Here is a 106282-nt window from a genome sequence, read left to right as displayed (position 1 = left end):
CTGGGGCGTCTCAGCTGCACCAGATGCCACCCTCGGCTTGTGGAAAGGAAGCCTTCCTAGACAGGAGAGGTGAAGAGGGGATGTAGGCACACTCCGCAGCCCCCCCTGCAGCTTTTGTACCACCGGGCCCCATGCAGACAGTTCATAGAAATGTCCTTGGACCCCCAGAGAGGCAGCTGTACATGGTCCGAGTCTGTCTCCCAAGCTCTTCCCCTTCCCACCCAGTGTTCCCAGTCGTGGACCGTTCACCGCCCTGTCACTTGCTCATTCTCTTGCTACCCTAGTCCGATTCTTTTGCCTGGCTTACCAGCTATGTTAGAATTAGCGTCTCATTAGAATCACGTACAATTTCTACAGAAGATGTGGTGTTTGGAAGCTGAATTAACTTTGGAGGGAGCAGCTCACACCAGCAGTAACCCTGCTTCGAAGCGCTTTATGAGCTCGGGGCTGTCATGCCGTGAGCTCTGTCGTGCCTCTTCTGTTGGGAATGGCTTCTCTGTCCCGAGGAGGCACTCAGCCTCCGGAACCGGTGGTCGGAACTGGTGGTTGTTCGCACCCAGCAGGATAAAGTGGCTTTTTATTATTCAAAGTTATTCAAATGTCTTGTGAGTTAGTCGCGTGTTCTCAGCAACAAGGCGCTCCAATCCGAGTGCCTTACGGGAATCAGACAAGAGGCCAGGCAGTGCCGTCATTGGTTCCCCAACCTGCTTCCGAATCTTAAAGCACATCCAGTGTTTTTAGATGAGAAGTGTTTCCCTCAGATCCCATTCAGGCGTTTCTTCGTAACTTTAAGTTGTCAAGCCCAAAATGCATTGGAAATGACAGATACTGAGAAACTTCCTTTGAAAGGTCACCCAAGTGTCTCTTGAAAGTGGAGACATTAAATCCAGTGGGACATTGGGGTGTCTTGATCTACGTGTACTGTGTGATACTGGTCCACCCTTGAGTTGCTGTCATCCATGGTACACCCAGACTTTTAATTCAGCTGTGTGGTAGCCCGCAAAGGGCTCTCCACTGTTCCCTGCGGGAGAGTGTGCTGGGTCTGAAAGGTGGAAGCTAGCTTTGCTCGAGAGAGCCTGCGTCACGTGACAGCGTCGAACAACTCCGGTTTATACGTCTGACTGATGTAGCTTCCCGGTTTTGCTAGACCAGCACGCCTGGATCAGCAGACCGAAGAGCCTAACTCAGGAAGGGACATATGTAGCAAGAAGAAGCCGGCCTGCAGTTACAAATAATCTACATTTGGCCCCTGGAGTGGAGCATTGGATCATTCTAGTAAATCCAGCATTTTCTGAGATCCCAAGTGAATTGTGGGCTTCTCTACGTCATCTGTTCTTATTTTGTGCTGCAATGTTTAAGGTGTTTTGGGTTTTTGGGTTTTTTTTTTTTGTAAATTTCATAGGCTTTCTCTGGCTTCAGGTCTTTACATAATAGAACTTTGCCCATTAACAACTTGGTGGTATTGATATAAATTTTTAGTGAGTTTTCTTTATTAGCATTTGATATGTCTTTACAGATGACTCTTAAACTAATGTGAATGCTGAGTTATTGTCAGAAGTCTGTTATAGGCAGGTTTTCTTTAATGTGTCAATTATTACAAGACTTACAGGGCAGAACAGAGTAAGTTCAGTATCCATTGGCCCAGGAGCCAAGAAGGTCATTGCATGAGCCACTGTGGGTTTCATTCAGAATTTTAAAACGGCGTTCATTCCTTTGTCCTATTTGAATAACTGTAACACTGTGCTTTCATTTCTCGGTGTAGTCACCTCACCATGATCGAATCGGGTGTCTGACCCGCGGCCTGGGGGCTGCATGCAGCGCCGGGTGGCCGTGAATGTGGCCCAGCACAAAATCGTGAATTGACTTGAAACTTGAGGCTTTTTTGTGATTATGTGTCGCAGTGTATTTGAGTGACCCAAGACAACACTTCTTCCATTTTGGCCCAAGGACACCAAAAGGTTGGACACCCCAGAATGTGCAGTGGATGTGAGCAGGGATTTATGTCTTTGCCTTAGTGGACATTCTGTAGGCCCTCATGGGCTGCTTCTACTTGACCAGGCCTACCAGTTAAAAACTTGAGATGGCTGTCAGAGTCGGTTGCTTTGAATTAACCAAACCATCCAAGGAGTTCCGTGTCACACAGCTGTCAGCTCACTTGATGAGTCAGTGGTCGCCAGTTGTGCCAGCAGGGCTGCAGCAGTCTGATGACTTGTTTTAGTCCATCGGGACAGAAGACCCAAGGCTTTCCTGACATTTCTCTAACTCTACAAAGAAAATCCAGTTGAGTGTCCTAGAGAAGGCAGCATATCTGTTACACCAACTTCCTGAGGGTTGTGGACTTCGAAATCACCAGACAAAATCCGAGTGTTTTAAAGATAGTTTCTGTCTGGCCAGGGCGCACGTTAGCCAACTCCACACGCGACCCCGTGTTTTCCCCTGGAATGCAGTCACAGCAAATTGCCAAGCAGGCATGCTTGTTTCTCAGCAGATGTTTTTCTCTTCCTAGGATTTCTTTTTAAATCCGTTGTTACTCATCTTCTGATCTGCCCATTCCCATTTTTCTTTGCTTGAAAACTGAGATTCACTTCGTAGCCTGGCTTCACCTTGTGATGATGCTTGTTCTTTTAAGAAATGAACGAAGGAGCCAGAGAACAAATGCTTGGTCCCTTTTCTGAGCTTTCTCTCTCCTCACCCCCTGCCCCACAAGACAAGGTCTGTCGCTTCAGTTAGCAGGTATGGAACGGGATCTACAATGGATCTGAACTGTGGATTACTTGTCGGTTGCACCTGCATTTCATTTCATACTTTTGGCTGTGCCTCCTGCTGCACATGGATCATAATCAGGGATAATTTGCCATGTACTGATTTGCTCAACGTGCTGTCAGGTGGTCTTTCTTTGGAAATGACCGGATGTAAGCTTTTAAATTGCTGTCTTTGCATTAAGGGGAGCTGCCCGATCCTGGTGGCTGTGGTGTGTACACATGAAGTGTTTTTTACTAGGATTTCACACTGACACAAATCTTAAGATGGTTTCATTTTTTTTTGGTGAACTCTGTTTTGTCATAGACTCCCACTTAAGTGCTTGCTTTTAATCTCATTCCTTTTTGGGAAAGTATTGTTTGTTTTCTAACAAGTGAAATATTAAGGTAGCTTTGTTTAGTCTACTGTATCAAGCCAATAAAATATGTGTGCATTTGAAGAGTTCCTGGGTAGATGTCCTGCGCATTTGAGAACTGGATAAACATCAGCCCTAAGTTTCTGGGTTTTGTTGTTTTTCTTAACACCTAAACCCATCCGGAGTGTGTTTTGTTTTGTGTTATTGGCCATCTGCGTGGTTTTCAAAGTGCTGGTGGCCCTGGGATGTAGGGGTTGGGTGTGTTGAACCCGACCTTGGGTTTCCCACCTGTCCTTCAAAAAAAGCAAATCCCTTCACATGCTTTCTGAATATTTTGGGATTCTCTGTATGATTTAAGAAAAAAAAAAATGTTGCTATGCTTTAAAAAAAATGATTGAGCCTTGGTTGGTATGGCTCAGTGGATTGAGCACCAGCCTGTAACCAAAGGTTCACCGGTTTGATTCCCATCCAGGGCAATGCCTGGGTTGTAGGCCAGGTCCCCAGTAGGGGGCATGTGAGAGGCAACCACACATTGATGTTTCTCGCCCTGTCTCCTTCCCTTCCCCTCTGTCTAAAAATAAATAAATAAATAATTTCTAAAAACATAAAAAAATGAAAGTCATGTAAGATACGGATATACTTCTTGACTTCTGGCCAAGATGGAGGTGTAGGTAGATACACTTTGCCTCCTCACACAACCAGGGAAGGACAACAAAACAAAAACCAGAACTGCCAGGAAATCGAATTGTGTGGAAGTCCAATCGCCAAGGAGTTAAAGAAACAGTCATTCAGACCGGTATGAGAGATGGAGACAAGCAGCCAGGTGGAGAGGACTCACGGCAGGGCGGTGGCTGGAGGGCCAGGGTGGGCAAGGTGGGGCTGGCAGAGCAGGCTGCCCCACGTTTGTGTGCAGAAAAACTGGGAGGAACAACTGGGGAGTGAGACAGACTGCGCAACCCAGGGTTGCAGTACAGGGTAATGAAGCCTCAGAACCTCTGACTGAAATAACCTGTGGGGGAGGCAGCAGCAGCAGAAACCCCCAGCCTCACAGGAGAGTTCATTTGAGAGACCCAAAGGGTCCTAGAACATACACATAACCACCCAGGTGGGAATCAGCACCAGAAGGGCCCAATTTGCTTGTGGGTAGTGGAGGAGGTGACTGGGAACTGAACGAGAGCTGAGCAAGTGGCACTGTTCCCTCTTGGGCCCTTCCCCCACACACAGCAACACAACGCACCCATGTGTGTTGCGCCACCCTGGCAAATACGTAAGGCTCCACTCCATACCACATAACAGACATGCCAAGACAAAAAAATGTGGTCCAAATGAACAGATCAAAGCTCCAGAAAAAATACCACTAAGTGATGAAGAGATAGCTAACCTATCAGATGGAGAGTTCAAAACACTGGTAATCAGGATGCTCACAGAAATGGTTGAGTATGGTTGCAAAATAGAAGAAAAAGTGAAATAAAGGAAAATGTACAGGGAACCAGCAGTGAAGGGAAGGAAACTTGAACTCAAATTAGCCGTTTGAAGAAGAAAGAAACATTCAACTAGAACAGAATAAAGAAACAAGAATTCAAAAAAAAAAAAAAAGCAGCTTAGGAGCCTCCAGGACATCCTTAAAAATTCCAGCATCCAAATCATAGGGGTGCCAGAAGGAGAAAAGGAGCAAGAAATTGAAAACTTGCTTGAAAACTATGAAAAACTTCCCTAATCTGACAAAGGAAATAATAGACTTCCAGGAAGTCCAGGAAACTCAGAGAGTCTTAAAGAAGTTGGACCCAAGGAGGAACACACCAAGGCACATCATAATCACATTATCTAAGATTAAAGATAAGAGAATCTTAGAAGCAGCAAGAGAAAAGGAGACAGTTACCTACAAAGGAGTTCCCATAAGGCTATCAGCTGATTTCTCAAAAGAAACCTTGCCTAGAAGGCACTGGAAAGAAGTATGCAAAGTCATGAAAGGCAAGGACCTACATCTAAGATTATTCTATCCAGCAAAGCTATCATTTAGAATGGAAGGGCAGATCAAGCGCTTCCCAGATAAGGTCAAGTTAAAGGAGCTCATCATCAACAAGCCCTTATTAAAGGGACTTACCTAAGAAAAGATAAAAAATATGAACAGTAAAATGACAAACACAACTATCAACAACTGAACCTAAAAAAAAAACCAAAATGAACTAAGCAAATGACTAGAAAAGAACAGATTTACAGAAATAGAGATCACATGGAGGGTTATCAGTGGGGAGGGGAAGAGGGGAGAATGGAGGAAAAGGTACAGAGAGTAAGCATAAATGGTAGATACAAAATAGAGAAGGGGAGGTTAAGAATAGTATAGGAAATGGCCCTGGCTGGTGTGGCTCAGTGGGTTGAGCACCAGCCTGTGAACCAGAGTTGCTGGTTGGATTCCCAGTCAGAGCACATGCCCAGGTTGCAGGCCAGCTCCCCAGTGTGGGGCATGTGAGAGGCAGCCACACACTGATGTTTCTCTCCCTCTCTTCCCCTCTCTCTAAAAAATAAATAAAATATTTAAAAAAAATAATAGTGTAGGAAATGGAGAAGCCAAAGAACTTGCATGTACAACCTATGGACATGAACTAAGGTGGGGGAATATGGCAGGGAGGGGGGAGTACAGGGTGGAGGACAATAAAGGAGAAAAAAATGGGACAACTGTAATAACATAATTAAATATATTTTAAAAAGATATGGATATACTTCTTGATCTGAGAACTACTCTTCATCCTCATTCATCCCCCGTTTTCATCAGTGGGGCTGGCTCTGGACTCTTGGAGCTGTTGATATGTATGCCTGTCTTAACAGGCAACCACTAAGCAGCTTCTGAGACCCAGAGGGCTGGGTTCGCTTTCCCGCCTATTTTCTCACATGCAGCCTGAAGCAGTTGGTGCATTCCTGTGCCTCAGCTTTCCAGTGATGACCCACCCTTCACATCCAAGGTCAGCAAGTGGGTCCTCCTAGGGGGTCATGCAGAAACATGAACTTTATTCTGTTTTTGAAAAAGGGCGTTTATTAGCTTTGCAGTGAGTAGCACTGCCTTTCTAGGAAGACATCCCGTCATCTGTGGCTTCAGGTGCTCCCTGCTTCCTGCTTAGAGAAACACAGACCAAGGGAGCCCTGTACCTGGGCTCGTGACCTAGAGCATGGCCACAGATGTTGGGACCAGTGACTCACAGTAGTGGCCACTGTTGGGGTGCTTCTGCTTGCCGGCTGCCTCCCCTCTCCAGGACATAGGGACATCATTTCTGCTTTAACTTGGGTCTTGGCGTGAGTTCTTTTTAAGGTGTTCGCAGTGGCTAAGACCAGGCCCACTTCTGAGCTCTATAGGCTTTTGGCCCTGGGACAGCCCGTGAGTACCTTCTCTACAGTGTGCTGCTGGGGAGTCGGCGCAGGCTTCAGTCTGCTCGCAGCCCCTGTGCGCACGTGCTCGCCCTGCATCTCTTCGGCCTGCCTTCTCGCCAAGTTCAGCTGCTGGCACTTGGGAGCACACCAGGATGGCAGACAGGCTAGTGATATTATGGAGAAACGGGGCAAATCTGGGTGAACTCTCAATGCTTGTAGCATTAAAACAAAACTGGAGTAATGAAATGATTAAAAACTGCCTGCAGAAGCCACAACAGCCTGTGTTCCAGACTCCCCCTGCAGTAGTCAGCCACTTGACCTTGGGGAGCTGGCGCGGTGTCTGTGAAATGGCTGGAAGTGGCGCTACAGCATCGGACCTGGCACAGAATTAGGCAAGGTGGCAGGTGTGGTCTGTTAGCGCAGTGCTGGGGCTCGGTGATCTCCGGAATCTGGCGGGTCCTTCTCGTGTCATCTCGGGGTCTGGGGCCTTATTCCTGGCAACTTAGCTTTTAAATTTCCATCTTGTACCTGTGTTGACCTTTGACCTTGCTTGTCTGTCTCCTCATTTGAATTCCTGCCATCTTGCTAGTTCTGGATGTTTCTTTTCCATTCAGACAGCTGGGCTTTGACTCTTGCCTGGTCAGGGCCCATCAGTAAAGAGCTGTTTGGTGCCGGCTGAATTTTCACTAAAAAGTAGATGTTTCTGGGTAGTGGGCAGCCCAGTTCAGGGCTGCCCCAGGGATGGGGAACCTGAACCGCTCAATGGAGAAGTTCATTACTCCCACCGTAGTCTTTGATTCAGCATGCAGCCAAGGGCTGGCAGTGCACGCACGCCTTACATTTTTCTATTACTACCCCTTTACAGCTATAATGGGTCTTTTATTAAAAACTAAAATTCACCAGTGCACAGGACAAATAAAGCAGTCAAACACTGGTCCAACCTCAGATTTGCAGCAGCCTAAGATTGTTTTCAAAGAAATAAAAATATAAAACTTCAACTCACCCACAATACAACTAAGAAGAAAGCTTGCAGTTCATTTAATATATACAACCAACAATTTAAAATTATGCTTTAATTCTGTATCATGACCAGTTAAGGGCACAGGAGGGCTGAGGCCGTGGGGAGGGAAAGGAGCTGGAGGAGAAGAGGGAGGGGTGTGGCAGGGAGCGCTTTGGTCTCGCCTGGTCCTCGCATGGAGGGAGGATTGACAGATGGCATTCGGGCCCTAGGCTGGCCTTGGTCGCCACCAGCTGCTGGACATCTTTAGCATCCCCTCATCTCCACAGAGTAGTTGTCTCTCCTCTGGAAACAAAGTTTACTCTGCAATTCAGAAGGTCTCAGAACTTCAATATGGTTTGCATTTTAGAAATTCGTTTTGGAAACTCGGGGCTGCCCATCTGCTCGGCCTGTGGTGCGCACAGCTGGCTGGCTGCCTTACGTCTCTGGGTAAGGCCCCCGTGCTCGAAGGTCACGCCAGCAACCCACGTTTACGCTGACTTCTGCGTCTTGTTCTCCTGAACAAATAGAAGTTCTCCTGACTTCTATTTCAGAGTTTTGGTTGTGTTAGTCCTAATGGCGACAGGACATAATATGAAGCAAAGGGAAAATAAAATTCACTGAAAAAAAATAGAATAAATGGGGGGACAGCTCTTTACTGCTTGGCTCAAAGCCTCAGAGCCCACTCTTCCCGGAGCCTTGGCCACAGCGAGTTACCTCGCAGGGCCGGGCTGGAGCATCACTTGGGTGCAGTCCTGGAGGGAACGAAGTCATGGCTCTGCACTTCAGCACCAGCCAGCTCAGCCCCTGGCCCTCTGGGCAGGTGGCCCACTGGGTCTTTGAACACCCAACAACGCGACATCCCCAGAAGGTTTGCGGCTGGTTGAGCAAGAAGCAGCGGGCCAGGCCCGGCCCCCTTTTCACAGAAGTGATGAGCTCCAAGTTGGAGTATCAGAGCAATAAAACCTGGGGGTGGGCCGGGACTGTAAACCGGCTGCGCGTGCTCTTGCTGCGACAACGGTGGTTTGGAAAATATTGTGAAAGAATGGAGTGGCTACGAGGAGTCTGCACGTTCATATGGTTCACATTTGACTGGGAATACCCGAAACCAAACCCTTTGATTTCCCTTAAGTAAAAGTGATACAGTGACTAAAATGTCTCGTTCTACTTAAGTGGGAGCCGCGGCAAGGACATGATATAAAACACTTAATTGGAAACCATGACTGTGCTGGAACGCGGGCTGGATTCGGGTTCGAGGGCAGAAGTGTGACTTGACAGAGTGCATGAACCGTGCACAGTCAGCTCAGTGGGCTCTGCGTAGTCACATGCCCACGTAAATGCATGGTGTGTTTTCAGCACTCTGGGGCTCCCCAGTTCCCTCCCTGTCACTCGCCCCATCTCAGCACCAGGACCTGGTGTCTGTTACACATCAGTTTCCTGCCCTCGGCACTGTGGACATCAGGGGCCAGAAATTCCATGTGGCGGGGGCTGTTCTGTGCACTGTGGGATGTTAGGAGCACTGGATGCTGGTAGCACTCCCTGTCCAGTTGTGACAACCAAAAGTGACTCCATACACTGCAAATGTCTTCTGGGAGACAAAACCACCCCGGGCCAAGAACGAGTGCCATGGATGCTTCTGACTGTTCCGGACTTCATGTGAACGGCACCATATGGGATGCACTCACTCTATTTTTCATGCACGAAGCAGTATGTCTCTGAAATTCACCCACAGGGTGATCGTCCCGTAGTTTGTTCTTTTTCATTGCGGAGTAGAATTCTGTTACGTGGACAGACGGCAGCATCAGCGTGTTCTGTTGTTGATGGATGGCCTATTGTTCGAGGCGGCTAACGCGATGAAGGCTCTCCTGCTTGTCTCTCGGTGCTTGTGTGCACTTCTCTTGGGTGCACCGCGGTAGACATTCACAGGGCTTCCAGAGTAGCCGTACTGGTTTCCGCTCCCACCAGCGAGGGTGGAGATGCCCGTCCTGGGGCCCTGGTCAGGATGTTAAGTGTGCTGCAGGATGAGCGCAGTCCTTCTGATGTGTTCCAAGTCACTCTACACTGAAATCCACAATAATGAGATTCAAGCTCCCAGAAACATATCTATAGAGTCTGCCACTTGTAGTAACAGTGTATCCACTAATAAATTATCCTCAAAATGGTAAGTCTCAACAGCTGATCCACTTTGCAGCTTACCTTTCATAGTTTAGAATGGTTTAAAACCCTTTTATTCCTGATTACCATTTATTAAATGCCAGGCAGGTAACATTGAGTCTTTGCACAATAACTCCCTAGTCCTTGCCAGAATCTTAGGAGGGGGCAGGATTGGTTCCATTTATAACGAGGAAAGTGAAGCTTAGCTAATAGTTGTGAAGTCACCGTGTTTTATCCACCATGACACCATCCTATCTCCCCTAACTTGCTCCCATTTCACAACCTCTTGAGAGAGATACAGAACCGGTGCCCACACTTTCTGGAGGAAGTTGGCTTATGTGACAGGTGCTTGGGCCAGGAATCCTGATCCTGGTCTCCGGTCCTGCCGCTGGCTTGCCGCCACCCCTCAGCAGCTGCCCATCGGGAGGGCTACCCAGCCCGTCTCAGGCCTGAGGTTTTACCTGAGGGGCCAACGGCTGATTCATCTCACAGCCACCCCCCCGCCCTTTTCATTTCAGGCACACACCTGCCCCCTTGAATCCAACTCCCAGATCCCAGGATGGAAAAAGCTGAATGCAAACACCATTATCCAAAATACCACCAGGGCTTGTCTCTTTAGGTTGTATATTTTTTATTTCAATCTTATTTGTGTATTTCAATTTTTCTACAATGGGCATTTTTTTTTTTTACTTTCTAAACTTAGAAATATCTTTTCTTATGTCTCCCATGCTTGGTGCTACCAGCCCAGGGCTCCTATGCTGGAGCCCCTCCAATCCCCCACCAAGGGCCCCAGGTTATCAAGGCCTACAGTTTGCTCGTGTTGAAACTCAAGGAAGGGACCTGTCTTGATTCCAGTAACTGGGGGATGCATCTGCCAAGTCTGTTCCCCCTTGGAATTCAAGTGCTGGTTTGAGAATGTGAGATTCAGTTGCATGCATCCGAAATGCAAGTATCTAATTCCCTTTTTAAAATACGGAGAGTGCAAGCCGCCATGGCACCATGTGCCATTCCATCGGGGTGAGTTCATCACAGACAGACCCTAAACCTAAGGATTAAATTCTCTTTTAAATATGTACGGGTTTCCAACTTCTGGGAAAATACGCCTGGGAGAAATGTCTTTGGGGTTTCATCAAACACTTGGAAAATAGTCTGAAAACATTTTCCCAAACCCTGACTGGTTCCTGCCTGAGTCCTAATTGATACTTAATAACTATGTCTACAGGGACATTCTCGGTCTATTTTTATGGCTGTAAGCAGAGAAGGAGAACCCTCTCCGTGCTGAGAACTTCTACTGTGTGAGTGGGGAGCTCCAGTAACACTGTTCTAGCCGAGCTGTCTCCACCGTCACAAAACAGCCTTTTTCCCCCATGCAGACATACTTGCCCCAAGTTTGCTATTAATCTTTACCAGAATCAGATCGTGGGTCAATTTCAAGTGTATTTATTCATTCATTAGACTGCTATTGAGCATTGGCTTAGTGCCAGGTTTTTCTTGTAGTTGTAGGGAGATGAAAAATGAAAGGAGGTGAGAATTTTGACAACTCCAGTGGAGTTCACGGTCAGTGCGAGAAAGCAGGCCCCGGGTACAGGAATAATGTGGGGAGTGCTTGAGCTACAGAACATATGAAATAAAACATACAGTTTATACACACGTTTTGTTAGGTTTATACCTAAGTATTACATTTTGGGGGAGCTATTGTAACTAGAGTTGTTATCATTTTTTAAACACTTTATTTATTTACTTTTAGAGAGAGGGGAAGGAAAGAGAGAGGGAGAGACATCAATGTATGAGAGATATGTGGATCAGTTGCCTCTCACATGCCTTCAACTGGGGACCTGGCCTGCAACCCAGGCATGTGCCCTGACTGGGAATCGAACCAGCAACCTTTGGTTCACAGGCCAGCACTCAATCCATTGAGGCACACCAGCCAGGGCTGTAACCAGTATTATTATTTAATTTGCAGTTATTTACTGATAGTGTATAGAATTATGATTGATTTTTGCATGTGACCTTGTATCCTGCAACCTTGCTAAACTCATTGTTTCTATACGCTTCTTTCACAGGTTCCTTAGGGTTTCCTACACAGACAGTGATGTGTGCAAAGGGCAGTACTGTTTCAGTCCTGCTGCCTGTGATCCTTCTTTCTGCAACATTTCACTCTCAATAAAATGTGGATTGGAATGGCCAGCATGTATGTATTTGCCTTGTTTCTGATCCTAAGGGAAGGCATTCAGTCTTGCACCATTAAATAGAATGCTAGCTGTGGAATTTTTATAGACATCCTTTATCAGATTAAGGAAGTCCCCTTCTACTCTCAGTTTTTGAGTTTGTATGGTGAATGGGCGTTGCCTTTTGTTAAGTGTTTTTCTGTACCACTTAATATGATCATGTTCTTTTATCTTCTTCAGTCTATTAATATGCTGGGTGACATTGATTCATTTTTTAAAATACTCCATCAGCCTCGCATTCCTGGGATGCACTGCATTTAGACATGGTGTAATATTTTTTAAATGGTGCTGGATCCAATCTGCTGATATTTGTTGGTGATTTTTGGGTCTGCGACGATCTGGGATGTGCTCTGGTCTGTGCGCTTGTCTTGTACTGTCTTCATCAGGTCTGGGTCTCAGGAGAACACTGGCCTCAGAAAATGAATTGGGAAGCATTCCTTCCTCTTTCATTTTCCGAGAGACACTGTGTGGGTTTGCTCTTATTTCTTCTTTAAATGTTTGGTAGAATTCATCAGTGAAAGCCTCTGGGCCTGTGGATTTGGGGAGGGGTGATATTTAACTATAAACTCACTTTCTCAAATAGATAGGACTCTGGGGTAATCTCTTCCATCCTGGATGAATGCCGGTCACCTGCCTTTTCAGGAAAAGTTCATCTAAACTGCCGAGTGTGTGTGCAGAGATGCTCAAGTGTCCCCTTGCCCTTTTATGTCCGTGTGGGCTCTGTCTGGTGACAGCTCCTGTTCACTCAGGACAGCAGTCATCTGTGTCCTCTCTCTGTGCGTCTTGCTAGGTTTGTCAAATTTTATTGGTCTTTTTAAAGCACAAACTTCTGGTTTCATTGATTTCCTCTCTTTTTCTGTTCTCAGTGTCATTGCTTTCACTTTTGATCATTTCCTTTCTTCTCCCTGCTTCAGGTTTATTTTACTCTCATCGTTCTGGCTTCTTAGAGTGGGATTGTGAATTAAGATTTAATTGGGGGCCTAGTTGGTTGGAGCATCGTCCCACATGCCAAAAGGTTGATGATTCAATCCCCAGTCGAGGCTCGGCCAACAGTTAACCAATTGATGTTTCTCTGTCACATCAACATCTCTCCCTCTCTCTCTCTCTCAAATCAATAAACATATCCTTGGACGATGATTTTTAAAAAAGAATTAATTGGGGGTTAAGATTTCATTGGGGAGACGTATTTTTTTCAAGTGCATGAATTTCCCTCTAAGCATGGCTTTAACTGCATCTCACCAATTTTGATACTTATTTCAGGTGCCTGCCCAGCTATCCCCCCGCCCATCTGGGGCTGGCCCAGGAGCCGATGGAAGAAACACAACGCAGGGAAAACCGCCCAGGGCATCCCTTCTCTGACTCTTCAGAATGTCCCTTTGGTGTTGCTCGGTCCAGAAACAGAGGGGTTCTGTGGGGCTCTTCCTGCCTCCCTTGGTGCACAGTTCATATCCAGGAGAGAATGGTGGGCAGGAGAACAAAGGCAATGCCCTGCCTCAGCTCAGTGCCGTGGCCCAGGGGTATTTGAGGTTCTGGTTCCTACCTGTGTGTCTGCCTCCACCTGCTTCTCATGCCTTCGGGGGTTGCAGCTGCATTTGCTGGGAGAGCCAGGAGGGACAGTGCTCAGTGCTTGGTGTTTGTCCATCTGGAGGATGCAGTTTTATTTTTAATAACAATAACCTGTGGCAGCCAGTGGCAGTCAAGGGTCTTGTGGATCTCAGCATGTCCTGGCCTCCCAGGGACCCAGGAAGTCAATCACATTTAAACTGAGAAAGCCATTTTCCTTTACAAAAGTGCAAGTTTCCACCCTGACTTCAACTTTCCTGGGCACACGTGCATTCTTCAGCTTGACTCCACACTTTGCACGTCGGGCTAAATTTTGTCCTCTTCACGGGAAAAGTGGAGGTGGTCAGAGTGGAAGCGTTCTTAGGGAGCTGGTCAAGTCCTGTCGTGTTACAGACGGAGAAAGCCCGGCGCAGGGAGGTGGCAGAGCGGACTCCCACCGCGTCTCCTGCCTCCCCGGGCCATGCTGTCGTGACTCCAGCGGTGGTGTGCCGCACCCCAGCTGACCTGAAGGATGCTGCTGGGGGTGCCTGGGGTCTTAACTGACGGCTGCGAGTGTGACTCATCTAGGGAGTGAATGTTCTTGGGCCAAGTGAACACACCACCCAAAGTCTGTATTTTAAATATCAGTGGTAAGGCTGCCATTTATTACATACCGTTAACAACAGTTATTAATCCTCTCATTTATCTTGACGTGGCCCTATGAGGTAGATCGTGCCTAGTATCCTCATGTATAAGTGAGAGGACAGCGGCCCAGAGAAGGGAAGTGACTTTCCCAAGGGCACACAGCAAGGACCTGCCGTGTCAAGGATTCGAACCCAGGCTCATGTTTATGGTATGTTTTAGCCAGGATAAATTGAAAAATAAAATTCTGAAAGACACATCTTCCAGGTAAACACAGGGCCTGGCTTATCTTTTTATCATGTGCTTTCAGAATCTGTCTTCTGCTGATCACAGCTTTCCTACCAAGGAGCCGGCAGGTCGGCCGGTATATCAGCCAAGGGCCTTTGCGGAGGCTCGTCAAGTGGCTAACAGTCAGTGTGCTCCCAGACGACTTTAATTTATTGGCGGGAAGTGTTAGCAAAGAACAGTAACCCTTGAAAACTTCGTATGTTTGTGGTGTTCTGTTTTGATTAAGAATTCTGGGAAGCTGGAGACGTCTTTCTGCGTAGAGAGTTGCCATTTCCCTGCCAAAGTTGGCTCCTTCTACAGATGGAGCGAGATCACGTCACTCACAGGGACTTTATGACCTTCTGTTCCACTGACCTGTTCCAGTCTCGGTCAGCAGGACTGACTCAGAAGTCCGAATTCCCTCCCCTTCCTTAGGGCTTGTGAGAAGGTGGAATCCCCCCAGCTCCCCATCATTTGGCTTAATCTCAGAAACAGGCCACAGGGGAGCTGCCCTAGGACCCCATTCAGGCCGTGGCTGGATGCCAGAAACACGTCATCCCTGCTGTGCTGGCATGCTCTCGCAGCCACAAGAGGTGGATTTGGTGGCGGTTTTCAGTTAATAAACAAGTAGCAACACACTTCCGTCTACCTTCAGTTCATAATGAAAACAGACCATTCAGCCACAGGTGTGGACAGTTTAACAGGTATAGTTCTTCTGCTCCAAGTTCAGAATGTCCTGTTCTTCCAAGTCACCTGGCAGCCACTGTCCCCAAGTCAGGGGAAAGCCACTGGCTTACAAATGCCGGGCAACCCCCTCCTTTCTCTGCTCTACAGGATTGTCTGCCAAATGCCTTTGCTTCCTCCCTCGTGCCTTTCCTCCTTTCGTTTTTCCTTCCTCTTCCCTCTCATGTTTCTTTTCATTTTCCTGGTTTGCGTATTTTCCCCTAAAGTAACATACATGCTCACTCTAGACATTTTTGTTAGGCATAGAACAGGGAAAAGAAAACCCATCATCTCATCACTCACATTTGTGCGTATTTCTCTCTGGCCTTTTAATGTCTTTTTCTTTCTTTATATATTCAGGATTGTACCTTTGTGATGCTGCTGCTTGCCTTGGTTTTTGCTCAGTACATTTCCCCAGGCCATGGAAAACATCATCACTTTCAGTGGTTGTTCTAGAGATTTCAGTGTGCATCTGTAACTTATCACAACCTACTTAGACCTCAATTACTTCAGGGAAATAAAGGACCCTTGCCACAACATATGTCCATTTACCCCTCCCTGTGCTTAATGCTATTGTACTCACATACATCATTTCCATATACATTGTAATTCCAGCAGTTCAGTCTTATAATATTTGCTTTAAACAATTCAATATATCAATTTGTTCTTTTATAGATTGTGCTTTTGGCATTGGTGTGTGTGTGTGTGTGTGTGTTTTTTACCCTCACTTGAGGACATGCTTATTAATTTTACAGAAAGGGGAAGGGAGGGAGAGAGAGAAACATTGATCGGTTGCCTCTTGTGCATCCCCGCACCGGGAACGAGGCCCACAGCCCATGCACGTGCCCCAACCAGGAACTGAACTGGTGATGCTTCGCTTTGCAGGACGATGCCCAGCCATCTGAGCCACACTGGTCAGGGCTGGCGTAGACTTTATAAGTGCCCATTGTTATGCTGAGGCAGTTTTCTTCCATTCCCAGCTTCCTGAGCGTTTTTTACCACACTTGAATGATGAATTTTGTCAAATGCTTAATCTGTTGAAATGATCATCTGGTTTTTCTTCTCTATTCTGTTGATGTCATGAGTTACACTGATGGACTTTTAATAAGTTTTTAACTTGGAATGATTTTAGATTTTACAGAAAAATTGGAAGATAGTGCAGAGTTCCACTCTACTCTTTGGATTATAATCCAATACTATATAATTTTGTTGTTTATATCATTACAGCTTTGGTCAAAAAGTCTTTGACATTCTGTGTGACTTGTGGCCACACCCCTGTCCTTTCTCCCCTTCCTGACACTGCAACATTGCTTCAAGCTCAGCCTCATTTTTTTTCTCTCTCTCTCTCAGCCACAGAATCAGCCCTGTCTCCAAGGAGCCCTGGTTCCTTTTACTGGAAATCGAGGTCTGGATGCTGGGAGGGCTCTTTTTTCATATTGCTGGATTTGGTTTGCTAATATTTTGCTGAGGATTTTCACACCTATTCTTATGTGAGTTGTTGGTCTGTAGTATTCTTTTTTCCTCTAATACCCTTGTCCAGTTTGGGTATCAGGGTGCTGCTGGTTTCATAAATGGGAAGTGTTTCTTCCTCTTGCATCTTCTGGAAGAGTTGGTGTTAGAATTAGTATGGTTTCTTCCTTAAAGGTTCTGTTGGATTTATCAGTGAGCCACGTGAGCCTGAGCCCTGCATTTTCTTTGCAGAAATGGTTTTCACCACAAACTCAATCGCTTTAAGTGCCGTGGGACTGTTAAGGTTGTCTGTTTCTTCCTAGGTGAGCTTTTAAGGGATTCATTCATCTCATCTGAGCTATTAAATTTATTGCCATAAAATTGTTCGCATTATCGTCTTATTATCCTTTTAATGTTTTTAGGATCTATGGTAATGTTCTGTCTTTTGTTACATTGGTCTGTATTTTCAGTTTTTATCTTGATCGGGCTGGGTAGAAATGTATCCATTTTACTGAGATTTTCAAAGAACCAGCTGTTGGCTTTTTTGGTTTTCTCTATTATTATTTTGTTTTCAATTTCATGAATATTATTTCCTTGTTTTCTTACTCTAAATTTAATTTGCTCTTCTTTTTTCTAGTTTTATAAGAGAGAGATTTAGATAGCTTATTTGAGACCTTTCTTTTTTCCAAAACATAAGCATTTAATGTCAGTTTCTAAGTGGCACTTTAGTTGTGAACCACAAATTTTTGACATGTTGTGTTTTAATTTTCATTCAGTTAAAATACCTTATATTGTCCCTTATGATTTCTTCATTGACCCATGAATTAATTTTCAAGTATTTAGAGATTTTTAAGATTTTTAAATTGATTTTATTAAGTTTAATTCCATTGTGGTCAAAGAACATATTTTGTAAGTTTTCAATCTTTTAAAATTTGTGGAGATATAGATTTTGAGCTACATTATGATCTAGTTTAGTGAATGTTTTATGTTCTCAAAAATGTGCCTCTGCTGTGTTTGGGCAGAGAGTGTTAATTAGTTGGTTAGTTGGTGCCTTTGTCCAAGCTTGTCTATGACCTGTGTCTTTCCTGTCCACTTCCATCAGTTAGTGCAAGCGGACTGTTGTCATCTCCACTATGATTTGGATTTATCTGTTTTTCCTTTTAATTCTATAAGTTTTTGCTTTATGTATTTTAAAGGCCTATTATTTGGCACATACATATTTAGGAATTTTATATATTCTTGATGAATTGGCCTTTTTATCATTATGATAAGCTCCTCTTTCTCCTTGGAAATACTCCTTGTTCTGAAGTCTACTTTGGTGTTGGTATCACCACTACAGCTTCCTTTTGATTAGTGTGTGTTGGATGGCACACATTTCTGCATCCTTTTACTTTTAGTATATCTGTATCTTTGTGTCAAAGGTAGTTGGGCCTTGCTTTTTCTACCATCTGAAAGCCTCTGCATTTTAATTGGAGTGTTTAGACCATTTACATTTAATATAAATATCAGTATAACTGGGTTAAAACCACTTATTTTGTTATTTATTTTCAATTTTTTATCTCTTCTTTCCCCACAACCTTCTTCTTGTCTTCTTTTTTTTTTTTCCTTCTTGGGTGAAGAATGCCATGAAATCTCATACTTTATTTTTTTTTCCATTTTTTTTAAATTTATTTTTTTAAATTGATTATGCTGTTAGTTGTTCTATTCCCCCCTTCATTCCCCTCCACCCTGCCCCCCCTCCCCACCATTACCCCCCTTTAGTTTATGTCCATGTGTCTCAAGTCCTTTAGGTTCTATATTTCCCATGCTATTCTTGCCCCCCCAATCTATTTTCTATCTACTGTCTATGCTACTTATTTTCTGTACCTTCTCCCCCCATCTCCTCCTCCCACTCCCCTGTTGCTAACCCTCCTTGAGATCTTCTTTTCTATGTTTCCACTCCTGATCTAGGTGTCCTTTTAGTTTGCTTTCGTTTTAGGTGTGGTTGTTAATAACTGTGAGCTTGTTGTTCTTTCACTGTTCATGTTTCTTTAACTTCTTTTTCTTAGATAAGTCCCTTTAACATTTCATATAATAAGGGCTTGGTGATGATGAACTCCTTGAATTTGGTCTTATCTGAGAAGCACCTTATCTGTCCTTCCATTCTAAATGAAAGTTTTGCTGGATAGAGCAATCTTGGTTGTAGGTCTTTAGATTTCATGACTTGGAATATTTCTTTCCAGCCCCTTCTTGCCTGTAAGGTCTCTTTTGAGAAATCTGCTGACAGTCTGATGGGGACTCCTTTGTAGGTGATTGTCCCCTTAGCTCTTGCTGCTTCTAGGATTCTCTCCTTCATTTTAATTTTGGCTAATGTAATTATGATGTGCCTTGGTGTGTTTCTTCTTGAGTCCAACTTTTTTGGTACTCTCTGAGCTTCTTGGATTTCTTGGAAGTCTATTTCCTTTGCCAGATTGGGGAAATTTTCTTTTATTATTTGTTCAAATAAGTTTTCCACTGGTGGTTGTGCCTTTCCCCCTTCTGGTACCCCTATAATTCGGATATTGGAGCGTTTAAAGATGTCCTGGAGGTTCCTAAGACTCTCCTCATTTCTTTGAATTCTTGCTCCTTGACTCTTTTCTGTTTGGCCATTACTTGCTTTCTTCTGGTCCACTCCATTGATTTGAGTCCCAGTTTCCTTTTCATCGCTATGGGTTTCCTGTGGAATTCCATTCTTTTCCATTAGTTTAGCCTTCATATGTTTCTCTAATTTGTGGCTATAATCAACCAGATCTGTGAGGATCCTGATGACCAGTGTTTTAAACTGTGCGTCTGAGAGTTTTGCTATTTCTTCGTCGCTTAGATTTATCTCTGGGGCTTTGAGGTCTTCCTGCGACATTTTTGGTCTGTTCTGGCCCTTTAAGTGGGAGAAGCGGCGCCTTGGACTCCCAGGTCGCTGGGTTGTGACGCTGTGTGTGGAGGCGTGGTCAGAGCGGGGAAATGGCAGCGCCCTCTACCCGCCTTGGCCGGTCCAACTGCCCACTCCCTCGCCTGTCCGCTCGCGCGCAGATAGGCGACCGCAGTCAACACACAGCACCGCCTCCCCACTGTCTCCTCTGCAGACGCTCACCCGGTGGGTTGCTCGGTCGCTCACTAGGTCCAATCCTGCGTTTGGAACCCGTGCGTCTGGATTCGCGCGTCTGGATTCCGCGCCTGGGTCCGTCCGACCGGAGTCCTCCTGTGCAACCCCTCACCAGACTCCGGTTTCGCCCCTTACCGGTCAGGCTGAAGAATTTGTTGTTAACGGACTTCCGAAAAGTTCAATTTTCCGTGTTCTGGTTGTGTTTTCTGATGCTAATATTTAGTTGTCCCTAAACTTGGTTGTGTGAGAAGGCACGGCACATCCACCTATACCTCCATCTTGGCGGAAGTCCCCTTCTTGTCTTCTTTTAGATTCATTGTGCAGCTTGTCTCGTCACTGGACAGGGACCGGGACCCAGCTGGGTCTGCCCTGGCAGGGTCTGGAATGTGTAAGCTGTTTGCTCCTAAGTACCCTCAATTAGGGCAGAAAAGAACTTGTGATTTATTATCCGGCTGTAAATTGCTCAGCTTTTTAAATATGTCTCAGTCTTCCTCATTCCACTTGTCAAGGACTTTTCCCGGCTTCTTACTATCCCGTGTCAGTCTGATTCTAATTTATCTTTTATTATTTGTTTGTAGGTATTTAAAAAGTGAAAATTTCACTAGGGATGTATAGAAAGTAGCGGTTTTCCCTACAATAATCGTAGCAATCATGAGATGACTGGTTAAGGAAAGGCTCAAGAATAATAATGCATTTAAATGTACCTCTGTTTACCATTAGGAGACAGAATAAACCTACATTGGTTTATTTCCTAAGTTCACAATTGCATAGTCTATGATTTCAATCACCAAAGGACTAAAGTGGAAAGTTCTAGAAATGTGGGAGAAATGAGGTAATGGGCTGCCAGCCCTGCCATCCGGAATGACATGCTCCCCTCCGCTCCCCTCGCCTGTGGTCCTCCTTCCTTCTCTCATGCTAAGCCTCTCTCTCTGGAGCTGCATATTCCATGCTCCAAAACTTTCCTAGGCAAAAGACACCTCCCTTTAGTATTTTCCATTCTTATCTTGGTTAAGAACAGTCCTTGGGTTAGCTTGCATGTCTCTCCAATATATCAATTTTAGATAGCATTTTGGAGGGGTTAACAGTACGCAAGGCACCATACTCAGGTTACCTCCATTAGTCTATCCAGTCCTCTCAACGACACTGCAAGGTTCTCACTATTATTAGCCCTGCTTTATAGCTGGTGGAAGAGAGGTTCAGGACTCTAAGGAAGCTGCTGGAATTCAAGCTGGGCTGTGCAGAGATCAGAACCCATGCTCTTGACCCCTAAACTGTCCCAGAGAAAGCTCATCGTGCTTGGCTCTCCTATCCCTATCTTCTCTCCCCCCAGGCTGGAATGAACCATATGCTATTGCACAAGAGCTTCTAAAACATCTTCCCCTTCAGATGTCAGCCCTGTGCTGGTACTGGGGAGACGGAGGGAGTGAGACATGGTTTCTGTCTTATGGATGCTTGTCATAAAAAAAGGTGACGAAACCATTGTAACAGTTAGCTAATGTCACAGTAATGCTGAGTCACCAACCATCGTTCCCGTGTCTGCAGTTCTGCTGGGGGTGAGGGCTACCTGATCTATGCCAGGTCCAGCTGGGCTAACCTCCAAGCTGCAGGCTGTTTCCAATTCTATTCCCCACATTCATTCTGTGCCTGGGCTTCCAAGTATGACCTGACCATGGCAGAAGCTCATTGGTCAAAGCCAGCCACATGGCCAAAGTCAAGAGGTAGGAAGTACACTCTGCCTACGATGGGGCCATGGGAAGCCCCAAGGCCATCGAGCATAGGCTGGTCTTCTGGCAGAGTGAAGAATTAGGATGAATAATTCAATTTGCTTCATTCATTTTGATAAGTGAATAAAGTAATTTGCATGATAAATGAAAAATATAAGGAAGCAAAAGATGTCACTAAGGAAGACAGAGATAAAGCAACTGTGACCTGCCAACCATATATCTTCTCAGAGGAGGTTGCATTTGTGCTGGGTCTCAAAAGGTGGGGTGGTGTTCCCCCGATAGGTGGCGTAGAGCATGTGCAAAGGCCCAGGGGCACAGAAGGCCCTGTGACTGTGGAGGGCCATGACACTGACACATAGGGTGGGTGGGGGCAGAGAGCTGGGGGCAATGGAAAGAGCTGACCCCAGAAAGCAGCCAGTAATGAAGCTAATGAGATGTCTTGCTCCGGCTTGTGTTTTCAGATGATAATTTTGGCTTCGAAGTGGGAAACAGAGAGTAGGCACAATAATGACTATCATTTGTAGGTTTTTAGGTAAGTGCCTGGCACTTAATACACCTAATTGCATTTGAATCTCATAAAAACCTATTGAAATAATACCTATTGAAATAGGTATTTTTTTAAATACACTGATCAGTGCATTTTTTAAAAGATTTTATTTATTTATTTATTTAGAGAAAATGGAAGAGAATGAGGAAGAGAGAGAGAAACATCAGTGTGTGGTTGCCTCTCATGTGCCCCCACAGGGGACCTGGCCTGTAACCCAGGCACTTGCCTAGACTGGGTATCAAACCAGTGATCCTTTGGTTTGCAGGCCCGCACTCAATCCACTGAGTTATACCAGCCAGGGCCATTTTTATTTATTTAAAAATATTTCCTCATTGTCAAACTTGTTGAGCTGGAGAGTTGAATGTGCTCTCCTGTAGGGGAAGGGAAGGGAAGGGTCAAGAGTAACTCTTAGCATGCTGGATGATTCCATCAGTGGGCCATTCTTGAAGTGACGAGGCAAAGAAAGGGTCAAGGAGATGTATGGGAATGAGGGAGGCATGAGGGTTGCCCTGGGAGGGGTCTGAGGTGGTGGAAACATTCTATAGAGTGATCGTAGTTAAGCTGGTGTAGGTGTTTGTCAGGGCTCACAAGACTGTGTGTACTTTATTGTATATGAAGTCGACCAGCCACTATAAGGGTGACTTAAAAACCGGCTCTGAAGCCTCCTGCTGGTGAGATTGGGTCGGTGTGGGCGCCTCTAGTCAGTGGAGGTGGATTGTGTTTTTACCACATGTGCATATGTTTTCCTCTTTCATTCTGGAGAATGTGACCTTTTCCCTTACCTGCCTTGCTGGGAACTAGAAATGCTTAGCAAAAGCTAAGCAAGAAAGATGTTCACCCTGGCTGGTGTGGCTCAGTTGGTTGGAGCATCGTCCTATAAACCAGAAGGTCACAGGTTCAATTCCCAGTCAAGGCACATGCCTGGGTTGTGGGTTTGGTCCCAAGTTGGGGCATGTACGAGAGGCAACCAATCAATGTTTCTCTCCCCCTCTCTCTCTTCCTTCCCCCCTCTCTGAAATTCAGGAGCGTGTTCTCAGATGAGAATTAAAAAAAAAAAATAAGCATGACTTGGAGTTTAGCTTTGAGAGTTCTTATTGGATGATAGCCCAAAAGATAAAAAGGGTTCTCTAAATTCACTTATGCATCGAGAGTCACGCCTGTTGTTCTTGACCTTCAGGCTATCAGCCAGAGGGGAAATCAAATGCAGTACTTCATGAAAGGGGCATCCTTGCAACAAAAGAAGGTGAGAAATCCTTTCATCCAGCTGGGTGGGGGGCAGATGGATATTAGAGAGAGTTGCAGAGGTGCAGCAGGTCCTGAGCCGGCCCCCAGCATCTGAATCCCGGAGGTGAGGGAGGGAGCAGAAGGCCGAAAGCAAAAGGGCTAAGAGCCACCCCCCAGTGTGATGTGAAGGGAAGACCCCCCCGTGCGTGGTGCTCCAGCTCCAGCGTGGGTGGCACGGAAGCCCAGGCTGCTGGTGTGGCCTGGCTAGGAGGGAATGACCAGAGTGAGCCTGAGCTGGATGTAGAGTATTGGAGGGTCCACTAAAGTAACAAGTCCAAGTACTGACACCCAGAACATGTGACTATGACCCTGTCAGGGAAGACATTCTGTGGATGTGATCAGGTAGCAGATTTCAAGTTGTATCATGTTGGGTTACCTGGGTGGGCTCTGCATGCAATGACCAGTGTCCTTGTACGAGGAGAAGGGCACGTGAGGATGGAGGCCGAGCCCGGGTGATGCAGCCACAAGGACCACCTGGAGCCCCGGGAGCTGGAAGAGGCAGGAAGGGGTTCCCTCTCTGCCCTTTGGAGGGAGCTTGGCCCTGCTGACACTTTGATTTCAGGCCTCCAGACTCGGGAGAAAATAAGTTCCTGTTAAGACCCCCATTTGTGGGCATTTGTTACGGCCCCTAGGAAACTAACATTGGCTCCTGTGTCTTGTAAGAGGATCTGGGGTTGGGGGTGGGCTCCCCTCCCCCATCACCACCACGTAGATCCTAAACTTTCCTCCGCACCAGATGGCCTCTCAGCAAGGGGAGAGTGGAGAAGACACTGCTTCGAGGCTCCAGATGACACATCTGGGGAGCAGTGACCTGAGACTCTCCAAATATGCAGATGATGTCAAGAGAGAAACTGAGACACTGCTCGTTGTCAAGCTGCAGTGAGGTACAGCTCCCCACACCACCTTCCAGCCTCCCTGCTAGAGAAAACAAACGCATGTCCCCAGGTAGATGGGGGTGGGGGGGTGGCGTAAAGGCAGCTGCGGTCTACGGAAATGAGACCCGCTCGAGGCGGGAGGAGGACAGCCTGGGGAAAGACTAGGGTGCACTGGGTTCTCTGCCCATGGCCTCGGCCACTTGTGGGTGTAGCCTGGTCAGATATTCTGCAGGCTTCTCTGGGCTCCATTGCTCAGAGGCAGGACAGCTGCCGCCCACCAGGACGTGCAGGCTCTGAGGGCACTGGTGATGCTGTGACAGCGGCCGGGCTAAAGTACCCACCCAAGGGGCCCTGCATGGACCCCCAGACCTCGCAAAGTCTGAGGCTGGCCACTGTCCAATTTGTGCATCTGGAAAGTGTTACTTGATTGCTCGAAAAATAATCAGGGCGAACCCAGGGCATTTCTGGTAAAGAGGCTCGAAGGAGGGGCCTCTTGGAGCCAGATGACTCAGGGCTGTGCCGAGTGCTGTGTGGTCTGCAAGCCGGCGGCTGCTTGGAAGCATTCATGTGCTCTGTCTGATTCACAGTGGTTTCCCCTTTGAGGGGCAGTGCGGAGCCTGTGGCCCAGCTCTGCAGCCACCTCTACCTTTTTGCAAACACAGTCAGTCATGGATCTGTGTTAGCCGTAACAAGTGACCATAACCTTAGCAACTTAACATGAATTCACTGCCTTATAGTTCTGGAGGTCAGAAGTCCAAAACTGGGTCTCACCGGGCTAACATCAAGGTATCAGCAGGGCTGGTCCTGTCTAGAGGCCCCAGGAGAGAATACATTTCTTTGCCTTTTTCAGATTGTAGAGCAAGGGTCCCCAACCCCCAGGGCCATAGACCAGTACCCGTCTGCGGTCCGTTAGGAACCCGGCCAAGAGGTAAGCTCACCTGACCTCTGCCTCCTGCCTGCCGATCTTCCACAAAACTGGTCCCTGGTGCCAGAAAGGTTGGGGACCACTGTTCCAGAGGCCGTCTGCTTTCTGTGGCTTATAGCTCCTTCCTCTGTCTTCAGTGTGCGGCGCTCCAGCCTCTGCATGCATTGTCACATCTCCTTGTCTGACTCTGACCCCATGCCTCCCTCTTACAAGGACCCTTGTGATCACCTTGGACCTACAGGGGTAATTCAGGATAATCTCACTTCCAGACCCGTCATTTAAACACATTAGCAATGTCCCTCTTACAATGCATAGTGGATTGATAGTGTCCCCCCCCCCCCAAGCCCAACTCATGTCCAGCTGGCCCCTCAGAATGTGGCCTTATTTGGAAATAGGGTCTTCATAGATGTCATCAAGTTGATGCCATACTGGGTTAGAGTGGTCCCTAATCTAGCAGCTGGTGTCTTTGTAAGAAGAGGGAACTTGGGGCACAGTCACAGGGAAGAAGGCCACGCAAGACAGGCAGAGGTCGAAGTGGTGCAGCCACAAGCCAAGGAGTGCCAGCGATTGCCAGCCACCGCCAGAAGCTGAGAGGCAGGCATGGGACCAGTTCTTCTGTGGAGCCTTCAGAGGGAGCAAGGGCCTGTCGACCCCCTGACTTTGGCCTTCTGGCCTCCAGAACTGCAACAGCGTATGTTTCTGTTGTGTTAAGCCACCCCATTTATGGTCCTCAGTTACAGCAGCCCTAGGAAGCTAATGTACCATGTAAAGTTCTGGGGACTAGGATGGGGGACGTTATTTAGCTGACCTCATGGGGAAAACCTCCATGCTGGGAGGACCCGGAACGCTGGAGACTGGGATGTGGGAGGAGGCCTGGCTGGGGCTTCGAGAGCCAGCCGTCCACTTGGCTGTGTGCACGTGGGGAGGTGGGGCAGCCCCTCTGGGCCTCAGTTCCTTTCCCCAGCGAGAGAGGGTCAAAAATGACACATATCCCTGCAGAAAGTTGAGGATTACCCCGAAGACTACAAGGGCTCAGCATATTGTAAGTTCTTATCTAACAAGTATTGAGTGAGCTCCAGGAGTGCCAGGTGGGCCTGGGGCTGGAGGCCCATTTCGACCTCCGGGAAAGGAAATGGTTCCCTCTCCTGAGATGACAAAGCAGGAGCTGAGGAAGCTCAGTGCAGATTTCCAGCTCCGAGGTGTGGAGAGGCGGAGGCAGCCCTCAGCCTGAGCTGCTGGGAAGTTATATCGGCTTGCTTGGGCTGCCGTAACACGTACCACAGACTGTGGGCCTCGACCGAGAGTTTTCTTACTGTTTACAAGTGCAGACCAAGATGCCAGCAGGGTTGGTTTCCTCCGAGTCCTCTCTCCTTGGCCCGTTGGCAGCCATTTGTCCCTGTGCCCTCACGTGGTCTTCCCTCTGTGCACATCTGTGTCCTGACCTCTTCTTATGAGGACACCAGTCATGTGGGGTTGGAATTCACCCCGATGACCACCTTTTCCCTTAGTCATCTTTTGAAAGACCTGTCTCCGAGTACAGCCACATTCTGAGGCACTGGGGGTCAGGACTTCAACACAGGGCTTTGGGGGACACCATTCAGCCCATGACAGAAGGATGAAGTATTCTCAGAATTTTTCACTGGACAGTTGGCTGTTTGGAGGGAAACATACAGCTTTCTCTCTCTGACAAGGTTTTAGTCTTTGCTGTGGAACAAAGCATCCCAAACTGTAGTGGCGTCAAACGGTGACAATATACTATTCTCGTGGTCTCAGGGTGGCAGTCGGGTCACCCTGTGTGGTCTCTCCAGGGCTCACTTGTGCAGCTGTGGGTGATGACACCTTCGCTAGGACCGAGGGTCCAGTGCTCACTCATGCGTGGCAGTTGGTGCCGGCCGTCGGCTCAGGCACCATGGTTGGCCTTCAGGGGCCCCTCGTCCTCCTACCGGCTGGCTGGACTCGGCTCCTCCACAGCATCTCATCTCTGGGACTGAGAGGGCGAGAGCAGAAACTGCAGACCTCTCGGGTCTCAAGCTTGGAACACATGCCCATCACTCCCGCTATAATTTGTCGGCCAAAGCAAATGGCATGGCCGGCCCAGGCACACGGGGGCTGAGACATAGACTCCACCTCTTGATAAGATGACAGCCAAAGTCACACGGCAACAGGGCAACAGCACGGAGGCAGGGTTCACTGGGAGCCATTGTGATAATGATTTAACATGTCATTGTTCTGTCAAAGAGACATGTTTAGCTTTGGCTTAGGCTGAAAGCAGGACCCAGTGAACAAAGGATCCCAGTCATCCAGTGGATGACAATGATGCAGAGTATGTGTACACACGGTGAGATCACTCCTGCAATTGTCTTCAGGTAGAAGCACCCGCTGGGACTTGCACATCTACAGGCCTCACGAGCTCACGTGCTCACCCCTCCAGAGCCTGCCAATGATTCTGGATGGGCTGTCTTCCATTAGGGGCCAGTACTGCCTGTTCGACAGGAACATGGAAGCTACCCCGTTGTTTGAAAATAAACATCTCAACTTATCTTGCTTTGCTCAAGAAGAAAGACAGAGCCTGGCATGTAGTTCCATTTAATAGATCACTGGGTGTCCATGACTTTTGTTGTCGCCGTTGTTGAGCAGCTTCTTGGGAGTCAGAGATGACTCCGTCCCAGTCGGCGAGCTCTTGGTGAGCACCTGCTGTGTGCCTAGCACTGACATAAAAACAGGGAACTGATTGATCGGACCTCATCCCATTACCTTTTGCTGCACGAGAAACCACCCCCAAAACTTAGTGGCTTAGAGCAGTAGCAATGATTTCTTTTGCTCACGTATCAGCTGGGTCTGGAGGATCCATTCTGGATGGTTCACTCTCATAACTGCAGGTTGGTGCTGGCTGTTGGCTTCTCTCCACATGGCAGCTTGGGCTTCCAAGAGGAAGAAGTGGAAGCTGCCAGTATCTTAAGGCATAGCACAGCGTCATTTCCGCATATTCTTGGCCATGCAATTCAAAGTCAAGGGAATAGTGTCTTCCCCAAATTCGTGTCCACCTGGAACCTCCAAATGTGTCCTTATTTGGAAATAGGTCTTGTAGATATAATAAGTTAAGGTGAGGTCATACTGGATTAGCGGCCACCCTGATTCATCAGGACGTGTCTCTGTAATGAAGAGGATTTAGGAACAGATCAGAAGCTGGAGAGGCAGCAAGGGTCCTCCCCTACGGGCTACAGAGGGTACCGTGAGAGAGCAGATTTCTGCTGTGTTAGGCCCCGCAGGTCGTGGTCATTTGTTTCAGCAGCCCCAGGACACTGATGCTCTCATTTACCCTGCTTTTCAAACTTTGACCACAAACTGTACCTGTTTGATTGCTTTCTGGGGTAAGGGTTATAGGCGAGGGTGTCCCTTGGTGGTCTGGCTTATCAGGGACAGTGTTTCTAGAAACAGGAGAGGTGAGATCTGGAGAACAAAGATGGAAGGGATGATAAGAATTCTCCACAGTTAACTCATCTGCTACAAGTGCACTATGAGGTGGGTCTGCTATTATTCCCATTTTACAGAGGAGGAGACTGAGAGGCAGAGGAGTTGAGGCTCCTGTCCAGTGTCTCAAGCCGGGAAGTGATGGGGCTTGGATTCAAGGCCCCACAGGGGATCCGGAAGCTCAGTGCCATGAGGAGATGTGTGAGGGCCCCTCTGCAGCAGGAGGGGGTAGGGAGCTGTGATACCCTTACTGGGGACTGGGAAGGGGACCAGTTTCCTCTCTGGGAGTCCTCCTCTCTCCCAGGCTGGCATGGAGGGGTCCAGCTCATGCCCTGGGGACACCACCTATGAGAGAGGTGTGGTTTCCTTTCAGGAAGCTTTAGAATCTTTCGGAAACACCACACCCTGGGTGTGAAAGCCGGGGTCCAGCCTTATCTGGAAAAGCCTGATTGTCACTCAGGGAGAAAGCAATCACTCTGGCAGCATTTGCCAAAAGAGCTGGAGTTTCTGAGGAATTCCCAGTCATGGTCATCAGTGTTCTCTGACTCTTCCGCTAGGTTATTGGAGGGAGGCCAGGGGGTGAGAGTGGGAACCCAGAGGTGTTTCAGACCTGGGTCTGGCTGTTCCGGGTTAGGGACTTCAAAGGGTGAGAGCAAGGAGTCTCTTAGGAAATTGTGAAATGGAGTTTCCCCATTTTTGTAAAGAAACCATCATACTTCCATTTTATCATCCCCCACCCCAAAATAAAGAGTTTCCACATGGGTGATTCAAAAAGGAGAAAAAAATTTTAATCTAACATCAGATCTCTTTTCACTTTTAAAGATGTTATTAGAATTAGCTACTATGAAGAACGAAGACCACACCTGTCCTTTCCAAGTAAATAGGGATAGAGATTACTTCTTTTTTATGTAAAAGAAGTCTGATCCAGGTAGTGGGACTGATGTAGAGACCTTCAGTGTCATGGACTTCAGTGCCAACATTTATGCTTTTGGTTCCCAAGGTACCTCATGGTTCTAACTGGCTGCTGCACTCCAGCCATCAAACTCGTATTCCAGGCAGGAATGAAGAAGAACAATGAAAGGTAAATTTTCTCTACCCTTTAGAGTGATTTCCTTGAACCCACACATAAGTCTCTGGTTGACATGTAGTTCTATGGACAGGAGTAGCTACAAGGCAGGCTGGGGAGTCTAGTGTTCTAGCTGAGTGAGTGTACTCAGAATTCAAGAATCTTTCTGTTTCTTCTAAGAAAGAGAGGAGATAAGGTATCAGGAGGCAACTTGAGCAGTTGGTGCCACCACTAGAGAGTTTTGTGGCAAAAGGGATCTGGTGCAGAGATGGAGAGCTAGGAAGCCGGTGTTACTGCCCCGAGGTGGCCACTAACCGCATCACCCCAGGTGTCAATGATTTGGCATCGATTTTTATAAACCTTCCCTGGGCTGAGGAGGAGGATTTGTGAGTATTTCAGGACAGTTGTTTATATTTCAAAGCCATAAAAGTGTTTTCATCCCAAGTCCTGTGACAACCAGCTCCCTGAATGTTCTCGTACTTTCTAATCAAAGAATTCATTAGGATACCTCCTGACCGCCCCAACCACTCAGCAGATATCCCTTACTAGGCGAAGCTCATGATCCGAATCCAGGACTCAAATAGATTCAGAAAGAGGGAGAGAGAGGGGGACAGAGCTGCATCGGACCTATTAACATGTAATAAACAAATAACAAAATTCCTCAAGTCTCAGGTTTGGAGTCCACTGGGTGCACAGCCTCTCCCTCTTGCTGTGCGATCCATCATGGGCAACTTACTTATGCATCCGGACAGCAGTTTTCTTCTTGGTGTGATGGGGCTGCCATAGCTCCCACCTCACAGCATTGGCCTAAGGATTCCCATCGAGTGCCCAGTAGATGAACTTGGAGTTCCTAATTCCCTCCAGAGAGCTCAGGGCTCACCCCAGTGCCAAGAGGAAGGGCGCTGTTCTGGGGGCTATGGCTGACCATTCTTGTTTTGCTGCCAGGAGCTCTCCCCCAAAACATTCATTCCATCTCCCACCACAGGCCACCCTCCCCGTGGATACCCACACTTTGGAAGGCTTGCCTTTTGGGGGCTCCCGACTCTTGTCCTCCAGGTTGAAGTCTGCTTTGCTTAGCAGGCTTCACTGAGGCTCTCACCTCCCCACTATGATTCCTGCCGGCCTGCCCTGGGGTTCATGCTTCTGGTTTTTGCATGTGCTGCCCTCTGCCTAGAGAGCCCTGACCTGTCTCCTGTTCATCTAGATCCATCCATCTTGCCTGTCTCTCGGACTAGCCCCTTTCCCTGGGGCAGATGCCCCACCCCCACTCCCATCACAGGCTCCCGCTGCCCTGGCCACCGAGGGAGCCAGGTTAGTCCATTCTGAGGCCCCATTTCCCACCCACAGGTTTGTGTCAATGGCTGGGTGTCTTGCCTTGGTTTCCCTCGAACAGACTCTGAGACAGGATGTGAGTGCAGGTAGTTTCTTGGAGGAGGTGGTCCCAGGAAATACCAGGAGGGTCAGGAAGTGAGACAGGGACAGGAAGGAGTCAGTAACTAAAGGCTGTTCCCCAGCTTAGCACTGTGGCCCCTGGAGCACAGTCCCCTGGGGTCTCTGGAGCCAGCGTTGTCCCACCTGAGGGAGGAAGCAGCTGGGGTATCTGGGCTGCAGTTCTTATTAAATTACTGGAGGGTGCTTCTCGGAGGCGGCAAATTCCACGTCGTCTTAGGCTTGCCATGAAGTGCTGTGCCGGAGTGGACGCTGCGGCAAAGGAGTACATGCGCTGGAGGCCTGGGGGGTGCACGCCACAGCCGTCGTGGTCCGAGGGCCAGGGCCAGGCGTGACAACATCTGCCAGGGTGGGCCTGTGGCCTGGGTCAGGACAGCCATGTCTTTCCCTGGGATTTTATTTCTCAACTTGCAGCCAGGTGGGAGGCGCTGGCCTGTTGGGTCTCAGAGTCGAACAGGGTTGAGTTGTAGCTGTCAGGGGTCACCTTCTCTACCGCATAGAGTAACAGGAGGGAGCCAGGCCGAGCCGGAGAGGAGCAGGGAGGTCCGGGGAGAGGGAGGAGGGAGACAGGACCCTCTTGTTTGAGGTCCTGGACCCAGGTGTGCCTGAAGTTCCCTCTCTTGACGTCCCACTTACAGAAACCGAGACATTACCTCTTTTTCTGCCCTCAGTCTATCCTCGTTAAGTTTCTGTAACAAGCAACCAAAGGTCCCAGTTAATGCACTGGCCCTGCATCACATCTGTGATGCCTCAGTCCACCCCTGGGTCCAGACACCCACCCATCTCCTGGGCTCCTTGGAGCCCTCCGGGCGCCTCCATTACTGCACTCGGCACAGAGGACCGCGTTGAGTGCTCACCGGGGCCTGCACTGAACACCCTGTCTGATGTCTGTCTCATTCCTCTCTTGCCCGAATGCCTGGTCCAAAGAAAGTCCTCAGTAAATGTCATCAAATAGAGTAAAAAATGAAGTCCAGCATTCATTTATTTTTTTTAAATCTATTTAGGTTTTCTGCTTGTATTACTTCTTGTGGGGTAGCTCAAGTTGGGTAAATTTGCTCTTCAGTGTTGGATGAATTCCTTTAATTTGCCTGAAACTACTTCTCTCACACTTTACGGGGTGCCCATCATGTTCTGGGATTTGGTGTCCACTTTTCCTGTGTGAGTCATAGTTTTTATATGGTTAAATCGCCCCACAGCTAAGCCTTGGCTTTTCAAACTCTTCTTGTAAAAAGCCTTCCTGTCTTTACATGGCTGTTCGGTCTTCGTCAGTTCTTCCCTATTTTTCTCCTCTGTTGTTCAGTGTAACCGTGGCATGTAGTAGATGCTCAGTAAGTATTCAATGGACAGATGAATGAATGCACAGGTATCTGAGGAGAATGGAGGGACTCTGGGGACTTTCTCCCCAAACTTTGGAGAAATTTGGGGAGAAAAACACACTCGCACTTACTTGAGTGTTTTTCTTATAACTTTAGTCCATCAATATCTCGGCCCAGCTCTTCCCTCCAGCAGGTCCGTCTTAGTTTTGATTCCCAGAAACAGACCCTGACCTGAGGATTGAGGGTGGGCGAGTTCTAGGACAGGTGCAAGGAATGGAGAAGAGAGGTGGGTTAGTGAGACTGGAGAGAAGGAACTGATACATTTGCAGCATTAAGCCAACTACTATGTGGCCAAGCAGAGAATTTTTGTGGGGGAAACACTCACCTCTGAAGCTTTTCAGCTGAGAGCAAGGGACCTGGGTTTTTATATCCACAACCCTATTAGCCATTGTTAGCCAGTGCCCAGGGGGCATTAAATCCTAGGCACTTCAGGGCCCATGCTTGTGGGCTCACTGGGTTTGACAGCTGAGGGGCAGCCCTGCCCAAATGCAGGTGTGGCTTTTGGAAGTCAAGTGGACATGCACTGAAATGGTTGGGGATTCCAGGGATGGGAATGGGACCTTGCTAAATTCTGCTCCAGCCTTCTAGGTAGAGTTTTTACCCCAAGATACCATGCCCCTGAATCGTGGGCCTTTTTCTGGCTATAACCAAAGGCTCTGCTGTGGATCATCCCCATCCATCTGGCCTCTCACCGTCAAGTTCATGTTTTCTCACAATATCCCCTAGGTCTCATTTGATTGAACAAGAGTAGGCATCTGCCCCTCACGGGGCCAATTAGATTCTCTTGTTAGGAAGTTAGAACTGGGATATGGTTGGGCACAGCCTGAGCTGGTCCCTGCAGCAAGGGAGATGTGAACCCCCACTTGGGGGATGGTCCTGTCCGTGGGGAATAGGGGAGGCCTGGCTGCAGAGTTCTCTGGAAGGAACCCCTGTACTGAGTAGGGAAAATGCATGTGCTGCCTGGATGCCTGACACCCTTCCAGGACTAATTCCATTTCTCTGAAGGTCTTGACTGTTCTTAGGTTCCACAATAACCCAGAATCCCACCAAGAAGTCCCCTCCTCTGCTCGCACTAACCTGAGTGTGTTTTTCTTACTCATAACTTTAGTCCATCGATATCTCGGCCCAGATCTTCCCTCCAGCAGGTCCTGCACTGCCCCCAGGAGTTGCCTGCCCGTGAAAGATGTGGAACTCACTCTGTTACCGGCAGGGGCCTGGCCCTGAGCGGGGCTGCCCAGGGCCAGCTGGGGTGTGTGGGTTCTTGACTTCATGCAGGAGAGATTTCACAACGTGAGTCCAGGTGGGTGTGAGGGCACGTTTATTACAGCTGGGGACAGTGAAACATGGAAGGGCTCAGCATGGAGGAAGCGGCAGGAGAGGTTGGGTGGGGCTGCCTGAGCTCACTGGGAAGCCAGAGAAGAGGGGTCTCGAGGACAGGTTCAGGGGATCAGCCTGGGACAAGCTGCCAGCTGCCCACTGCCCAGAGTTTAGGAGACCAGTGCCTGTGGGGGAGGAAGTGGGGGAAGAGGAAGGGAAAGGAAATGGTGCAGGTTGCTCCCAGCGGGAGAGTGTGGGTGCTGGGTCCTTCGTCTTGAGGTTTTCATCTGTCTTGCAGGAGGGCATCTTAGGTGAGGTCTCGGGGGAGGATTACATCGTTTTTCCAGGTGTGCTCTTTCAGGGTCATGATGTCCACTGATTGGCCAGAGGCGCGCAGGGGGTCTTCAGTCATCCAGTTGGTTCTGACCTTGCCCACCTGGTTTTGCTGCTTTTCTGGGCCTGGAGCTGAGAAACAGCTGAGGCCTAGATGTTATCTCCAGGGAGGAACGGCCGGGGGAGGAAAGGTCACCCTGTGGGTGAGGTCCTTGTGCGTTTCCCCCCGCCTGGCAGCACTCAGGGCCTTCCGCCCTGGTGACCATCTGCACCTGGCTGTAAATTGCTTGGCCAATTTCTTCGGCTCTCTGTCTCAGTGTTTCTATTCCACTTGCCAACAGATTTTCCTAGCTTCTTACTATCCTGCCTCAGCCCTTACACCCTTCCTTTCCGATAAGCCAAGCAAATCCTTCCCACTGAGATCCCGAAGGACCACACGATTGGCACCTGTCGACACGTAGGTGCTGCCACCTTTCTTTGCCTTTGGTTTCTCTTTCTAAGCTGCGCCCATCACAGAATGGGGCCCCCACATCTCCCTGGCTCAAATCGTTAGTGGTCTTTGATGCCAATTTGAGTCTTAGCTGCTGAATGGGTGTGTCAGGAGCAAGGGAGAAGTGGAAACTCCCAGCCTTGGCTCTTGATATCTAAGCTTGAGACTCCAGTGAAAACAGGTGGTGTGAGTTCAAGACCCCTCAGCCCTGTGACAACCACATTGAGATAGGAAAGGAAGACCCTGACCCTCGCTTTGAATGATTAAACCTGCAGACCACCTGTTGCAACTCCACCGTTCTGCTCGCAGGTGTATGGTCCTACCGTCAGCTCACCTTGGTTCTGAGAGCGCAACTGGGCAGAGGCGTGGAACCTCCCCAGGTGTCATGACCAGCTAGAGGTTGGGCTCCATTACGGTTCTTCACTACGGACCTTTCCTTGGTCCCAAACTCTCCATTGCTGAACTCTTGCCTGGGTAGCAACCAGGGTCCTTTGATGGGGTCTCCAAGGATCCTGTGGCCAGTCCCTTCCCACAAGGACTCTTGGGTGCATCTTGGTCCTTTCCCACTCGGGATCTCCCAGAAGCCAGTGTTGCCCGTGACACGCCATCCTATTCAAAGTCAAATGTGAATTGTTGGAAATTTTTTGAAATCTAAAATTATACAATGATGGAAAAGTTGATCAAAATTAAGCTTTTCTGTCTCTTTGTTGACTTAATTAGCAATAATATTAACTAATACTTGCTATGTGCAAGTAGTCTAATTATGTCCTATATAGTAACCATTTGCTACTTTTTAAAAGATTTTATTTATTTATTTTTAGAGAGAGGGAAGGGAGGGAGAAAGAGAGGGGGAGAAACATCAGTGTGTGGTTGCCTCTCACACACCCCCTACTGGGGACCTGGCCTGCAGCCCAGGCATGTGCCCTGACTGGGAATCAAACCTTGATCCTCTGGTTCACAGGCCCACACTCAGTCCACTGAGTTTTTGCTATTTTAATAATAGTAAAAATATTACTATTTTTTTAGCCTGAGGGGAGAGAGAGGCCATTGTCATCACCTTCTGTTCAGAGCAGGAGCTGAACACAAGGCCAATAGCTCGGAAGTACAGAAGCCAGGATTGGAACCCAGCCCGACTGATTCCAGACAATGACACCAGCCAGCAAGCTACTGACTCAGTCTGCCCCTAGGGTGATCCAGCCTGGGAGATAACTGTAGCTCAGAGAGGTCAGGCCACTGAATAAAGACACACAGCTGGTGCCTGGTGGTGTTAGGGTTCAAATTTATCTGTCTAGATGTGGGCAAGGCACTCCCCCCCACCCCGGGGCAGAGTTAGCCCCCTATGAAGGACGAATTGTCTTTTGTCGAGTGCTCAGTACCAGGCACCAACCTATGTGTCTTTACTATCTTGCCTGCAAAGTCTCTGGGCTCCACCCGGTGGGAAGTGTGCTCAATGTCCTCTCTCCTTGATCCCAGGTCGACTCTGATTTGACCAAGGGTATGGCAGAGTGACACTCCATGACTTCCTGCGACAGTCCATAAAAGGTCATGCGCCTTCTGCCTGGCTCTCTTGGGAAGCTTGCTCTGGGGGGGAGAAAAGAGTCTGGCTGCCCCGAAACCGTCTTCCTGGAAAGGCCCGTGGAGGCACTTCAGTTGACAGCCGCAGCCGAGCTCTCGCCATACGGGTGAACCAGCTTGGACATCCAGGGCAGTCCAGGCCACACGTGTCTGCAGCCCCACCCAACATCTGGCTGCAACCACGCGACAGACCCCCAAGGAAGAACCATCCAACTGGGCCTGTTGCAGATTACTGACCCACAAAATTATGAGCAAAATAGAGTGATTGTTTGAAGCCATTGTGTTTTGGGAAACAGCCAGTGGGTTCACACTGCAGCAAACCTGAGCTCCCTTGTCCCTTCTGGTCACCTGGCTTAGAGACTCAGTTCATGAGCTCTGCGCTTGGACTGTGGAAGTTGGAGTCTCAGCCGAATCACTTAGTAGCCAGGTGACCCTGGATAAGTACTTTCACTTACCCAAGCCTCAGTTTCCCCATCTATGAAACAAGGCCAACAGTAGCCCCTTCCCTCATTGGCTTCTGAGAAGCTGATGCTGGTGAAGCCTCGGGTGCAGCACCTGGCACATGTAGGTGCCTGCTGGAAGCCAGCAGCCAGGGCGGGTACAGTCAGATGCCAGGCCAGGGAGGCTCAGTGGGGCGGACGAGAAGCAGTGGGACAAATGAGAAGAGTGCAGGTGGAGAGGAAAGCAGAACCTGAGGGTCTGGAAGTTTCTGTTGTGTGCAGGGTGCTGGGGCAGCGGCTGCCAGGCCAGACGGGCGTCGGGAGCCCATCTGGGGAATGACATTGTTAAGGTGCCCTCAGGTGGCAGCTCTGCCAGCGATGCCCCTGGGATACTTGGGCCCGGAAGAGTGCCCGCAGAGCTGTCCTGGATCCGCAAGGAGCCCGAAGAGTTGCCATAAAAAGCATCACGGAAGAGGTTGAGTTCTGAGTTAGAGCAGCGAGCATTGTCGTATTAACCACCTCCATCCCACCCCCACTCACATGCCGGATCGTGAGAAATCCCACCCTGCGTAGCTTTCCTTCCCCTCTGCTGGGCCGGGGACCTGGTTTATTCCACTCCTCTGTACCCAAGGTATAATGGTACACAAAGTGGTGGCAGCTGAGTGGGCAAGAACATGAGTTCAAATCCCAGTTCCGCCACTAAGGAGCTGTGTGGCCTGGGGAAAGCTGCTTACACTCTCTGTGCCCTGTTTCGTAATGATTACAGCACCAGTCTCAGAGCATTGCTGTGGGTGAACAGGATGATGTGTGCGTGGCTGGGTACCTGAGAGGCATCTGTTAATAATACAATTCTTCTCCATTTGGGTTTGCCCTTTGTCAACGTGAGGATTGTTTTTCTAGAACAAGTCGCTTCACCTCTGAATACTTCAGTGCTTGGAACAGAGCCCATTACGTAGGTGCTTAGTAAGGTACTGAATGAATGAATGTTGAGCTGAGAATGATAGGCTTCGAAAACTGAGAGAAGAGAGAAGAATAAGAGAAATGAGAAGAGGCAAAAGAGAATGTCTACGTTATTCTTTATCTGTATTTGAGGTGCATCAAAATCTGGGGGAAGAGTTTCTGGCTTTCTGAACCCAGGCTCCGCCGCACAGAGGGATCATCTTCTCTCATCCCTGCCCTGCGCATTCTCCATCTTTATTCCCACAAATGTTCTCATCTGTCTGGGTACCCCAGACCCTGAGGTCCTAGAGGGGGCCTGTCTGAGCATGCTCAACACCGCCTAACACAGGGGCTGATGCAGAGTGATTCAGTGGGACTGTGTGAAGGAATATATGATCAATGAGCTGATTCCTGTGTCTTCATGCAGCAGGAGTACAGGCTCTTCCTGCACATGCTGGCACATAGTAGGCCCACACTATATGACTGAATGGGGAGCATAGGAAGTCCTTCAGCTTCTCCAGCCTTAGTTTCTTCACCTACCCACATTGTCCTTAGGCTTACGTGTTTCCAAGGCTATTTCTTCTGGCTCTAAATTGATTTGTTACAGATGCTAAATGCCTGCAGGCAAAATGTAGTTAAAGCAAGGTTTGAACCTGTGCTGCTGTCCACTAGCTCAGGGGACTCCCTTCTCCAGGCCTCAGTCCCCCTGTCTGTGAAATGGGATTATTTCCATCTCACTGGATTGGATAACAAAGATAAAGATGCTTCACTTGGATCGCCCCTGGTTTTACTGCCCTCATCCAGTATACTCTCCTAGTCTTCATTTGCACATTGAGAAGAGAAAAAGAGGAAGGGAAGGAGGGCAGGAGAAAAGAAGGGAGGGGTAGAGAGAGAGGAGAGGAGAGGGAGAGATTAAGTCAGGTGGCAAGAGGGAAGTTTTCTACCCACCCCCCCGTGCAGAGGATGAGAATAAATTTAGCAAGTTCGTATTTTGCGCCACAGTTCATGTACCCACGCCCTTCCCGATTTTATTTCTTACAATCCTGGGAGGACACTTCCTTATTCCCATTTTCCAGTTGAGCCGCAGAAACGGGATTTGGTAAATTTGCAAACCCCTGGTGGAAAGTACTTGGCACCGTGCCAGGCAACTAGTAAGCGCTCAGTGGAACTGATACTTTTATGGTCACTGTGAGGAAACTGAGTGTGTCCTCCTAGTAGAATGCGGGTGGTCCTGGCCACTCGCAGGGCTCAAGGGGCAAGGTGGGGCCGAGAGGGACGGGGTGAGCCAGGGAGGGGCGGGTCCTTAGGGGCGGGGCCCAACGAGGGCCGCGACTGAGCGGCCCTATCAGCTCCGCCGGCCCCCAGGGGGCGTGGCCTCTGGGCTTAGGGGCAGCATACAAGAAGAGGCGCATCGAGCCCCGGGATCCACTGCTTCCTCCGGCGGCCCCGTTGTCCAGTATCCTGCGACCGTCCTGTCCCGCTGAGCCAGTGCTGCCGCTGCCACCGCCACCTCCGCTACACAACGCGGGAGACGCCAGCGAGCTGGTGATTGAAACTCTGTAAGTGTGACTTAGATTCCTTTACTCTCTCCGAACTTTGATCCATTCCCGTAATCTCCAAGGAGTTGAAGTAACCAGGGCAGATGCCAGCTCTTAGGGCTTACTGTGTGCAAGCACTAAACTGAAGCCCACTTGCATCTCAGAACTGGGCTCAGCAGCCAGCCGGTTCACAGTGGGAGAAACTGAGACTCTTCCAGGGCAACTCAGTTGCTCAAGACCACAGCCAGGAAGGAAGGGAGCCGGGACTCAAAGCCAGTCTGACTGAAGAGCTGTGCTCCTGAAGGCTGTGTACTCTTGCCTTCCTGTGCAGTTAGCTAGCATCTGTTGTGTTTTTGTGTACACGATGGGCGTCAATCAATGGAAAGCTGATAGTGTGGATGTGGCATGAGTTTGAATTTGCCGACCCACATGTGGATGGACGGTTCATTTGCAACAAACCTGCCAGGTAGCCTTCCTCTTCCCATGTCTCAGATGAAGACACTGGGGATTAGAGAGGTGAAGCAAGTTGTCCAGGCAGAGCTGGTTTCAGCCCTAGCTCTGCCTGTTTCCAAAGCTCCAGATGATCATGGATGTGTCTGGGCCTGGGGCACCAGAGTTCTTGCAGGTTCGGGAACATGTTACTGGGTATCTTCAACCAGGGTGGACATTTGCATAAACTTGTATGGAAAGAATTGTGCTGGGAGCTGAGGGCTTGGTTCTGCAGTCCTGGGGAGATGGGCCACCTTCATGTGGGGCAGACCCAGAACCTCCTTTGCCAAGTGCTAGAATGGTGGACAGGCTGGAAAGGGCTTAGCTGATGCTTGCTGATTGAAGTATAACTTGAATCGGGCATCTTTTAGCCAAAAGGTGAGTTGCTGCTCAAGAGAAGCAGATGGGGGCTGTGCAAATGCCCAGCTTGTCTTGCAACCTAGAGCAGGTTTGTGAGTTTTCACCTTGAACATTTGGGCTCCTTATCCTGGCAGAATAGGGGGAGCTGCTGTTTCCAGCTGGGTCAGGGCATCTAGGGTCTAGAGACTGACAGGTGAAAGACTAGGGTCCTACGGAAAAAGACAAAGGGCAGGTCCCCTTCCCCAAATAGACTGAGAAGGGACCTTCCAAGGGTTCTTTGTGTTTTGTGCACCTGCTCTTCTGCTTCTGAGCTGGCCGTTTGCACATGGGGGAGGAGCAGAAGTTGTGGGGGCTGTCCTGCTGGTGTGGCAGGTGGGAGGTTCTGTGCCATGCACCGTACCTTCATTATTATCCCTAACACACATCTGGGCAGCAGGCCTGATCCCCATTTCAAAGAGGTGAAGTGCATGTCAGGGTCCCCTAATTGGTGTGCTATGCTGTCACCCCCAGGTCTGTCTGGCTGCAGGCCCTACACTTAACTGCTAAGTCCTTTAGGCAATTCTCTGCCCAGCCACTAACTCCACTCTGGACCCGACCTTCACACAAGGTGTCTGAGGTATTGTTTTGTCTGAGAGGGGCTCCAGGTAAAACCACTATCAGCAGAATTGATCCCAAGCCCCAAGTTCCCAATCATGTATCCTGGGAGAAGAATAAAGAGGGTCAGTTTCATTTTTACAGTCTCTTAAGATATAGGAGTTTGAGTAGTAATGATAACATTTATAATCATACTAGTCTGACATTTACCCTGCACTTACTATGGGCCAGCCATGCCCAGAGTTTTACACAAATGATCTCACTGACTTTTTTATGGGATGGGCACTGGCCTGTCCTTCTTTCTACAAGGAGGGAATTTGAGGCTCGGAGTGATGAAAGCATGTATCCAGCATGACACAGCCAGGGCAGGGGAGAGCTGCCCTCCTGGCTGGGTCCTGTCCCAGACCCTGGAAGAAAGTACTCATGCAATGGCGAGCCACTTAATTGTCACAGCAGAGCTTGCTGCTAGTCAAGGCTTCCCTTACCATATGAGATCTAGGTCCCTGGCCCGGATTAGGGGTGGACCTGCAAAGGGGATGCACTGACATGGGGGCTTGGGCTCCACTCTGCTGACAGGTACTGGTATCAAGGCAGAGAGCCCCGCCCCAGGACCCAGATCCATGCTGGCTCTGGGAGTTCTGCTCCCAGAGGCGAGGAGAGCTGGCTGGTGGGGTGCAGGAATGGAGCCCCCTGCAGAAGAGCACAGGGCCTACAAGAGACCCCACATTTCATCTCCCTCAAAGATTCCACATTGGCTGTCTGGCCTTCGGTCAGTTGCCTTTAGTCAGTTGCATTTGAAAACTGGCTTTTAGATGCAGGACCCCCAACACTGACCTCTTCAGCCTTGTGGGAGCTGGAACATTTCTTCTCTCTGTCACCAGTGTAATTTACCATGTATGGGAGGTGCCTCTGTGTCTGCTTGCTCCCGACCTACGAGGCTTTTTCTTTTTTCTTTTGCAAACTCACTGGTTTTTGATCAGTCCCAGATGTGCAAACTCAACATCAGTCAAAGGGGCTGATGGCTTGTCAAGAAAGGAAACTACAACACAGGCGTCATTTTGCTCCATCTTCAGTTCATGGAGCTGAATAGGTCCTCAGACCTTTGTGGGGTGGGGGTCCAGAGCCCCTCGGAAAGTCCCACGTGGAGCATGCTTTGTTCTGGGGCAGGGAGGGTTGGGTGCTTGGTAGGGCCAGCCATGCCCCCCTTGTGTTCCTTGGGGAAAAAAGGTTTTATGTGGTAAAATATGCATAGACATAAAGTTGGCCATTTTAACCATTTTAAAACGTATAGTTCAGGGACATTTAGGACATACACAGTGCTGTGCAGCCGTCACTACTCTCTGAGTCCAGAACGTTTTCATCCTCCCAGAAGGAGGCCCCATCGCCATCACAAGGAGTCACTCCCCTTTGTCACCTCCCCAGCCTCTGGCCACCTTTTGTCTCTATGGATTCACTATTCTTGACATTTCATATAAACGGAGTCACACATGTGTGGCCTTTTATGTCTGGCTTCTTTCATTTGGTCTGATGTTTTCAAGGTTCATCCGTGTGTTAGAGCTCCGGTTCTTTGGATGGTTCGATAATGTTCTGTTATATGAATGGACCACATTTTGTGTATCCATTCTTCCACTGATGAAAGTTTGGATAGTTCCTCCTCCCACCTATTGTGAATAATGCTGCCATTAACATTTGTGTACATGTTTTTGTTTAAATACCTAGTTTCAATTGCTTTGGGTCTCTACCAGGAGCGAAATCACCAGGTCACATTAACCTATTGAGGAACTGTGTTCTCTTCTTGACTCCCTCTGAAAGAAGCATCAAGTCAGGTCTTCTCATTCCAGAGTCAGCCAAGGCCCCCTGCCCCGGGCACAGAGAAATCTGGCATCTGGGTGTTCTGGGGGAGGCACTGGCATTCCCCCCAGGGTCACAGCAGCAACAGGCGGAGAAGCCTGACTGAGACGTTGCCCTGGAGGGGCTGTGCTTTGTACCGCAGTCTGTGCAACTCCAGGCACTCGCAGGCAGACGTCCCGCTTTCAAGGCTGTGAGGACAGACAGTTTCTTGTGGGTGAGCCTGAAGGAGATTTATCTTCTCTGTTGTCTCAAGTGCTGTGTCAGCTTAGACAGAAGCCACAGATTCAGGAGGGAAAGGAGAGGATTATGCAACTTGTGGACCATCATTTAAAAATCTTATAAATTATGAGATCCTACATTTTCAATCTGAATTTCTGGAATGTGCCCCATTATGAGTGCAGAATGACACTATCTCAGCAGGAAAAAGAATCAAGCTTCTGTTTCACTTTCAGTAAGTGGTCCTGGAATTGACCTTGGCCCCAGGTTCTTTTGGATTGGTCAAAGCCCACCCAGAAGTCTCTAGAAGCGGCTACTTGCATCCAGCTGATATCTGCTGAGACTGACTTGGGAAGAGCCTGAGAAATCCTTCTAGAGCAAAGAGGCAGCGTTTTCTGGCAGGGAAAGGTGATCGTGGGTGAGGTGTTCGCAAGGGTGCACCCAGTGGAGGCACCGCATGTGTGTGTGCAAAGGCGAGGTAGGACAGGGCTGGACACTCATGGAGGAAGGCAAGAAAGTTCTGTGTGGCTGGAGTTTAAGGGTCAGATTCAGGAACAGCAAGGGTCTGCCATGCAGGTGCGGTGAGCCCTGCTGAGTTTGGATTCCCTGCTACAGGCTGCGGGACTTAGGAACAGGACGGTGTTTTCACTTGAGAACAGATCACTGTGGAATGAGCAGTGTCCCCCAAATTGTAGGGAGTCCATCCCTACTGGTCTCGTAGGTGACTGAGTGTTAGCACAGACCCAGCAGCGAAGCTCACCAGCCCAGGGGCTGTTCCTGCCTCCCTCTGCCTGTGGCAGGGCCAGCGTTTCAGGTGGTAGTCAGTCCTTAATGTTGCTCCCGCACCCACCCCCACCTCCCCTACAACACAGAGCACTTTCTCTGGCCAGTTTCAGGACCCAACTGGGAAGTCCTCACTTGGTTCTGTTTTCATTGTGTTCAATTCTATTCTGGCTCCTGTTCAAGGTGGAGATGATCAAGTTCTCTGCAAATGGTGGTGATGGAAAGTTACCTCTTAACAGTAAAAGTTTCTGAGCCCTCAGACTGGGCCAACTTGAACAAAAGCACAAAATATGTGCTGGTCCACATAGACAGTGAAGCTGGGCAAGAGTGGGAAGGGGTATGCTGAGGACTGAAGATTGGGAATGCCAGGTTGAGGTGGTGAATGAGATTTGAGTGGCTGTTACTGTCTGGGGCGGTGGTTCTCAAGGTGGGGTTTCACTGAAACTTGGGGGGGGATGCACAGCAGCCCCTGGGAACTCATTAGAAATGCAGATTCTCAGGCCCCTCCCCAGACTTCCTGAATCAGAAGCTATGGGAGTGGGGCCGGCAATCTGCTTCTAGCACCTTCTGGCAGAAGTAGGTCCACCAAACTGACTCCAATGTGAGACCTACTGCCCTAGAAAGCCAATGAAGCCTCGACCTGGGGCCTGATGCAGGCAGGTGGGGACACCGGTGAGGGGGGGTATATGGGAAGCTGTGTGGAAGGTTCTGCTTACAGGACCTGATGTGACCAGACAGAGTCACATGGCAAGAGTGGAATGAGTGGCTCAGGAGCTAAAATGATCGCCAGGGTCAGAAGCCGGCTGAGAGCCAGTCGTTGGCGTGTCTGTGAGTCTGTCTTCTGGGAGAATGCTCAGCTGGTTGGCACTCTTGCACTGGGCCTGAGCAAGTGTCCTGAGTATTCCAGCACCTTCCTTCAGAGCCTGTTTAGTGTCCCTACATGGCCAGGAGCTTGTGAAGGACATCTGTTTGTAACCCCAAAATGTTCCCTTGGAAACCATGAGTCGTTTCCGGGATAACATTTAAAATATATCTGCATGTGTATGTATTATCTGCTACCAACCCCTCTCTCTCTCCTGTCCCAAACTGGCTCCCAACACAGCCAGTCTGTTCTCCCAGGGAGAAGCACCCGGCTGCTGAAAACACTGTTTTATTCCCAGAAATCATCAAGACCTGGGCTTCCCTGGGACTGGAGATATTTTCAGCCTTGGCATCTCTGGACAAAGTGCCCTCTCAGACGTGGGATGAACCGGGCCCTGTCTGGGAGAGTCAGTGTCTGGTCCAAGTGGGAGGCCCCAGCCAGCCGCAGGGCTTTATCTGGGCTCCGACTGGAAAGTGCGCTTTGAAGCGCTGTCCGAGACCAGGCTCCAGCCTTGTCTTGGTTCTGAGCCCCCTGGGGAGAGAGCCCTTGAGGATCTTCTCTTGCATAATGGTGTTCCCCTTGTAGCCGCTCGTGCTTCTCCAGGTCCATCCTTCAAACAGGAGCCAGAGAGATTTCAAAGTTTTTTTTTTTTTTGTTAACGTTTTATTAAAGTCGAACGTACTAGAGGGGACTGCACGCTCACGCGTGGACTGGCAGATACGTTTTCTCAAAGTGCCTGTGTGCATGCTAGGACCCCGGGTCAGGGCCTGGCCAGCCCCCCTGGGGCCTCCCCACAATGGGTAACCATTTCCGGACTTCTAATAGCATAGATTGGTTTTTCCTGGTTTTGAACTTTGCATAAACAGCACCGTGCGTGTTTAATCACTGGAGTCTGGCTTCTTTAGTTCAGTGTTATGTCTGTGAGCTTTGTCTGCTCGTTGCATGCTGACAGGCTTTCAAAGCATAAGTCAGACCCTATCACTATCGGCTTCCTTTTCCCACCCGCATGCTTATTTTTGCTTTTAGGGTAAAATCATGACTCCTTGGTGTGGCCTCCAAGGAGGCCACCTTGCCCTCCCTGCCTCTGTGACCCTATTTCTCCCTCTTTCCACCAGCCCTGCCCCTGTCCCGGGTCATGCTGGGACAGTGACCCTCTCTAAGCCTTTGTCCTTACTGTTTCTGCCGCCTTTCCTTTCCTTGAGGTCTCAGTGAGACTCCACTGTCCGTCCGGGCCAGAGTGCCCCCCCTACCTCTGCTCAACTTCCCCACCCTATTCCCAGGGGTGCTTTCCTCATGCTGTCTGTCTTTAGTGGCTGCTACGTCTCCTTCCCTTCCCAAGAGTGGACTGTCTTGTTCCCTTGCATATCCCAAGGACTCCGTGGCCACTTGAGGATTTGCACGGGGGATTTTCATCAGTAAAGCAGTGTGGAGATCCCATAGCCTGGTGCTAGAGAATTTCTGAGCTTGGTTCAAAATCAGGGTTGGCCACTCAACCTGGCCATTACCACCTAGTACCAGTGAATCATGCAATTCGGGCAGGAGGCTGGTGCTGCCAGCCCCGACGCCTGGAGCAGAGGTGATCTGCGATACCTGAATTCACCCAGGGGGGCAAGGGTGAGAAACAGCCATTAAACACCGCTAGGTCTTAGGACTCTGCTGCTGGGCTTTTTAGGACCGCTAACTTGGTACTCTTCACACCTTCTCTCCTTCATCTCTGGGGGAAATTCAGGGCTTCAATGTGCCCATTAGGGGCTGGAGACACTGAGAGATAAAGGGTCTTTCCGTGCAGCTCTACATGGTGGATCGGGATTCGAACCTGGGCCTGACCCAATGTCCATGCTTTTCCTCACCCCTTCTGGCAGTCCTTGATGTCTTGTCCTTTAAAGATGGCTGTTTCCTGCTGTTCACCTAAAGCTTCGCTGAGAGCATTGTGCCCAAGAAACATCCATACATTTGTAAGAAAGAACAAAGGGGCCCAGGAGTTATATGCAAGGTATTTTTTTCAAAAATATTGTTTAAATCCATACCTGAGGATATATTTATTGATTTTAGAGAGAGAGGAAGGAGAAGAGAGAGAGAGAAACATCAATGTGAGAGAAGCATCAGTCAGTTGCCTCCCACATGCACCCCGATTGGGGTCAAACCCACAACCTAGGTACGTGCCCTGACCAGGGATTGAACCTGCAACCTTTTGGTGTACAAGATGATGACAAACCAGTGGGGCCACCCTGGCCATGGCTGTGCCGGGAGTTCTAAACCCATATGATTTATTATCCAGTCACTTGAGAGTGGCTTCTTTGATGCATTCTCTTGGCTTGCATCAAAATGCACCTGGTTTTTAGTTTTGGTTTTTGTGGGGGGTTTTTTCTGCACAAAGGAGATCACGTGTCTGTCGAACGAGTTTTTTTTGTTGTTGTTCAGAATTTTGTATATTCTCCGCGTAGTATTTAAAAAATGGAATGAGTTTGTACATTATACTCGTTCAGTGTATATCCCATAAGGGCGTATCTTCTGCCAAGGGCACATGAGGAAAGAAGGTGCCGCGGGGCGGGCGTTTCTCATAAGCCAAGTGGACTGCTGGCCAGCCAGCCTTGGTTGTGGGAAATCCAAGGTGCGTGTTTCCTCCCTGTCCAGCCCTAATCCTGTGGAGAAGAGTTTAAGGAAAACCGACACGATCGCCTGCCACCCCCACCCCTGGGTGTCTGGTACTGACCCAGACACTCTTCCTGAGACGTTCTGCCCAGTCCTGGGATCTGCCCAAGACATGCCTGCTGGGGAGTCCTCTTCCCCCCTCCCATCCACCACTCCATTCCTGGAATTTGTGGGTGGTTTGTGGGTACGACTCTGATCTGTGCTTGGCCTTGTTCATATGTCGAGTTCTTCTTGTACTTCTGAGGAAGAGCAGAGCCCAAGGCACCCTGGTCTTAGCTGCTGTCCTGTGGGTAGGGTGACTCACTGAATGAGTTGGGCTGACATGGGGCTGGAGGTCAGAATAGCCCTGACGTTTTGGGGAACCACTATCTGGATGAGCCAAGACTGCGAGGCAGACGGAGTGTGGCAGATGCATCGGCACCGTCCAAAGGCCGTCTGTGTGACTGCGAGCAGGTTGCTTCTCTATAGGAACCTCAGTCTCCTCATCCGTACAATAGGGCTCATAATCACAGTGGCCCCATTTGTCTGTGGAAAGGATGAATATGCGATGCTGGGAGTGGAGGCCAGCTGTTTCATCCACACTCATCACTCTTTGGCCCAGTTATTGGTGATGACTGTTCATTGAGCATTGAATCCCCATTGGGGTTTGAAGTTGAACAAGCTCAGTGGCTGCCAGTGGTGTACCAGGGTTGGCTCACTAGCTCAAGTTTCAGAAAGGTCACGAGCCAGTTAAGTACAACAATCCTTAAACATTAAATTATATAAGTTTACAGTTAAATAGTCATATTTAAAACAAAGGTAATAACCATTCAAGACCTATCATGCCCTGCTTTTTCACTGCACTTTACTATTATCTCTGCTCTTGAGGTTGTTGGTATAGCACAAGTCTTTCCAGAAACCTCGTGCTTAGTACCTCATGTTGTGTGCTTAAAATTGGCCACAGCGAGAGTATTTATACCAGGGCAGTTGGCAAACACTACAAATAAGGGTGGGCTTAAAATTTTTTTTGAGTGTTGGTTATTAAACATTTACCAGCACACCACTAATTCCAACTCTTGAGAAGCACATAGTCTAGTGGGCAAGGCAAGTAGTACAAACAGAGGCAATGCAGGCTGGTGAGTTCAAGGACATCCAGGGGCAAGTCTAGTCAGCTAAGACCAAGCCTGGAAGGCCATAGTGCTCCATGGCAGCCATGGCATCTGAGCAGGGTCATTGTCATCAGTGTGAATTACCATGTACATCGGTACAGATGGCTCCTGGCCTATCCGTCAACATTAGTGTTCTAGATCTGATTCATGACATCTTGGCACCTTCTTCCCCATAAGGTGGGAGAAAGTAGCCACAGTTCAAGCCATGTGCTGAATACAGTGTGTTTTATTTTATTTTTAAATATATTTTATTGATTATGCTATTACAATTGGCCTAATTTATCCCCCTTTTTCCCCCTTCACCTCGTACCCCCCATTCCCTCTGGAAATCTCCCCCCTTAGTTCATGTCCATGGGTCATGCATATAAGTACTTTGGCTACTCTATTTCCAATACTTTTATCAAGATCCCCATCTATTCTGTACCTACCAATTTGTATTTCTTAATCCCTGTGCTGTTTTCCCTTCTCTTCCTTCTCCCTCCCAACTGATAATCCTCCAACGGATCTCCATATATATGATTCTGTTTCCATTCTGCTGGTTTGCTTATTTTTTTTAATTCAATTGTTGATAGTTGTGAATTATTGGCATTTTAATGTTCATAGTTTTGATCTTCTTTTTCTTAAGTAAGTCCCCTTAACATTTCATATAATAAGGGCTTGGTGATGATGAACTCCTTTAGCTTGACCTTGTCTGGGAAGCACTTTATCTGCCCTTTGATTCTAAGTGATAGCTTTGATGGATAGAGTAATCTTGGTTGTAGGTTCTTGCTTTTCATCACTTTGAATACTTCTGGCCAGTCCCTTCTTGCCTGGAATGTTTCATTTGAGAAATCAGCTGATAATCTTACGGGAACTCCTTTGGAGATAACTGTTTTTCTCTTCCTGCTTTTAAGATTCTTTATCTTTAACCTTTGGCATTTGAATTATGATTTGTTGTGATGTGGTCCTCTTTGTGTCTATCTTGTTTGGGATTTTCTGTGCTTCCTGGACTTGTATGTCTATTTCCTTTACCAAATTAGGGAAGTTTTCTTTCATTATTTTTTCAGATAAATTTTCAATTTCTTGCTCTTTCTCTTCTCCTTCTGGCACCCCTACGATTCAAATCTTGGTATGCTTGAAGTTTTCCCAGAGGCTCCTTAGCCTAACCTCATTTTTTTTTCTTGTTTTTCTAATTGAATGTTTTTTCTCCTTATGTTCCAAATCATTGATTTGATTCTTGGCCTTATCCATTCCACTGTTGATTCCCTGTGTATTTTTCTTTATTTCATTTAGTGTAAACTTTATGTCTGCCTGGATTTCTTTTTATGCTGTTGAAGTACCTAGTGAGTTCCTTGGGCATCCTAATAACCTGTGTTTTGAACTCTGTGTCTTATAGATTGCTTATCTCCATTTTTTTTAGTTCTTTATTTGGAGTTCTGTTCTGTTGTTTTATTTGGACCATGTTTCTTTGTCTCCTCATTTTGGCAGCCTCCCTGTATTTGTTTCTATGTGTTAGGTAGAGCTGCTTTGATGCCCTGTCTTAGTAGTGTGCCCTATTGTAGAAAAGTGTACCAGTAAGTTGGGTGGGGTTGGGTCTTAGGTAATCACCAGGGTGGGGCAACCTGTGTGAACCAGGTTGATGGAGTTTCTTATATGGTGTTGCAGCTCTGTGGCTCTGTGTGGTGGAGGGCTCAGAAAAGAGACAATGGCTGTGGCCTGGCCTCTGGAGTTTTGTCCAGGAGGAGGCTGTTCCCTGGCACTTGCCTTGATGCCAGACACTTCAGTTTCTCCCCACATGCCACTGGTGCCCTTTCAGCTGCTACCTCAGTTCTGGAGCCCAGAGGGAATGAGTCTGTGTAAGTCCTAAGTTTATTGTGGGCCCTTTAAGAGGAGATGCTTGAGAATCCCAGTTTCTTCCACTGCTCTACCCCACACTGATTTTTATAGCCAGAAGTTACGGGAATGTATCTTCCTGGTTCTTGGAGCCTAGACTGGGTGACCTGGTGTGGAACTGGGATCCTTTGCTCCCAAGGTATACCTCCCAATTTTTATCCACCACATGTGGGTGTGGGAACACCCATTCCATGTCTCCATATCTCTGCCCCTCCTACCCATCTGGGTGAATGTACTTCTTTCATTCCTTGGTTGTCGGACTTCCATATAGCTCAATTTTTTGATAATTCTGGATGATGGTTGTTTTGTAGTTTAGTTGTCATTTTTGCTGTGGTTGGGCAAGGAGGCCAACTGTGTTTACCTATGCCTCCATCTTGACGAAAAGTCCCTCAAGTATGTTTTAAATTTAGGAGAGGGTTCTTCCCTCTCCTCTTTAAACATTAGACATTTATTAGGATCTTTAAAAGTTAGATCTCATCTCAAGGCAGAGGTGAGGGTTTGAAATAACACGGTAGAGAGAGAAGAGCCTTCTTTACTGCATTCCCCATTGTTAACACCAGCCTTCAGAGAGCCCCTTCAAACAACGTGTCTGCAGGGCATTTAGCAGCAGCAGCATTATTGTAATAGTTAACACTGTTGAGTTGTACACTACATAGCTAACATGGTCATGTTTACTCCCTACTTCGTTCCTTACTCCATAGCTCATTCCTAGACCCTAACCTACCCCTCCTCTGGCCCAGCCTGGGTGGATTAATCCAAGCTCATTGGTGAAGATTCAGCTGAAGAGTCACTACCTCCCTGATGCCTTCTGGAGTTTAATCATGCCTGTAGATCTGCTGGTCTTGTTTGTCAATATCTGACAAGTCCTGTAATTCCGTTCTACCTTATAGATACTTATACTGGAGCCCAGAGAAGCTACATGCCATGTCCAAGGACATTGCCCCTCACTAGCTACATACAACTAGTGAGGGGCAGTGTCACAAATTAAACCCAGATTTCTATTCCCCGAGAGCCCAAGCTTCAGGCCGTAATGAAGAAGCCAACATCACGTATATTTTTTATACAGCTTTTCTGATCTGGGGAGGAGGAGAAGAGCCACACATGCATTCTATGAATATTTATTGAACACCAACTTGGCAGACATGGGTGATTCATGCCTGACAGGTCTGCAGGGGTGAATAAGCAGTGATTCCCAGAGTTGAGTCTTAAGTGAGGAGCAGGAATTAATCTGCCTCGCCTGGGCCAGAGGGGTGGGGGGAGGGTAGCTCAGGTTCATAGGATGAGCTGTGGGAACAGCATGTGCAAAGCAGGGAGTTTGGCACAGCCTCGGAGCCAATGGCTGACAGGCTCAGTCCTAAGATTCATTTTTCTGGCAGACTTTCCTAAACACAGGCAAAGGCAGCTGGGTGAGATGACGCATCGAACTTCAGCAAACCATGTGCCTTTTCTCTCACTCACTCTTGAGGGCTGAGTTTTGTGGCAGCATCTCCCAGGAAGTGACCATCAAGGAACCTGAGGGTCTGCTGACCCGCCATGGACCCACAGAGCCTTGGCCAGAGGAGGGGGCAGTTGTAGCAGGTTGAAAGTTCCCCAAGCTTTCAGAAAGACTTGGTTCCATTTGCTGCACAACCTCACAAATACCAGGCAGGTCTCCTGGACTGAGTTTTATGTTCTGTAAAATGGGGTTGAAAGCAAAAACCTCCCCGAGAGATCAAAGCCCAGAGAAGCTTTGGGCCACACTGCAGTAATTTAACTCCTGTGACTTTTGCTCACCAGGCTTGGGTCTCCTTATCAACCCTGGAGTTTGAAAGCCCTGTAGGTCCCTCCCAACCTCTCCAGTGGCCTGGTGTCTGGTATGTTCTCATAAGACCTCGCTGACTTTACTGTATTTGTGGTCTGCCTAATCATGCCTGCAGACCTGTTAGGCTCGGTTTTGCAACTTTGGCAAAGAAGAACATCTTTCAGAGAGCATTTCTGCCTTATTGTAGACCTATCCACAGCAGATGTTTCAAGCTGTTGGTAAGAGGCCAGGGGTGACAGAGCTGAAGAGGGCTCCTCTAGAAAATGCCTACTTCTTAAGCCACTTCGGCAACCCTGGGAGAATTGGGGAGCGAGAGTACAGAGCCAGAGGCGTGGGCCTCACTGTCCGGGTGTGATGTATGAGCTCCTCCAGGATGTTGGGAAAACAGCCGGAACCCCAGCAGCTGGAGAGTGCTCTGCACAGAGCACCCATTGATGCCAGGGGATCAGAGATCAACTGGTCACATTTGAGTCAAAGGCACATCGGCAGATGGAGATTGGAGGGGTGTCAAGCCCAATAACAGGGCCATGTTTTGGTGAAGTGTCACCATGATGTAAAGGTTTTGGTCCCATGGGGTGACATGTTGGTGCCTTCTCATTCACAGAGCCACCATTTGATCCCAAGGGGGCCAGTGCCTCAGCTCCACTGAGCCCAGCAGTCTTACCAGGAGGCAGAGGAGGGCAAAGAAGATTGCAGAGGGAGATGGGGTTGTTGGTGGGGGCTTTCCCCTGCATGGGTGGTGCCAGGAAATCTGTGGGGTGGCAGTAAGAAAGGGCTGGAAAGTCAGATGAAGCTGCGTTCCACCCTGGATGGAATCTTGGGTGGGTTTCTTAAACAACAGAGGCCTCAGGCTCCTCCCCTGTAAAATGGGAGCGTGGAACCCAAACCTCTGGGTCACTGGGATGTGAACTGAGAAATGCAGCGACTGGCACACAGTAGGTCTCCCACAGTGTAAGCCCCCACCAGCTTCCCTGGGGGGAGCACGTACTTGTCATTTGAAAGCTTCTGGCAGCCTTGGGCAGTGTGTGTGTGTCTCATTTGTAAGAAGTTTTTGTTTTTTATTGTAATGGAAAAGGGACTGAAGTACTTTGGCCCTAAGCTCTGAATGAGCTGTTTGGGTGGCAGAGGCTGAATGGTCTGAGCAGGCAAGGGTGCTGGCATTGCCCGTAAAGTGGGCCTGGCCAGTGTGCTTGCTGCTTTGACAGAGCACTGACTGTCACTGCCAGGTCCCGGCCGGAGCCTTGCCTCAGCCTCCTACCTCCCAATTTGCCTGTTTCCACCTTGCCTCCTTCCAGATAGTGCCCAGCGCTATCTGGGGTTTCCGGAACATATCCCTGTTCACCCGCTTATCTGATGCACATGTCAGTGTGGTAGGGCTGCCATGACCAAGGACTGCAGACTGGGTGGCTTAAAGAACAAAGTTTTGCCTCATGGCTCTGGAGGCTGAAGTCTGAGATCAAGGCGTCAGCAGGGCTGGTTCCCCCTAAGGCCTCTCTCCTCGGCTCGTAGACAGCCAGCCGTCTTCTCCCAGTGTCCTCACACGGTGTTCCCTCTGTGTGTGTCTGCGTCCTAATCTCCTCTTCTTATGAGGACAGCAGTTGCATTGGGTTAGGGTCCACCCCTGTGACCTCGTGTAACTCAGTCATATCCTTGAAGGCCTGGTCTCCAAATGCAGTCACATTCTGAGATGCTAAGGGTTGGAGCTTCCACATATGAATTCAGGAGAGTCACACACACCCAGCCCAGATCCCTGGGCTGGTTCCCCTGTTCCAGCACCATGCTGGGCTCCGGCAATGCAGACAGACGTGAGTGAGACGCAAGCCCTATTATTGGTATGATTCTGCTTAAATCTTCAGTGTTCTGCCTAGACTTAGCAGGAGCATCAAGCCCTGGGCCTTGCCCCTCACCAACATGGACCCCCAGACACCCTAAGCGCCATTCGGGCCAACCCACTCTCAGACCCAACAGAATACTGGACATGCCACCCAGCATGGTGTCACCAATGGAGTGACCCAGGGCAAGCCTGCGTTTCCCAGGCCAGCCATTGGTGCAGAGCAGAGAAGCTCATGAAGAAACTCTTTCTGTTCTCTCCTTTCATGGTGTTTTCTCCCAATGGGAAGTTCCAGGAAACCCCTTGGTTCTCCAAACTCTAGCTATGGCTTTATCAGTTCTCTTCGGAACCTTCCAGGGAAGGACCAGTCTATAGGCCCTGGAGTGTGGGGCTTCTTTAATATTCAGTGTGAAGATGGCTTCGCTTTGGAATAAGATCACTCTTGTCAGGGGAACATGCCAGAAGGATGCACTTGGGACCTGCAGTTGTCTCATGGCCCTTTCACGAGTTGGCACTTTGCTTTGTTCTGAAGCGGACAAGTGCAAAGGACAGAGTGTGTTCACCCCCTGGGCCCAGGCTTGGAGGACACCCCTTCAGCTACAGCTTTGCAGTTTGTGCCAACTCAGCCTGTCTACCTACCTGATGTGAACAGAAGTTGACAATTCCAAATGTCTTTGAGATTTTAAAGTAGAAATAACATATTAAAGATAAAGTTCCTCACATTCTCCTTCCCAGTTCCACTGCCCTCACCCTGGAGTCAACCACCACCATGAAGTTGTTCTGATCCAGTCCTGAATTTACCAAACACACACATACACAAATGTGTGCAAACACAAAGATAGAGACATGTGTGTATGCATGTGTATGTAATATATGCATATAACATATACATATAGATGCTTGTATGTACATGCACATGCATATCCAAAATATACAAAATATCATTTACATGTTTAAAAATGTATGTAAACAGTACAATTAGCATAATATCCTCCAACTTGCTTTTTTAACCCAACGCAGTATTTGAGTTTTATGCCAATACCCGCATAGCTCTAGCTCATCCCTTTTACCTGCTTTATAATGTTCTACCCTGTGACTACCCCACGACTTATTTATTGATTATCCCTGCTGATAGCCATTTGAATTGTGCCCATTGGCAGTATAAGTGAAACCCTGGTTTCAGTCTAGCTGAGCCGCAGTTGGGTTACATAAGCAGTTCACATTTCACGTTTGCACTGCCCAGCCCTTCCAGCTGTGTTAGCAGCGTAAAGAGCAAATGGAGTGTGGCCGTGATGCCAGAGTGGACGCTTTGTGATGTCAGTCCTCGCTGACTCCGTCTCCAGTCTTGACCCAGCGTCAGTGTGTTTGGCATTGCTTCCAGCCTGGCCTTCCACAGCTGGGAAATGCTCATATATGGTGTATGACTAACCTGAGAAAGAAATCAGGGATCCCGGGGGGTTCTGCATTGCTGGTTTGATTCCCGTTGGGGCGGGTGGGCACGCAGAAGTCCTGTCCGCCGTCCCCGGGGCCCTGCCCCAGAAGGAACCCCATGGGAGGGAGGCCACATGCGGCCCCTGCCAAAGAGAGCCCGGCCTCCCCTCTGGATAGTGGTTATTTTTATCTGAAGCGCGGGCTCGGTCAGGACCCTGGAGAGTTTCCAGGGTTGAAGAGGGGAACTGCCTCTTTCCCATAACTCCTCGGCTCTGCCCTGCCTCCTGGGATTCCAGGTTCTGCAAGTGCAGGCTGCTCGTCCCCCGCTGGCTGCCATCTTTTGGTCCCAGACTGGTGAGCACTGATTATCACTAATGTGGGTGAAGACCAGGACTGAACCTCCCAGGGTTCAGAGTGGGTCAACACGGAGGCACGGCTACCACCCTTCCCACCCAGGGGGCTCCCTCCTCCAGCTCCCTGGGATGTCTAAGTCCCCTGCCCCACCGGTAGGGACTGTGGCTTTTCTCGCCTGTCTCCTCAGGGTCTAACACAAAATCAGTGCCCAATAACGGTCATCAGGTGACTGACCGACTCTCCCTTGGGAGAGGTGAGAGACGGAAATGAACACTCAGGCCCTGCCCGGACCAGGTGACAGCCAGGAGGAGGACCACAGTTAGTGGCCCTTTAGTGGAGGTGAGACCCCTGAGAGCCGTCGTACCTGGTTCCAGTGCCAGCATCCGTGCTTCCCAGTACAGAGCCTTGGGCCTGTGGTGACCCCACTCCAGGCCTCAGCTCTCGCACCTGTAAAATGGGAGTGATGACCGGCCGACCGCTGGCTTGTCCTGGGATTGGGGACAATGTGAATGATGTGATCGGCCCATGTAGATGCCCAGGAAGGATTTTCAGAAGGAACAGAATGCATAGTGGAAATTCACCTAGTACCAGCCCTTGGAATATTTAAGTTAGGTGTGTTTAAAGACTAATGCAGCTCTCCCTCAGATGAATGCCAGGGAAGGAAGTTTAGTAAGAGGGTTATTTGGGGAAAGGACTTGTAGAGAAAAGGCAAGGAAGGGCCATCGAGACTCTTGATGAGTAATAAAAGTGAGAGTGCTTTCTTTCCTGCATTGGGCACCATGGACCTCTGAGACAGTGGATCCCACCAATGAGACCCCAAGGCCCCAACAGCCCTGACGGATGTCAGGGCTGGGCTTCCGGGGACGCACTTCGGGAAGAATGGCTCCAAGATGAGGCCACAAAGGTCCGGGTCCCAGCCCACCCTCTTCTTCTGTCCCCTCGCGCTGCTGGTGGCTTTGTCAACCAACAGGAAGTAAAGTAACCTTATCTGATGTGTTTGTTGGGTGCTGATTACCTACTCGGACCACTACCTCAGTAGCCAAGGGGGAAGCACCTGCCAATGTCTGGAACGGGCTCATTGTCAGACAGGAGCTGGTGAAGGGAGGCCACGTGCTTGGGTGGTGAGTGGGTTTGCCAGGCAGGTTCGAGGGTGAGACTGGGGGACACGGCACCCCTTGGAGGTCTTCCTTCTTTCCCCTGTCACTTCCTCTAAGAATCAAGTCAACAGGAGCCTTGTTACTCAGCTGAGCGCACAGCTGAGTGGGTCCCTGGCTGGGGCTGGTGAGGACCTAGAGTGTGTGAGAACTGTGGGGGCGGGGCCAGAGGCTGTGAGAAGAGGAGCCTTGCGCAGCCATGGGTCTGGGGGTGCTCAGTTTACGTTAGGTAAACTGAGTCTCACTTCATGGGGACCAGGAAGTTGGCTATCAATGTTTGTTCAGGGGAGATCCTTCAGAGAGGTGAAATGACTGTATCAGTGTCCTTTGGAAGCAGGGGACAGAACTTAACTCAGGTCGTAGGCCTGCCTGAGTCCTGAATGAATAGAAACCCTGGCTCAAAATGACAAAACGTGGTGATGAGAGAAACGGGGTCCAGGAGAGACTGTGCCAAGATGTCCTGTGTGGAGTCCAGCAGCTAGCCTCACTGGAAGCCCTTCCTGTGAGTAGGACTTGGTTACTGAGCTCCTGTGAGCCTCAGTTTCCACATCTGCGAAGTGGGAAGAATGTTGCCTACTGCATTCACTGCTGAAGCCAACACGAGAACTGGTCTAACACTGGCTGATGTTTTCTCCCCCTGCTCTCTGCTTTCTTTCAGAGCTCCCGAGCACCCAGCTCTGCCCCAGGAGCCCAGGCTGCCCATCACTCTCATTCTTGCTGCCAGAAAGGAGCCATGAGCCGTGCCCTGAATGGCCTCATCCCCTTGGGGCTGCTGCTGCTGGTTTGTGGGGCTCACGGCTTTTTCCTGCCTAATGTCACGCACTTAGAGAAACTGCTCAGCAAGTACCAGCAGGACGAGCCCCAGGCCCGGGTCCGCAGGGCCATCCCCAGGTCGGACCAGGAGGAGATCCTCATGCTGCACAATAAACTGCGGGGCCAAGTGTACCCTCCGGCCTCCAACATGGAGTACATGGTGAGCACCCGCACCCCACTGGGGCGGGAGGCCTGCGCTCTGTCTGTTCTGTCCGCAATCACTGGGTGTGTGGCAGGCTTGGGGGCTTGGGCGGCGGCAGAGGGCCCCTTGCCCCTGTTCTTGACCCCCCAGCAAAACAGTACCTGTGAGTTCCCCAACAGAGGCTGCTTCGTGGCCAGCTCCCTGTGGACCCCCTTGGAGCTCAGCCCCAGAACCCGCCCTAAGCCTTGCCCCAGGCCCTCCGGGAGGCGGGGTCGGAGCATCTCAGGGCTGGGCTCTGCCACCTCCTAGTGGTGTGGCCTGGACATCAGCCAGTCTGAACCTCAGTTTCCACCTTGAGGTTATGTCCTGTCACGGTTCCTGTGACAATGGAGCACAGACCCCCTTCAATGGTACCTCCTCTGTGAAAAGCGAGTGTGGCCGAGTCTGGGATAAGGTGTCTGTCAGAAAGGAAAAGACACAGAAGGGCCAGTGGCGCGGGGGTGCCCTCTGAACCTGGAGAAATCCCACTGAAGAACAGAAGGGGACACCTGCTCTTCCAGGTCCAGATCTCCTGCCCTGTTTTTGTTCATGTGTTTCCATCCCCATCAGTGCCCATTCTCATCCCCCAGCCCCAGAAAGTGGGCGGGGTTATTTTGCCCATTTAATGAGTCAGGAAGCTGAAGCCCAAGACCACAGGGCTGGCAGTGCTGGAGCCATATTCAAAGCTGGGTCCAGCTAACTCCAGGACCTGTGCCCTCAGCCACCACTCTGCCCCCAGTTAAGCAGCCCTCCCACCAGTTACCATGCGTTTTCACCCCACCTGCCCCTCCTGTTCTGGTCTCACCTTGATTAATGGGACAGCCTCAGCCATGGGAGAGGGGGTTGCTGCCCCTCATTCTGAATCCTGCCGTCATATTATGCTCCCTGAATCTTCATTTTCTCCCACTCTTTCTCTGGCTCAGGAGCTTCCAGGGCCCTCTGTGCCCAGGATGAAGCCCAGGTGCTGCTTGCCTGGCATCGAGGCTTCTAGCAGGAGCCCTGTCTGTCTGCATGACCTGGTTCCCTCCCTCCCCCAGGCCAGAGAGGTCTTCTGGGCGTCCTCCAGTGGTACTGTGTGGGGGTGGTCACCGCCCCCTCCTCCCTGGGAGCCCTTTCCTGCCATCGTTTTCCTTGTCCAGCTCCTCTGCAGCCCTCCCTACCAGCCACACTCCTCTCTGTCCCCTGGACTCAGCTGTCCCTTTTCACATTGCCCAGTGCCCTTGCATGGGTAGCAGTCATGGTTGGGCAATGTCCCATGTGTCTCTGAGCCCTTCGCTGTCCCTGCATGTGCTCACACTAGGTGGCCTGTCACCAGCTGTAGGACAGAAGAATGGGCCACTCTCCTGGGCAGAGCTCTTCGAGTAAGACTTTGGGAACTCGTGACAAAACATTCTTTTTTTTCCCTCAAGACAATTGTCCAGGCATTTATTCCAAAGGGGCTGTGCTACTTTTAGGAGGAAGAAGGGACACCCTTTCAAAATGCATGGGCAGCTTATGGAGACCTTTTCAGGGTTAAGGTTGTAGGAAATTAGAATAGATGTCCTTGCAGCTTTGGGAAGAGACTTCTTCCCCGTCTTCCCCCGGACATGACGGTTTGGCCTTGGTCTCCATGGGGAAAGAACGCTCTGTGCCCTTCTCCACATGGGTCATCCTGCACCCTGTCATTCCACCCCAAGGCCCGAGTGGTGCCCCTAGGGAGCGGGTATTTTCCCCAGCCCGAGGCTCTCAGAACCCCAAACCCGCAGGGTCCTGGCTGCCTCCCACCTCTGCTGGAACAGGCTGGGTTTCTGCTGGTCTTTTCCTGGCGGCACTGAGCTTATTGAGAGGTTGTAGGAAAGACTGGGGCAAGCAAAGGGAGCTTAGACGGACAGCAGGTAAGCTTGGGCCTCCGGGACAGCCCATGATGAGCCTGTTTACTTCTCTGTGTTCACTTCGTGGTGTTTTAGGATTAGAGTCGAGATCTGGGTCCTTAGATCTAAATAGCCTGCCTGTCAGGGAAACTAAGCCTTCAGGGCCATTGTCAGGGTCACCTCCATGCAGAGCCATTCAACAGGGAAAGTGGTCAAGGCTCAGCCCCTCCACCCCAGCATCTGAGGCCCAGTGTTGACTCCTCCCCACTCCATTCAGGCTTTGCTCGGACATTGGAGAAAGACCCCAGGCAGCAGTGCCCAGGGCTCGGTGGGCACAAAACGTGCGTGCTGTCCGGGGGCGGGGGGTGAGTGTGAACATACCGCTAGGTTCCACTGCAGCTCAATGGGAGGTAGGTCGAGGTGTGAAGCAGATCCCCGGGGCTCTGCCCGAGGGTAGGACCTGCCCTGGGGTGTTGAGGAGTCTTGGTTATCTTGCTGGGAAGAGGCGGCAGGGCAGGAGGAGGAGAGGGAAATAGGCAGCTTCATGACACTCCACTGGGGTCTCAGGGCTGATTCAACCAGCCGCCTATTCCTGGATGGGTCCCGGGGCTCTGCCCAGACAGCCTGTCATTGGGTGCCTACTGTGCGCCAGGGGCTGGGGCTACCCAGAGCGGGGGCGGCCCCCACCTGCCTGAGCTGGAGCATTTGCCCGGTGACTCTGGGAGGAGGCGTCGCAGCAGCTGGTCTGCAGTCGGCTCCGCGGGCCGCTTGGCATCTGTTCCCCCGCAGAAGAGAAATGACCCCGCTTGCTTTGTTCTCTCCCCGTGTTCTTCCCTGAGGAGTTATGTGTGTTCCCTGGGCCAGCTGGGCGGCGGGACCGGCTGCAGAGCTGTTTTCAGATTCTTTGGCCCAGCCCCCTGCCCAAGGCCCCTGATTTGGGGTGGGTATGATATCAGAGGGGAGCAATGCCAGGCAAGGTGAAAGCATTTATTGCTTATTTTTTAAATAATGGTAAAATATACATAACATAAAATTTCCCATGTTAACCATGTTTAAATACACTGTTCCATAGCATTAAGTACATTCACACTGGTATGTAACCATCACCACCATCCGTCTCCAGGACTTATGTGTCCTCCCATTTCTTGGTCTCTTGGTGAAGAGACCAAGACTGAGAGGACAGGGCTCACCAAGGTCACTGGCAAGTTAGAGGTGAGCAGGAGCTCTGACAATGGCCTTAGGGACAGGCTCCTCTGAGTTCTTGGCCAACCTGCCACTTCCCACTTGCTGAGCTAGGGGCTCAGCCGTTGTAGGCACATGACCCAGTGCCACAGCTGAACCCAGCCCCGGTCTACCAGTAGCGACAGTGGGAGGCAACAGCATTTTTGGTTCTTATGCTCATCCTTGACTCTGACGGTGCTCGCTTCTCCCCCTGCAGACCTGGGATGAAGAGCTGGCGAGGTCAGCGGCAGCGTGGGCCCACGAGTGCATCTGGGAGCACGGGCCCACCAGTCTGCTGGTGTCCATTGGGCAGAACCTGGCCGTCCACTGGGGCAGGTAAGAGCTGTGCAGTCCCCTTGACTTGTGAACTGGCTGCCAAGGCTGAGTACCTACTGTGTGTTGGACTTGCTGCTCAATGTCCGTTATCACATGTAGCCCTCATGATCACCCACTAAGAGAGAGAGAGAGAGACCTCCTGTGTCATTTACAGGTGGGGAAACTGAGGCTCTGCGCCCAAGAACACTTCCAAGTTATTGGCGAAATGGGCGTGAGCCTGGGTGCCGACTCCAGACGCTGAGCATTCACTCGGGGTTTCTGGGCTGTGAGTTTTCCATTCCATCTCCTTGAAAGGGTTCGTGAGTCAGTCGCAGCTGGCCAGGAAGGAGCTGGCTGGGCGAGCTGGGAGGATGGGAATGTTTGCTCCTTTAAGTGGCGGGTTAGTACTCTCTTCCTCATCCCAGCGTGTCTAGGTTCTGCTCATTCTCTAAGGCCCAGCCAGGTCCCACCTCGTGGTCAGGTTCCCCTCTTCCCCTTCTTGTCTGACCACAGTGGGCCTCGTTCACACCACTGAACCTCCATGGCCTCCTGGCCTGGCAGCGCCTTTGTTCCCTTGCCTGTGGGAGGCACTTGACAGTGGTCAGTTAAATGTCATTGCCTGACCTTCCCCAAAGTCAACTGGGCCACATACCCACGGAGCCTGCCTGGTTGCAAGTCCCCTCCAGCCTCAAGGCTCGTTTCATCAGAGGAGGTAGAGAAGATGTCCTTTGACCAGTTAAGACTTACTGACCCACAGTCAGTGAGCTGTGCCCACAAGTCCTCTGAATCGGGGCCCGGTGGTGGCCAGGGTCTCAGGGGCCACTTTCTTTTTATCCTATTCATCGGAAAGTTGGACTAGACTTGAAATATCCCCTCAAAATACAGGTCAGGGTTTGCTTGACACTAACCCAGATGTCTCCCAGCTCTTGACGTTCTGGAGCTGAGTCTGGCCACGAGCAGCTGCACCTCCTTAGGGCAGTTCCTTTTCAGGACCACACCTGAGCCGGCCTCACAACGGACTGAAAGAGATATGACTTCATAGAAACAAACCGACACAGTATTTTTTTCCTCTGGTGAATTCTGCTTTTTATAAAATCAGTCTACGATAGCATGAGATGAAACTGTCTGCAAGGGAAGAAATCCATCATTCCACTGTCCTGGTTCCCCTGCTTTCATTTTCTGGGCTCCTGTGTAGCATTTGGCTGTGGGCCGGCATATTTTTACATAGTTGTAACTGTGGCCAGGACAGCTTTTAATTCATTTTTCTCCTTCTCATATAATGCCAAACAGTTTTTCTATTACATAGTTATCGTGGTTATCATCTCATAAAGGCTGCCTATGGGCTATTGAGGGGACGGGCCAGAATGTAGTCATTCTGTCCTTGGAGCCTGCTTTTTTTTTGTTGTCATTGGCTCCTTTGAATTATTTGACTAGGATAACTCTGAGGAGTGGCACTGATTCGACACCAAGGTTTCCCCCTTCTGGGTGAGCACCGCTGACCCACCCTCCTGCAGAGGCCCCCATTTGCAGGGCCCCGCGGCACCCGCCTGTCCTGAAGCTCCGGAGCTTCTTCCCCAAGCTGGCTGCAGGCACACAGGCCGTTTCCCTGGCCACGTCACTGACCACTGCCACTCGCTCTGGGCCCTGACAGTGATTGTTACAAGCCCTCTAAGTGCCCATTCACCGCAGCGCTCTTCAGCACAGCCAGTCCCCCTCACCGCCTTTCTCTTTACTGAAACCGCTTTGTTTACACTTACTGGTGAGGGTGACCTGGGATTTGTACCCAGTTTATTTTCTTTCCTAAGAAAATAATGAGTGCCAGCCTGGTGGATGGGGCCAAAGCGAGGGGCAGTGGCCACCAACAATGATGGCCCCGGGGCCCTCCTCACTGCTGGGGCAAGGGAGGCTCAGTGAGGGGTCCTAAATAGGAAGTTTTCTAAAGGATCTGCATACCAGACTGCAGAGCTCTGCATACCTACAGGTTTCCTTGCCCTGAATGAGTTTTTAACCTTGCATTTGAGTCTTTGGGTGCCTCACAACGGTGGCTGAGGAACAAAGCTGGTCATGACCATCCATTGGTGGGTGATGGGGGCCCATTGGCCTGCCCCCCCCCCGTAGCCAGCCCCTCCCCAGCTCCCAGACCCTCCCCTGCCACAGTGGGGTGTCCCATCTGTGCATCACCTGTTCAACTATTTATTCAATATTTTCTACATTGGCTTTGAATGGATTCATGTCTTAAATCATTTTGTCTTAAGCCATAATACCTTTAAAATATGGGGTTCATGGGCTGCATCTATTTTCCCAAATGCACACGAAAATAAGCACATAATTATGTTCAATTGTTTATTTTCAATGTGTCAAAAATGTCTCACTGAGGGTCAGGTAAAAGTCTCCTGAACACACAGATGGCATGTGGGCCACCTGAGGGACACTCCTGGAACCCAGGGAGACTCCAGGGGTGCCCACGGGAGCTCCTTGCCAATTTGGGACGTAAGCGTTTTTAACAGGGGCTTGGTGGGATTTGGGGCTATTGTCCGTGAAGGAGCCCCTCCTCCAGTCCACCCCCCCAGCTGGTGGTGCCAGCCGTGGTCTCCACCGCCGGGTATGTGGTGGCCAGGACATAACAAGCTGGTCTGTCCCCGCAGGTATCGCTCTCCCGGGTTCCACGTGCAGTCCTGGTACGACGAGGTGAAGGACTACACCTACCCCTACCCCCATGAGTGCAACCCCTGGTGCCCGGAGAGGTGCTCTGGGGCCATGTGCACCCACTACACACAGGTAACACTGGAGGGATGGGCCTTGAACTCGGTGTCCCCAGACCCCAGCACTCACTGGCCCTGCAGGACTGTTGCCCAGTAGGAAAGCCTCTACTGTCATTGCCTTAGTATTTTCCTTTCATTTGGTGTTGTTCGAAGTATAGCTGGTGGATCGCATGGTTTGTGACCAATCCTCAACTAGAACACTGAAACTAAGCTCTAGAAACTTCTATGTCACTTTTACACACTGGGACATTTTCCTTGTACGTGGTTTGTTTGTTCAATTTTTTTGTTTTGTTTATTTTTCAACAAATGTATAGATCTTCAGTGGGTTGGGGGAAACTCTGGCCCTCCATCCCTTCACCACCACCAGCACCCTACAGATCCAGGCCAGGTTATGTCACCTGGTGTGCCTTGTCCCTTGAGTTCTGATGAATGGACGTTGTCTTTCCAGATTGCCTGGGCCACCACCAACAAGGTTGGCTGTGCTGTGAACACCTGCCGGAGAATGAACGTCTGGGGAGACATTTGGGAGAACGCGGTCTACCTTGTCTGCAATTACTCTCCAAAGTAGGTACAAGTTGCCGTGGTGGTCTGGGTTGGGATGGTTTTGCCAGCTGTGGAGGACCCAACCAAGCCTGTCTAAAACAGTGGACCTCTTCATTATTTCACATAACAAGGAGTCTAGATGTTGGTGCTTCAGGGTGAGCTTAATAGATCAGCACCGTCAACCAGGACTCAGGCTCCTTTCGTCTTCCTGCTGTACTATCCTCTCCTCACTGGTGTCAAAGTGGCTGCCCGGCACTGTGCATCATGTCTTCCCAAGCAGCAGGAAGGAGAATGGTAGAAAAGAGCTCTCTCCTTAGGTCTTTCTCACCCCTGGCCCACTTTCTCCTTATGTCATTGGCTAGAATGCGACCACTCGCAGACAAGGGGGAAACAAGATTGCCCCGTTTGACTTTGACCAATGGAATTGCCTTGGGGGACTTTGCAAGTCTCCTCTGGGACCACCTGAAGAAATCAGGAGCAGCGATAGCTCTTGACCGGGCAACAAATGGGGTCTGTCTCAGTGGTATTACTATTATTTCTTTCTCTGAAAACATGCAGCAGATGGCACTCTAGAAAGCAGGTAGTATTCATGTAGACTGAGTTTTTGCATCTTTATATGTCCCCCTCTCTAAAGGGACCACATCAGGTCTTTATGTCATAGCCCCTCTTCCTCCTTACACAGCCTGGTGCCATCGGTGTGTCACTTATCCCTTTACTCATTCGCCTCCATGGCTCATCAGGCAAACATGTGCCGGTTCTCGCAGAACTGCTCGCCTGGTTAATGGCCTGTGGTTAGCACGCTGGCCTCCCTCCGAGCACCATGCCCTGCGTGCTGTGGGCCCTCGAGGTGTGTTTGCTCAGTGACTGAATAAAATGGCAATGACTTCATTTATTTGGTTTGGGCCATTAGTGGCTGTGAGAAGGGGCGACGCAGGGGAATCGCTGAGCTTGGAGGAAAACGGGACTCGCCGTGCACCATCTGCATGCTTGCGGTGCAGTGTCTCAGCAGCCGCAGGGATGTGTCACTGACGGGGGGGGGGGCGATGCAGCCCACGGAGGAGCGATCAGCTGGTCCACCGAGGTGGAATTCCTCGCAGCGTGGCAGGTGGGGAGTGAGAAATAACTCAGTTTGACTCTTTATATAAAAAATACACCGGAGCCCTGGCTGGTGTGGCTCAGTGGATTGAGGGCCGGCCTGGGAACCAAAAGGTGGCCAGTTTTATTCCCAGTCGGGCACGTGTCTGGGTTGCGGGCCAGGCCCCCAGTGGGGGGTGTGAGAGAGAGGCAACCAATCAACGTTATCTCTTGCATGGTGCTGTTTCTCTCCCTCTTTTTTTCCCATCCCTTTCTCTCTCTTTAAAAATAAATAAATAAAATCTTAGAAAATACACTAAAATACCCTGTCAAAAACACAATCCTTCCCTTCTTTAGTCCCCACTCCTTTTCTTGAAAAAGGAATACCCTATGACAGTAAAATACACTAATCTTAAATACACGGCTTGATAATTTTCACACCTATGCACATGTGTTTGTCTGCTCGGGCTACCACAACAAAACACCAGAAACTGGCACCTGAACAACAGACACTTGTTTCTCACAGTTCTAGAGGCTGGAAGTCACAGATCCAGGTTCAGCAGGGCCGGTTTCTAGTGAGGACTCTCTTCCTGGCTTGTAGGTGGCTGCCTTTTCCTTGTTTCCTTACCTGGTACAGGCACTCAGTGGGGGTGGGGCGAGGAGAGTGAGAGGGAGCGAGCTTGTCAGGGTCTCTTCTTGTAAAGACGCACTGTCGTCCGAGACCCCGCCCTTTTGACCACGTTTAACCCGTATTATACCCGGAGAGGTCCTGTCTCCACCTAAGCCATAAGGGAGGTCAGGGCTTCAGCATATGGATTTCAGGGCACACACAGTTTAGTCCATACAGTATTTATACGCCCGTATAACTACTACCTCGGTCAAAATAAGAATGTTTCTGGTGCCCCAGGATCCCCCCCAGAAGTGGCCGCTGAACCAACATCTCTCTCCATCTGTGGTCTGTCTGTTTTAGACCCTCACACAAAAGGAACGGACAGATCTGCCCTCACGCGCCCAATAGTGTCCTCTCAGCACCGTGTCTGTGAGGTTTGCCTGTGGTATCGTGTGTTCGATGGGCCTTTTTTTTTATTGTTGTGTGTATACCATGGCCTCTTCCTTGAACGTCTGAGCCCCTGGCCTTGCAGTGGGCAGTGGCTGAGTGGGTGGGCCCTGGGGTAGTGTCCAACCGCTATCCTTTTGGGTGGGTGTGGAGGGTCTTGTACATTGAAGTAAGTGAGAGGCCACTTACGTCATGGGCTCTTGGAAGAGTAAAGAGCCTGTCTGTGTACGGAACATTGGCGTGGAGCCTGGCCCCCAGCCAGCCTTCCTTCCATAAATGCTACCTTGCGTGTTATTATTCCCAGAGCATCAGAGGTGTGGTTTACCTTTGAGGAAATACGGAGCCCTTGATAGGCCAGTGATCTGAGCCTGGGTGCAGTGATGGACCCTTCTGGAGGCCCAAACAGTCTGAAGAAACTTATTGAGTCTAACTCGGCAACAGGACAGGCTCTCAGGCCCTCGGTCTGCCTGGCGGTGGTCCATCTGGGGGAGTCACTGCACAGGCCCCCATGAGTCCCTAGCCAGCCTTCCATGTCCAAGTGGAGATGGTCAGCTGAACGGAGTCTGTGGCATGGTTAGGACACTATCACTTGTCACCTGTGTTGTGTCAGGATTGAAGTGATGAACATATTATAATGAGCGCCCCGCCCTGCATCCCCAAGCCTGACACCCACACAGCCCTGGGTGATGCCGTCCCGCTATTTTGAGCCATTGGAGGTCACACAGAGAGGGTGTTTTTTGCAGTTTGTCTTCCAGCCAACACCAGCAGGGCCCCTCCCTGGCTTCCCTGAAAAGCTGTCAGAAGCATCACCCAGAGAAGCTTCTTGGTTTAGGAGGTGTGCAGAGCATGTGACCTTCACCCTGGGCGGGGCCCTGGCTGAGGGTTCCACACAGTCACTCACTCCCTTCACCCTTACAGCAGCCTCCTGTCGTTACCCCAGTACAGAGCAGTGGGCTCAGGGCTGGGGAAGTTGGGGTCACCCAGCTGGCAGCTGGCAGGGCTGGGGTCAAAGCCAGGGCACCTGCTCTTCACCACTCAGCGGGAGGAGGCAGGGCCCAAGGGGGCCTAGCAGTGGAATCCAAAAGCCTTTCCTGGGTGAACTCGGGTGGACGACTGGGTGACCATGAAGGAAGTTTCCTTCTTCCCTCCCTCCTTCACTCCCTTCCTTCCTTCCTGAGGGACTGATTCTTTATTTTAAAATATATTTGTCAATTTTCAGTATCTAAATAGTTGCACTATTGGTTTCTCTTTCTCCCAATCGACCCTCAAAGAGACCACACCAAAGGACAGTCCTTTTTAAGCCAGGAAGCGCAGGACATGTACCTAACAGACCTCACAGAAACCTCACCGATAAGGAGGCACCGGGTAGGGAGAGGAACTTCAAGATCAGCACACTGCCAGCCCAGAACTTTCACAGCCAGATGGGGTGGCCAGTGCGCCCCAACCCCAAAGAAGCAAAGTTTCGAAATAATATACAATTTAAAAGCAGTTTGTACATGAGCTACCCAAGATTACTCTGGCACTAACCAATACCAGGCACAATGAGATGGCACTTTTGGACAGCAGCTTCAGACTCGGAAAGGGGTGATGAGATGATTTCCTATGGCGAAGTCAGTGGCAAAACCACTATTTTCTTTCTTTCAAGGAGCCAGGAGAGGGAATGACCGGTCACTTCAACACGAGGGGCACACGATCCATTTTGTGACCCATTGGGAAGGGGGTGGAGATGGGACAAGGATTTGGTGTCAGAGAGGTGTCACCATTTTAATTTGTTTGGTCACTTCTGGGTTTTTTTCCAAGTATATTTTATTAGTTATGCTATTGAAGTTGTCCTGGTTTTTCCCCCTTTGCTTCCCTCTGCCCGATACGCCACTTTTCCCCCACCTTAGTTCATGTCCATGGGTCATGCATGTAAGTTCTTTGGCTTCTCCATTTCCTGTACTACTCTTAACAGCCCCCTGTCTACTTTGTTCCTACCATTTATGCCTCTTAGTCCCTGTACCTTTTCCCCCATTCTCCCCTCCCCACTCCCAGCTGATAACCCTCCAAATGATCTCCATACATATGATTCTGTTTCTGTTCTGGTTGTTTGCTTAGTTTGTTTTTGTTTTTTTAGATTCACTTGTTGATAGTCGTGAGTTTGTTGTCATTTTAATATCCATAGTTTTGATCTTCTTTTTCTTGAATAAATTTCTCTAATATTTCATATAATAAGGGCTTGGTGATGATGAACTCCTTTAACTTGACCTTATCTGAGAAGCACTTTATCTGTCCTTCCATTCTAAATGATAGCTTTGCTGGATAGAGTAATCTTGGATGTAGGTCCTTGCCTTTCATGACTTGGAATACTTCTTTCCAGCCCTGTCTTGTCTGTAAGGTTTCTTTTGAGAAGTCAGCTGACAGTCTTATGGGAACTCCTCTGGAGGTAACTGTCTCCTTTTCTCTTGCTGCTTTTAAGATTCTCTCTTTATCTTTAACCTTTGGCATTTTAATTGTGATGTGTCTTGGTGTTTGGTCACTTCTGATTTTTTAAAAATTACACAAAAATATACCTTTTTTTACACAAGCTGAAACCTGAGCATCGTCATCATCATCATCGTCATTTATCTGTTTTTGGCTTACTCCTCCTGGAGTCGCTGCCCTGGTCTGGCTGGTCCTCTGCACATGGCGATGACCCCCCACTGTGGAGCCTTTCTCTGGGCTCTGCTTGGCTCCCAGCGAGGCAGGCCCATACCTCTTTCCATCCTCTATGGAGAAGACAAAACAGATTAAGCTGAAAGAATTATCTCATGAAGAAAATTTCTGGAACAAATGACAGAGACTGGTCCTTGGTCACTGATGGCTCCAGTTTGTGTTGCCAAAGACCCAGGTGCTGTGAGGACTTGGGAATTCTACTTGCCACCTGCTCCCTGGCCCCTGGAGAAATCTCGCTGAGCAGGAACTTCAGAGGGAGGCGGATGGTGCCTGGGATGCTCAGAGGGACCTTAGTCCCAGCCCGAGAGCAGAGTGTGGTCAGAGCCCTAAGCCCCACAGCCCAGGTTCAGATCTCACGGTGTTACCCCAAGCAAGTCACGGAGCCTCTCTGAACCTCAGTTTCTTTCTGTGCAGAGGGTGTTGGAAGGATGGAGTGACCTGGGTTGGGTCTGTGGTCCACACTTGGTAAACATGCGGTGCTCCATGAGCACACTGATTTTTACTCATTTGGAAAAGCTTAAAGGGGGCATCCTGGAAGCTTTCAGTGCAAAGGCGTTCGGGCTGGGTGGGCCGGATGGTGGTCAGAGTTGTGTGAGGGGAGCAACAGGGGTAAATGTGGGGCCAGTGGGGTATGGGGCATATGCTCAGGAGGGTCCCAGGGCAGCTCCTCTTTCCCTTCACATGATCCCCACCTTCCTCCCTCCACGACTCTGTTCAGCCCAAGTGGGGCCAGGAAAGGCATAACCCTGGGCCCTTGAGTGGCGGCAGCCTTGTTTGACAGTGTTTCTGGTTGTCTTCAGGGGAAACTGGATTGGAGAGGCCCCGTACAAAACCGGCCGGCCCTGCTCCGAGTGCCCGCCCAGCTACGGAGGAGGCTGCAGGAACAACTTGTGCTACCGAGGTAGGAAATGACTTCACAGAGCGCCTTGCGCAAACCACAAACCAGGAGAAGTGAACGGTGGGCCCAAGTGGCACCCCTAGCCCTGTTGCAGCCGCCCTCACACTCCCTGCCTTCCTCTCTCCTTCCCCCCACCTGTGCACGAGAAGGCTCGGGTTCAACCCCCAGCTCCCTGGGAACCCATGACCTCCCCGGAGTGCCCCCCAGGGAGCATCTCCCACAGCCAGGTTCTGAGCTGGACTTGGGCCACAGCTTCTACTCAGATGTGTCCACATCCCTGTGCCTATTGGCTGGTGCTCACAGTTCAGTATAAAACAGGCAACAAACAAGGAATTAAAGACAAATGACTAGACTGCGATGTCCCAGGCTAAGCAGGGTTGTCTAGAGAGTATCCTTCCCATCCTTGTCCCTGCCGCCGGCCACCCACCCACCCACATTCCCATCTTGTCCATCCTTCCCCGCCTGTCGTAAACATTTACATGTCCCTTCCTCCAGCACACCTGGAGCTTCCAAAGGCTGTGCAGTTCCCCGCTCCTCCCCTATGTGTTTATTGTGGCCACTCAGAATGTTTCCACTGGCCCAGCTACTATAAACAATGCACATTTTTGGTGCCTAAAGTGGTCCTCGTATTTCGGTGTTTCCTCGGGCTCTGTTCCAGGAGAGGCATAGCTGGACCAAGGGACTGTCTGTGTTTTTGCAGTTAAGATGAGTTTTTCACATGGCTCCCTTCATAGGCCTGTGATGGCTCAGAGGTCCATGTCAGGAGGTCTGGGCACACACGAGAGAGCCACCCTCTGTACCGGGACGAGGGGACGTGGGGTCAGTCCCATGGGCTTCAGAGTGAAGAAACAGGTGGGCTGGGGGGAGTTCCCACACCCTCCTAGGGGTTGGGGTGCTCGTTGTTCTAGCCAGAGGTTCACTGCTGATTCTGCACATTGGGGAAGTGGTGGGGAGTAGGAAAGGTGACGCCCGGTTCTGAGGCTGGCGCTCAACCACATGATCACTCTGCCCATCAGCAACATGGGTGTGGCAATGCCATTCTTTTGCAACATCTCTCAGGCTCAGACTAGGGTCTGTGCCTGTGGTGTGAATGTGCTGAGCACCTGTTGTGCACTAGGATGTTGCTAGGTGACATCAGTGGGGTAACTATGGAGACCAGACAGTGACACTCCTGCCCTCAGGAAACTGAGGCCCAGCAGGCTCACGGCCACAAGGACTGGAATGCATCTTCCAAGGGGAGTAACTGGGTGCCCTGGGGTTTTATAGCAGGAACGTTGGCTGTTGTCTAACTGGGTCAGAGAAGGGTTCTCAGAGCAGGTGCCCTTAAGGAAGAAGACGCAGCCTAGAAGTGAGAGAAGGGAAAGGTGTTTCTGGCATGAGGAACAGCATGTGCAAAGGCCCGGAGGCATGGGGCAGCGTGGTCATGAGGGAAAGACAATCCCATGCAGTGGGGCCTCTGCTAGTGTTTGCCAAACAGAATCTCTCCCGCCTCCCCATTTCCTCTCAGCCACACTCCTTCCCTGTCTCCACGTGCCCATCTTGTGTGAACTGTCCCCTGATGTGCCCCCGCCAACTCCCGGACTGTGAGACAAGCACGGGTTTTAGGGGCGGCACACCGGCTTTGAGAATATCAACCCTGCCACATTCCTGCGGTGGGGCCCTGGGCAGGTCACCTCATCTCCCGGAGCCTCAGTCTTCCTGTCTGAGACGAGGAAGTGCTGCGTCAAACCCTGCAGGTGTGGAGGGACTGAGAAGAATGTGCCCTGGCCGGTGTGGCTCAGTGGGAGCGTCATCCCATAAACTGAAAGGCTGCGGGTTGGTTCCCGGTCAGGGCACCTGTCTGGGTTGCAGGTTGATCCCAGGTCGGGGCACGTGTGAGAGGCGACCCATGGGTGTTTCTCTCCCTCTCTCGCCCTCCCTTTCCCCCGTTTCTAAAATCAGTAAGAATGTCCTCTGGTAAGGATTTAAAAAATGAAAAACAGAAAAGAGATGAATGCAGGTCAAGGTCAAATTCAGGCATATCAGTTCCCATCTTCAGAGTCCTACTCAGGCAGGTCCCGTGGCTGCTTCCTGTCACCCAGAAGAGTCATGTCTCCATCAGCTTTGGGGACCATGAGGGGAGGATTCCATGAGGACTCCTCCGGAGTCTCCCCTCGTGAAGGGCGTCTGTGTGTGCATGGCCCAGAACTATCCGATTAGGCAGAGTAGGGTTGTCTTCGCTGTCACAGACTGTGCATGCAGGTTTCTGCCTCAGTTTTCCCATCTGTAACAGTGGTGATATAGTCCCATAAATTTCAGCCACAGCAAAGCAAAGAGATGCTATTTACATTAGCCTGAGTGGCCTTCTTAGAGATGAATTGATGCACATGGAATTGATTGCCTTGGACCTTTACCGCATGCACTGCTGTCTTCCTCTGATGTCTGTGGACCAGAGTTGAAAACACCTGCCTCCTGCTCTCCCACAGTGAAAGCAATGAGAGGGATGTGAGTTGCTAGCACAGTAACATGCACATAGTCAGTGCTTTATAAACACACCTGGTAGACATCTTAAAGAAGGAGGTGTGGCTGCATTTATACCTGCATGGTGTCCTTCATCACTTGGTGAGGAAGGTTGGCCCTCTCCCAGCCTGCAGATCTGATACATCTCTGAAACCTGGCAGATGCCTTCTCCTCCTTAGAAACATAGCTCTTGTGTCACGCCTCCTCCAGGGAGCCTTCCCTGACTACATAGATAGGCAGTGGATGTGCCTTCCTGCTCTTACTGGAGCCAGACTCTCCTTGAACCTTGACCACCTGTAATTACAACTGCTGGTTCACTCCAGGGCCTCCAGGGGCATGGAGCAGGTGCTCTGCTTATCACCTCAATACGCATACCCCCAAGCCCAAAGAGACATTTTCCAAGAACGAATACAGGCAAAGATACCTTAGATGCTGGTTTACCCACCCAATGAAGCCTCTGTACTTGTTTCTTTATTTTTGGTGGAAAATATCCAAATTCTCTTAGCAGGCGTGCCAATTTTCTTAGCTAACCATGAAGTAAGTCTCCAGCAAAGTGACCGATCTGCATAAGCTACTCAATTGGGCATGCATGAGAAGGGCCTAGACCTATAATGGAAGTGCAGCAGGGACAAAGACCATCAGAGGGGTCTGCACCCCACCAGCCTGGCCAGGTGTGGTGATAAAGGCCGTGGGCTTCAGGGAAAGGCAGTTTGACTCTCAGCTGTGTGAGCTTGGGCAAGTAGCTTAGCCTCTCTGAGCCCCAGTTTCTATCTCTGAAATGAGGCTTATCATGTCTTAGGGACCTTGGGGCAATGAGAGGACGTTGCAGGAGTGTGCTGGGGGAGACCCATGTTCAGTCAACATTACTGTGAGCTTTTTTTATCACTAATAGACCCAGGTGGGGATTGCAGAGTGATGTAAGCAATGCTCTGTGCTCCAAGACCCCCAGTTCTGAGCTGGATGGATGGTCCGTGCAGTAACCTTGCCATGAACTTGGGCATGGAATTTCCCCAGGCCCGCGCTGGTCCACACAGGGGATCTTAATTAGGATGTGCTCAAATAGAGCCGGTCCTCTGGGCAAGCATTCCACTTTTCATGTGTGTGTCTGAGGGCGAGGACTGTCTGCCCGTTTTCTTAAATAGTGAGCCCTCAAATGCTTTAGACTGCTTCACCAAACTGTATTTGGCTAAATAAAGCCGCGATTATGAGGTATAAAAATCCTAAAGGCCAGTGGAAGAAAACCCGGCTTATTCTTGAGACAGCTCTGGCTTTCAGTGAAGGGCAAACCTGAGTGGCCACACTGACGGGAAGGCAGACCAGAGGCGGCTTCTTGTGCCAAATGGCATTGCAAACCTGGTGTCTTCATAAAGATTTCACCTAGTAGTTTTTGGCTACAAATGATGCTTTCAGAATTCCCTTCCTGTTTCATCTTTAAACTTCACTGGGAATATACATTTTCCAAAGGAATTCAAAGACGGAATTTTGTGGGAGTTTTAATAATCTTTCATTTAGCAAATTTTGTTGAGCAACTACTACATGCTGGGAGCTGGGTGTCTGGAGAGCTGTGGAACGGGCTGACTTCAGCCCTCAGGGAACAGAAGCCGGGTGGGAGAGGCAAGTGTTAGTGAAATCACAGCTGCGAGCAAGCTGCACAGAAGCAGCACTGGAAGTCCACAGGCTCCGACAGAACGGACCTGGGACTCATGACTGCAGTTCACCTCCCAGTTTAAATCCCATCCACTCTCTCGGGACTAGATTTGCCTGGTATGGTGGTTGTGCAGAAGGGAATTGGCCTGTGAAACAGAAGCGAAGAATTCCAGCCTCGAAAAGCATTGGAGAACCACTTATCTGCCCTTCATTTGGATATTTGTCTTGTATAGACATGAAAAGCTTGGTCTACCCTTTGGAGAAGAGAGATTATTGCTCTTAAGGAGAAGTCGAAAAAAGGCTGGGGATTGATAAACCCTTGATGGGACTTGAATTTTAATCCAATGACACAAATAGGCCAAGAGGGTACTTCATTCCTCCTCCTGGAAATCATTCTTACCCAAAAGCATCTGTCGTTTCTTTCACTGAGGGAGAGCAGGTGGCAGGGGTTTCCAAGTCTGGCCCACATACATCGGAGAGGGGCGGGGGTACGTGCTGTAAAGGTGCCAAGGGGTCCCCCAGCAGAGATGTGCCTTAATTCATCTGTGACAAGGCCACTTGAACAAATGCAAATAGCAACTCTCTGCTTTGCTTTGGCTAAAATTTATAGTTTGGTATCATGAGGGACTGATTTCAGATTCTGGTCAGCAGTTGGTAGTTGTCTTGTATGATGAAAACTGGAAGATAAGTAAACTGATGTTTATAAGAATTGCAACTTGTTCAGTTAATTAAAACATTTTAAAATATGGAGGTCATGACCATTGTTGGAGAAATAATAATGTTTGGGTGGAGAAAAGATTAGGATCCAACGGACTGACTTTTTTTTAAAACGGGTTGGTTCTCACTGTCTCATCCTATGTGACGGATCCAACGTTATTAGATAAGAAAACTTCAGTGCAGAGAATTGAGTTTGGCTGTGTGACCTTGACCCACAGGGGTAGAGAAGGGAGCGGGATGTGCTGGTGATGAGGGGCTGTGGGGCCCAAGGCCATTGACATGGGTCTTCATGCATCATATTGGGCATGTTGACAAGGAAGACTCCTTTCCCAGTGAGAACTTAGGGCCAGAGGGACCCCGGGGAGGCAGCTATGGTTTGAGGTCAGAGGATGTACTTCCTTGGACAACTGATGGTGCAGGAGGAGGTGGAACGAGAAGACATTATGGTAACCCAGGCGTGGGGTCACCGGGGCCTTCTCGCCTCTGGTCAGCCCCGCTGCCCTTGGGTCCAGAGTGCACACAGCAAGCAGAGCCGGTCCACTCCTCCTGGCTGGTAGAATTCCACCTGGCCAGGTCTGTTCTGAAATACCACTGAAATGATTCCTTGTCAAACTAAACCTCAAACAGGTTTAGTTTCCAAGATTTTTTTTTTTTTTGCAAAGTGCATTTTTGTTGAATCTCAGCATTTATTTTTTTCCTCCGTCTTCACTATGAAGAGGAGAGTTACAACCAGAAACCCGAGACAGACGAGATGAATGAGGTGGAGACAGCTCCGGTTCCTGAAGAGAAACACAACTGGATCCAGCCGAGGGTGATCAGACCCAAGAAAACATCTGCTGTGAACTACATGAGTGAGTCAGGCTCTGTCTCCGCCCTGGGCCAACCCCAGAAGGGGACCGTTTTCTTTGGGGAAGATGGAGGGGGGGGGAGCCGGTGGGTCTCGAGTCCACAAACAGCAGGAGCAGGGCAGCATGCAGGTCACAGGAGCACGACCATAAGATGTGTCTTTTAAAAAGTAATATTTTAAATTCATTTCAAAAGTGAGATTTACAGGAGCTGTGCTCAAGTGACACCTTCCCCTGAGGGAGGTATTTGAAGGTTAGACCTTATCCTTTCACAGAAGACCTGGGCTGAAACTGGGTTCCTCTTGGAAGCACTGGGCACCCCGAGGAAAAGCACAGATGTGCGGGGGGGGGGGGGGGGGGGGGGGGGGGCTGTGTCCTGTGAGCTGTCCTTCGCCATGCCACTTGACTCTCTGAGACTTGATGTGCTCATCCATAAAACGGGACAATCATACGAGGTTGCTATGAGGATTATTCACAGTACTGTGTGCCTGGGTCAGCAGAGAGCTCCCTGCGGTTTGAAACCGTCGAATCTCCTCAAACGGCCCCCTTGGGCAGGAGTTGGCTGTTTCCCCCCAGACGTCCAGAAGTGCCCTGAACACTCTCACGCTCACTCCTGTTGCGCCTTCCCCTCCCCTGGTTCCCAGGGCACCTCACCCCCCAAGGCTTTTCTCCTTTCTTCTCTCTCTGCCCTGGCTACAGCTCAGTGCTCTGAGTCCCTGACACTGCAGCGGGGCATTAGTGTACCTGACACCTTCACTGCAGGTTTGGGGCCCTTTCTTACAGACACAGCAATAGGCGCAGGCTGACTGCCTGCGGTTCTGGTCCTCTGATTCTCCCCTAAGCCTTAACAGCATGCAACTGGACTCGTCCTTGAGTAGGGCCCTCCTTGTACCCGTCTGACTCAGAAACCATCCCCTATATTTTCAACTACTCTCTGCCCTGCCCCCGCCAGGCACTTTATCTTCTTGGGCTTCAAGTGCCTTTTCCCTGGACTCTCTGCCTGGTTAACTATTCTGTGGCTTCTTTGACCAGGAAATATGCTGGTGTCCTTTCCCTTTCAGAAGTCTGAAACAGTTCCATTGGCTTTTTTTAATCATGTAAAATTATAATATGTGTCTTTTTGCCCAACTATAACTCTACTCCAAGATTTCAATATGTCCCTATAAAATAAACAAAAAAAATGAAAGCTTGGCAAAGTCATCTTGGCTATGGGGTAGACATCACAGGTTGGAATGCCCGGTCCTCACTTTCCAGGCTGGATAAGGCATAGTAGGTGTGTTCTCTAGGTCCCTGAGGGTCTAGAGGGCACTTAGCATGTGCCGGGCTCCCTTCAAGGCTCCATGTACTTTCTCGTTCAATCCTCACAGGAACAGTACCCACTATACCTATGCCCATCATTCACAAGGGGAAATTGAACCTCAGAGAGGAAGTAACATGTCCAAGGTCACGTGACTACTGTAAAGTGGCAGGTCTGAAATTTGAGCCTCACCACTGAGGCCTTGCAGCCATTAGGCAATGCTGCTGCTCTCATATGGCATGGATTCCAGAATGTTCCAGAAAGTTCCTCAGAGTCGGGGGTGAGGTTTTCTAACTCATACTCATCCTCTGGATCCTTGCAGTGATGTTTATCCCTGCATTTCTCTCCTAGCCCAAGTTGTCAAGTGTGACACCAAGATGAAGGACAAGTGCAAAGGGTCCACATGTAACAGGTAAGGTCTGGGCTGGGTCCCTCTCTCCCCGCTCCCCATAGCCCTTGGGAGTACCTGCTGGGGCTTTGGGTCACGTCATGATCGGCCAGCTCATGGCCACCCAAAGCGACCTGGGTGGAAACTCACAGAAAGTGGCATTCTCTACTTTTAGCAGCAACGGTATGCACCAAAGTCTGAGTGGGGAGGTAGCTCAGCTCGCTTCATGTTGCAAAGTGGACTGACCAGAGTTCCCGCTGAATGTCACCCTTTATTAAGAGCTTGGCACACAAAGATGATCCATCTCTGGCAACCTAGACCAGAGTTTCTCAACCTTGGTGCTACTGACATTAGAGCCAGATAATCTGTTGTGGCAGGGGCTGTTCTGTGGGGGGGCTGTTCTGTGGGGTGGGAGCTGTTCTATGGGGTGTAGGGAGTCGAACAGCATCCCAGGCTCTACCCCTAGATGCTAGGAGTCCCTCCCTAGTTACGATCACCAAAAATGTCCAGAAATCGCCAATGTCCCCCAAGGAGTAAGATCACCCCTAATCGTTAACCTTTGACCTAGAGCTCAGGTGGCAAACACAAGGCCGCGGCTGAAATCCAGCCCTCCACCTGTTTTATCTGGCCCGGCACCTTGTTTGTACCTGGCAGCAGAGCCGAGTTATCACTTAACAGTTAAGGAGTAATTACATTTATGCAGTCCTAAACTTACATTTGGCCCTTTGAAGGCAACTGAGAGGCTGATGTGGCCCCCGTGAAAATGAATTTAACACCCCTGACCCAGAGATTCAAGTTCTAGGTCTTCTCCTGCCTGGACATACATTACAGCTAAGTGTCTCATCCCTAGTCGGGAGCAGGTGTCCAGATGATAGATGCTCTGCATTATTGTTTCCAAAGGAATTTCCAGGCGGTGGAAATGCCTGGTTGGCACAGAGCAGAAGTGCTACAGATGCGATAATCCTGATCAACATTTCTGTGCAGTCGGGGTCTCCATTCCATTTCTCTGTGCGTGGGGGCCCCAGGGTGGCCCAGAGTTCTCTGCAGGGAGGATTAGGTCTGGGTGCTGTTAGGATGCGTGTGAGCTGGCTGTGCCTTGGCCATGGAGGGATCTGGCAAGCCTGCTGCAAAATCTGAGTAGACCTGCTTCCTGATGGGTCCCCTTGGACAAAGAGCTGCTGCCAGTGTAGCCCCAGGTAGTTGAATGAATTCATGTAGCTGTCGGAGCCATTGAGTATTGTCCATTCGGAGGCTGAAGAATGTCTGCCAAGAAGGAGTTTGGTTTTGGCAGTGCAGCTACTGGGCTGCACTGTCTGGCAGTGAACGGCCAACATGTGCAGTGGCCTTGTGCAGAACCTCGGGTTCACAGTAGGAAAACCACGTCATTGGTGGAGGGGTCCTTACTTGACTTCCTATGGACTCTGCCACTCTTTCCTCTGAAGCTGAATCCCGTCATTTAACTACTTTAGCACATGCTAAAGAGAAAAAGTAGCAGGTCCTCTTTTATACCACGGGGATTTGGGCTTTGGTTTGCTAGAATGTTCGGCTCAGCCTTTGGCAGGAGTGTTAGGAAGTAGACTTTGAGCAACCCGGGATGAGGTTGTTCAGGAGGCTCAGACATCGTCCCATGAGCAGGGGGACACGAGCCAGCAAGTACTGCAAAAGTAAACAGTCAGTTTGTTGGTGAGATGAGCAAGATGTGGCAACAATAAGTGGTGCAATAAGTGTCCCCTGTTTGATGTCGGAGGCATCTGCACATCTCTGTGTGTGCTGGGTGGATTGGGCAGGAAGCACTCAGAGTCTGGAAGGCATATCTACTCTGCAAGCTCACGGATCTAGGATTTTGAGGACGTCCCTGAGTTATCCCTTTGTGAGGATGTGACTTTCTGTCCCACAAGCTCATTGGGACAGCATCAGGCCTGAGTACTCGATGGAAAACAATGACAAGGTCTAAAGACTATTCTTTGTGAGATAGGAGGGTCCCAGAGTCAGGAACGGATGGGACCTTGCCCAGCCGACCGGGCGGCCGGGAGAAGGTGAGGGCCTGCCCACACCGGGACCGTTAACGACCTCCGGGCAAGAAACACAGCACCCCGCCTGCAAACGCCGGACTGCACACGGCGACTCGCCTAGAAGCAGTCCTGCTACCGGGCACGTCCCTCTTCTGTGCCTGGTGCTTTTACAAAAGTTACGTTTACTGGGCTTATTTTCCGAATTTAAAAACTATCCTTGTCTGTGTAAGGAATCAGGAAAATGCCCGCCACAACAAAGTAGAGAGAAAAAAAAACATGTCCAGAATCTTCTCAATGTCAGCAGCAATTTAATGTCGTTCCGACCTTTCTTTATGCACCGATTGGGCTGATACTGCTCACGTGATCTTACTGTCACTGCTTTCACTTGCAATTTTCCAAAGTCAGAAGCTGTTCCTGAAAAGACTTCACCTCTGGTCACCGCACAGCATTGTGACACAAGCCACACACGCGCGCCTGGCCGCTCCTCTGGCACTGGCTGGCTTGCTTCCCGCTTTTTACAATTATAAACAGTTGGAATAACATGTGGTTCTGACTTTCTGACTTTTTTCTTGGGATATACCCTCACAGGGAAATTCAAGAATCAACAGATTTTAGGCATTCTGGGAAGATTAATTTATCCTTTTTCATGAACATGAACACCATCACTGAGTGTTATTCTATTTAAAAAACAACCCTGCAATTTGACACCTAGAAATGGCAAAGTTTGCCTTCTTTAATGACTAATGTTTGAGGGTTTTTATTTTTAGTGTTTGGGTGCCACTTGTCTGCCCAAAACCCAAATCCTAAGCCCATGAACACAGTCCTTAAGAAGGTCAGATTGAATCTTGTAATAGTGTTCGTGCAACTATCAACTTCAGGTGACTTGTGACTTGCCAGAAAATAATTCTACATCACTGACTCTTTTCTCTGTGTAATAACAGAGATGTTGAAGAAAAAGAAACAATAATTTCAAGGTGATATTGAGTCACGTTCATCTGTGAAGGTCATTTGCTTTCTTTTCCACCAGGTATCAGTGCCCAGCAGGCTGCCTGAACAACAAAGCGAAGGTGTTTGGAACCCTCTTTTATGAAAGCGTAAGTGTGGCCAGTGTTTCTTTAAATGGCTTGTGTGGAATGCTGCCCTGTGTTTTAAAGATTTTCTTTCTCCTCCCTCACCCAGCCCTAGGTTTGTAGAGATGACTTGCAAACCTTCACGGGTTCACAGACTCGGGCAGCCACTTTTGGGCCCCGGGGCCGGCCCTGGGGCCCACCCCCGTGGGGCTCAGCCTGTGGTTTAGACAGAGCTTTCATTCACTCTACTGCATGGGGAGAAAGGGCTGTTTGCCACCCTTCTTAGTCTGTGAAGCACCTGGGGTGAGCGTTTTAAAAGATGAGCAACCCCAGGAACAAAGACACGCTCTGGAGACAGGCAGAGTCAGAGGCGGGGTGAACTTTGGCCTAACTTTTTGGCTTCTTGCGGGTTGAAGACAAACATCTTGGGCGTTGCTGACAAAGACTGCTCACAAAGATTACTTCAGACCCACTTACCGGCTTCCTCCCCGCCCCCAGTCCTCCAGCATCTGCCGCGCTGCCATTCACTACGGGATCCTAGACGACAGAGGGGGCCTGGTGGACATCACCAGGAACGGGAAGGTCCCCTTTTTCGTCAAGTCTAAGAGGAATGGTGTGGAGTCTTTGAGGTAACTATTCCGTTACTGATTTGTTCTGATCAGGGCCCCTTAACAGTTTTTCTAATTATAAAACTATTGCTGAAACTTTGAAAAGTACTGAACAATATAAAGAACCAGGGGAGAAGGTAGAGCTGGCCTTAATCCTGCAACTCAGCAATTGCCCCATAGGTAATTCAGCACATTGCATTCTGGTGGCTCTCTCCCCACCTCTGCCCTCGCCAACACCCCTCTCTAATCTGGTTGAGTTTCAGCTTCTGCTTTGCTTTCCTGCAAGGTCTCTGACAACTCACCAGACACCTTATCAGTAACAGCTAATAGCATCTTTACCCTTCTGGCTAATCCCGGATTAGCATTCTCTTACTAAGAACAAGGCTTTTCATTTTTTAAACATACTAACTTTTTTTTGCAAGATAATGTTTTTCACGTAAGGAATGTGGCTGGTTGATGGGCCAGGTGGTCCTTGTCATTCTGACTTTTGGGGGACTGGTGAGTAGGCCATGTCCTGACCTGTCTATGGAATCAGAGGCTAAAGTGACCTGGGGCCCTACAGCCCAGTGGGGGCCATGGGGTCAGACAGACCTGCCTCTGCCTCTTCCTTGTGCATGACCTTGGGCTGGCTTCTGCATCTCTTCTGAGTGGCAGCACCCTCATTTGTAAATGAGGAGCATAATCAGACTCGGGGCTGACACCCAACGAATCCACGAAGGCACAGCATGTCAGGATGCCCGTGACAGTGCTTTCCCCAGGATCTGGGACGAGGAAAGTGCTGAGCAAATGCTCCTGTGATTGTTCCAAGACAGCACGTCCCATCCGAATTGCAAGGCCACTCTGAACATTTCACAAACAACATGAGTCACTCCCCTCCAAGGGGCCTGGCTCTTCCTGGAGCGAGGGAGCGCTCCCTCCCTGTCTGAGACTGGGCTGACTGAGGGGTCATGTAAGCAAACAAACAAACAAACAAACACACAAACAAACGAAGAGCAGGGACTTGTAACCCGAAGTGAAGAAGATACAGAGACATGCCGGTTGGGTGCCCTCAGTATCAGCCACGCTCAGCACTCAGCACAGGCAGGATGGAGCTGTGGGCTTGGCCAGGTTCGGACCCTGCGTTGCCTGGGACACTTGTCCTACAGCCACTTCTGGTCCCTTTCAATGCCCAGATTTGCCCCCAGAGTGGGTTCTTCACGTTATAGAGTTCAGAGAATCTGTGAACATCAATATAAAGCAAATTAAAGTTTTATTTTCACTAACCTCTGGTTGAAATGTGACATTTCCTTCCATTCTGAATGTTGGCCCCGAGCCAGTGTGGTGTTAGCAAGGCAGGGACGCTCACCTCAGTGGACACCGACCAGCTGCCAACGCCTATCACCTCCGTCCTGACCCTGAAGTGGCAGCCGCTAGAAGACCCACTTATAGACTATTTTAGTGTAACTCTTCGAACGCTTATTTATTTTAATACTCTAGTAGTGATATTAACAATAACTGATTATCTTTTAATCTTTTCTTTTATCATATGCATTTTAAAATTGTCACTCTGAGGAGTCCGTAGGCTTCATCAGGCTGCCAGAGGGGCCCTTGGCACAAAGAAGTTAATGAGCTGAGCCCTAGAATGTCCTCATTCTAGACCCTGCTCCAGACGTTCTAAGTGCTTTCAGGCTGGCGGGGGACAAGCAGAAAAACATTAAATTGAGGCTGTAAATAAAATAGATGCAGGAGCAAGTGTGCACTTGTCGAAGCCATTCTGTTTACATTTACCTAATGTTTCCTTTTATAGCAAATACAAGGCGTCCAGCTCATTTACGGTGTCAAAAGTAAAAGGTAAGCTGGCAGCCTTTTTTATTTTTTTATATTTTTATGTGACCATAATATGTGGGCTATCTTGGGTTTCCCTGGGAATTTCATTGCCCTTAGTTGTTGCTGTAATGTTTGTTTTGCCTGCTAACATTGCTGTTCTAACATTGTAAAGGCTTTTTAAAGAGGTTCCTGAGGAGGCCGATTCTCTAACTAGTTCCTAAACATATTTGAACTTGGCATTGGCCCTCCCCAGAATGCTAAATCAGAAACACAGGCCTGGCGCTCCAGCTGAATAACACAGAAGCACCAACACCTGGGTCTCCAGCAGCCAGTAGATGGCATAGGGAGGTGGCATTTCTGTGGATTGACAGTGGCTGCCTGGAACAGCGTGTTGGGATGGATGCTGAGGCCTCATTCTGGGCTTGGCAGAAAACAGAGCTTAATAGATTACTGATGTCCGCTGTGGACAAGAGGGCAATGGGCATGTTCGTTTGGATGGGGTGCCCGTGAGGGAGCACGCTGCAGTCACTACCTCCTTCACACCAAGCCCTTCCTTCCTGCGGCTGACCATGTAAACCAAGTTTTACTGGCACACAGCTATACCCATTCACGTAGGCATCTGTGGCCGGTTTCTTCGCAGCAGGGACTGTCAGGCCCACTAAATTGGAAATATTTACTCTCTGTTCTTTTAAGGAAGAGTTTGCCCCCACTGTGGACTAGATGAGGACATGCTGTCAGACAACGGGTGGTCAGCATTAGAACCGCTCCTTCACATCTGTTGTTTAAACAGAGCGCATGGCTTTTAAGAGTCACTGGCCTCCTTCGAAAGAGCTCTAGGTTGGGGACTGGAAACCTGGGTCCTCACCCAGGTCTCAGCTTTTCTGAGCCTCAGTTCTCTCATCTGTATAATAAGAATAAGACCTGCCACGAGGCTCTGACATGATGAAGTGGAAGAAAGGTTTCGAAATCAAAAAGCACCTTGCAAGTAAAAAGTATTGTCAACCCACAGAGAAGCTATGCAGCTGGTAGCATCCTCGGCCAGTAAACACACTCAGGCATGGGTTTTGTCTCATCCCTTGAGTGGTGATGGGTGGAATGCCCAGAGCACTGGGGCTAACACCTGCTGGGCTCTTACCCCAGCTCTATTGGAGGGCTCGGTGAACCCCCAGGACCCAGTTGTCTAGCAGCCTGATGCACGGGCCAGTAGCTCGAGGCCCAGGCCTGCCCAGGCCTTCCCATCCCCTAACCCTTTCCTGACGGCTCCTGTTCACAGTGCAAGACCTGGACTGCTATGGCACCGTCGCTCAGCTCTGCCCATTTGAGAAGCCAGGGACCCACTGCCCAAGGTAAGTCTCACTGGCGTCTGGCTTTGCAAACATGGGGGCTGAGAGAAGAAGGCACTGTGCTGGGCTGCGGGTCATCTCTTGGCAGTGAAGTCCAGTGGAATTCCAGATACGGCCCTTGTATGTATACATCCAGGAAATCAGTCAATTCATGTTCGAAGTCAAGGGTCCACTAGACCTTCCCTGAGGCCGCTGGTTCTCAACCCTGGTTGCACACTGGAATAGCCCGAGGGACATTAAAAGCACAAATTCCGGGGGACCACTGAAAGCTGAATCTCGAGATTGGGCCAGAGGTGACCAGCCTGTTTAGATGCTACGGGATGAGCCCAGTAGGCAGCTGGTCCCTGGAACCCTGCTCCGGGAACTTGGCTGAGAAGGACTGTGTCCTCTTGATGTCACCCCGACTCACTGGACAGAGCCCTTACCCTTGCAGGACTAACTTCGTTCGCCACACAGCTCTCCCGAGCTCCCTCAGACCAACCTCGAGATTTGTCATTTTTTGGTCTCGTGCATCAGTCCTGAACTCTGCAAGCTTTGTACTGCTTGTCCAATTTAAATCAGCTCATTGATTCTACCAGACCTGTGACATTTTCTATGGCTAACTTTAGGAATAGCTTTTTAAAACCCAGTTTTTGAGGTATCATTTGTACACAATAAAATTCACCCACTATACACATAAGTTCACAAATCAACATGTTTTGACAAATGCGCACAACCATGCAGCCACAGCCACAAGCCAGGTGGGGAGCATTCTCTTCACCCTAGAATGTTCCCTGAGGTCAGTTCCTCCCCCTCCACCCCCCACCCACATCCTCACCAACCATCGATCTACTTTCTGTCCCTCTGATTTTACCTTTTCTAGAATTTTATATAAATGGAGCCATCACAGTGTGAGACTTTCCTGTTGGGCTGCATTCTCTCTGCATGCCTTTAAGATTCACTCATGTTGTGGAGCGTACCTGGTTTATTCTTTCATGTCATTATGTGGTGTTTCATTCTGTGGAAGTACCACCATCTGTTTAAAGACTAAATTTTACATGCATCGTTCAAATCTTACCTGGCTGATTTTAGAGGATGATGTGCCATAAACATAAAATAAAGAGTATCCTCATAGCATTTGTCTCTGAAGTAGCCATTAAGTCCTCTCAGAAGCTGGGTGAGGTATGTAGTATCCTGTGAACCCTAATCCTAGGCCTGGAAGCGTCTAGATTCTCCAAGGGAAAGACTGACTTTAAAGCTCATAGGTGGAAACCCCAGAGGTGTGAGCGGATAATAGCCCCAGGAAGGAGCCCACGACAGGGAGGAAACCGGACAGGGCGTCCCTGATTCCCCTTTGCTACTTGCCTTCATCTGGAAGCACTGGCCCCCCCAGCCTGCCATGGCTACCACCACTGCCTTGCCGACCCCTCCCCAAATGTTCAAGTGCAGATAGCAACCTTTTAGTAGATTTCCCTGAATATTAAAGAGAAGCTGAAGGAAATGGTTTCAGCAAAAACAAACAAAAAGAAAAACTTGACATGGTACTGTTATATCCACCGGACGCGAGAATAATTTTTGAAGACCTTTCAGGGTTTTGATCTTATTTTATTGGCCAAGCTTAACCTGCACAGGGGCGAACTGTCGGGGTGTCCTGAGACACGGTGGCCAGAGGGCTGCAGATGAGAGTCACGCCAAGCGCTTACAGCTAAGTCCTTATATAGGGACGAGTAAGCAAGCATTGAACAGAAGCAGACATGGCAGTTAGCTGTTTGCTGACAGACTGCGCAGGGAACAGGGTGGGGTTTCAAAATTCAAAGCTAAGCAGATTACAATCAGCCTGTTTTGCTGTGGTCAGGCTATGTTCTCAATTTCCCAGATCTCCACAGTACTAATATCTAAAATCTAGGGTTTTGACCTGCCATTCTAGAAGATCTAGGAAACAGTGTTCATTCTTACCTAAATTTTGTTTTCTTCTTCTTTTTTTAATCTCTCACACACACATTCTCTTTCTTTCTGCTCACCCTGCCCCCTCCCTGTACCATTTCCATTTCTCAATCCTTTTGTCTGGCTTTCTCTCCTCCCCAAGTCCTGCCTGTCCTGGGGCCAGATGGCTTCCGGGCGCCATTTTGGTTCCTTGATCCCTGGGCTCCAGCCCTTGGTGTACTGTTCCAGATAAAGACAAAAGAGCTTTTCTTCAGTAAAGTTCATGCCTTTTCCTGGGCCCACCCACTTCCAGTTTGAGGCATTCCTCTCCTCTCCATTGTGCCGATGGCGATGGTGGGGATGGGGTGACTGACGGAGCAGTGATCTAACCCCTTTCCATCTCAGGTTCTCGCCCCCTCTCCCTGGAGTATTCTGTGACTCACCGAGGTGAGGGCCCTCCACCCTGTCCTCCCCCACACAGGGAAGTGGCCTTTCACAAAGTCTATTGATTATAATCTCATAATATATCCACGGGATGAACTGGCCAACACCCAAGAATGGGAGGTACAACCAACATTTTACAATCCCATACTCACCTCTCAGATATTTATTCCCCTTCACCTTGTTGTTTGCTTGTGTCTTTTTGTGTGATGTTTGAAAATTCTATATTAACTATTTAAGAAGAGGAAAAATATCGTTACCGCTGCTAGAGCGGGAGAACTATTTTTTTCTTAAAGAGTAAACAGTGTGGTAGGTTTCCTTTCATCTAAAAACTCAAATCTTGAAATTCAAATGAAGAGGGCCAGCTGCTTCTCATAACCATCACACGAATGCTTCCTGTTTTCCAGAGTTCATTGTCCGGCGCACTGCAAAGACGAGCCGTCCTACTGGGCTCCTGTTTTTGGAACCAACATCTACGCAGACGTGAGTATGCTGGCACCTCCAGTGACCACCTCTCAAAGCCTGTTAAGGCCTCAGAAACCACATCCCAAGGTCTGGATACCAGAAACCCGAGATCTCATTCCTGTACCTCCAGCTAAATTTAGACCAGTTATTTCTGCAACTATTGCCCTGGTTTCTCATTTATAGAACTGCCTGTACTACTACCTATGTGTGCTTATGAATGCAGATCAGGTGTGCCTCATCTGACACCAACATTTTCACAATTTGGTAAATTGAATCCTGCTTCCCCATTGACATGCATTTTTAATATGAAAACTTTTGTGTGTCACATACTTCATTTCCCCAGATATTTAATGACCTTTCCAGCTTTCCCGAAACATTTACAGATACTGGTCCAATCTACTCACTGCATTTCTTTTAGGTTATGTGTATACTTAGCTACAAAGACATAGGAGAAAATACAAATTACACGAATTTTCTTCTTGTTAGTAAGCATTCTTATTATTTTGGATCCTGCTCTTCCATATTTCCCTCCTAACTTTAGCAAGGAAGCTGTCACCTGATTTTTCTTACATGAATCCTCCAGAACATAGTCTGTCCCCTTCAGCTGCCCTGGGTTTAGGGACATGGAGACCCAGACTATGTGAACATGGCCACTGCTCTGCCCAACGGTCTGTGTGGTCTTGCCAAGTCATTTACTTCATTGTTAAATGAGTCAGCTGGGATCTTCTAATTTTCTAGCCCAGGGAATCTTCTAGACCTAAATTTCCATGATTAGATTAGCATCACTCGTTCCTAGCTGGCATTTTTACTCCACCTTTTCTCATCTTTATTTCTGTGGCTTATCTCACTAACCATCACCACCTTTGCCTCCATCTGCCTTCATTTGTTCCAGATTCCTGTAAATGTGAGAACATCGAGTTCTGTAAGGTCAAAGCACCCTCACGGCTAATTTTCCCCATCTTTTTTTTTCCTCTTTAAATGAGTCATTTTTTTCCCTCAAAAGCTGTTTAGCCAAAATCGAGTTCTAAAAGTTTAATAAAGGAGTAAAGTTATATCAGTTGTAATACTAAATGTTTGAAGCAAATTCTGCTGTTAACAGACAGAAATTTGGACTTTTAAATGATTTAAAAATAAAGGGGTGGATCAAGTGATTCCAGCCAAATACAAAGAAGCAAACAAATAAAGTGGGAATGGCAATATCTCTGTCTTATAAAGTGGAATTGAAGGTTAAGCACACTGAATGGAACAACACAATGAATTATGCAATGAGACAAAAGTATCATATCCATGTAGCTATGAAAACTAAATCTATATGCTCCAAACAACATAGCAGCTAAATATATAAAACAATTCCCCCCCAAAGTTAGAAATGCAAGAACTTGATGGATATTTAGTAATAAGATAAAGCTGCCTTTCACTGTGTTTTAGGTTCTTTAAAAATACCATCTCTAGGTTTTGTTATCCCCATCTTACAGAAAAGGAAAGTAAGGCTCCCAATAACCCTCCCCAAACCATACAAGCTGGGACATGGCAAAGGTGAGGTGCCAGTGAAGGTGTGTCTGGCCTCAGGTACTGTTCATTCCCTACTCTATCCTGCCTTGCTTGAATGTACCTGCACACTCACAATTCCACCGATGTGAATAGGCAGGTGGGTGAAAAGCTGCGTGCATTCTTTGATAACTAAGTCATTCCCCTGCGTTTTGAGGCTTTGGAACCCCAGTGCTCATGACAGAGCCTGGCACGAGTGTTCAATTAACATTCGTTGAAAGAATACATAAATGAAGATACTACAGCAGTCAATGCTTAAACACTCTTCGGGGAGTAAAAGAAGGAAGGTAGAAAGAGAGAAAGAAAAAGAGGAGAGGAGACAGGCGTGGGGGGAAGGAAGGAGGGAGAGAAGGAAGCCGCCTCCGGTACAGAGGCTCTTTCTGGCTTTGGTTTCTAGGTCACCCTGTATTCTGGGAAATGATGATGCCTTTTGGAAAATGTCTGTTTAGCTAAGAAATTTATTTTGGGAGAGTTGTCTCCAGATCTTCGAAGGGCCGAATAGTGCTGTGGTCCTTGCCTGCCCTCCCGCAGTGCACTGGCTGGCAGACCCCTCGCTTTGTGGTGAGCTGCAGGCTGGGGAAGCATTAGGGTGTAGCCCAGAGAGCAAAGTCTGGGTCAGTAGACTTGAGTTCAAGCCCCACCTGTGACATTTACCAGTTGGAGGGTGGTAGGCGAGCCCTACGTCCCCCAAACCTCAGTTTTCATATCTGTCCTTCCTGTCTCCCTTGGTGGCTGGATTCTCATAGTTGCATATGCCTCAGATCCCCTGTAGGACTCGTTCAAACAGATTTCCAGGTCTCACCCTCAGCCTTTCTGACCCAGTGGGTTTGGGGTAGAGCCGGAGCAGCCACATTCCCCACAGGGTCCCAGCGCTGCTCACACAGCTGGTCTGGGGCTACACTTTGAGGACCACTGGCTTAGAGGTGGCATTTCCTTGAGAATTTTCACCAATGGCGACAGGGACAGTGTTGATTATGGCAGTGGTATTTGTCTCATTAACTCACATCCCTCGGGCGCTTACTGTGGACAAGCCTGCATTTAGCGCTGATCTTACCTAATCTTCACAAGGGCCCTTTTATGTCCTCGTGTGTGGCTTGCTGGCTCCGGGTGGCAGTCGGGGCCCTGCTCTTTGCCAGCTGAGTGATTTTGGGTGGGCTACTTAAGCTCCCTGAACCTCAGTCTGCCCGTTTGTTAAGAAAGGATACTAATAATACCTACGTTGCTGGGTTATTGGGAGATTAGTGCATCGGTGCAGGTGGGATGCTTAGGACAGGCCTGCCTTGGTAATGCTCAAAAGTGTGAGCTCTGATGATCCCCACTTTGTATTAGAAAACAGCTGCCCTGGCTGGTGTGGCTCAGTGGGTTGAGTGCTGGCCTGTGAATCAAAAGGCTGTCGTTCGATTCCCAGGCAGGGCACAGGCCTGGGTTATGGGCTGGGTTTCTGGTTGAGGGCATGAGAGCCAACTGATCAGTGTTTCTCTCCCGTTCTTTCTCTCTAAAAATAAATAAATCAAATCTTAAAGAAGGAAGCAAGTAGAGACCCTGGGCCTTAAAATAGTGATCCAAGGCCCCACGGGCAACGAGGTGTGGAGGCAGGAGTGTTTTCCTGCGTCACTGAGACCAGATCTCCGCTGGTGACAGTCGGTGACAAACGTTCAGGTACCTGCCTTGCCTGAGGCCCTGAGGAGAGAAAAAGGACACCCTGCGGCTGCGTGGAGTCTGTGAGAAGAGAGGTGTGGGAGAAGGAGGGCACGGAGGGAGGAAAAGGCTTGCCCGCTGGCAGGGTTGAAGATGTGGATGTTGATAAGGGATGAACACTGGGCCATCCCGGGAGAAAGATCTGGCTGGGTGTGAGGTTTGAGAAGGCATGGCCCGTGGCTTGATGTTATCACAGAAAACTGTGCCACTGGCATCCAGAAATGTTCCCTGAGCAGGAGACAAAGGACTGTCCCAGAGGGCAGAGAACCAACAGACACTGTCCCTTGGCAACATCTAGTCAGGAGTGGGAGGCTCCCCAGGCAGGGCCTGGGGCTAAGAGCGCTCCTGCGCCCAGCACTAAACCCAGGGAAGTTCCCGCTGACCCTGCAGGCTCCCAGAGTTCTGCCTGCAGCTCCAGGGCCTCACAGACCCCTTGGAGGCCCCTGCCAGCTCAAGGGGCCAGCTCACAGCCCCACTCTCCTCTGTTTATTTGTTGAAGAAGACGAGATGTGTTAATGCAGGATTTAAAAACTGACCTTCGGGTAATCAGTCATGGAATCAGTCAAGAAATCCAGTTCTCTGGACGCTAATATGAATGGGCGAGCTGGCTCCGAGGCTCTCCACCTTTTTAAAAATTTTAAAGATTTTATTTATTGCCCTGGCTGGTATAGCTCAGTGGATTGAGCACCGGCCTGCGAACCAGAGTATTGTGCTTCGATTCCCAGTCAGGGCACATGCCTGGGTTGGAGGCCAGTTCCCAGCAGGGGACACAGGAGAGGCAACATACATTGATATTTCTCTCCCTATCTCCTTCCCTTCCCCTCTAAAGATAAATAAATAAAAATCTTTAAAAAACTTTTAAAATTTATTTATTTTTAGTGCAGGGGAAGTGAGGGAGAAAGAGAAGGAGAGAAAGGTCCATCTGTCGCCTGCCGCATGCACTCCGACCAGGAGCAAACCCGTGACCTTTTGCTCCGTGGGATGATGCCCAACCCCCTGACCCATGTGGGTCAGGGCAGGGGCTCTCCACCTTTTTAACAGCAATGTTAACTTTCCAGGGAACAGGCAGGGAGGGCAATCTTCTGCTAGGAAGCATTTTTCTTCTTGTGCAAAATCAGCAAATTCCTGGAATGGCCCTGTGTGCAAAGGGCAGAGCTCGGGGGCCTGTCCCTTGAGAGGGCCCATTGCAGCTCTCAAGCCAGCTGCAGGTTCTGAGTGGTAACGCGCTCAGTGATATTTCAAATTTTCAGAGAGCCCACTTTCTTCTATTTTCTCATGTCTGGTGTTAGGTAGGGCCCTGCTAGATGGGCTGCTCATCCCATTCAAAGGGTACCTCAGGGTACATCTTCCAAGCACAGAGTGGCTGGGGACAGTGGTAAGTAAGCACAGGGGACAAAGGAACTTGGAGGGCTGTGCCAGGGGGACAGAGGCTGGCTCACCGCTTTGGGCTGCACTGGTGACTTCTGGAAAACGTTCTTCTCTAGACTCAGGTAGATCATTCTCTGTCTCTCCCTCCCTCCATAGCTCCCTCCCTCTGTCCCTCTCTCTGACTCTTTCTCTTATTGTGGTGAACTATACGCACCATACGACTTCCCTCTTTACTGTGTTTAGGTGCACGGTTTCAGTGCTGTTGCGTATACTTCCACTGTTGGGCAATGGTCTCGGTTTTTCATCCCGCAGATCTGAAACTCTGCACCCACGAGCGGCAGCTCCCCATGCCCCCTCCCCAGCCCCCCCCTTCCGTCCTGCTTTCTGTTTATGGGAAGTCGACTCCTCTCAACTCCTTCCGTGAGTGGAATCCTACAGGACTTGTCTTCTTCACTCTCTCGCTCTCTTCATGAAGGAGGTGCCAGCTGGGTTAACCAGCTGTTGGGCACTCAGTCACCCCATGGGTGATTACTGGTGATTACTATGCAGAGGGGTGGCATGAAGAGACAGCAAAGCCCAGACCCGTCCTCCTGCCGAGTGACCCATGCTTCGGTGGTGTTCTAGTTTTCCCAGTCATTGCGCAGTTGGCAGAGGCCTCTGTGCCCTGCTCCATGTGCCAGACAGGATGACACAAAGCACAGCTACCCTGCCCCGTCTACCCTGTCCACCCTCGACACACACGGGCCCACTGGCAAAGCCCCCTGTGATGGCCACAGGTCACTAAGTGAAGGCAGGAGCAGAGTCAGTCCTCCCACCCTGGACATATCAGGTCTGACTTTCTGTCTTTAAGGGGGCAACTTGCTGGACTAGACTGAGCCACTGACTCAATAAGTCGAGTTGAGCCCATCATTGGGTGTCACTGGGCCATTCGGTGGGTGACTCTATTTTCTGTAAACAGGTATCCCCCACTTTCCAAAAGTTCACTTAACGTTTAAAATACTGAGACTTGAGCTTCAGCCCGGAGCCACTGAATTCGGTGGGGTTGGGAAGGGTGGGGGTATCTCAGCATTGTCATCAGATGCTGCAGGTGGCCGAGTCGCTATGAAGATGGGGACCCACTGGCAAGGCTGGAGTGGGGTTGGAGTGCAGGCCAGATGACAGGACCACGGAAGAGGCACAAGGGTGCTACATCCCTGGGTCTGCACCCTGAGTGCGCACCAGGCCAGAGGGCCTCTGTTTGGGGAGACCGAATCTGTGGTTGAGGCCCCAGAGCCTGCATTTTCAGCAAACACCAGCCACCCCACCCCCAAACGAACTTGAGAAATGTCAATTTATTATTCTGAGACAACCCAACCCATTTTTCTATTGGATAAGTTAAGGTCCTAATGAATGTCTAACCCGGGTTTTATTACCCGGGAATGGTACTATGTGATGAATTGAGAAAACGGTATGCCCTGCCCCTGCTTGAAACCCAGCAGCTCCCTTGGCACCTAGAATAAATTTAGACCCCCGCCGTGGTCCTCACAGCCCCACGTGACTAGCCCCTGCTCACGCCTCCCACCGCTCCTGCCACTTTCGGCCTGACTCAGCCTCCCTGGTCCTCTTTCTGGTCCTTGAACAGGGCCCTAGGGCCTTTGCACATGCTGCCTCCTCGGCCTGGGATGTGCTGCCACCCAGAGATAATCCCATGGCTGTGGCTGGTTCCTTTTGGTAAATCAGATCTAAGTTCAAATGTTATATCAAGAACAATCTTCCACAACTAGATCAGGAGCAGAGCCACAGAAATGGAGATCACATGGAGGGTTAGCAACAGGGGAACAGGAGGAGGAGAAGGGGGGAGAAGGCACAGAGAATAAGTAGCATAGACGATGGGTAGAAAATAGATAGGGGGAGGGCAAGAATAGTATGGGAAATATAGAAGCTAAAGAACTTGTGACGCATGGACATGAACTAAAGGCGGGGGAATGATGGGGGAAGGGGTGTGCAGGGTGGAGGGGAATGAAGGGGGAAATGGGACAACTGTAATGGCATAATCAATAAAATATATTTTTTAAAAAAGAACAATCTTCCCCTATTAGCTGTTCTAACATTGCCCCTCCACTCAGTCATTTTTTCTCACGATCTGACTTGTGTTTTCATAGCCTGAGTTACTTGTTTTGTCTGTCTATTTGTCTGTCTCCCTCCACTCTGTGAGGGCAAAGTCTTTATTTTGTTCCCTGTGGAACCCCCTGCGTCTAGGACAGTGCCCAGCACATAGTGAGCGCTCAGAAAATATTTGTCGAATGAATGAACAAATGAATGAATGAACGAAGTCAGCTCTCTCTGGAGAGACTGCTCTTCAGGAATCAAGGTGGCAACAGTCGTGTCCTTGAGGTTGACGTGGCCAACACCCCACCGACCCAGCCACCAAGCAGGAGGCCGACCGCCCTGCAGTGTGGCCTGACTTCCTTGTCGCTGATCGCAGCCCTTCCTGTGCTTTCAGACCTCAAGCGTGTGCAAGACCGCGGTGCACGCAGGCGTCATCAGGGACGAGAGTGGGGGCTACGTGGACGTGATGCCCGTGGATAAAAAGAAGACGTACGTGGGCTCGCTCAGGAACGGGGTCCAGTCTGAGAGGTAGGGCTGTGCTCTCCAGCGCTCAGCACTCCAGGCCGGTGGGGGCCGTGCCGGGGGTGTGGGGGGCTCTGGCAGGAGGGACCACGATGGTGCCTTTTAAAATAAAACGTGGGCAGACTCGCATTAGCTCCTACCAGAACACCTAGGACAAGCCTGTTCTCTTCCTTTCATTTTTTAAAATAAGAACTTTTTCCTTTTAATTGCCAATGCATGACTTTTTAGAAAATTTAAAAACATCAGATGATCCCATAGAAAAACGAGCATTCATAACCTGTCAACTGGGGGGAGTTACCGTTAGATCTTTGCTGTCTGGCCTTCTGGTCCCTTTTCTATGTGCGTTTGAGCCTGCCTCCCCCCACTTCCCAGAGCCCCCCGCCTCCCCCCCACAAAACAGTGGGGTCAAATTGCAGTTAATAGGTTATATACGACTACGTAATAATACAGTTACATACCATCACAGAAATAAGGGCAGAGGGTCAGGAGCCCAGCAGACCCAGGCGCTGCATCTCGCCAGCTCCGTGACTTGAGCGAGCAGCCCGATTTCTTTGAGCCTCGATTTTCTCACCTGAGATGCGGGGATGACAGGAGTGTCTGCCTCACAAGGTGGCTGGTGGTAATAGAGATGACGCCCAGCTCGTTGTATGAGGACACCCGTCCTACTGGGTCGGGGCCCACACTCGTGGCCCGTTTTAATTTAATTACCTCTTTGGAGGCCCCATCTCCAAATACCCCCATGCTCTGAGGGTCTGGGGGTTGGGACTTCAGAGTGTGAATTGGGGAGCCATTCAGCTCATAACAGAGGAGAACGCCGAAGGCTACATCTGAGGGCCCCTCTTTAGAGAAGGCATGGAGTCAAGAACACAGTCTGCCGAGGCCCCTTGAAGCTTCAGCTTTCGTGGCTCCGTGGCACTCGGCGCCTGCCCCCACCTCCCCACCCTCCCAGAGCACTTTGGAGCCTCCGGAAGGTGTGAAGTCCTGGCAAAATCTAGGGGTGCTAGCCGCATGCATTTCTTCCCAGGGGCCCCTGCGCAGTCACTGCTGCAGCCCCGGACAGCTAGCGCGAACTGCTCCTGCAATCTCTCCCTCAACATTTGCAGCCTTTGTTTGGGAAAAGCTTAATGAAGGGAAATTCCATTGATTTAATGGGAGGGAAATGAAGCAGCTGATGAGGTGGAATTTCCTGGCCGGGCTGGAAAGAAATCCCAGGGCACCAATCTGTTGAGCATTTTAAGAGAAACAGTCGTGGTAGGTCAGCCTTTGTTCCCTGCCTGCACTACCCTTGAGGTCATACCAGTGGCTCCCAGGGCTGTGACAAGGGCGCATTGTGCAGCCCCCACAGGCGGGTGTCTGGCGAGGCAGGGGACAGAGAGGGGGTTCCGGAATTGGCTTCCTTTTCACTGTTACGCAACCCCCCACCCGGAGACAAGGGACCCGCTGCATCACCACTGTCCTTAGGAGTCTCCTCCAGGCAGCCTCTCCCAGCCCACGGTGGTGGCAGCCCGCCATGTGTTCAGAGGCGCAAGTTTCAGAGAGGTGTGATTTCTGCAGCATTGCCACAGTGGATGCCGCCTGCGTGGGTTACTCCATCTTTCTGTGCCTTAGTTTCCTTACCTGTAAAGGGGAAAATGATAGCTTCTGCCCCCCGAGTGGTGGTACGGTTTGGGGGATCCCAACGTGGGCTCTCCAGGCTAACAGCCTCCCAAATCAACCAGGGGCTTGTTAGAAAAACGGATTCTGGGGCCACCTCAGACCTGAGTCAGGACTCCCGGCGTGGGGTCAGCTGGCTGTGTGGGACATGCCCTCCGGGGTCCTGACACACCCTGGGGGGTGACAGCCACTACTGCAAGAGTGAGGGAAGGTGACCGTGTCCCTGGTACACATAGTCAACCCTGCACATGATTCGGATATTTTGCCATTAAGAGTCATTCACGTGCTGCACATGGTGTGCCGGGCGCTGCGCCGGGGCTGTGAGATGACAGGGTCCACCCGCACGTGCCGCGGGGAGAGGCCGGGCCGGGCGGGCACATGGGGCAGGTGCATCCGGACCCTGCTGCGCTTTGTCCTTGGGTGGGCAGTGTCCCCGAGCCTCAGTCCCTCCTCTAGCGAATGGTCGCCATGACACTGAAATGAGGTAGTGTGCACACAGCACCTACCGGTGACCCATGGTGAGCACCGATAAAACCGGCGGCCCTTCCTTCTGTGACAGGACTCCTTCGGTCTGCTGCAAACCACGCAGGGTTAAATAATGTGACTGTAAGAAGCAACCTGCATGGAGTATCTGTCAGGACAAGGAGGAACGCACCTCACAGGAATTTATTCATTCCTCCTTGTGTCCACCCTTCCAACATGCACTCGCCCATTGGACACGTTGCACTTGGCCAGGCCTTACCATGTCCTGGGTGCCAGAACCCAGCAGGAAACCCGGCCTGACCTCGACCCACATGGGGCTTAGCATCCAGTCGGGAGTCCGGTGATGCAGAAAGGACGGTAGCAGGGCACAGGGCGCTCCCGTTGTGGAGGGAGGTGCAGAGAGCAGAGCACATCAAGCAGGACCCTGTCTCGCTGTTCAGAGGTGCCTCCTTGTCGTATGGTTGCAGTGGATGTGTGGACATCTGGGTGTGGCTATGTCCCGTCTTCCCCTTGTTTAGGGGGACCCGCAGCCGCCCTCTGCATAGAGCCCAGGGCTGAGAAATTTCCCTGGAGCCTATTCCCATGAGGGATTGTGGGAATCAACCAGGGACCAGAGGGTGCCTCTGTCCCCAGTGTCTGCTGGGACCCTAGATTGGTCACAGTCAGTCTCAAGGGAGATAGGGGCTCTGGCCATACGGCAGCCCATTCACAGCAAACCGCGTTTCGGATTCAGGGAATCTTCAGTCTATCAAACAAACCAGCGAGCTCTCCTGAACAGAATGGTCAGCATGAGGCCCTAAGCTGGTTCTGCTTCAGAGCGGTATTGTTTAGGCAATGATCTTTTTCTATAGTAGAAGAGGATTTCCTGAGAGTTTTGAAAGGTGACCGCACAGAATTGAGACAACGTCAGAGGACAGGCCCCACTCGAAGGACAGCAGAGGAAGGGAGGGGCGTCCGGAAGAGCTTTCGTGTTTGGGGCTGGGCTTTGTCTGAGTGGTCTTGGGAAGAAACTGGACTTCTGTGTGCATACCAGTTCAGGATTTTTTCTTAGACCAGGACCGTTTTTTAAGACAGATTTCACAAGGAGGTTGGGAAATACACCAACGATGACACGGACAGCTGCTCGGTCCCTCCCAGGACAGGTCACCCTGCTCCGGGAGCTGCCAGCTGTGCTCTGTCTTTAATCCTGGCTTTGCGGTGTGGTGGCCAGTGGTGATCAGCTCCTCCCCAAGTCCTGTGTGCTGGCAGGGCTGAGCCCCTGGACACAGCCCTGGCTTTGCAGCTCCTCATGGACCTGCAGGCCCCTGCCCCCCGAGGGGCTCCCAGCATCTGAGCCCCCCCTTCGGTCTGCGTTAGCCAATGGCATGTTCAGAGTGGCCTGTCTATAGCCCATTCATTCGGGATAATGGCTAGAAAGGGGGCCCAGAGCCTTGACAGACCTGAGTCTACACCCCAGCTGTGCCTGGAATAGGTGTTGCATTTGGAGGAATTGGTGTCACCTCTCGGAGCCTTGGTTCCCTTCTGGAAGTGGGAAGAACCTTAGAGATCTCATGCCGTTACTGCCAGGTTGGATGGGTAGGATGACGTCATAGAGGACTGAGGCAGCAACTGTTGGAAGTGAGGAGTGTGTGTGCGGGGCGGAGCTGCGGGTGCTCGGTGCCCCGGGCAGGGAGAATGGCCCCCAGAAGTTGGGAATCATTAACCAGGGCTGAGATCGGGACCTCACCTGAGGCTAGACACATTTCCCTCGGCGCCCTTGTCACAGCTCATCAAGTAGATCAGAGCTTCCTTGCACACTGAGTCAACCAGAGGGAAATTCTCAAACGCTTCCCAGGCCAATTTAGTTTCCTCCCAAGTTATACAGGGGGATTCTATGTTGGCTTTTCCTCCCTCTTTCTTCCCTTCCTTCCTCCCTCCCTCCCTTCCTTCCTTCCTTCCTTCTTTCTTTCCTTCCTTGCTCCCCTCTTCTCTCTTCCTCCCCCTCTCCTTCTTCCTTCTTTTTAAAATAAGATTAGAGGAATATAAAAAAACAATGCAACTAATTCTAAGAAGTTACTATCCCTGAAACTGCAACACTCACGAAGAACTAATACACATTCTGCTGTTTCCTTCCAAACTTTTTCTGATTACATACCAACACCGTACTTTTAATTTTTTTATAGAATGGTTTCATACCACCTGTATCATTCTGTAATTGTTTTTTTCAGCTGGCCACAGGGTGTGGCTGTCTTTCCAAGTCCTGCTTGGTGTGGCCACACTGTTGTTTCAGGGGCTGACACTGTCCCTTGTGTGGGGAGACCACCGTTCCTCTACCCAGTCCATGGGCATTGTTTTGTTTCCTCTTTTACTGACCGTGGTAAACAGCGCTGCAAAGACATGAGCACGAGCCCGTGTCTTTATTAACACTTTCTTTAGGTGACTTCCTGCCCATAGAATAGGCACAGCTGCCAAATAGACCTCTTTATGTAAAGCACAGTATGTCTCTCTCCTGTTTGACCCTTGGCCCCGAAGGCTTTCCACTGAAGTGAGAACAAAATCCCGTCCCCTGACTGCACAGAGTTACACACGGGGTTATACCCGGTGCCTGCCCCGCCCACTTTGCACCCCCCTGGTGTACCGCTTCTCCTCGTTGCAGCGTTCCACCTCACCAGCCCGCCCCCTGCTCCCGGAGCACACCAAAATCACTCTCACCTCAGGGCCTTTGCGCATGCTGTACCCAACTCTGGATGCTCCCGTTCCTGTTTGTTCCTGTGGCTAGGTCCCCCTTGTCATTCGGACCCACACACAAAGGCCACCTCCCTGAGGAAGCATTCACCTACCAGCAAGTCTGCAGTCGCCCTCCCTCCCAGGTCTGATGAGATCCCCCTGCCCTGGATTTTATTTTCCTCCCCAAACCCACCACCCTCTGAAATCACTGCGTACATGTGTTTAACTGTTTATCTCCTGTGCCCTAGACTCTAAGCTCCATGAAGGCAAGCACCCCCCTTAGTTCTGTAACACGTCTCCAATACCAAACCCAGTGCCCAGCACATAGTAGGCACTCAGTAAACACTGTTGAATGACAAATTGCTGAGTTTGTTCAGAACTGACTAAGGGATTTTTAATACCATTTATGAAAATTATTTAATACCCTTTATTAAAATTGTCCAATACATTTTACGAAACTTGCCCAGATGTGCTGTGCCAATTTACACTCGCTTCACATATGCATGGCAGTTACACACGAACCCAAAAACAATCAGAGGGCAAGATTTAGAAAGATAGGTTATTTTATAGGTTAAAAAATATATATACATAAATATATTTTATATTTTATAAAATTATAATTATAATTTTATAATTCTCAGATCACACTTGTTTCAAACATGCATACCCGTCAGCTCACCTGGAGGGGCCGGTGCTTAGCAAGTACTCGAGGCATGAACAAACGGACTCTCTAAAGGCTTTTCCAGGGACCCAAACTGGGGGGTCCCTTGCCTGAGGCAGTGCATGGGGCCGACCCCCGGCACTGTCACACTGACCCCTCTGGCAGCCTCCGCACGGTGTGTGTTAAGAAATGCATGCCCAGGTTAGCGGGCCTGCTCTTGCCTCCGAGGTGGGCGAGTTGTTCAGTAGGGCTGTGGGGTAGGTCAAGGCAAGACTTCCATGTAGCTCAAGGTGCCTGTCTAGATGACAGCCTGAATGGCACCAGTCCCTGCATCGTTTGAGGCCCTGGGAATTGTAGAACCCACTGCCCCATCCATAGAATTTGCAGTAGTAAGTCAGAGGAGACACAAATCCTGGTCATTTTCACCATGTGGTTGGCCACCATGCGGAAGAGCCAAGTGCTTTGTGGCTCTGGGTGGTTCTCCGAGACTATTCATTTAGGCAAAGAATCTGGGGAAATCTTGCCGCCTGGTGGGCTGAGGAGGGCCCTGGGACCCGGCAGAAACCAGCCAGGCAGACACAGCAAGTCCAGCCCTGGCGTGGTCCAGCAGGGACAGCTGACACCGAGGCCGCCAGGCCAAGCATTCTGCCGTTTCTGGGCCCCTGGCCCCTCCTCACAGCTCCATCTCGCCAAGGGCCCCTATCAGATCCGTGTTTCAAAAGTTCAGTCCCAGGGTAGCCAAAAGCCTGAGGCTGTCATGGGAAGGGTGGGGGATAGGAATTCCCAGCAGTGTGTTCCCCAAGGATTTCTGACCTTAGCAAGCAGACGAGAGGGCAAGGCCATCTGTCCAGCCAGCAGTGTCCAGCCTGGATCCCTCTTGTCTGGACAGGAAGCTCTAAGGAAATCGCGCTGAAATTGTGGCTGGGCTTTCATCTTATACTCAAACTCATTCTTAATGAGCAAAATGCAAATTAAAACTGTATTTGGATGCCGTTCCTAGTTTAGATTGGCTGAGAACAAAAAGCCAGATGACATGCTGTATTGGCAGGCCTGCGGGTTGCTCAGGCAGCCTCACGCGTGGTTGCTGGGAGTCGCCAGTGGGTATAGGCCTCACGGAGAGTGATTTGGCGAGCTGTGCAGATCGAGAGTTCCCGCACCCCACCCCCCATCCCACAATTTCACCTCTGGGAGCCTGTCCTTGGGTGGGCGCACTCATACATTTGCAAAAAGTCTAAGACAAGGCTGTTCTCTGTAGCATTGTTTGCAGAAACAAAAGCTTACAAATAACTAAGTATCTATTAAATAGGACTCAGTTAAGTATGTTATAATGCTTTAATACAATAGAATACCATGCAGCTGAACAAAAAGCCAGAGAAATGAGTCTGTGCACAGAAAGCCGTGGCCAATGGCCACCACACAGTAACAAATGTTAGAGGGGTGTGAAGACACGGGGACCCCTTAGGCACAGCCTCTGGGGGTGTAAAATGGCGCAGCAGCTGTGGAAAACAGCACGGCAGTTAAAAAATTAAATAGGCATTTAACATACAGCCCAGCAACTCTGCACCCGGGTCTCCACCCAAAAGAATTGTAAATGAATGTCCACACGCACACTTGCATACAAATGCTCACAGCAGCATTATTTGTAATAGCCAAAGGTGGAGTCTAAATACCTATCAGCTGAAGAATGAATAAATAAAATATGGTATATCCTCATCACAGAATATCATTTGGCAATAAAAAGGAATGAAGTACTGGTCATGCTGCTACAGCGCTGAACCTCGAAAACTTCATGCCTGGTGAAATAAGCCAGCCAGAAAAGGCCATGTCGTGCAGGATTCCATTTACCTGAAATGCCCAGAATGGGCTGATCTGTAGAGACAGAGGTTGCTCGGGCCCGGAAGGAGGGGAAGTGATCATAAATGGGCATGAAAGATCTTTTGGGGGTGATCACCATGATTTAAAGCTGGATCGTGGGGATGAGCGCACCATCTCCTTGCCAATAAAATGGGAAGCTTAACAGCACCTACCTGGAGAGGAAGGTAAAAGGCATTTACGAAGCACTTTGCACAGTGCTCGGCATAAAACCTGAGCACAGCCGAGGTGCCTGTTTTAATAACAGCAGCAATGCGTTCCTGTTATAACGCCATCCTATTGATCGGTTGGCCAGATGGCCACTATTTGGGTTGACAGGTGTTAGCAAAAATCAGGCAGAAGTCTTGGAGGGCGAATTCAATTCAGACAGACTGGGGCCAGTAAATCCCAGAGTTTAAAGCAAATAACTTAACAACCCTGACCTAGATTCAGACGCAGGCAGGGAGAATGGAATTTGCCAGCCGCTCCTGGCCGGGGCAGGCTCTCTTTCCAGCAGCTGTGGGGAAGTGTCCCTCGGCCATGGTTCTCCCACCATGGGGACCGGAGGGACACCCCGCGCTTCCTTCCCAGTTTGAGTGCCTATAGAAAGTCCTTCTGCAGATAACATGTCCTCTTCTTTCTTTTGCAGTTTGAGGACCCCTCGAGACGGAAAGGCCTTCCGGATCTTTGCTGTCAGACCGTGAACTTCTGGTGCTGGGGAAAAGGGGGGGGTCTTCCAGAGGGCTTCTGGGTTTCACTTTTTATTTTTATTTTATCATTTCGGGGTGGGCTGGGGATGTGGAGTGGCAGGAAACTCCCTCTGAGTGGTGTTCAATGTCACATCCTTCACGCCTCGTCTCATCTCCATGCCGGGGAGAGACAGCATCCTCCGGAGCCTGGCCGGACAACGGGTGACTGGTCCTGCTAAGGCCTGCACACACAGTCACCCAAGGGGGCCCTTCCCATGTGTTCTTCTATGGGGAGAGAGGATTCCAAACCCTCAGAGGGAGCACCAGACATGGAGCTCACAGCGTGAGGCCTTCTGGGGTGTGGGAGGAGGCACACTGAGCAAACACAGGGGAGTTTCAGGAATGGGGTAGAAGGTAGTTATTTAAAATATGTAAAAGCACAGTCCATCCCTACCAATGGAGAAAAACGAGTTTAATGTTTGCTGGTCAGACAAATGGGCCACATGGGGGCTGGGGAAGTGGGGCCCAGGCTCCGCCCTGGCCCCCGTCCTGGCTGGCGCCCTGCCCCGAGCAGACAGGCGCTCTACACAGCAGTGCTGGTTTTTTTTAGAGTTCTGTAGTAACTCCGGAGATTTATCTTGTCTTTGTCCTTCCGTTCGTCCACGTGGCCCGTCTGTTTGCTGCCGTGACGTTTGGTCCCATTGAGGACTAATGAACCAGAATCCTTTCTTCACCCCCGCCCATCGCGGCTCACCTCCAGCCCGGGCTGGTTTGTGTGTCATAGTTCACACCAGGGTCTTTGCTTCGCCAGCAATTCTGTTTGAAGCCCACTTAAAAAAAAAACAAAGAAACTCTTAGTCTCTGTCGGTTTCACTGAGGTGTCTATGGATAGCCCAAGAGGTGCTGTTCAGTTGCTGCTTTTTTGAAAATGACAATTAAATGTGCAGATTCCCCTTCTGTTGGATGACCTATTTTTTAGCAGAGGGAGGAATGGATTCCTCAGTGCCTTCTCCGCCGAGGTCAGCAGCTCTGGGAAGAGGAGCAGTCTGTGGTTATGAAATCGTCCTGCGGCGTAATAACCACAAGAGAGGGTAACACTCTAGGAGGATTTCTCTTCCTGTTTTTGTGGAACAACTCTTGCCAAATGTTCCTGAGGCTCCGAGGAGTGTGGTGCTCTCTGGCTCCCAGACCAAAACCCATAGTGAAATAAAATACCCTTTTGTAAATAGCGTTCCTTTACAGAAGGTAAAATTCCACCCTCCAGCACCAGGCTGGCTGATAGATCGCTTTCGCGAACGCCAGTTTCAAATTCGATTTCACTCTTCATCAAAATATTTCAAAGGCAAAGGAATCAGCAGGGGTGGGGGAAACTTGGTGCATCCTTGAGTGCATTCCTAATCAATACAAAAGCTGAAGGTAAATAGCTTCTCCCCTCCCACTTCAGGGAGCCTGCATCAGCAATGAAGCTCCTTGCTGGACAGAACTGAAATGAGCGGGCCTGAGCTTTCGCTGTGTGCATTTCGGGCCTGCAGTAACTCACAGGTTCTGACTGTTCAACCCAAATGTCAGAGCGAAGGAGTTTGGTCAGCCTGTCAGACATTGTGTCTGGTTGCCTCCAAAGCTCTGAGGTACTTGGAAACTTCCAGACACTATGTGTTGGACTTCTGCCTGTCACCAGCGTTTTGTGGCTGTGGCTGTGGCTGTGGCTGTGCCTGTGTCGAGCCTGCAAGGTGGGATTTGGGAATCAGTGACCATCCGGGGGAACGTCAGTGGGTTTGCTTTTGCTGCCTCCCACCCGTGGCAGAATCTGGAGTTTCCAGAGCAAGTAGACCCCCTCATTTTAAATTATGTCCCCGGCTTCCTGTCTGCCTCAGTACATGGGCCCATCGCTGGAACGGAAAGTCCTCTCCCAGAGCCAGATTGTGTCCTTTTCATCCTCACGAACATTTTGAAACTGGAAACATTTTTCTTCAGAAAATGAAAACTAAGACTAAAATTATAAGCCCTGTAATCAGGGACCACCCCTAATTTTGTGTTTAACAGGCCCATTGCACCACTGGCACTTAACCCACAAAAAGATGGCCCATCGGGCTGGTGGCGTTTCTGGGTCTCCTGCCCCCAAGTGATGAGTGTCGGTTGGCTCCAGAGTTCTGTTCCATCATGTTCTGACATTTCATAGTGTCTGTAGGCTCACTCAGCCCGCAGCTTACATGTGTGCTTTTTTTCTATGAAAAATGATGTATTTTACTACTTCCTATGTACAAATGTTTATTGTAAAAAACAAACAAAAACATTGTGCTTTGCATGAACAGGGACCACATTGCTGTTGTTTCAGTAAAACTGGTTTGATTTCTAAAACATTTCTGTGCTGTGTCTTTTATGGGCAAATCTGAATAGTTTGTACAATAAAACCTTTGCAACCTCCTCACGGGCTGTCAGTTGTTTACACCCCTTCTACCAGGAAGGACCGCGGCGCACGGGTGTGGAGACGCTAATAACTGCTGGTATTTCCAGAGCCTTTCGGGGACCTCCACCTGATAGACAGGAAAAGATGTCGCTGGAGGTGCATAACACGGGGTGGGAGGGACTTGTCAAAATGCAGATTCTGGTCCAGCGGGTCTGCCGTGGGGCCCGAGAGTCTGCGTTTCTCAGGAGCTCCTAGTGATGTTGACACTGTTGGTCCCCACATGCCATCACAGTGGTGAGTGGTGACAGGTTCAACCTCATTCTGTCACCGTCTTCATCAGCTTGGGCTGTCATAACAGAAGACCACAGACTCGGGCTTACACAACAGAATTTTATTTCTCCCAGGTCTGGAGGCTGGAAGTGCAAGACTGAGATGGCAGCTGGGCTGGTTTCCCCTGGGGCCTGTCCCGTTGGCCACTAGACAGTCACCTTCTCCATGGCATTCCTTTCCTGTGTGCATGTGTCCCTGGTGGCTCTTCTTGTCATAAGGCCACCAGTCCTACTGGGTCAGGGTCCCACACTTATAACCCCATTTAACCCTAATCCCCTCCTTGAAGGCACCATCTGCAAATACAGTCACATTGGTGGGTTAGGGCTTTAACGTGAACACTTGAGGGGGACACAGTTCAGTCTATAACAGTCACCTTCTTTCCAGGTAGCCACCCCCTTTCCATGGACTTGCGGTCACGTGTCCCAACGTGTTCTAACACACTGCAGCCCAGAAGGGGTTTGGGGGGTACTTGGTGGGCCTTTTACCTTATACAACCCCTCTGTATGAGCCCCCCATGGGCCACTCCCCCAGGGCAATAGAAAGCATCCCTTCCCGGCCCTCCTCCCTCAGAATCTGCAGCCTTCCTCAGCCTTCTTGTGTCCTGATGTCCCAGGATGCACCGTCCTGTGCCTCAGCTCCTCATCCTCAAACCTGCAGCACAGAAAAGCTGCTGGGCCCCAGGGGAGGCCGTGGTGACGGAGGGAGGGGCTGCTGCTTCCTTTCCGCAGACCTCATCTGAGCCGAGATGAAGGCCTGTGGAAGCTGTGTGACTTCAGGCTGGGCGCTGTGGGGCCCGAAACCCAAGCTGCACTGCCTGGGGACCCACTGACAGAGTGTACTCTGACACACAGTGACACGGACAGGGAGCCGGACCTGGGAACCCTCTTACCAGCTTGCAGGACCTCTGGCAAGTCAGCTTGCCTCTTTGGGCCTTGGACTGGTCATCCGGAAAATAGAAATTTATCATTGCCAACTCATAGCCCTGTGAAGATGAAATGAGGTGAGCTGTCGATTAAAAAGTGCTCAAGGCTCATGATTGGGAAGTGGTACCTATTTGTCCCAGTTGGAATGCCTTCGGCTGCAGGTAATGGAAACCTCATCTAATGGCCCCAGGACTTATTCAAAATGCAGGTTCTTGGGCCCCAACCCAGACCCACTGAATCAGAACCTCTGGAGGGCGCCCAGCACCCAAGTGTTCACAAGCTTCCAGGGGAGTCTGGTACTTGTTTTGGTGGGAGAATTGTCACTGTACAGACACCCAGATATCTCAGCATAGGAGTGGTGGGGAGATGACTCAGGGGCCTCCACTTGGTGACACCAGCACACCTGGGTGGCAGCTCTACAAACCTTTCTTTGCTCCTCTGTGGTCATGACAGTGCCATGCCACAAGCTGTCCCCACACTCGGTGTTTGAGATAGAAGGAAGGTGGGAAGGCAGGACTTCTTCCCACAGTGTTCTCTCTCGTATCTGGGAAGAAAATCTGGG

The 106282-nt window shown here is 49.8% G+C and overlaps 1 protein-coding gene across 1 annotated transcript; it reads left to right on the top strand.

The window, feature by feature from the left end:
* Positions 1 to 38833: 38833 nt before the first annotated feature.
* Positions 38834 to 104488, top strand: CRISPLD2 (cysteine rich secretory protein LCCL domain containing 2). The gene is made up of 15 exons (XM_037142409.2): positions 38834 to 38968; positions 57004 to 57318; positions 60628 to 60746; positions 63371 to 63503; positions 63936 to 64051; positions 69656 to 69756; positions 75333 to 75467; positions 77110 to 77170; positions 80186 to 80252; positions 80727 to 80857; positions 82623 to 82666; positions 83916 to 83988; positions 86736 to 86811; positions 93890 to 94023; positions 102021 to 104488. The coding sequence occupies exons 2-15, from the start codon at positions 57079 to 57081 to the stop codon at positions 102073 to 102075; spliced, it is 1485 nt and encodes a 494-aa protein (XP_036998304.2). The 5' UTR covers positions 38834 to 38968; positions 57004 to 57078; the 3' UTR covers positions 102076 to 104488.
* Positions 104489 to 106282: the final 1794 nt, after the last annotated feature.

Source organism: Artibeus jamaicensis, unplaced genomic scaffold (assembly GCF_021234435.1).
Source record: "Artibeus jamaicensis isolate MK-2021 breed Jamaican fruit bat unplaced genomic scaffold, CSHL_Jam_final contig_464, whole genome shotgun sequence".
NCBI lineage: Eukaryota > Metazoa > Chordata > Mammalia > Chiroptera > Phyllostomidae > Artibeus > Artibeus jamaicensis.
The sequence above is the reverse complement of the archived record's forward strand: the minus strand, read 5'-3'. Positions and strand labels throughout refer to the sequence as shown.

Bases quoted from the DNA above. Each gene is read 5' to 3' on its own strand.
- CRISPLD2 (XM_037142409.2), top strand. From the start codon at position 57,079: ATGAGCCGTGCCCTGAATGGCCTCATCCCCTTGGGGCTGCTGCTGCTG. The intron at 57,319-60,627 runs GTGAGCACCCGC...CTCCCCCTGCAG, and splicing joins CCTCCAACATGGAGTACATG to ACCTGGGATGAAGAGCTGGC. The intron at 77,171-80,185 runs GTAAGGTCTGGG...CTTTTCCACCAG, and splicing joins AAAGGGTCCACATGTAACAG to GTATCAGTGCCCAGCAGGCT.